Genomic DNA, 122425 nt, shown 5'->3' on the forward strand with positions numbered 1-122425 from the left:
TGTCATTGCACTCTGTGTCTCTCTATGCAAGCACATGATAATCAGCACTTTTAAGAAGGTTACTCTGACAGCATGGCCTGGCATGGAAAGAGATGGGGGAGCAATGACAACAGGCAAGTGCAACTGGATTCTAGAAATGTTTCTGCAGTTGAATTGACAGTTTATAAATGGTCCATAGGCTGGGGTGCAGGACAAGGAGGAATCTAGTGTGACTTCTAGGTTTTTGGCTCAGAACAATGAGGAGACAAGAGGTGCCATGAACTAAAATGACAAGTACAGCAGGGAAAGGAGAAGGAAGAGAAAGCAGAAGGGCAGGAACTGGGATGGGAGAATAATAAATTTAGTTCGAACACATCAGTCTTGAAATTTCTCTTGATAGTTGAAAACATCCTTAGCACAAAAGAGAAAAGATGTATTTTTAGACTTGGAATCATCAACATATATGCAAGCATTGAAATCATGGGAAATGAATGATCTTACTCAGGAAGAACAAGAATAAAAAGAAGTGAGGAGAGGACAGAGGGTGAGGATGAGTCAATAAAAGGTTGAGGAGGCCCTAGGGAACACTCAACTTCAAAGGACACGTCAGACAAGGATATATTGAAATGAAATGTTCAGGCTTTCCTACTGTGATATCTTCCTCTGGGCATCTAGCATAGAGCCTGACGTGGGTAGGTGCTCAACAAGCTGGAGCTGACCAAAGAAATGGAGAGAGAGAAAGGAAAAAAACATTTCCAAAAATGCAATGACCAATATATTTAATATTTACATTTAATATTTAATCAGAAATTAATATTTGAAAAATATTTAATATTTCTAAGAAGTCAAATAAGATTTTAGGCATGAGGAACACTTGGAGGTTACTATTTTCTTGGACACCTTTTTGTGACAAATCCTGAAAATACCAGCATCTATTTCTTGTATATGCAATACAAGCATCTAGAATCATACATTAAAAAGTGTTTTAGGAGAGCTACAATTTCTAATTCACTTTTAAACAAAAGGTTAAGTCTTTTCCAACTAAATGAAAAGTTCCAATTTACCAGGTAAGAACAAAATAAAATCCTCCTGTGCACCAAAAAAAAAAAATTCTCCAGAGGCACAAAAAAAATTATTTGATCCCTCATTTTTAAAGATGCATGCATGATGAAGCAATATAAAAGCACAAGATAGATAAATATAGGTTTTAAAATATCACTCTGAATTTACATTTTGCAGTAAAGTTTAGCATAGAACAACACCTGAGCAAAGGTGACCATTCAGGGACACATGTTGATAACTCCACATACAGTCCTATATTTCCTCCTCTCCTTTCTAATAAGCCTTCAGCCCCCAATTAAAATTTCTCACCAATTTCCTTTCTTTTCAAAACAGCTAATTGTTAACCAGGGACCTGAGACACTCTCGTATCTATCAACCAAATAGCTAGAAGTATCGACTTCTCAGTTCAGACAAATCTCAGCACTAAAAATATACCACTCCAGCCTCAGAGAGTAGTTTAGTAACAAACTGTTCATGTTTAAAGCATGAATTGGTCATAGAATAAACAATACCTGAATAGAGGAGCTAGATACAAATCCCTTGGGAAAAAAAAAAAAAAAAATGAAATCAACTACTCCCAAAGGAAGTGACCAATACCCACAAGCCAAAAAAAAATGAACCTCGATGCTACTCCCATTGGCCACTTAATAGGTGATGCTGGGTGCCTGGGTGGCTCAGTCAGTTAAGCATCTGCCTTTGGCTCAGGTCATGATCCCGGGGTCCTGGGATCCAGCCCCACATCAGCCTCCCTGCTCAGCGGGGAGCCTGCTTCTCCCTCTCCCTCTCCCCCTGCTTGTGCTCTATCTCTCAAATAAATAAAATCTTAAAAAAAAAAAATTGATGATGCTAACAGAATAAAATTTGAAAAAGGAAATAAAGAAAATGTTCTATTTCTCAAACCCAACTAGTTTCTAATTATTTTTTAGTAAGAGAATAATAAAGACTGTTGGCTAAACCTCAACCATACCAGAAGGTGAAAAGAGCAAAACAAAAGAGCAACCTAGAAAAGAGAAACAGAAAGCTCCAGACAGCCCTGAGCTGACTCTGCTCTTGGTCTCAGCAACCCTTGAATGCTCCCCACAGACTCACCTCAGCCTGGACCTAACCCTCTCTCCCAAAAGGAAGGATTCAGGGAGATCAAACAGGTACCCATTCCATGACCATGTCCATGAGAACAATGAGAAAAGCAAAGCTATTCTGAAAGCTCTAGCAATGACATAGAAAACAAACTGGGTCTCTAGGGGACATTCTTGAAAACCTGAGATCAACTCCCGGAAAAACACTCTTGACCACTTACCGCTACCGGAAGCTGCTAGATGGCAGATCAGAATCAGCATCTCATCAGAAAAAGAAGGCGGCTTTGTAGGAAAGCAACTACACTACCAGTGAGGAACTGGGGAAGAAAAACACTCCTTGGAAAAATACCAAAAGCCCAGAAGAGTCTCTCCTTCTAGAGTTGCCTGCTACAGCTGCCACGGCAGAACTGGTTAATCTTGAAGAAACAAAAGGAAGCTCCCTAGAGGCTGGCTTCAGCAGGATGGCTTCCTCTGTGGGAACCAAGAGTTCAGAAGGATGGAAGCAGACAACAGAAGGAGTCACAGTTACCACTTCTGCTTACCAAACTTTCATAAGGAAAGTAAGCAAACGTCTTTAGAGTTCCCACCTGTTTTTCCGAGAGATGATGGAATTTGCATTTTTAAAAAAATCATTGCAAGGGGAGTTTTACTATCTCATGGATGAAAGCTAAACACACTCAAGCAACATTTAAATAGGAAGGATGAAGACACTTTTTCCAAACATCCTTAATTTCAACTCAGAGTAAAGCAAACAATTAACCCTTGAGGATGCCAAAAAATAAATGCACATTAGGAAATGGATTTAAACTTTTTAGTTCAGAATCACTTTGGGGGGGAGGTTCTTATTTTTAAGATGAGATTAGATGAAAACAAAATATTTTGGTTTGTGTCTATTTTTAAAAGAAAAGATTATGTCTTAAGTATGTCTAAACCTATTTATGGGTTTTCCAGAAGTTGCATCAGATTTGCAGTTAAGTACTGAAACCAAATACATTTTTTTAATTTTTTTCACGTTTATTATTTTTTTTATGTTCAGTTAGCCAGCATATAGTACATTAGTTTTTGATGTAGTGTTCAACGATTTATTAGTTGCATATAACACCCAGTGCTCATCACAACACGTGCCCTCCTTAATACCCATCAGTGGGAGGGGGGTGGGGGATGGGGAAATCAAATACATTTTAATCATGTCTCTATAACCAGAGCAAGTTGCCTCTGCACATACCAACTTCACTCTCCTGGAAAATCCTGGTACTGAGCCCTCACGCCTCCAGAGAGAGCCAGATCAGAGAGAAAGGAAGGACTTTCCCTTCCAAGCCTCCCAGTCACAAGAAACTGCAGATTTCTTGAAACGAGAGTGATGGCTTTCTTCCTTGCATGATAAAAAGAACTAGTAACAGCCTATAAGAAGAAACAATCATTTCTTTAAGACATTTAAAATGAAAAACTCTTTAAAAATTTTTTTTAACTATAATTTCTGTATCACTTTTTAACCTACAATATTAGCAACTACTGTAAGTTTGGTAATTCCCTTTGTTGAAGAAGATATAAAGAAATCAGCACCTTCTCCTACACTATTAGTGTAGAAGTTGGTAAAATATTTTTTTAAATTTTTTAAAAGATTTTATTTACTTGACAGAGAGAAAGAGAGACAGAGAGAACAAGCAGGAGGAATGGCAGAGGGAAAGGGAGAAGCAGAGTCCCTGCTGAGCAGGGAGCCTGATGCGGGGTTCAATCCCAGGACCATGACCTGAGCCGAAGGCAGACACTCAAGCAACTGAGCCACGCAGGCGCCCTGAAGTTGGTAAAATATTTTTAAAGGTAAACTAAGTAGTGTCTATCAAATATAGAAATGTGTATGTTTCCATATCTTAGGAATTTACCTCACAGATAATCAAACATGTATGTAGAAATGTTCATTATAGCACTGTCTATGACAGGAAAAAACTAAAAATGGCTTGAAAATAGAGGACTGGCCAAATAAGTGAAGGTACATCCATGTAAAGGAGTACTATGCAGCCATCAAGAGGGAGCAGAACTGGAGTGAAGGATCAGGTGGTTTGGCTTCAGATCTGGCTTCAGCAGAGACTAGCCAGGGGACTCTGAGCAAGTTCCCAAACCTCTCTGGGCCTCAGTCCTTCCTCTGTAATAAGATGAAAATTACAGTACTTACCATAGAGAATTACTGTGACTAAGACAGTGCCTGAAGCACAGCAGATGCTCAATAACGATTAGTGAGTACCAATTAAAGAGATAGGCCTCTTTAGACAGACATGGAAAGATATCCAAGGTATACTGTCAAGTGAAAAGAGCAAGTTGCAAGAGTATGTATAGGATAATTCCATTTGGTAAAATATTTTAAATGTGCTTGCTGTCGACTGCCTGCTTCTTCCCAGTAAAATACAAGCTCCTTGAGAGCAGGGACTTCTGTTCACTGTTGTATCCCGTTTCCATAATAGGCATTCAATAAACATTTGTTGACTGAATGAATAAAATCAGGAAGGATAAGCAGAAAGAAATTTTTAACAGTAGTCACCTCCCAAAAATGGTATGAGGGTGGAAGGGCTGGTGGGCCCTGGGAGAAAAAAGTTCACTGTTTCTTAGAAAAGTACCGCTTTAACTTTTTTTACAGTGAGTTTGTATGCCAACCAATAAAAATGGAGCTCTTAGAAGATAATATTTTTGTTTACAGGGTGCATCTTAAGATCTATGGGTGTCCTCCCTAACAGTAGACCAGTGAGGGAGCAAGAGATGATCTCCCTATTACCTGATAAGTTAATGAGTCAGAAAGCAACTTATAAAAGAAGCATGGAGCTCTCCTTTTCTTCTTGGCCTTATATTGATCTTTCCAAAGTTAACCCTACAATCTCCAAGCCAGATCCTCTGTCCTAATCCATCAGGACCCCTCTCCTTTACCTAAACATCAACCGCACATCCCCATAGTGGCATCTCTGCCCAGATCATCCTCTCCCCCTGGGAGACCTTTTCCTTCATCTTCTCACTTCCAAACCTGTCCATAAAGGACCATTTTCTGAGTCCCAGCATCTCTGGCCCCTCCCTCTTGGACACTGCTAGAGACTAGGCTTGATACCACCCACTGGCACTTACTCTACAATATCTGCTATCTCCCCTCTGTTTGAGATGAGGTCTATATGGACTGAATCTTCAGTTCTACAACCCCTTCTTTCTTGCGCACACGTGCTCTCTCCCTCCCTCGCATGCAGGCAGTCCTTCAGTATAAAAAAAAAAATACTGCCACATTAAGGAGCTATGTGTTGTGATTTTGTTCCATTTGCCCAAAAGTTTCTGACACCAGAAAAAAAATTCACCAGCCCTGTCATTTTCCCTGAAATTTCAACACTAGGGATATCTTTCTTTGGCTTCTTCAGTATATTTTTGTTAAATGCTTCTAAAAGTTCTAAATTGATTTAAAATGCTCTAGTTCTTCATGTACTAACTAGTCAAAACTGATTTAATCATATTTTATTCCTAATCAACAACAGTGATGGGATGAGGAATCCTAATAGCAGAAGAACGTGAGACAGAAGGGCTTACCACACTCACAGTAAAACCACAGAATGACTACCTCACATTCACCTCACTCACAGAAGCTCTCATAATGCACACACATGCATGGGCGGGGAGGGGGACAAAGATTTCATATCATTTTGAAATATTCATTTTAAAATGCAATTATCTTGCCATTAAATGCTCCCTTGCAGATAGATCTTTGGGTGCTTAAAAAATGATTTTACAGTGTCATAGAATTATGTACTTAAAACCACAGAGCATCAGATTTATTTGCCCCATTACTTTAAGTCCCAAAGCTCTTTACCCATCTCTGAAATATAACATTACATTACAGTAGGTGCTGCTACTCCTTTGCCAGGCTGTCTTATCGCCCACATGTCACCTTGACTCACTCCCTCACTTCATTCAGATCTGTGCTCAATGTCACCAACTCTGAGAGGCCCACCTGGTCAGCCTACCTAAAGCAACACACACACCCCTGTGCCTCTCCATCCCTTATCTTGCTTCATTTTTCTCCATAGGAAAACACATAGCTATTATACTGTATATTTCCTTATTTATTGCCCAGTTCCCCCCACCAGAAAGTCAGCTTTAGGAGAGCAGGGAATTTATCTTTGGATATACACCCAGGGCCTAGAACAGTGTGTAGCAGGTGTTTGAGGGATGTTGAAGAAACCAGTGAATAGTAATAGCATTGTTGTGTAGTTTTTGTTGCTTACTAAATACGTATGGATATTCCTCCAGAATAGGAGCTGCTTGAAAACAGAGCTCTTGTCTCATTCCCTGTCATCACCAACAGCACCCAGCAGATAGTAATTTATCAAATGAACTGAAGCTGAAGTCTAAAGTATACTTCTCTGTATGACACTTTCCATTTCTACTAGATTTCCATTTATAATGTGCCCTCAAGTTAATTTTTCTTAGCTCATCTTAATCTGTCAGTCCCCAAAGTAGTGCCAGTTGATGGACCTAATTTGAATAGACCTTGTTACCGGCACAGAGAGGTTAGGGTCAGATTTCAGACTCCTTTGTAACTACATCTTGAAATATGAGATTTAGAGGAGGAAGAGAAGCCTATGGGAAAGGATGGAGGCCTATAGCACATTGAAGATGAAGAAAGCAACTGCTCACTCTTTACAGCATGAACAGAGGAGATACACTTGCTCTGGATAACCTAAAAAGTATAGGGGGAAAGGAGGGTTTAAAAGCTCTGCTTTATTAGCAGATGTCCATCAACAGATGAATGGATAAAGATGTGGTGTGTATACACACACACACACACACACACACACACACACACACACAATGGAATATTATGCAGCCATCAAAAATAATGAAATCTTGCCATTTGCAACGACACAGAAGGAACTAGAGGGTATTATGGTAAGCGAAATAAGTCAATCAGAGAAAGACAATTATCATATGATCTCACTGATATGAGGAATTTGAGAAACAAGGCAGAAGATCATAGGGGGAGGGAGGGAAAAATGAAACAAGATGAAACCAGAGAGGGAGACAAACCGTAAGAGACTCTTAATCTCAGGAAACAAACTGAGGGTTGCTGGAGTGGTGGGGGATAGGAGGGATGCGGTGGCTGGGTGATGGACACTGGGAAGGGTAAGTACTATGGTGAGTGCTATGAATTGTGTAAGACTGATGAATCACAGACCTGTACCTCTGAAACAAATAATACATTATATGTTAATAAAAAATTTTAAAAAAATAAAAATAAAATTATAAAGTCTAATATTTTTTTATTATAAAATATAACCATTTTATCTTTTGTACTGATTTGGCCTTAAATCTATTTCATCTAGTTACAATAAAGCTATACTAGCTTTCCTTTGGTTAAAAATAAATAAAATTAAAAAAATAAAAGCTCTATTTTTTCCACTTGTAGGTATATACTCAAAAGAACTGAAGCCAGGGACTCAAACAGATACTTGTACACCAATATTCATAGCAGTATTATCCACAATAGCCAAAAGGTGAAAACAACCCAAATGTCCATCAGTGGGTAAAGGGATACATAAAATATGATATACATATACAATTTAATATTACTCAGCCTTAAAAAGGAATGAAATTCGGGGCACCTGGGTGACTCAGTTGGCTAAACGTCTGCCTTCAGCTCAGGTCATGATCCTGGAGTTCCTGGATCGAGCCCCACATCAGGCTCCCTGCTCAGCAGGGAGTCTGCTTCTCCCTCTACCCCTCACCCCACCTCAGCACTCTCACACATGTGAACTCTCTCTCTCCCTCTCAAATAAAATCTTTAAAAAAAAAAAAAAAAAAAAAAGGAATGAAATTCTCATACATGATGCAACCTGGATAAACTCTGAACACATTATGCTGAGTGAAATAAGCCAGACACAAAAGGAAAGTATTTTAATAATTCCACTTTTATGAGGTACCTAGCACAGGCAAAAGTTGCCAGGGACTGGGAGGAGGGGAAATGGGAGGGTATTTACTGAGTACAGAGTTTCAGATTGGGATGAAAACATTCCAGAGATCAACAGTGGTCTGATAGTTACACAGCACTGTGAATGTGTTTAATGTCACTGAACTGTACACTTAAAAATAGCTAAAATGGTAAATGGTATATATTCCCACTAGACTATATTACCTGACCAGGGCTTAATTTTTAATCTTCATTAGGTAGCATTTACATTGTCAGAACACGAAAAGTTCTGTGTTTTTGAAAAACCTTCTTTTGCTTTAAAAATCCTACTTTTAAGAAATGTCCCTGTCTGTAATCTAGAGTTCCCAAAGATTTTTCTCAATGATCACCTCAGTTTGTCCTCACAACAATCCAGTGAATTATGTTAAAGGAATTTTTTTTTTAAGATTTTATTTTTATTTTTCGACAGAGAGAGAAAGAGACAGCTAGAGAGGGAATGCAAGCAGGGGGAGTGGGAGAAGCAGGCTTCCCGCCGAGCAGGGAGCCCGATGTGGGGCTCGATCCCAGGACCCTGGGATCATGACCTGAGCCAAAGGCAGATGCTTACCGACTGAGCCACCCAGGTGCCCTGTTAAAGGAATTTTGATTAAACATCTGAGCACTTGAGAGAAATGTTTTTCTAATTTATTCACCCTCTTACCTTATCCTCCAACTTTGCATATATTTCAACAAAATGAAGAGATGGAAATTTTTACACTTAAGAATATGAAGTCATACAGCTTTTCTCAAAAGAATAAATAGCATATGTTTCTCAAAACATGTAAATAAGTCTAGTGCTGCCAAGGCAGCTAAGAAAGCCAACAAATTACCATTTTAAGTAAACAGATAAACCACCTATAGCAACCAGGATGCCTGATCCAATATTTTTATTCAACAAGTGCACATACTTTGCTAGGCACTTTGTGGGACATAGATAGATGAACAAAATGTGATTCCTGCTCATGAGACACTTATCATGTGCTGGGAGAAGTCAGACATGCAGATGAGGGGATTCTACAATAAACGGTGGAAAACAGGCTCTACTATTGAGAACGGGACCACCAAACAGATTTAGTCCCTTTGTGTCAATTCAATCTAATCACAATGAAATGAACTAATTAAGATTTCATCAATTCCCTGAAATTTAGTCATTACAAGAGTTTCAGGGTTTTTTTGTTTGCTTGCTTGCTTGCTTGCTTGCTTTTAATGTCAAGAAAGGAAGGTTGAGCTGACTGAAATATCAAACCAAGTCTTAGTGTCAGCCTGAATGGCAGAGAAGTAACTCTGGCCTAAAATTATAATTTGGACATACATAATAAAAAAGAAAAGAAAACCAGAACAAAGTATTCCCTGATTCTGTAAACACTTTCTTGAGCAATCCACCTGCTGTGAGCCCACTAGAGGCCAATTTGAACCTACTGAAGAAGCATCTCTTTGAGAGGAGCCCTTGAGTGTATGTTATGCACTAAAGCATGAGAATTGCAGGTGTTATACATCTAAAACTAACATCATATAATAGGTCAACTATACTTCAGTAAAAAATAAAATAAACATTAGCTCCCTGGTTGTAAAATTGGGAAAATTAAAACCTGTTTCTCAAGCTATTTGTGAAGATTAAATGAGATATTCACTAAATGAATATTAATAAAATAAGTGTATGTATAAGTTACATATGCATTGATACAACAAGAATATATAACCCAAAGCCTGTAATACAATCATTGCCCAACAAAGGTCAATGTCCTCCCTGCTGTCTCCAGAATCTTCCCAAATGGCTACCACATTTCTTTTATCAGAAGAGAAGGAAGACCTCTGAATTCTGAGCTATTCCACCTCTCCAGTTCTTTCCATCTTGATACAACCATCTGCCTTCTCTTCTAAGACAGTGGTTCCCAGGAATATCCTTTCTATACACCATAAAACAGCACAAGAAATAGACAGTTTTAAAGGATGAAATCAATCAGGATAAATTGAAGTTTTAGTATTTCCTTCCTGCACCGAGGATTATTTAAGAACCACTGTTCCAGGACAAGGTTCAGCCAGTGAGAGAAGTACACTAAAAGTGTTCCTGCCCACCATACCCTCTTCTCTTCAGTGACTGAAACCTACTCACTTTCCATTCAGAAACAGTTTCACCAAACCTTGAAATCATACATACCTTCATGGTCCTCAATACCTAGAAACAAAGTAGAGTTTTTCAACCTCTTCTGATTTCATGTACTATCTGGCACTTTCCGTGGTGTGTTTGGCTGAAGTTCACCAAGAGAAGGTAACCCAACTCCTCCCCCAATCCCCAACATTACTTCCTCTTGGTTGGTTAAGCTTTTGTGTAAGAAGTAGGTTTCCTTACATTGGCCAACATAAACGATTAACTCATTGCCATTGGTACCATTTCCTATGTGGGACTTTCCATCCTTAATGAAAAGACTCACAGTTGAGTTAGTTATTACTCAACTAACTCACAAAAAGAACAAAAAGAAAATCAGAAAATGCAAGAAGAAAGACATTTCTTTAGAAATTAAGCCCCAGATAGGGATGTAGACCTAGGAATAGAGGAGTTTCCTGCTGTACTGTTAAAATTTCAGGAATTAAAAGTAAATTAAAAATAATATAAACCTACCACTACATTAAAACTAAGCAGGTATGATTTCAAAAATGAAAAAAGATAGCTAAATTCCTGGGTCCTAAAAGTCACCTCTGGGGACTTGCTCCCTCCAGCAATTTGGATTATCCCATAAAGGCTCTCCTGCATACCCCTTTCAGTCCCAACATTCAAACACAAAGCAGAACAGTGAGATCCAGAAAGTTTTTTGTATCCAAGCCACTGCACCCAAACCAGGTGATTTGCATTTAACTTGCCCTTTTAAATTCCTTCTGAACCATGTGTTCCAGAACTAGATGACCCAGCTCTAAACCAAACAGCCTAACTTCAAGCCAGACAATTGGTATCCCTAGTTATAAAAGTCATTCTAACAGTTCATTTCCAAATGACGAATGCTCCACAGCCAAAAATAGATCCTGGCACTGACTGTTGGCACCAGTGAGAGAAACACTCCCCTAAATGATCTCTTGCTATCAAGAAGGCACAGTGTATTCTTTGCATATAACAAGTGTCCAGGAAATATTTTGGGGCTCCACTTTTTCATAGATTGGCATCATAAGAAGTCCTTAGGACAATAGTAGGTGTCTACCAGAAAGAAGGAGTTGATCTGCATCAGTGTCAGGGTTCCAGTGGTTCTTGCTGTCTCAGAACCTTCAAGACACAGGAGGAGCCAAACACTCAGGATCTTGTAACACTCACTCCTGCCCCACTTTCTCCTTAACAGGCTGTCCTCTCAACAGAGGGAAGGACCAGGGCCACAAGGCTTTAAAGAAGTTCTTGCCTTTATCTCTTTACCCTTTAGACTTTCCTGTGCAACAATAGGTGTGAAAACTCCCTACCCCTTACGTGTCATTTGGAAAGGGCAGGGTCCAAGACCAAAGGAGCTCAGGCTCCTAATCAGGACTATCTCTAGGACATTTCATATATTCATCACCATGAATGTATGATACAGTATGGTAAGAACTCTAATAGAGGTATCCCTGCCCAAATATGCCTTGGAACTATAGGAGAAGGCATACCTATTTCTATGTGGTGTGGAGATATCATAGAAAAACATCAGGATTTGAAGCTGAATCCTAAAAGATGAATAGGAGATGAATAGGGACGACCTGGTTAGTTCCACAAGCTAACAGTCCATGAGAATAAATATCACTGATAGTTTTTATCTCCTCCCCTCAGCTACTACTCCATCCCACCTAAGAGAATAGCAGCCCTCCACTACCACTTGAGTTTCCATTCCAGATGGCAGGAGTGAGTCACAAACCCACATCCTACAGCATTCATGAATGTGGAGGGCAAAAGGGAGTTCATCATCACTTCAGTACATCAGTGAAGGTAATTACTAGGTCATAGCAGATCAAAGGCCAGGCAAGGGTTAGACAGGAATTGAGTTCTGAACGCGTCAAGCACTGCCTTGGGCACACCACCTCTGAGGAAAGCATGCATTCTTTCCTGCATAAGGTACTAAAGCTGTGTTGTACTGTAGGTTGTAAGAAAATCCACCCTACTATGAAGCTGGAAGACTGCACTGGGATGTGGTATAGGAGGCAAAAGCACAAGATGGCAGGAGGGAGGCAAAACTGTCTCAGGTGGCTCCAGAGTCATCCTGCCCTCTAGAGGTATCCCATATCTAATGGAGAGTAAGAGATCCCATTAAATGCTTTCTTTGAGTAAATATTAATTCCAGATGAACAATTACAAAGTGTGCATCACTCCAGTTCTGTACACATCCCCACTAACGCTGAGCCACCTTTAGGTAGAACATGCTCCAAACTCAAGGCTTGGGACCCACGGAGGCTGAGTGGATGATAAAGCTATGTCTGGTGCATTCACACATTCTTATGCATCCTTGGGTAAGGAAGGTGTTTTTCAGATTTTCCCTTATTGGTAAGCTAGTGTTTCATCTTGTATCCAGTCTATCAAAGGGAAGGGGCATAAATATCTTCCCAGGAAAGGAGGTGAGACATGGGGTTAAGTCATGCCAGAGACAGAGAGAAAAGGGGAACAATGGATACAGACACCAGAACCCTGGTTTTTCCTACCTTGGGACCTAAGCTCCAGAGGGTGCTGTCTATAGAAGCATCCAGAAAGATGTGGAGGCACCCAAGTTAGTGGCCTCTTTCCTCCAGCTCTAAAGGGCACCCTTGTCCACCATGGCATCAAATTCAGCAAGGCTAGAAGCAATAGGAGAGCAGTGGAGGAAGAGGGTGACTCCAGACACTTGAGGCTGTGTTCCTGCCTCCTTGTGATTGACAAAGAGCAAGGCCAGGTCAGATGAAGAGATCTCCTTGAGCAAAGAGAAACCAAAAGACCTGGCATGGACACAAGGCTCCTACATGTCACAGAGTTAAATGAGTCCTCTATTTACCCAGATGCCTCCCATCTTGGAGAGAAACAGGGGTAGGAGGACACCCAAAGGCTCTAAAAAGACTAAATAATCAAAAGGAGCTTATTTGAACTCGAAAAGACTATGATACCTAAGTTAGCTAGTTCAAGGTTTGTTTGGCGGGGGGCGGGGGGGGGGTTAGATTTTTTTTTATTATTTTTAGAGAGAGCGATGCACATGTGAGAGACAGAGAGAACAGGGGGAGGGGCAGAGGGAGAGGGAAAGAATCTCCAGCAGACTCCACACTGAATGTGGAGCCTGATGTGGGGCTCGATCTCACGAACCTGACATCATGACCTGAGCCAAAACCAAGAGCCGGATGCTTAACTGACTTAGCCACCCAGGTGCCCCTAGCTCAAGGTTTGTTAGAGATTATTTTTCCCATCAGGCTGTGTGGGTTAGTGAAAAAAAAAACAGATCCTTTATAAAAAATTAAGCAGCCATTTTTTTTAAGGCATATAAGCAATAGAGTGAGTAAACTGTGACCCGCTACACTCATTTCCATCACTGAAGGCATCTATGTATGCCTTGTCACCTAGAAGAGTCAAACTCACCAAGAATGCTATATTGGTTTGCTAAGACTGTGACAATAAATTACTACAAACTAGGTGGCTTAAAACAAGAGAATTGTTTTTTTCATCACAGTTCAGGATGGTAAAGTCTGAAATCAAGGTATTGGCAAGGTTGGGTCCTTCCGGAGTTACTCACGGAGAATCTGTTTTATACCTTTTTTCTAGTTTCTGAGAGTTGCTGACAATCCTTGATATTCCTTGGTTTATAGATGCATCCCTCCACACTCTCCATGTGAGATGGTGTTCTTTGTGTGTCTCCTCTGGATCTTTGTGCCTTCACATGGCTTTCTTATAAAGATACAAGGCCCTGAATTTAGTGTCCATTTTAATCCAATATCTCATTTTAACTTAATTACATCTGGAAATATTCTATTTATGTATAAGGCTATATTCTAAGATTCTGGGTAGACATGAATTTGGGGGGCACGCACATTATTGAACCCAGCACAAATATAATAGGGAGTTTTAATAAACAGCCAGTATTAAAATTACAGGGTAGAGTCTAGGAAAATTTTCATTTACTGCAAAGAGAGAGGTCTCCAGTCTTTGGCCAGACTGGACATTTTTTGCTTCTCTACATACATTACATGCATGTTGGGGCGTTTGTACACACTGTCCACATGCCCTCCCCACCTGCATTTACATAGCTAAATCTTCTACATCTGCTATGTATCCTTCTAAAATTCATATGCTGTAACCCTTACCTTCTCCCCACACCCACCACACACACACACACACACACACACACACCCTCCAGGCGATGGTATTAGGAGGTAGGGCCTTTGGAGGTAATTAGGATTAAATGAGATCATGAGGATAAGGCCCTTACTGACAGGATTAGTGCCCTTAGACTCACTAGAGAGCTTCCTTCCTCTCTGCTTTCTACCACATAAGGAATTAATGAGATGACAGCAGTCTGTAACCTGGAAGAGGGCCATCACCAGAACTCAACCATGCTGGCACCGCATCTCAGACTTCCAGCCTCCAGAACTGTTGAGAAATAAATTTCTGTTGTTTATAAGCCACTCAGTCTATGGTAATTTATAACAGCAGATCAAATAGACTAAGGCAACATCTTTAAGGTTTTACCTTATATCATTTCCCCTGGGAACCCCGTTGGAGACTCTAAGAAATCTAGATCTGGGGCGCCTGGGTGGCTCAGTTGGTTAAGCGACTGCCTTCGGCTCAGGTCATGATCCTGGAGTCCCGGGATCGAGTCCCACATCGGGCTCCCTGCTCGGCAGGGAGTCTGCTTCTCCCTCTGACCCTCCTCCCTCTCATGCTCTCTGTCTCTCATTCTCTCTCTCGCAAATAAATAAAATCTTAAAAAAAAAAAAAAAAAAAAAGAAATCTAGATCTCCTCTGAGCTCCTGTAAGATGCTGCACTTCTTCATCATGGCACATTACTTGCCTTACTGTAACTTCCACCTGTCTACTTCTCTGGGCTTCCAAAACCTGAGGGTGGCAACTCAATGTCCCACACCAGGACCTAGACAGAATATAAGAGCACACAACCCCTGTGATGAGATTACCCAGGCTCTGAGGAGCATCTGGATGCTCTTACAAGTCACTCAACGTCTTTGGGTCTCAGCTTCTTCATCTGGAAGAATCTCAGACTAATAATGTCCAACAGCCCATAAAAATAATGATGAGTAAGAACTCCTAATAGCTTAACAGTACTTACTTAGTTGGAGTGTAGAAGAAATAAAGCATGACAAATTATGCAGTGATAAGTGCCCCTATAAAGGTAAAAATAAAATTGTAATGGGAAAGGAAAAAGAGCAAGAAGAAAAAAGGCTCATGATCAGGGCAGACTTTAGGGACCAGAAAGCATTTGCACTGGGCCACGAAGAGCTTGTATGACTTATGTATACAACAACAAGGAGTGAAAGCCATTCAGGGAGCAAGAAAGCAGTAGCACGCAGTAGCACAGTCAGAGAAGTCAAAAAAACCACACACAAAAAAACCAGTATCTGCAAGAATCACCTAATGCTATGCATCAGTCTATCTTGCAAAAGGAGATAATGGAAAATAAGGAAGAAAAACATATGTTAGAGGTAAATTATAGCCTCTGCCAATTATCTTGGCAATTGATAACAATAACGTAAATTAAGTCAATATCACTGGGACTGGCGAACAAAGTACAGATTCAAGAAGTATTCCCAAGATAGAATCAATAACATTTGGCAATAGGAAGGGAAACGAGAGGGCAAAAATCAAAGATGATGCCAAGTTCTGAGCCCAGATGGCTGGGGGAATGTTGGAGACATTGAAAAAACTGGGAAAGAAAAGGTGAAACAAGTTCTGGGTCATCTATGTGAGCTCCTTGCACCAGTCTCAGCTAGCACATCACCAAGCAGGAGGAGAGAACATCTCAAGTCGAACAGTCTCTCTATGATTCACCAGATGTGAGGGTAAAGTTATTTTTACTCTCACAGCAGTAAAACAAAGCCTACACATCATTAACCAGATCCTTCAAGATGCCTGAATGTTCAGGTAGGAGGTCTACAATGACTAAGTCTTAACTCAGAACCTCAAAATCTAACCTTAGAGAAAGTTTTAAAGGTTTTATGTTCCCACTCTTCAGCCCTCAGCTGGTTGAAATCTGAAAGCTATATTTTCTCTTTTTGAGGTATAGTAGTGACATACTCATTTCCAAACTATCTTTGTTTCATCTGCATTCAATATTTAGTGTGACAAATTCTCAACTTGTAAGTCAATCAAGGAGGCACTCTAGAGTTCATCATTTGGATTTTACTTTCTATCAATATTCTGATGAGTCTTTCCCTATTGCTAGCAATCTTTAATCATTGCACCATCACTTGAAGGTGTCACACTTCAGAAAACCTTTAATTTTAACCCTGTTTCCATGAATCATTTTCACTGTGGTTTGTGGGAATCATTGGAACACCCAGAACATTTGACATGTCACATCTGTCCAACAACACTGCTTTGGGTACCCTTTGCAGTGCATACTTATCTAAGCTCCTAGACATTCTTTCAAATTTAAAACAAACTGGTCAGAACTTGTATAATTTTACAAAAGTGTGGGGAGCAAACCAACTGAATATCCAAGTGCAAGAATTCTGCATGGGACTTCAACTAGCAGCACAGTAAGTAGATACTTCTGCTAAGTAATGAATTGGGGTCTACATCCTAGACATATTCATCATAATTGAAACCTGACATACATAAAACTGTAACTAAATACTGATGCCACCGGAGCAGAGCACCACAAAGAGAAATGTCCTAGGCTCCTCTTGTATCCGACTGGGAAACTTTTGATCCAATTATGGGAACACAGATGTAACTTCAAAGGGCCTCCAAAAAAGTGCAAATTCTCACTGATAAATCCTTATCTCCTCACAAATAAACTGTCAAGTCCCCAGACATTTAATAATTCTCTCATGTACATTTCAACGAAAGGTGAAGCTGTTTTGTTTTTTTTTTAATCCAACCTTAAGTGTGGAGACTTTCTTCTTCTGAATTGACATAAGCATGGCATTTAAATGTGCACAACAAGTAGCAGCAAATCTGTTTGGATTCCTGATTGTGTCAATTACTGTGATGATAACCATGCCCCTACCATCCTGGAGTTTAAGTAAACAGGACCACCACTCTCTGCTCTTAGCTGAGGATTTATAGGGGCTGTGTGTCTGGCACTCGAGGAGATGTTGGCTTGCTCTCACCCGTGATTACATATACAACATTGTCATATAATTTTCAAAGACTTCAAAGCTCACAACCTTCTGTGAACTTGCTATCTGGGCATGTTTATCATGGCAAGGAATAAAGGGAGGAGTGCTATGCAGAAACTTCAAATTAAAAGCACTTCAAAAATGCATTCTGTATGTCTATAAAATCTCAAAATGTCCAGGAGAAAAATGAAAAAGGTCAATCAGTCTACCACCCATACAGGGCTAAAGCCAGGCTGGAGCAAATGTGGCTTAAATATTGGTTTGGAAGGGCTCTTTGATTTTTTCATGATTAAGATGTTTTATCCTAATTGTTTCCTTTGCTAAATGAGTAGTCCTTAATTGGTAAGTAGAAATGAGTTCACTTCCTCCCCTCTCTCTTTTTTGAAGGTGACCAGATGTCTCATTTGGGGGAATTATCCTTGTGACATGGTACTGAGAATATAGAACAGGCCTGTGTGTCTAAAGAGACCATGTCACGTGAGTGTGAGAGTAGGGCCTCTGGAGTTCAGCTTGCCTGTAGACAAAGCCTGGCTCCACCACCCTGTAGTTGAAAACCACTGGATAATTTCCCTATGTGTCTCAGTTGTCACATCTGTGAAATGGGGGTAATAATAACAGAATCTACCTCATCAAGCTATGAGGATGAAATAATATGTGCCTAGTACATGGAAAGTTATTCACTAAATATTATTTATTATAATTGAAACATTGGACAGGAGAAACAAAAGTACTTCTTTTTAGCTCAGGGATTAACCCCTGAAGAACCAATAAAAATTTTCTTGTTGGGTATCTGAATTCTGTATCCCCAAAGCTTTGGTTCATACTTTACTGGAGCACTTATAATACTGATGTTCTCCTCTGCATCAGGCATTGTGCAAGAGGCTTCTCATACTTATTACAGCCACAGAATCAAACAATGTGTTAGCACTGATAAAATGTCAATCTTCCCTGAATAATTTTCCATTCATTCTCTCATTACGTTTCATTCATCGAATGAAGGACCTATCACATGCCAGCCAATGGGCTACACAAATGCAATGCCCCAAATCCCTGGCTCTTACCAATCAATGAGTAAACTTTTCTAAAAAAAAAAAAAAAAAGGCAACATTTTGGGAGATGCCTAGATTCCCTATGTTAGCCAGAATTTTCTGGGAGGACTCATCCCAAGGGATCACAAGTTACGCGTCTATCTTTCTGTACAGTGCTGGCTGAGGAGAGCCATTGTGTCCTTTAAATGCTGGGCATCATAGTGCGTCATCATGACTCACGAGTAATCAATCACCGAGTGACATTTAAACATCTTGATTAACTACCAGCCACATTTTCCTGCAGTTACAGGAAGCTTCTCAAACTGAATGTACCCTTGGGATAAGATCTGAATCACTGTCTCTGAGGGCAACAATGCAGATTGCCAGGACATGCCTAACAACCGGGGCACAGGAAGAGTCTCATTTGTGTCATTCCTCACCATGAGGCATCTGCTGTCTCGCCCTCATGAACAATACTCACCACACTTCTTTTATGAAGTGACACACAGACTCTTTTAGCTATATACAGGGTTAGAGGTGGGAGGAACACCATCTGAGACACAAATGATAGTCAAAGAGGGGAGTGGACAGAATCCAACATTTATTAATTCCACAACCCAGGCTTCCTAATTGCCACTTTAATGATCTTTCTACTTTACCACACCTGGTAACAAGATTTCAAGATTCTCTGCTCAGCTTCTTTTTCACCAGAGTCCCACTGATAACTCAATTAACAATATTTGGTAAAAGCTGTGAGCACAGCCTGCCAGCCGTAATGATCATCTCAGTATCACTCTAGCAGCCGGCTGAGAGAATCTAGCACATTGTCATCCTTCCACAATCTGTAAGCCACACTGGGACAGTGTCTCTCATACATTGGTAGAGAGAGGGTAGACTGACAAAGCCTTTCTGGAGCTCAGTCTGGCAGTTTATCAAACACTTCATACATGTGCATACCTTGAGATTCAATCCTTCCATTGCTGGGAATGTACACTTAGAAATGATCAGAGATGCAGAGTTTTATATGTATAAATACATGTAAAACTGAATGAAATATACTCAGTCCTCAGTTAGCTATACCTGGACCTAAAAGGGTGTCAGATACTGAAATTGAAGGCACAATGCCAAGAATGAACTATCAAATAAAAGTGTATCTTGTAAAGTCGACCAAATTTCACTAACTGCAATATCCCTTCAAACCAGAAATTAGAAACGATTTTAATAAAAAACATCACTTTCTAGTCACTTTTTATTTATCCTTTTCTCCTTCTGCTGCTTTTACACCCACCCATACTGCCACCATCACCTTCAACTACCAAGAAGTCTGTCTGCATTGTAAATCCTTCCCCTTTTTTTTTTTTTAAAGGCAAAGTAACAGGGGCACTTGGGTGGCTCTATCAGTTAAACATCTGCCTTCAGCTCAGGTCATGATCCCGGAGTCCTGGGATTGAGCCCTGCATGGGTTCCCTGCTCAGCAGGGAGTCTGCTTCTCCCTCCCCCTCCCCACTCCCAATCCCGATCCCTCCCCCCTGTCTGCCCCTCCCCCCATTTGTGCTTGCACACTCATGCTTACTTGCCCTCGCTCTCTCCCAAATAAATAAAATCTTTAAAAAAAAAAAAAAGCCAAAGTACAGATGAACAGGACTCAATTGCTGGTATGGGGGAAACTGTGTGAATAAATAAGGTAATTAAATGTGTCCATTCTATAGATGACTTGGAGTGACTTTGATATATCAGACTGAACCTAACAGTTCCAGTACTAGGTAGTTCTCACTGTTAAACATCTTCTTACAAAATTTCAAATTTATACTTGAGGAAATCCACTGATTATCATAGACTACACATATTAGGGGAAGTGACTTCATTAATTGACTACGTTCTAAATAAAGCTTTTTTGTTAGAAATCACATTTTATCTTGAGTCTGGAAGTTTATCTGCACAGCAGGATGTTTTCTGTTTGATAGACAGAAATTAAACCTGGACAAGCACAGTAGGTAGCTTCATAAAGAGAAGATAATACAACAGTAGGAAGAGATTATCACACAGGGGTTCTGAGAGAGAGTACCTAGAGATATAAAACCAAGTTCCCACTGTCCAGGGCTGCTTTACCAGCCTCCTCCACCCATAGGCTCTTCAATGTGACCCCCACCTACAAGATCCAAGGACTAATCTAGTCCTTTTCTGATCCTGCACTCCTTCGTCTTACTGAAACTAAGCCTGAGGGCTCTTACATTTCTGCAGCATCCTGTACACTTGTAACTCTTTAATTACTTGAATTTTTTTGTTTAATGATATCTGTCTTCTCCTTAAAACTCTAAACTTCCTGAGAACAGAGACTGCATCTATCTCATTCAGGATTTTGTCCCCAGTGCCTAGCACAATGCCTAGCATATTGTTGGTGCTCAATAAATTTTGTACCCATGAGATTGTGATTTATATTAAAAAAATTATCTTCATCCTCATACCTAGCATAGAACTTCTAAAACCCTTGGAATTTCCAAAGTGGAGAGAGAAATGGAGGTGTCATTTTTTATGCTAACAAGGCAATTTTTGGAAAGCATTTAAGCATGGGACTGATTGCCAGTGGAGGGTTGGAACTTTCAGTCTCACTCCCTGACCTCTAGGTACCTGAGAAGTCAGGTAACTTTCTCTCCCATACTCAGCCTCTTGTGCAAGCCTCTGCCTGGAACATAGCCACTGAAGACCAGGAGCAGGGGCAAGGCTCCACCTTGTTCTTATCAGGGAATTCCCCCTCCTCCAGGTAATGAAGTGCAGTCCCTGAATGTCCTCAGGCTTCTGAATCATGCTGATTTCCTCCCTCCTAGTTCCACTCTCTCCACTCCCTGCCGCTGGATCTTCCTCCAGGTGAGGGTCCCATCCCTTCACAGGCTGTATCTATCTGCCGGGTCCTGTCTCCTCCTTTTCTGGCCCCTCCTGGTCTGGCCTCTTTTCATACCAACAGAGCTCCAGTTCTGAGTGTGGGGACCTAAAGAGAGCTAATAGGCCCTCAAAGTACCTCCAAATTCAAGACCTGAGACAGTGTGGAGAAAAATACTATGATGAGTTATCAATGTAAACAAAGTTACGTTGAGTCACCCACTATATACTGAACTGTCCTAAACTCCAATAAAAGGCAAAAAAGAGCATTTAAAACACAGCCTACTTGAGAACATGATTTATTCACAAATATGAACTGAAATATTTTTAAAATTCACAAAGCAAATTATATGCATGTTAAAACAATGCAAATGGAAAACATGAAAAAAATTACCAATTACTACTTTGTCCAGGGAGGGACTCAGGAGAGAGGAATGACTGCTAGTTGCTCTTAGTGTAGCGTTAATGGTATAATACTAGCAGTAGCTAGCCTTAATCTGTTTCCACTGTGGGCTAGTCATTGCACCAGTTACCTTACATAAGTTATCTCAGATCTTCACCATAAACTTGCAAAAGAGGGGATATCCTCCTTTTAAAGATGAGAAAATGGAGGTTAGTAGCTCTCCCCATGTAACATAGCTTGTCAAAAGTGGGAGAAATATCTAAACCAGTGTCCATCTGAGACTAAAAGCTATGCCTCATCTCAACTCCACATTGCTTTCAGGAGAGGAGTTTGCTGCTGGGTGACATCACTCAGCAAGTAAGAAGAAGGAACTTCTGCATAAGGTGGGTGTCATGGCAGAAAGTGTCAAATCTATTCATCTGGCAGGGGTGGGAAGGTTGCTTGAGAGGGTTGCAAGCCCTGAATTCGGTGAATAAAAGGACCACCATTTGAGGGTACTGACAATCAAAAAGTTACAATTTAGACCTAATAGCACAGGCTTTTTTAAAGAGTTTATGCAAACTTTTGAATTGGACAGTGACCAGGTGAAGAGAATTCTTCATTGGAAACTCTGTGTAGAGCGGGATTGAATAAGAATAGACGCAGGGGGGCGGAGCAAGATGGCGGAGGAGTAGGAGACCTGGATTTCGTCTCCTCTCAGGAATTCAGCTGGATAGGGATCAAACCAATCTGAACACCTATGAACTCAACAGGAGATCAAAGAAAAGAAGAGCAACAACTCTCTGAACAGAAAAGCAACCACTTTCTGGAAGGTAGGACGTGCGGAGAAGTGAATCCGAGGCGATATTCGGGAGGATAGATGGCGGGGGAGGGGCCTCCGTCGGCCGCTTCTGGCAAGTGATAGAACCACGGAGCATAAAATCGGAACTTTTAGAAGTCTGCTCCGCTGAGGGACGTCACTCCGGTGGCTAAGCGGGGGGTGGAACCCTCGTGGGACAATGTGGTCTCAGGACCCTCGGGGTCACAGAAAGACCGGGGGTGCCTGAGTGCGGCAGAGCTCCCAGGTATCGGAGCGGGGAAGCCGGCTGCAGAGACGGAGCCCAGGCACGGGCTCTCAGCTCGGGGTTGCCATAAACCATGATCCAAGGCACAGTCGGGCCACTGCTCCTCCAGCAGGGACCCAACAAGCGGCAGATCCGGGGAGACTCACCTTCTTCCCCCGGGAGGAGCGGCGCGGGAGCGCACCACAGGGATCTGCTGGGTTTGGAGACTCCACACGGGGTCGGGTGCCAGAGAGAGAAACGTGCGGTCACAGGCCGGGTGAGCGCGGAGTGTGGCCGGAGACCGGGGAGACGGGAGTGATTGGCAGCTTTTCTCTGGGGGCTCGCTGAGGAGCGGGGCCCGAGTTCTCGGCTCCTCCGAGGCAGAGATTGGGAGGCCGCCATTTTCACTCTCCTCCTCCAAAGCTGTACGGAAAGCTTGAAGGGAACAAAAGCTCCGGAGAGCAAACCCGAGCAGATTACTTAGTCGGGACCAGGCAAGGACAGGGCAATTCCGCCTCCGGCAAAGACATTTGGGAACCACAGCAACAGGCCCCTCCCCCAGAAGATCAGCGAGAACAGCCAGCCAAGACCAAGTTTACCGATCAATGAGAATGGCAGAACTCCAGCACTAGGGGAATAATGCACATAGAATTCATGGCTTTTTTACCATGATTCCTTAGTCTTTCAAAGTTAATTTTTTTTAACTGTCTTTTTTTTTTTTTGAACTTTCCTTTTCCCTTTTTCAACCAACATCTTATCAATCCCTTTTTAAAAAAAAAAACATTTTTATTTTTCATTTTTATTTTTCATTTTTAGTCATATTCTATCCCTTCATAGTAGTTACCCGTATTTTTGGCATATATAAGTTGTTCTCTCTTTAAAATTTTGAGATAGTTTCTTCTAACACATCAAAATATACCCTAAATCTCTATTGTATGGTTTTTTTCTACTCCCCTGCCTGATCACATTCTCTCCCTTTTTTTTTCTTTTCTTTTTTTTTTAAATCCTCTTCTTTCTTTTTTCAAACAACTTATCAATTCCTTTTATAAAATTTTTTATAATTTCCATCTTTACAGTCATATTCCATCCCTTCATCATATCAACCCTTATTTTTGTACATATATAAGTTTTTCTTTCTTTAAAATTTTGGGAGGCACTTTCTTCTAACAGACCAAATACACCCAAAATCTAGTGTGTGGCACTCATCTATATACCAGCCTGATCATATTTGATCACATTCTGTTTTTTTTGTTTTTTTCTGTTTTTGTTTGTTTTTATCTTTATCTCTTTCTTTTTTTTTTTTTCTTTTTCTTTTTTCTTTCTTTCCCTTTCTTTTCCCACTGCTTCAGGTCTTTTCTGATTTGTTTAGAGTATATTTTCTGGGGACATTGTTACCCTGTTAGCATTTTGTTCTCTCATTAATCTATTCTCCTCTGGACAAAATGACAAGACGGAAAAAATCACCTCAACAAAAAGAACAAGAGGTAGTACTGACTGCCAGGGACCTACTCAATACGGACATTAGTACGATGTCAGATCTAGAGTTCAGAATCACCACTTTAAAGATACCAGCTGGGCTTGAAAAAAGCATGGAAGTTATTAGAGAAACCCTTTCTGGAGAAGTAAAAGAACTAAAATCTAACCAAGTAGAAATCAAAAAGGCTATTAATGAGGTGCAATCAAATATGGGGGCGCTAACTGCTAGGATAAATGAGGCAGAAGAAAGAATCAGTGAGACAGAAGACCAAATGATGGAAAATAAAGAAGCTGAGAAAAAGAGAGATAAACAACTACTGGATCACGAGGGCAGAATTCGAGAGATAAGCGATACCATAAGATGAAACAACATTACAATAATTGGGATCCCAGAAGAAGAAGAAAGAGAGAGAGGGGCAGAGGGTATAATGGAGCAAATTATAGCAGAGAACTTCCCTAATTTGGGGAAGGAAACAGGCATCAAAATCCAGGAAGCACAGAGAACCCCTCTCAAAATCAATAAAAATAGGTCAACACCCCAACATCTAATAGTAAAACTTACGAGTCTCAGAGACAAAGAGAAAACCCTGAAAGCAGCTCGGGAGAAGATATCTGTAACCTACAATGGTAGAAACATTAGATTGGCAACAGACCTATCCACAGAGACCTGGCAGGCCAGAAAGGACTGGCAGGATATATTCAGAGCACTAAATGAGAAAAATATGCAGCCAAGAATACTCTATCCAGCAAGGCTGTCATTGAAAATAGAAGGAGAGATAAAAAGCTTCCAGGACAAACAAAAACTAAAGGAATTTGCAAACATAAAACCAGCCCTACAAGAAATCTTGAAAGGGGTCCTCTAAGCAAAGAGAGAGCCTGAAAGCAACATAGACCAGAAAGGAACAGAGACAATATACAGTAACAGTCACCTTACAGGCAATACAATGGCACTAAATTCCTATCTTTCAATAGTTACCCTGAATGTAAATGGGCTAAATGCCCCAATCAAAAGACACAGGCTATCAGATTGGATTAAAAAACAAGACCCATCGATATGCTGTCTGCAAGAGACTCATTTTAGACCCAAAGACACCCCCAGATTGAAAGTGAGGGGGTGGAAAACCATTTACCATGCTAATGGACACCAAAAGAAAGCTGGGGTGGCCATCCTTATATCAGACAAATTAGATTTTAAACCAAAGACTATAATAAGAGATGAGAAAGGACACTATACCATACTTAAAGGGTCTATCCAACAAGAAGATCTAACAATTGTAAATATCTATGCCGCTAACATGGAAGCAGCCAATTATATAAGCCAATTAATAACAAAAGCAAAGAAACACATCGACAACAATACAATAATAGTGGGGGACTTTAACACCTCCCTCACTGAAATGGACAGATCATCTAAGCAAAAGATCAACAAGGAAATAAAGACTTTTTTTTTTTTTTTAAAGATTTATTTATTTATTTGACAGAGAGAGAGAGATAGCGAGATCAGGAACACAACCAGGGGTAGTGGGAGAGGGAGAAGCAGGCTTCCTGCAGAGCAGGGAACCCAATGTGGGACTCGATCCCAGGACCCTGAGATCACGACCTGAACTGAAGGCAGACACTTAATGACTGAGCCACCCAGGCACCCCAGAAATAAAGACTTTAAATGACACACTGGACCAAATGGACCTCACAGATATATTCAGAACATTCCATCCCAAAGCAACAGAATACACATTCTTCTCTACTGCCCATGGAACATTCTCCAGTATAGGTCACATCCTAGGTCACAAATCAGGTCTCAACTGGTACCAAGAGATTGGGATCATTCCCTGCCTATTTTCAGACCACAATGCTTTGAAACTAGAACTGAATCACAAGAGGAAAGTCAGAAAGAACTCAAATACATGGAGGCTAAAGAGCATCCTACTAAAGAATGAATGGGTCAACCAGGAAATTAAAGAAGAATTAAAAAAAATTCATGAAAACAAATGAAAATGAAAACAAAACTGTTCAAAATCTTTGGGATGCAGCAAGGCAGTCCTAAGAGGAAAGTATATAGCAATACAAGCCTTTCTCAAGAAACAAGAAAGGTCTCAAGTACACAACCTAACCCTACACCTAAAGGAGCCGGAGAAAGAACAGCAAATAAAACCTAAACCCAGCAGGAGAAGGAAATAATAAAGATCAGAGCAGAAATCAATGAAATAGAAACCAAAAGAACAGATCAACGAAACTAGGAGCTGGTTCTTTGAAAGAATTAACAAGATTGATAAACCCCTGGCCAGACTTATCAAAAAGAAAAGAGAAAGGACCCAAATCAACAAAATCATGAATGAAAGAGGAGAGATCACAACCAACACCAAAGAAATACAAACAATTATAAGAACATATTATGAGCAACTCTATGCCAGCAAATTAGATAATCTGGAAGAAATGGATGCATTCCTAGAGATGTATAAACTACCAAAACTGAACCAGGAAGAAATAGAAAACCTGAACAGACCTATAACCACTAAGGAAATTGAAGCAGTCATCAAAAATCTCCCAACAAGCAAGAGCCCAGGGCCAGATGGCTTCCCAGGGGAATTCTACCAAACATTTAAAGAAGAATTAATACCTATTCTTCTGAAACTGTTCCAAAAAATAGAAATGGAAGGAAAACTTCCAAACTCATTTTATGAGGCCACCATTATCTTGATCCCAAAACCAGACAAAGACCCCATCAAAAAGGAGAACTACAGACCAATATCCCTGATGAACATGGATGCAAAAATTCTCACCAAAATACTAGACAATAGGATCCAACAGTACATTAAAAGGATTATTCACCACGACCAAGTGGGATTTATCCCTGGGCTGCAAGGTTGGTTCAACATCCACAAATCAATCAATGTGATACAATACATTAACAAAAGAAAGAACAGGAATCATATGATCCTCTCAATAGATGCAGAAAAAGCATTTGACAAAGTACAGCACCCTTTCTTGATCAAAACTCTTCAGAGTATAGGCATAGAGGGTACATACCTCAATATCATAAAAGCCATCTATGAAAAACCTACAGCAAATATCATTCTCAATGGGGAAAAACAGAGCTTTCCCCCTAAGGTCAGGAACGTGGCAGGGATGTCCACTATCACCACTGCTATTCAACATAGTATTAGAAGTCCTAGCCACAGCAATCAGACAACAAAAAGAAATCAAAGGCATCCAAATTGGCAAAGAAGAAGTCAAACTCTCACTCTTTGCAGATGATATGATACTTTATGTGGAAAACCCCAAAGACTCCACCCCAAATCTGCTAGAACTCATACAGGAATTCAGTAAAGTGGTAGGATATAAAATCAATGCACAGAAGTCAGTGGCATTCCTATACACCAACAACAAGACAGAAGAAAGAGAAATTAAGGAGTCGATCCCATTTACAATTGCACCCAAAACCATAAGATACCTAGGCATAAATCTAACCAAAGAGGCAAAGGATCTGTACTCAGAAAACTATAAAATACTCATGAAAGAAATTGAGGAAGACACAAAGAAATGGAAAAACGTTCCATGCTCATGGATTGGAAGAACAAATATTGTGAAGATTTCAATGCTACCTAGAGCAATCTACACATTCAATGCAATCCCCATCAAAATACCATCCACTTTTTTCAAAGAAATGGAACAAATAATCCTAAAATTTGTATGGAACCAGAAAAGACCCCGAATAGCCAGAGGAATGTTGAAAAAGAAAAGCAAAGCTGGCGGCATCACAATTCCGGACTTCCAGCTCTATTACAAAGCTGTCATCATCAAGACAGTATGGTACTGGCACAAAAACAGACACATAGATCAATGGAACAGAATAGAGAGCCCAGAAATGGACCCTCAACTCTATGGTCAACTAATCTTTGACAAAGCAGGAAAGAATGTCCAATGGAAAAAAGACAGTCTCTTCAACAAATGGTGTTAGGAAAAGTGGATAGCCACATGCAGAAGAATGAAACTGGACCATTTCCTTACACCACACACAAAAATAGACTGCAAATGGTTGAAAGACTTCAATGTGAGACAGGTGTCCATCAAAATCCTAAGGGAGAACACAGGCAGCAACCTCTTCGACCTCAGCCACAGCAACTTCTTCCTAGAAACATCGCCAAAGGCAAGGGAAGCAAGGGCAAAAATGAACTATTGGGACTTCATCAAGATAAAAAGCTTTTGCAAAGCAAAGGAAACCGTCAACAAAACCAAAAGACAACCGACAGAATGGGAGAAGATATTTGCAAATGACATATCAGATAAAGGGCTAGTATCCAAAATCTATAAAGAACTTATCAAACTCAACACCCAAAGAACAAAGAATCCAATCAAGAAATGGGCAGAAAACATGAACAGATATTTTTCCAAAGAAGACATCCAAATGGCCAACAGACACATGAAAAAGAGCTCAATATCGCTCAGCATCAGGGAAATCCAAATCAAAACCTCAATGAGATACCACCTCACACCAGTCAGAATGGCTAAAATTAACAAGTCAGGAAATGACAGATGTTGGCGGGGATGCGGAGAAAGGGGAACTCTCCTACACTGTTGGTGGGAATGCAAGCTGGTGCAGCCACTCTGGAAAACAGTATGGAGGTTCCTCAAAAAGTTGAAAATAGAGCTACCATATGATCCAGGAATTGCACTACTGGGTATTTACCCCAAAGATACAAAAGTAGGGATCCGAAAGGGTACGTGCACCCCGATGTTTATAGCAGCAATGTCCACAATAGCCAAACTGTGGAAAGAGCCAAGATGTCCATCGACAGATGAATGGATAAAGAAGAGGTGGTATATATATACAATGGAATATTATGCAGCCATCAAAAGGAATGAGATCTTGCCATTTGCAACGATGTGGATGGAACTGGAGGGTATTATGCTGAGCGAAATAAGTCAAACAGAGAAAGACATGTATCATATGACCTCACTGATACGAGGAATTCTTAATCTCAGGAAACAAACTGAGGGTTGCTGGAGTGGGGGGTGGGGTGGGAGGGATGGGGTGACTGGGTGATAGACACTGGGGAGGGTATGTGCTCTGGTAAGCGCTGTGAATTGTGCAAGACTGTTGAATCTCAGATCTGTACCTCTGAAACAAATAATGCAATATATGTTAAGGAAAAAAAAGAAGAAGAAGATAGCAGGAGGGGACGAATGAAGGGGGGGAAATCGGAGGGGTAGATGAACTATGAGAGATGATGGACTCTGAAAAACAAACTGAGGGTTCTAGAGGGGAGGGGGGTGGGAGGATGGGTTAGCCTGGTGATGGGTATTGAGGAGGGCACGTTCTGCATGGAGCACTGGGTGTTATGCACAAACAATGAATCATGGAACACTACATCTAAAACTAATGATGTAATGTATGGGGATTAACATAACAATAAAAAAGGGGGAAAGTAAAAAAAATAAAAAATAAAATAAAAAATAAGAAAAAAGAATAGACGCAGCTCCCCACCCCCCCCCCACACAAAGTCCTTGTGGGCAGGATGAATACAGAAACTGAGAGAATAGGAAGGAAAAGGAGGAGCTGAAGAAAGATGGGAGGTTTGGAGGGCAGGCAGAGTGCAGCTGTGGGGAGAGAAGAGCGTGAAGAAAGTAATATTCTGATTAACTGTGCAGGGGATTTGTGTGACCTAACAGAGTTATTTGGGTGAAGAGGAGAGGAAAGAAAGAGACTATAAAGACTAAGAGAAAGTTGAGGCTGCAGTCAGCTGTTACAGATCATTTGTTCCAAAAGCCTAGAAGGAAAATGAGATGAGCCGGTAGCTGGTTGGAAAAATTAGTTTTGGGTGTTTTGTTTTGTTTTTTTCCTGTGTAATTGAGAGCTTGAATACAACAGAAAGAGAACAAAGGGGTAAGAAAGATGAATACACTGAGTCTTAACTGATCTCCAGGAGATGACCCAGGATGACCATGACAACACCAGAGCAAGGTAAACACACAAGCTTCCAAGCAGCAAAGTCCAGTATGTGATGAGTCAGGCTGGGTCACTGCAGGTCCTGCCTCCTGACTCTTCTAACCATTGACCTTAGGACATTGGTTAAGTCACCTACAATTCATTTCCTAATGTGTAATGTGGGAGCAATAATAATTTCCCTATCTACCCAGCACTGTTCCCAGTCAACACTAGGAGCTCATTAAACATTCCTTGGTTGATTATCTTGTGGAGTAGTTATGAGGATATAGATAAGAAAGCATGTGGGAAGATTTAAAAGTGCTATAAATGTCATTATTCAGTAAATGTTATTTGCCACGGTAGATCAATATTCATCATGTGTTAAAGTCATAACATGATTTCATTTACTCTAATTACTAAACTTCAAATATAACACCCTGTTCTCTGGGGGGGAGTTATTTACACATAAGTTTTAACATGTTTAGAGCAGTGGTTTCTAAATATCCACCTGAATAAATTGCCAGAGAATCAAAAGGGGAATTTTTCAAAATATAGAGACATTTGCAGCCCCTTCCTGGAGATTCTGATTCTGTAGTTCTGGAGACAGACTGGGGGATCTGTACTAAAGTTCCTGAGGTGTTTCTAACATGCAGGCAGCTTTGGGAAGTACTAACTGAGAATGTTTTACAAAAGTACTGATCTCTCTCAAACAATTATTAGACTGTCCTCCAAAGAGCAAAAAGCCACCAGTACCTTCTAGAACCCTACCACAGAAGCACCTGTGGGTCAGATATCCCCACCCCACTGTGAGCCCTGAAATACTATTGCTCACACCTGCTCCCTGGGCCCACTTCATTCTGTTCCTCTTTTTTTTTTTTTCTTAAAGTTTCCTCCACCTACCCCAACACTTGTGGTTCTCCCCTCCTTCCCAAGACCTTTTCTTCTTCTTGCTTTGCTGTCCCTGTAGATAAGCACACCAGCCCTTTCCGTTTTAAGGGATGTTAACCAACGATTACTACAAAGGAGAAGGAAAACAAGAGGCAACAAACCTGGGGGGAAAGATAAAGGTCCCAGACTCTCCAAGATCTTACCGGCATGATGCTGGGCCACGGCCCTTGATTCCCATCAGAGAGTGAGGCAGGTGGCAACTTTGAGGGAAAAGATCTTAGAGGAAGGTTCCAAATCAAGATGGTGGTGTTGGAGGATCCTGGGTTCACCTTCCCCCCCAGTCACACTGGATATGCAGCTACATAGAGAACAACTTTCCCTGAAAAAAACCTACAAACTGAGCGACCCCTTCACGTCAGGCAGACAACAGAAAGCCCCACAGCAAAGCAGGTAGGAGAGGCTGAACACAATCTCACCAGGAAGTCCATCCCCCGCAGCGTTGAGGCACAATCAGGAGGGAACTCAAAACCCGGACCTTCTCCCTGAGGAGTGAAGGGTTTAGGAACCCTACATCAGACACCCCAGCTTTTAAGACCTGCACCTGAAAGGCAAGCCCCTAAAACATTGACTTTGAAAAGGCACAGGGCTTGACCCAGGAAACACACAAGGGTCTAACCACTTGAGAGACGCTCTTAAATAGCCACGCCCTCAGACTCACCTGCTCTGACTCAGCGCAGAGGCTGTGAATGAGGCTCACGTGCTTTCAGAAGCCTGAGAGGCAGGCATCTCATTTAGCAGCATCTAAGGGCCTGCTGGTTGGCCCATGCTCCACCTCTGCTTTGCTCTAGCCAGTGGGTGCCATCTTCTTTTTTTTTTAATGCCAGACATTTTTTGTCATTGTTCTTCCCACCCCCCCACCTCCTTTCCTGCAGGGGCCATCTAGATACTCTCCCTCGGCTACTCCAGAGTGCCAGTATTTCCTGGAGGGGAGCTTTTGCACACATCTTGTTGCCTTAAAAGCAGCAAGAAAAAACGACTTATTACATACAGGGGAACCCCCAAAGGACTATTAGAAGATTTTTCAGCAGAAACTTTACAGGCCAGGAAGGGAGGAGCACAATATATCCAAAGTGTTGAAAGAAAAAACTTCCTACGGTGAATACCTCTATCCAGCAAGTTATTCAGAATGGAAGGAGAGATGAAGATTTTTCCAGACAAACAGAAGCTAAAGGACTCATCACCACTAAACTGACCTTACAAGAAATGTGAAAGTGACTAAGCTGAAAAGAAAAGGTGCTAATTGGTAACAAGAAAACACATGAAAGTATAAATCTTACTGGTAAAGGTAAAAATATAGTAAAGGTAGTGGATGAATCACTTATACAGCTAGTAGGAAAGCCTATAATATGATGTTGCTGGTAGAAAGACAAAGGAGGGAAAGAAAAGTGAAAGATTCTCAAATAATTCTAGTGAACATGATAGATTTTTGCATTTAGAATTAAGTCATGGTTTCCTTCATTCCATCACAGAAGAATGGTATGATGGAAATGGCATGATTTGCAATTATCCATATTTTCTTACATATTTCCCCCTATCCACCCTGTCTACCTTTTCCCAGCTACCAACTCAGGTACACTTTTCCTTCATCAATTTCTCAAAGCTCCCCTACTCCTGGAAGCCCTGACTAGTCCCAGTGGATGCGATCAGTCCTCTCCTCTACACCTATGAAAACAGTTTGCTTCATGTCATATTAAACTAGTGAATGTTATGCTTAGCCTTTACGGTCACTTCTGGATATTGTATTATTACTTCTTCAAATTAGGATCTCTCATGTCCCAGTCCAGCCCAGTGTTATCATAAATCCATGTGTGTACCTCAGCAACCAGCGAAAAAGTGGGAGACAGCAAAAGAACAGGATGAAGAGCAGGGAATCCTGCAGCACCTGGCTTGCAGGTTCCAGCCTTCTTCCCATGCCCACAAATATGTGGCTTTTGGCAGGAAGACTGATTATAGACCTGCCTAGCTGCTGGGGTGAGCCTGCAAATGGAAGAGACTTAGTATCTCTGTCCTAACAAGACCATGAATGCCACGACTGGTATTAAATAGTACTTTTTGCAAGATCTGCTGAATTAATCAGGGGTATGGTGTTACCTCTATAATTTCTAAAAATAACTGCCAGTTCCTAATCTGAGAATAAATTTTGCTATTTAATTTACTTTTCAATTTTGTCTATTTTTTTACTTATTTTTAAAATCAGGATCAAACAAAATTGAACTAAGAATAAAGAAGTTAGGATACTTTTAATAAAGAACGCTTAACTAACTTTAGGTTTAAAAACACATTTTACTGAATCCTAGAATTATTTTTAATATTTGCTGTTCATAGCATCTTACCTGATTTGAGATCATATATAGATTGATTCAGGGTCAGAGTCCCATTACTGAGGGATAAACAGTGTTGAGAATTAGATTTTAAAAGTTAAATTGGTATTATCTGAAGAGTAAATCCATTTAAAAGATTCTGCCGGAGAAGAGAGATTGTACTTGGGCATGCTCCTTCCTAGTAGGTTTATCCTGTTCCCAGAACGCTTAGGGACCTTATTCCTGGGATGTTACTGCCATCTAGTGGAAACTTCACTAAACGTAAAATAAATGCTTTTCCAAGGCCAATTTTTCTCCCCATCTTCTCCCCCACTGCTCTCCTCACCCATTCTTTTCTGTTTCTCTTTCTTTCTATCATAGGTACCCTCAGGCACCTCATTGGTATCCCAGAATAGAAAATGGTCAGTCATTGAGAACTTCCTTGAAATTTGGGGCTTTCTGCCAACAGGACAATATTTCTATTCGGCCAAAACTGATCTGCCAGAACCATAATAAGAGAAAAGAGAATTTAAATTTTTTTGGATAAATGAAAAAAAGCAAGGTAAAAAATGAAAAGTATGCTTTTCAAAAAATGAAAAGGTATGCTACCTTCTGTAAGAAAGAAGGTGAAATAAGAAAATACGTTATATGTCAACTGAATCTCAATACAACTGGGGGAAAAAATACAGGCGTATTTATGCAAAATGAAATGCAGGAAGATAAACCAGAAACCTAAAGGGAAAACATGAGAATGAGTGGGAAAGATAGGGAAAACAATGGAATGACTCTGATCAAATTTTTATCATATTTTTTATAGAATTTTGACTTTTGAACCATGTAAATGTTTTTATTTTCAATATATAAAATTAAACCCCCAGGTTGGATTAACTCTAAACTGAACAGAAACAGAAACAAATCAGCATAAGTGTGATCACATCAATAGCATGACCACTTGAAAGAAGAAAAATACCAAGTAATTTTTTAATGCAAAATTCCAATTTTCCATCATCAGGGGGTGTTCTAAGGGTAATAAGAACTCCAAGAAACCCTTGAATGCAACTCTGTAAATTTGTTGTTGGCAGTGGTATCGATCTGGTAATTCTGAAACCAGTTTTGTGTGTATTTTAGAATTCCAAATAAATAGATATATTGATATTGGGAACCAGTTTTCCCCACTGTGAGAGATTTTTATTTAAGATATGGAATAAGGGAAGAAGCAGCAAACCCTATGGCATTGGATTAAGGCATTAGAAGTATCACTAAAATTCAAAGACTCTTCTGTAGCAAAGAGTACACCTTGTACCCTGATCTCAGTATCTAAATGCCAAAGTTCAACAGAAGGAAGCAGGGTCTCGTAGAAAAAACGGCTGATTCCAGGGCTAGGTCAGGGGAAATACAATGTGACTTGGAACATATTCTTTTCTCAGAACTAACAGCATGCTCAAAGGCTGATAGGGAAATGCAAAAGAACACAGGAGCCAGCAAAAATAAACAACCGAAAAGAACTATAATATGTTGAACTTTTTAAAAATCCATGAGTCAAAAAAAAGAAAAAAATCCATGAGTCTATACCCATCCTTAAAAAGAGAGGAAAAGAAAAAGAAAGGATGCCAATAAATGCATGTGGAAGGAGTGATCTGCAGCCAAGAAGACTCTATCCAGCAAGGCTATCATTCAGAATAGAAGGAGAGATGAACAGTTTCCCAAACAAAAACTAAAGGAGTTCATGACTACTAACCCAGCCCTTCAAGAAATGTTAAAGGAGACTCTTTGAGTGCAAAGGAGACACCAAAAGTGACAGACAAGAAAGATCGGAGAAAATCTCCAGAAACAATGACAAAAGTAATAAAATGGCACTAAATACATATGTATCAATAATTACTTTGAATGTAAATGGAATAAAATCTCCAATTAAAAGACATAAGGTGTCAGAATGGATTTAAAAAAAAAAAATCCATCTATATGCTGCCTACTAGAGACTCATTTTAGACCCAAAGACACTTACAGACTGAATAAGTAAAGGGGTAGAAAAATATTTATCACGCAAATGGCTGTCAAAAAAAGAGTAGCGATACTTATGTTGGACAAACTAGACTTTTTTGTTCTTGTATTGTTTTTATCCTGCTTGGGTATCAGATTAGTACTGGCCTCCTAGAATGATTTTGAATGTGTTCCCTCTATTCCATTATTTGTACGATTTTGACAAAGATTGTCATTAATTGTTCATTTAAATGTTCAGTAGAATTCACCAATAAACTCTGAGAAACAAACTGAGGGTTCTGGAGGGGAGGGGGTGGGGGGATGGGTTAGCCTGCTGATAGGTATTAAAGAGGGCACATACTGAATGGAGCACTGGGTGTTATGCACAAACAATGAATCATGGAACACTACATCAAAAACTAATGAGGTAATGTATGGTGATTAACATAACATAATAAAATAAAATTAAAAAAAAAAATTCACCAGTGAAACCCTGTGGCCCTGGGCTTTTCTGTGCTGGGAGATTTTTGATTCCTAATTCAACTTTCATGCTTGTTATTGATCTAAGAAGATTTGCTACTTCTTGGATTCAAGATGCATGATTCAATCATGGTAACTTGTATGTTTTTAGGAATTATCTGGTTTTTTTCCTAAGTTATCTGATTTGTTAGTATGTAATTGTTTATAGTAACCTGTTAGCACACTATGTATTTCTGTGGTTATCTGTTGTAATGTTTTCTCTTCCATTTCTCATTTTGGTTTTTTAGCTATCTCTCTCTTTTTTTTTCTTAGTTAATGTAGTTAAAGCATTGTCAATTTTTTTTTTTTTAACTGGACATTACTTTCAATGTTATGTTATTGTTTAATCTGGTCCCTATTTCATTTATTTCTGATTTTTCTTTGTTATTTTCTTTCTCTACTAAATTTCAGCTAAGTTTCTTCTTTTTCTAGTTCCTCATGGTGTAATGTTGTCTGTTTGAACTTTTTTCTTTTTTTTTTTTTTTTATTTTTTTTAAAGATTTTATTTATTTATTTGAGAGAGAGAGAAAGAGAGACAGAGAGCATGAGAGGGAGGAGGGTCAGAGGGAGAAGCAGACTCCCTGCTGAGCAGGGAGCCCGATGCGGGACTCGATCCCGGGACTCCAGGATCATGACCTGAGCCGAAGGCAGTCGCTTAACCAACTGAGCCACCCAGGCGCCCCAGAACTTTTTTCTTAATACAAGTATTTATGACATAAATTTCACTCCAACATCTGCTTTTGCTATATCCCATAAGTTTTGGAATATTGTGTTTTCTTTTCCTTTTGTTCTGAGACACATTTTGACTTGTTTGATTTCTTATTTGGCCCATTGCTTGTGCAGTAGTGTGTTGTTTAATTTTTATGTATTAATTACTTAATATTTATAGATTTTCCAGCTTTGTGTTATTAACCTTCAGTTTTGCGCCATTGTGGGTGGAAAAGATATTTGGAATGATGTCAGTCTTCATAAATTTGTAATATTTATTATATCTCTTTTTATGTAATTTAACCAGGGGATTCTTCTGTGTGTACTTGAAGAAAATGTGCATTTCATTTTTCTTGGGTGGAATATTTTTTTTAAGATTTTATTTATTTGACAGAGAGAGAGCAAGACAGCAGAAGCAGGGGCAGAGGGAGAGGAGAGGGAGAAGCAGGCTTCCCGCCGAGCAGGGAGCCCGATGCGGGGCTCGATCCCAGGACCCTGGGATCATGACCTGAGCTGAATGCAGACGCTTAACAACTGAGCCACCCAGGTGCCCCTGCAATGTTTTATATATATCTTTAGAACCATGTATTCTGAAGTATGTTTCCAGTAAAAATGTTCTTGTTGGGAAAAAAAATAATAACTTTAACTGAGGGTATGTGTTTAAAATATAGCATATCAGAGGGGAAGTGGGGAAGAATGGGTGAAATAGGTAAAGGGGATTAAGAGTACATTTAACATGATGAGCACTGAATAATGTATAGAATTATTGAATCACTATATTGTACACCTGAAAGTAATATAACACTGTATGTTAACTCTACTGGAATTAAAATAAAAAACTTAAAAAAAAAAAAGAAGAAGAAAGAAAATACTAGACACCAAAAAATAAATAAATAATTAATTAAAATCCATGAGTCTATACCCATCCTTAAAAAGAGAGGAAAAGAAAAAGAAAGGATTCCAACAAATGCTTGTGAAAGGAATGATAGAAATAGAAAATCATCATTTTAGAACCACCACAGGAATAATAGATTCAGGCAAGAATCATCAAAGTGTGCTAAAATCATTCAGTAAAAAATTGGGGCATAAAAGAATATTTATGCAGTCTGAAAGTATTGCTCCACAGAATATGTATGAATTACAAACAAAAATATAGCTTTACAATGAATCTGGCAGTTAGCACTTTGACTAAGTGATCAAACTTAATATAAGCAATAATGGGACAATCTGACAGCAGGTGCCTCTTGATATGACACACTGAGGATACAAATCACTTCTATGGTATTCCTGCCAAAACTGCATGACCTGAGTCTAATCTTGAGGAGACATCAAGTAAACCCAAAACAAAGAGGATTCCACAAAATACCTGGCCTTGGGGCGCCTGAGTGGCTCAGTCGTTACGCGTCTGCCTTCGGCTCAGGTCATGATCTCAGGGTCCTGGGATCAAGCCCCGCATTGGACTCTCTGCTCGGCGGAGAGCCTGCTTCTCCCTCTCCCACTCCCCCTGCTTGTGTTCCCTCTCTCACTGTGTCTCTCTCTGTCAAATAAATAAAATCTTTAAAAAAAAAAAATACCTGGCCTGGACTCCAAAAATGTCAATGTCATAAAAGACTAAAGAAGGCTGGAGAGCTGCTCTTGATTAAAGTTAACAAAAGAGAGAGATAATTAACTACAATGTGTGTAATCCTTAATTGTCTCTTGGATGATTAAAAAATTCCATAAAAGATATTACTGAGATAATTTGGGATATTTGAATAAAGTCTCATATTAGGTGATAATATTAAACATATTAGATAATAGAATTGTATCAATTTTAAATTTCCCAAGTGTTATAACTCTATTTTAGCTAGAGAATGCCCTTGTTTTTATAAGATACAGGCTGAAGTATTTGGGAATAAAATATCACAATGTCTACAACTATCTCTGAAATGGTTCAACATGATCTCTTCCATAAATATTTTAGTGTGTATCTCAAAAATATAAGAGCATCTTAAAAAATAACAATATGGCATGCAATTTTTAAAGCTTCCCTGGTAATTCTATTGTCCAACTACAGATCAATACTACAGAGATGATAAGCAAAACTAAATCTCAGAAGTCAAATCTGATAATTTGGTCGTGGTAGCTTAGAGCACTGTGTTAAAAAAAAAAAAAAAAGATTCTGATATATGCTTAGGCTCAACCAGAGAGAATGCTATGATTGATTGGCTAGGTCTGTCTTGGTATTCAGAAGGTCCCTATATATTATCCGGGTCACATTACAAGCATGAAACAGGGTTAACACAGAAGAGCAAGCTACAGGCTAGAAGATAAAAAGGAGATTCTAGCATCATCAGTGGAGTCTGACCTTATCTTAGATAACTGACCTCCTCAGTCTTGAAGAAATCAGGACAGGACTTATTTTCCTAGTTAATATGACTAACATTATAATGAAACAAAAGTCAGTTGTGGGGTGGGGAGGGGTACGTGTGTATGCATTAAGCTTTGAAGAACTCAGAGTCCACGCATGTGGGTAGGAAAGAACTATAGGGAGGAGCTCTTTAGAGTAACAGCCATTTTTTTTTAAATGTATGAGCAGATGGGGAATATCAGCGAAATGAAAACGATAAGGAAGAGTCAATGGAAGTGCTAGAAATAAAAAACACCATACCAGAAATGAAGAATTATTTAGATAGACTTATTACAGCTGAGGAAAAAAAACTCAGTAAAATTTGAAGATAGGTCAAGAAATTACCCAAACTGAAACACAAAGAGAAAAAAAGTGAATAAAAAACTGTGCATCCAAAAACTGTTAGACAATATCAAATGACCCAATATATGAATAATTGGAGTCATAGGAAAGAAGGAAGGCAGGAAGGCAGGAAGGAAGGAAGGAAGGGGAAATAGGGCAGAAGAAATATTTGAAGAGATAATGACCAAGAAATTTTCCAAAATTATGAAAGACATAAAGCCATAGACCCAGAATTTCATAGAATCCCAGACAGGATAAATTAAATACAGCCACACACACACACACACCTAGTCTAACTGCTGCAAACCATAAATAAAGAGAAAATCTTGAAGATATCCAGAAAAAAAAAGTAAAAAGCATACGAAGATACGAATTTACAGCAGTCAGAAACGATGCAAGCCAGAAAACAGGAAAGCGACATCTTGAAAGTACCAGAGAATAAAACTATCATACCAGCATTCTTTACCCAGGGAAAACACCATTCAAAAATGAAGGTTAAATAGGGGCACCTGAGTGGCTCAGTCGTTAAGCGTCTGCCTTCGGCTCAGGTCATGATCCCAGGATCCTGGGATCGAGCCCCGCATCGGGCTCCATCCCAGGATCCTGGGATCGAGCCCCGCATCGGGCTCCCTGCTCGGCGGGAAGCCTGCTTCTCTCTCTCCCACTCCCCCTGCTTGTGTTCCCTCTCTCACTGTGTCTCTCTGTGTCAAATAAATAAAATCTTTAAAAAAAAAAAAATGAAGGTTAAATAAAGACTTTTTCAGAAAAACTAAAGCTGAAATAATTCATTGCCAGTTTATCCACAATTCAAGAAATATTAGAGGAAGCTCTTCAGGCAGAAGGACTGTGACATCAGACAAAAACCTGAATCTACACGAATAATCTCGCCATGTAAGTAAACGCTAAATTATGAATTATATTTATTATTTATTAGTTAAAAGAAGTTAGTTTTCCACAAGTATTTTATGTAGGAGTCAGAAGAACTCAATGGAGATATTACAACCTGAAATAAACAGAAGAGAAAGATAAGACAAGCTAATTAATGTGTTTAACATGCTTGTAGTCCCTTTAGAGGAAAACTGCCAAGTCTCTACTAGTGAGTAAGACTTACGTACAGCGACCATGACTCCATCCCCCTCTCTGTTCCCACCTCCACGCATCCCCACAAATACACACAGCTAATTGGGCCAGGACTGTGCACCTTACTCGATTGCAGTAATCTATAGGCTGGAGAGCAGACCCTGGATATTTAAGAATTCTATATAGTCATGTTTATGGGCAATTTGTTTGGGCTACCAGATCTGCTCAAGAATATGAGCTAGAAAATTGGGAATATAATTGAGCAAGAAGGGAGCCAATGGTGAAAGATTTGCAAGGAGAAGGGAGTAATCACATGTCATTAGGCAACAGAGGACAAGATTTTAAACAGAATCCATGCGACAGGCAGGAGAAATGATTTACAGAACTGGGGAAAATTTGTGGCAGGAACTACAAAACAGGGATAGAGAAGAGTTGAATCACCATGATAGCAAATGATCCACGAGTTTTAGGTTCTGGAGTCAATAAAATGACCCTAGACTGCGTGGGAAACCAGACTCCCAGATCACAATTTTACTTTTCATGAGGCCTACTACATGAAGATTCTTTTTTTTTTTTTTAAGATTTTATTTATTTATTTGACAGAGAGAGAGATAGCGAGAGCAGGAACACAAGCAGGGGGAGTGGGAGAGGGAGAAGCAGGCTTCCCGCCGAGCAGGGAGCCCGATGTGGGGCTCGATCCCAGGACCCTGGGATCATGACCTGAGCCGAAGGCAGACGCTTAACGACTGAGCCACCCAGGCGCCCCTACATGAAGATTCTTATTGTTCCAGTAGACTCAGTAGGACTTACTTCAGATATTCATACTTTTTTCTCTTTTGTCAACTGCTGGACTATTTGACCCACTGTGCCACTCCGTCCTGAGGTAGGAATCCTAATTTATGTGAAACACAATGTGGCTTAGTATATTAGTTTCCTGGAGCTACATAACAAATTACCACAAACTCATTGGCTAAAACAGAAATTTATTCTCTCACAGTTCTGGAGGACAGAAGTTCAGAACCAAGGCATTGGTAGGACTGGTTCCTTCTGCAGGCTCTGGGAGAGAATCCATTCCAGCCCTCTCTGTCACCCAATGGCTGCCCACAATCTTTGGCATTCCTTGGGTTATACAGGCATCACTCCCATCTCTGCCTCCATTTTCACATCCCCCTCTCTTCCGTGTGTCTTCCCCCCTTCCTTTCTCTTCTAAAGACACTTGTCATTGGATTTAAGGCGCATGCTAGTGCAGGATAATCTCATCTCGAGATCCTTAAGTTAATTACATCTGAAAGATCCTTTTTCCCAATATGGTCACGTTCACAGATTCTGCAGCTCTACTGAGTAAATATTTTTTGGGGGGATGGAGGAGGAGGCATCATTCGCCATGACACCTAACCATGAATTGAAAAATGGGTTTTAGTCCTTGCTCCACAATTAACTTACTTGCTGTGCGTGACCTTCGACATATTGGTTAACTTCCCTGAATCTTAATTCACTCATCTGAAAATGAGAATAATATCTGCCCTGTGAAGTAGTGTGTATCTAGTACACTTTAAAAAACATTAAATGAATAAGTTAATAAATGAGTGATTGAATAAATGAATTCATCCGGAGGTGTTCAGTTTGCCATTATCAAACAAGATCTGGCACTCAGGGGAGAGGTTAGGGCTGCATACTCAGACTCGGGAGTCTTCAGCATCAGCAGGAAAAGGGAGACCACCTAGAGAGAAAGACAGAAGAAAGGTGAAGATACAACCCTAAGAATTTTAACATTTAAGAATCAGACAAGAAGATACACCCGAAACTAATATAATATGGTATATCAACTATACTTCAATTTAAAAAAAAAAAAAAAGAACTGGACAAGAAGATAATTCAAGAGAAGGTAAAATAAGAGCAAAGGAACCAAAAAGTAAAGAATTAGGATTTTTCCCTGTTAGAATTCCACCCCAAATCAAAGGCATTCTGGTCAGAACTAGTGAGAACAAACACCTTTTTTTCAAATTGTATTTTGTCTTGATTATGTAGTTAGCAAGCCCAACTGGGATGCCAAAAAAAAAAAAAAAGACAGAGGAGGAGCCCTTTGCTCCCTCACGTCTAATACCAACAACCCATTGTCCCCAGGCTCTCCTCTCCTTCGTTTCTCCAAAAGAAGGGCCAATCTCAGCATATGCCATCCCTGCTGACCTCTTACAATGTCCCTCTCTGAATACTAAACATTCTGTACACCCCTACCCAAATGCCACCATGCTGGCTATTCCACAGGATAGTAGGCACCCCTCATTTCAAGAAATGTGATTGATTCCTGGAAGACAACACAGTTGCAGCCTTTCTCATAAGCCATTGAATGAGTCAATCACAAGATTCCTATTTGTACTAAGTAATGTCACAAAATGGCAGGCTTCATAATGTATACATCTTTGCCAACTATTGCCCCTGTGCATGCACTACCTCAAGGCCTACAGAATTAATACAAGGTAACTGCATCAGCATTTCCTAGTAACCTTGAGGTGAGTTATGTCAGCCAATATGTGATGGACGAGGACTTGAACCCATGTTCTCTGACTTTAAGTCTCATGCTCTTTACCGTGACTTCATTCTGGAAAGCTGAATTCTATTTGGGAAAGGCAAAACTAACAGACACAAAATCAAAAGCCAAGCTGTGTGGTGGGTTTATAAGTTCAGGACAAGAGATAGATCCTCATGGGCTAGAGGATTTAAAAGAAGATGTTTTTGGAAAACTTTGCTCATGTGAGGTCTACGTGGAAGTCCAATCTGTAAAAGAGACATATATGGAGCTGCTCTGATGAGCTAGTGTAGGATTCCAGAACCCCTTTCCCAGGCTCAGCAAGGAATTCTCCTCAGTGGCTCTTCAGCAGTCCTGGGGCTCTGCTGAGCACGTGGGAAACAACTGAGCTAAATATGTGGTTTTCAAAGTGTAGTCCCTGGACCAGCAGCATCAGTATTTTCTGGGAACTTCTTCAAAACATTAATTCTTTGGCCCCACACAAGATTTATTGAATCAGAAAATTTAGCAAGCGGGAAAAAAAAAAAGAAAAATTTAGCAAGCTATATTTTAGCATGCTTTCTGGGTAATTTTGATGGCCATTTAGTTTGAGAACCAGTGGGCTACTTCATCTCCATAAAGTAGGAGGGGTGACCACCCACTTTGAAAGAACAGTTGTGGCTGGGTTTGGGGACTTTGAAGGGAGTTGGGAACTGTCACTGAGAGGCCTTCTCCAGGACACCAGCAGAGATGGATGAATGGGACTGAAGCAGCAGACAAGCCCTGACCAAGGCTAGAAGGTGCCAGTGTGCACTCACAGGAATCACGTCTATCCCCTGACTTCCTCCAGCAATGTCACAGAATAAGACAGAAGAGAGTGGACCTTTGAGGTGACCTAGCACTCTGGATAGAAAGTTTAAGGAAACGAGGAGTCTAGGAGGCTGCACTCAAGTGCTTGGCCATGAAAGGACTAGACTTGAAAATCTAGATCCCAGGGAAGGTAGCAGGCAGGCTCAGCGGGTGTAGGGGCATGGGAGAGGTGGGGAGTAGACAGCCTTACTAAGGACACTGGGGTGGAGAGGCTCTGGGTTTGAGGTCTGGTCTCAGTGCTGAAACAATCCTAAGTTATATCAAAGCCCAAGATTTGGTTCTACTTCATGCTTCACTGTTGAGTTTATATTTCCAAATGGATAAACTTGCATAGAAACTATTTGTATATGATATAATAAACCAAATAAAAGCATTTTTCTATATTCGAAAATATTTTAATTTCTATCTTTTTTATATGTTGGTGCGTTATTGTGATCCGTTCTTGAAAAGGACTGAATTCCTCTTTTTGTGTGTGTTTTTCCCTGTTTTGTTTATTTCTGTGGCAAAAGATACATAATGTAAAATTAGCCATTTCTGAGTGTCTGGTTCAGTTATACTTTCCTTTTTAGTGCTAAAGAAGTCATTCTTTTATGAAATAATAATAAAAACAGACTGTAGTTGGTGGGCAGGGAGCTGTTTTTACTTGAAAAATGTAAAAGTTGGTATTTTATTTGGGGTTCTTAACTTTGTTTTGAAATGCTACTGGACTGAGAAAGCCACACATCTATGAACCGCTACCTTAAAGGAGAGTTAGGATTTAGAGGGGAGAGTTCAGGGGTGTTTGAAAGAAGCCAGAACAAAGCCATAGAGAGAGGAATGTGCAGGGCCTTTTTTTTTTTTTTTTTTTTTTTTTTTTTTTGAGGTTATAGACCAGATTTACTAAAATAAGATGTTTTTGAAAAGGAATAGTTGGAATTAAGTTTTGGTCCATTTCAAAATATTTAATACCTGGTGATGTTCTGCTTATAGTGGAAACTCAATAAATAGTTATTGAGTACAATGAAAGTTCAAATCAGATTCAGAGAGTCAGAAAATAAAGTCTGAACTTCATTTATTAACCAGAGTTTCCCAGCAGATGTTCCTAGAATGGGTAACCAATGTGCTAAGTTACTGATCTCTTCTACCCCCAAGAGAACCAGGCAGGACCCAGAGCATATGGTCAGCTCCAGCCCAGGTATATTTAAGCATGCTGTTCATATATAACAATTCGAGAAGACAGGAAGCAAATGGGGAGCCACTGAAGATGACTAGGCAGTCATAAGATGATAGCAGTATTTCCAGGAAGACATTAGCCTGGTGGTAGAGTGCAAGTTGGAGCCCAGGCTTGAAGCTAGAATCATTGGGAAAAAGAGTTCCAAGATATGTAGGATTAACTCTACCCCAGCTCCACGGGTGAGCCTTGATTGGCTTAAAGCAATCAACATTTCTGTTCCCTAGGCCACAAAGACTGCTCTGGGGATGGGCCCATAACCCAATCAGAGATTTCTTTTTTTCTTTAAATAAGAACTAAGAAAAAGATTCTTATATTTCTGTCTGAAGTTGACGTGGGAAGCATATAACCCTAAAATGCTGGTTGGCAGTCATCTTTGGATGATGAGGGGGAGCCTACATGAGAACAGAGGAGATGGAGCAAAGAAATGGTGGAAGGGAAACGGGGTCCAGGTCCTAGCACTTAAGCCACCAATGAAGGCTCATCCGAAGCCTGTCCTACCCCTGGACTCTGCGGTAGCTGCTTAAACTCCTTTTTCTCCGTAAGCAAGTTTGGATCTTGTCTTCTTTCACTTGGAACTGAAAAACTGCTGAGGCACAAGGCTAAAGTGATCCTCAAAATAAGAGGGAAGAAAGGGAGCATTTGCAGTAGTCTAGCACTCTGGAAAGTAGCTATTCAAAGGCATGACAAGGGGGGGGGGGTCTAGGAGGCTACTGAAGTGACTAGCCATGAAGGGAGAGGGGTGGCATTGGGACGTCAAGGGAGGGCTGCTCTGAGCTTCAACATGAAAGAAAAGGTGCCTACAAGAATGGTTTCTGTCCTGATCCCTCCTTTGATTAACACTACAGTCGACTCCTCAGGGATAATCAAGGCCCCCAACCCATGCCAGAGAAATGATGTAAACCCATCACTCCAGGGTAGTGGGATCTGCCATGAAAGATTCAGGAAAAGGCAAAGGAAGGGTTGCTTGAGCAGGTCCCAGGAATAAAATGAGGGGGCTAAAAAAAAAAAAAAAAAATGGAGGGGGGAAGATTGTGAAAAAGAAAATTAAAGAAGATTGCTGAAAAGAACATGGATAGAAACCTAGAGAATAAGAGGGCAGCGAACGGTGGTTGCTAAGGAAGGGCCCCAGGGCCAAACAGATACCAGTTTCAAAACTCATGAGTCACATACTAGCTCTCTTAATTTACCTAAGTGTCCCTTTCCTGTCTGTAAATGAGCACGAAAGTGCCCCCTTTAGATGACTGTGAGGCTCCCAAAAAATATATTACAGGGAAGCCCCTAGCAGAGTGTACGGCAGGAGTAGGCATTCATTAAGTGTGGCTATCTCATAAGAATAAGATGATGAATGCAGGAAGACAGGAGGGGAAGAAAGAACACTGCTTTACTTAGATCCTGACCCTCTTCGGTAGCAAGCAGCAAGTATTCACTTTATTTATAGAAGCAGCACTAAGGGAAATTAAAAGAGAGGATCACACTAAAAAAAAAAAATTGGCTTTTGAGAAATGCGAATGTTTACTTAATGTACTCTGTGTTGTAATGTTCTCTGATAGAACCCCTTAGTAAATGTCTGTTGAATTAGGCTAACGCTAGTTGAAAATCTTCAACATACAAGAGAGAAAAATCACTTAGGACAAAATATTAAAAGTCAAACAAGCATACAAACAAATGAAAGTCTAAAATCGCCGGAGCTTGATTTCAGCAGGCAAGAGTGTGGCCCTACCTCACGCCCCATCTGGACTGGCTGGGCCGGCCGAGGCCTGACTCCGACCAGTGTCCTGTCCTTACCCACAGCCCAGGGACTGGGAGGAGACAGAGGTGACAACCGCTGGTGCTTCTGTTCAACCTTGAAATCCTCGCCACAGGAGACCGCCTGGCACTTGGGCGGGGCAGGGGGGCGGGGTGCCAATCTGAAAACCAGAGACGAGGTGGAAAGCCTCTGGGACCAGGAAGGGACAGGTGGGAATCCGATGTGGCAGTGGCACCTGGTACCCATTACTAATTAATAACCGGACTCTCACATTTATAAAGCGCTTTACTGATACTAACATTAAATCACTTCTGTAAGGCACTCCGCTGGTGGTAGCAATAAATAACAACCCTATGCCTACACTCTCTCTTCTAAACTTCTCCAGGTCCGCTAAGTGCGTCTTGTCATCAGCATTTTGACAGGGAAACTGTGGCTCGGAGGTATAAAGTACATCGGTCACAAGACAGATCCCTGCTTCGCGCCAAGCGGCGGTCGAAACCCGGGCGAGCCGCAGTGCAGCCTCGCCGGCCCAGGTAGCGGCACACCCACAAGGGGGCGGGCTCAGCCGTCCTCTCCCGCCCCGCACCCCCGCAGTCCACACACCGCTCCACCTACCCGAGAGCCAGCATTGGTGCCCGCAACCCAGGCGCCCCGCGGTCGCCCCAGCCTCGCCCCGCGCGCCCGCGCAGCCCGCCTGCCGTCCGTCCGGAGCCCTCCCGGCCGCCGCGCTGCACGCCTGGAGCGCACCCACTGTCCTCGCGGGGACAGGGGGCCCCGCCACCGTCATGCTGCCCGCCATCTACACGGCCCTGGCGGGGCTGCTGCTCCTGCCGCTGCTGGTGAACCTCTGCTGCCCCTACTTGTTCCAGGACATGCGTTACTTCCTGCGGCTGGCCCGCGTGGCCCGGCAGGTGCGCAGCTACCGGCAGAGGCGGCCGGTGCGCACCATCCTGCACCTCTTTCTGCAGAAAGCGCGCAAGACCCCGCACAAGCCCTTCCTGCTTTTCCGCGACGAGACGCTCACCTACTCGCAGGTGGACCGGCGCAGCAACCAAGTGGCGCGGGCGCTGCGGGCCCACCTCGGCCTGCGCCAGGGAGACTGCGTGGCGATCTTCATGGGCAACGAACCAGCCTACGTGTGGCTGTGGCTGGGGCTGGTCAAACTGGGCTGTGCCATGGCGTGCCTCAACTACAACATCCGCGCGAAGTCCCTGTTGCACTGCTTCCAGTGCTGCGGCGCGAAGGTGCTACTGGCCTCGCCAGGTGAGCCCCGCGGAGCGCCCGCCCTGGCCGCGGGCTCCTCGGCACCGTGACACGCTCGCCCCTGCATGCTGTAGAGGGTTGGAAAGGGAAGTCCAGATCCGAACTGGAAGGGTAGAGGAACGCTAATGATCGTTAGAACAACCTGTTGTGGAAGCCGAGCCAGGCACTGCGTTAAGCACTAAGTGTTGCCTTTAATCCTAACAACAGGTAGGGTTTACTACCCGGCTTTGTAGATGAGACCACTGAGACCAGAGAGGTGACTGACGCCTTATGCCCCAGGTCACAGAGCTGGGAGGAGAGGGGTTAACCAGAGCTATCTACCTCCAGAGTCCAAGCTCTGAACCTATATTGACAATATTTGCGTTAAGATGCAGAGAGCCTTTGAGTGTGAACTCTAGAGGATCCAGAATGTTCTTATCTCTGCTGTTTGATTGGCTATGTGAGCATGAGAAAGTCACTTTCCCTCCCTGTCCCTTGGTTTCCTCCTCTAATAGAGGGTCTTCGTGGTTGCTTCCAGCTCTCAAATGCTGTTAGCCTTTCTAGATTCTCACTGCAGAGAGAAGGTTACTCCACCTGCTCCCCAAGAAGAAGATTTTAGGGATCTGCTGCTGTTCCCTTGTCAGCCCCCATTACATCTGTAGCCCAAGTGACCTTTGGTTCTGGAGTTACCTCTTGCCACGCTTCAACAAACCTGAAATGGTAACTGCATGCTCCAGGGGTGACCGGGCCAGGAAGAAACCAAGAACCTGTTTCCCACAGGACTGTTGGTTTTCCTTTCTAGAGCGGGAATAAGGACTAGGAGTTGCTTCTCACTCTGTCAGTAAAGGGAGGCCCAACCAGATGTGAGCTGAAAGACGAAGAAATAGGGAGCCAGGAGGCCTCACCTTTCTGAATGCCTTTCTGTGCCACCCCCTATGCTGAGTGCTTTTATTACCCTGAGAGATAGCATGTCATTACCCCCTGTTAGACAGTTGAGAAAACTAAGCTTAAAATTCTAGCCCAGGTCCATCCAACTTCAAAGCCCATGAATTCCCCCATATCATGCTACCTTCTTCTACATGGATGTACTGCTAGAGCTCGAATGGATTAAGCATCCTCTGCTCTTCCCCTACATTTCACAACTAAGGAAACTGAGGCAAGCTAAGCATCTTGCCTAGTGTTGCAGAAAATGTCTGTTCGCTTGCGGGAAACCAAGAAAGTTACCCACCTGTTTCATGTGGCATAAAATAATACAAAAAATGAAGACTTTGTATAAATGTTTAAAAACAGGGGTTCAACTTAAAGACAGCCAAGTTATGTAAAGGGGATGGTCCCTTCAAGAAAATTCCCAACAATTTCTAGTTGCCTGAGAAAAGAGACAACTTAACCTCTTAGTAACTGGAAGACTCTTAAACCTATTAGTTTACCTTTTGGTTCCAAAGAAAGTTATTATCACAGTGATCTTTTTACCCCTCTAGGGGGGTACTTAAATACTGTTTACCTGCATAGTACCTCAGGCTCCCTGTGAGGGAGGTCAGGAACTGCAGAGATTGGTTCTGTAATCAAGTCAGAAACACAGCCAGATATCTCCTTCCCCACTCAGGCAACAGTCCCCTGCCATTAAGCATTACGTTTAGGTCAGTGTATGTGGAGAGTATGTGAAGTTTGGGCACTCACATCCAATTTGAACCAGACTGTCCAGTGCACCTAACAGCACTCTGGCAGTAAACTGACCTTTGAGAAAGGCCACACATTTGGAAAACATTCCATTTTTCCAAATCACTAAGAAACCATTGTATGCCATGCAGAATTACACTCTGACCTGCAAAGGAGATAACAGGGAGTCCAAAGCTGGTTGCTTAGTAGAGGTGCCGATTTGTAAATGTGTTGAATGGACTGCTTCTAAAAAGAATTATTTTCTTTAAGATTTATTTATTTATTTGAGAGAGGGAGAGGGAGGAAGTGGGAGGAGGGGCAGAGGGAGAGAATCTTCAAGCAGACTCCCCGCTGAACACAGAGCCCAACGTGGGGCTTGATCTCACGACCCTGAGATCAGGACCTGAGTCAAAACCAAGAATCAGACGCCCAACCAACTGAGCCACCCAGGCACCCCTAGAATTCTTTAAAGTTGGAAGGAATCTGAGAGAAATTCTAATCCTATAATCCTCCAACTTTAATGAGTGTGTTATCCTTCAAAAAAAAAAAAAGTTTAGAAAAGAAACTTTAATGTGCACAAGAATCACCTGGGAAGCTTATTTTAAAAAACAGATTCCTGACCCCATTCCCCAAAAGCACTGAATCAGTAGGACTGTGGCGGGACGCAGTAATGTGAATTTTTATAGCAAGTCCCATCCCACGCCCAGATGAATTTAAAGCAATTGGTCTGAGGACAAGGCTTTGAGAAACAGTCTAATTTCTGCTTGTTTTATATCGTTGAACAAACAAAGGCCCTGAAGGGTGATATCAATTGCCCAGAGTCACATAGCTGGTTAGCAATAGAGAGCTGGGGACAAAACCCACATGTTTTGTTTTGTTTCACTTCCAAGGCACTTATTCTACTACACCACCTGAACATAGTACATAAAAGTGTGACGTCTTAGGGGCGCCTGGGTGGCTCAGTGGTTAAGCGTTTGCCTTCAGCTCACGTCGTGATCCCAGGGTCCTGGGATCAAGCCCCGCATCGGGCTCCCTGCTCGGCGGGAAGCCTGCTTCTCCCTCTCCCACTCCCCCTGCTTGTGCGCGCTCTCTTGCTCTGTCTCTCTCTGTCAAATAAATAAATAAATAAATCTTAAAAAAAAAAAAAAGTGAGACGTCTTTAGAAATATTAGAGTGGCTACAATTCAACAGGGTTTGATTCTGTACTTTGAACTTCAGCCTTACGGCTTGTGGACTAGTAAGAGCTCTTGAATTCCAACTAGCTGTCAGATTCTGGAGTCTATGCAAAAGACCAGCACAGTGGCATTTATCATGAAGATTGATCCAGTTGCCATGAATTTTGGTGAATCTTCATAGGGCTTAACAGGGCTCCACCCTGTCAGGAATTTCAGTACCCAATTATTGCTTCAGAATTTACTCTACAGAAGCACCCATCACTCAGAGAACATGATGTTCTCTCTATGGTACATTTCAGGGTCCTTCTCCATAGAAGGGTATGATGTAAATAATTACATGAAAAAATTGCCTTCAACTATTTGATCCCGTATCAATTTTGTCATTGATAGAAACCAGCTCTTTGGGCTGGTAGTTTTTCAAGTAACTTCCCAAACATAGAATATGGGTAAGATAAGAAAACATGCAGGAGGACCCCCAAAATAGTAAATTTGCTTTATTGCCATTTATGCTCGCATTCAGATCATTGCTAAACTAGCTCTTCTACTGGAAGGCTATCCTAGGTCTCCTTCATCAGCTCACTGGCCAGGTCTACGCTGTATGGGTCAGCATAACCATGCAAGGCTCCCATAGGTACTACTCTTTCACAGGCTTTAATAACAGTTAAAGATACTCTCTATTGCAAGACTGAGATCCAGAGAAATTATAAAATATTCCAGATTATTTTTGACCTGGTTTTGCAAGGTTGCAAAAAATAAAATTGGACCTCCTTTGAACAATGGGATGAAGGAAAGTGCTTTCAATAACTTTCAAAAGTATTGCATCATTGCAATGATGGAGCATTTTATTATAAAACTAGTGTCAGGACCAAGGAGAACTCTTGTCATACAAACTTGAGGTCAGCTTGAGAAAAACAGATGGACCAACAACTTAATTTGACATCAAGAAACATTTAGAGAGTCCTCACAAGGTACAAGCTAGTTGCCATGATAGGACAGGGAGAAAAGAAGATGAATTAGTTCAAGGATCTAACAGCCCGGTAAAAGAACTAAGCCACGTACACAAATGACTGTGACATCCAGGAGGATATAAAAAGTATGATAAGTCTGCTGAGAGAGGTACAAAGTGCTGGGGAGGGGGGCGGTGAGCAGAGGGTGAATGCTTCTGGGGGCATTAACCACTGAGCTTGGCAAGTGCAGTTGGGGAGAGAGCATTCCAGGCAAGAGGAGCCCAGGGGCAGTTTTCATCAGGTTCATAACACAGATGCTTCATTAGAGTTTTACTATGTGAGGGCCACAGCAGGCTGGACTTAAATAACGGTAATTTTTAAAAGCTATTTACTGAAGGTACTCTACTATAGAGAAAATAAGGACTCAGAGAATTCAAAGAATGGCCAACAGCAGTGGCCTCACTTCCATGGAGGGAGATGAATTTCCAGTGCCAACTTTAGTCAAGGGTCAAGACATAGAGATACTTTTATCTTCACTCCTCTCCTCTCTCTGGGCTGTGCAAGGAATAACTTAGATGAGTTGTCTCAGTGCACTTTGTCTCAAAGGCTGGAATTCTCTCATATATCTTTGAAGAAGTGCTAGTAATACCTAGCACATAGTAGTCACTCAACAAATGTTTGTCAAATTAATGAGTTCCATTATTCTGGTTGGTTGTGACAGGTTTTCATCTCTGAGGCATGAGAACCATTGGGTCAGGCATGAGGGCATGAAAAATGATGTAAAAAAGTTAAATATATTTGACTATTTGAGAAAATCCATTTAGATCCAATCTCCCCCAAGCCCAGCCTCATCCTACCAGACTTGTTTACGTCCCAGTTTACCTCTGGCAGTAGGCTGTAGGAGAGAGGTGTTCTCCTGGGGTCTCATTGCCAGAGAGGAAGCTGGTCATGAGTATAGGATGGGCTGAGCCCGTCGTCATGAGGGTCTCTACATAGGCTGGTGGAGGACAAAAGCCTAGGCATCAAATGAGTAATGTACTTAGGGTCTGGGATCCCAAGAAGCCCAAGGTCTGAACAGAGAGCTAGCTTAAAGAGGCTCTCTAAAATTTTTCTTCTTAGCCTGCTCATAACTAAAGGTTGCAAGGGGGGTTGTACATCTCCATTCAAAATAAACTAGCACTTTGCTAGTGTATTTGGGAACACTTACAGTTCTTTTTCTTTAGAAACAAGGAGGGAGGGAAGAGGTGAAAACAAACACTGCTTTAAATCAGGTGTTAATGTTATTGAAACTGAAGAAGGATAGAGTTCAGATTATTCTGCACGTTGAGTGTAAGTGGCCAGTATTTGAAAAGGACCTTCCCACAGCCTCTGACCGAAAATAGGGAAGTAGGTAGCTGGTAGGTAGGTAACAGGTTGCTTATGGATATCAAATGATAACAATTATGTAAGTCCTGATATGACCTGGTAGCCTCATGACAAAGAATTAACCTTGATTCCAGGGCTATTTAGAAAGCAAGGGTTCCCATAAGTAAGAACTTTAAGAGAAATGAAAAATAGTATTAAGAAGCTATATAAGTGCATAAAGGTAAGATGAGTATGTATTTCCCTGTTAAAGATTTACTTATTCCAGGTGGGACTTAACCTTGATTAAACATCTTTCTGACCTCAGGGTGATTTGTTCTGTGTGGGAAGGGGGAGGCGTGAATGCATGCCTCTGTCTGCAGGGTGTCCTAACACATATCATGTTGATGTACAGACCAGACAGTAGGTTATTAAATGCTATAATTCCAAACTGCCAATGTTAAAAATGCAAAATCACAGTTACAAATGGCATTTGAAAAACTGCTTTCAGACTGTCTCCAAAGACTGTTAAGAACCAGTTTGTGTTTGAGTTGCCTTTTTGAGTGAAGAAAAGATAAGCCTTCAATCCTGACTTGTCCACCTACCAAGCATTTCACAATCATCCTGAAATTTTGATCAAAACACATTTCCTTTCACTGCCTCCTTTTCAGATCCAGCTTTATTGATAAATATTTCTGGGGTGTTTTATTTAACTCAGTCAGATACCCATTCAATGAGACAATCCAGTAGCAGAACAAGCTGCTAGACTGAATGCCTTTCCTATCAGAAAGCTGCAGCGTTAGCCGGAAGCATCTTGCCACCTTGGTGATGGAGATTGGTTCAGCTCACCGCCTGCCGTCTCCCTGCTTTCTAGGAATGGACCCATGTGTTCATAAATTTCTCTTCTTCTCTTATTCAAGAAAGGAAAGGAAGGGAAAGGAAAGGAAAGGAAGGGGAGGGGAGGGGAGGGGAGGGAAGGGAAGGGAAGGAAGAAAGAAAAAGAGAGAGAAACTTCATATGCTACCTTGATTTCTTTTTTCTTTTTTTTTTTTTTTTTACAAGACAGATTTTAAGGGAGGGAAAATGTAATCACTCAATATTCCCTCACTCAAGTATGAACTGGTTTCTCTGAGGTTCTATTTCAATCCTCAACTTAAACGTAAACTAATGAGGAACCAACAGATCTACTCTACACCATTCAGACCACTTTCTGTGAATACTGCTTTTCATACCCAAGCTTAAATAAAACTCAAGGTTATGCTTTTCAAAGAAGATGAACAAGAGATCGTCAATATTACCCTTCAAAGGTACATCCACATGCTTCATTTAACAAGAACTGAGCAGGTCAAGGAGACAGCATCTTCTAAAAAGTAAGGCACTCTTTCAATAATTGAACCTGAATGGCTAGTATAAGGATGCAGCAGGAATCCCATAAACCCAATATATTTCTGTTTATTTTGTACGTATCCTTCCAAACATAGGCTCACTGAGCCTCTGTCTTCATTTGTAGAAACAGGATGACTGTATCTGTATCACAGGGTTCTCGTGAAAATTATGTGATGTGATATATGTAAAGCTACTATACAAATTGTTCTATACAAATGGAAACATTAAGGCTTTATTATCAGTAAGGATGCAAGGTGTAGTGGATGCTGTGATGGACTACCCACATGCCCCCTTCAGGACTGAGATGCTCATTCCTCAGCTGCTGGGAGCATTGGCAGTTGAAACTCTTAGCCAAGACCCTCTCCAGGACTCACCCTTGCTTACAGAGAGCCACTGTGCCCAAGGTCAAGCGCTACCACCCCCAGCCTGCATCCAATGACTGGTTCATGGGCAGGGGTGAAGGTTCAGCCCACTTCCCTTAGTTTGGGACAATCCTGAAGGGCCATCCCAGGCCCAGAGTCCCCATAGGATCAGAGAATCAGTTGAGTGATGTCACTGTGTGGCTACATCACTGTTCAACCTTGCCCTCTATCTAGTCTGCTTCTCTTGCAACCTGACAGATGTCATTACCAAGTGCACTCCTGCATGTAAATCTCAGAACACAGAGCTCCCAGGAGCTCAACCTCTGCCAAATAGAGCTTACGTGTCCTGGTTGATTGCCACTTTTAAGTAAGCAGACTTTACAGTAAGAATTAACACACACACACTAGACAAAATTTGTGAAGGAGAAAACATGTAGGTCCAGTTGTATTTATAAAGGGCTTAAGGAAAGACACTAAATATCAAATAGATGGTTAATAGAAATCCAGAATTTCCTTTCAAATTTCAGTTTTTATATCAGCATCTCTAGTTTAAAGGAAGAAAGCCTGCTACCATCAGACATATGAGGTGTGTCCTAATATGGTTGGTGAGTCCCTGGAACCTCAAGTCAATGCCCAAATGGAAATTCTACACCAGCAGCCCAGAGGACATGTAAGGAAATTGTGTTGGGCAGGGTCAATGGCCTTCCCTTCAGATGAGATGACTTCTATAAAGGTATCACAAACAAAATGCCTACGGAGAGCTAGGTAGGAAAATGAATGCAGTAGAAGACACATGATGCCAAATTGCTTGAACTACGATCCAGCATGACACCTGCTTAATTACATTTTCTTTTACCTTTTTTAAAAAAAAATGGAATGTAAATTTCATGCTGAAAAATGTATCATGGCCTTGCCTGCAATCCATTTGCCCTGACTTACACCAGGGACTTGGTCCCTACCTATATTCTAGCTTCTTCTCCCAACCTTCTTTCCCCCAGTCAACTTTAGCCTCTTTTAGTTACTTTGACACCATGCTGTTTGCCTCTGGGCCTTTGCATAACCTGTTCCCTCTGCTAGAAACAGGTTCAGTCAATCTCAGTTGGTCTTCAACTTGCCAACTCCTGTTCATCTTTCAGGTCTCCACTCAGATGATACTGCCTCTAGGTTGTATTTGTGCCCCTCCCAAAATACCATATCCCCTGTTGTGACACCTAGGACACCTTACTTTAATGGATGATATCTTCATTTCCTCCCCCATTAGGCTCTATAGAAACAGGGACAGTATCTCTTTTGGTCACCGTTATATCCACTGCTTAGAACCATGCCTGGCCCATAGGGAGCACTGTTTAAATAGATGTTGGATAAGTGTTGGGAAAGAGGGAGGCAGAGAGGAAAGACTAATCAAGGTAACTTACAACACAGTATTTAAGTGTGTAGCTTCAGGGGAGGGAGAGAGGGAGGTGATTTCTTAATTCTTGAGCCTTCATCTCAACGTTTTCACTAATAAAGGAGAAAAAGAACAAGCAAGTTGCACTGTGTACTAATACTCTGACAGAAGTATATGCAGGCCCCTGTGGGAGCACCCCACTTTGCAGGGGGAAGGAAGGAAACAGAGAGAAATGTCGCCAAGGCTGAGTCTTGAAAGATAAGCTGGAGTTTTCCAGGTGACCAGGGTGGAGGACGGCACTCAAAGCAGATGAAACCATCTGGACAAAGGTCATGAGATGTGAGAGTATGGGTACATTCAGTTCACATAGATCAGTGTGGTTAGAGGAAAGGGGATAAGAGATGGTACTAGGAGATGACATCAGAAAAGTCCCCAGGGGTTAAAGTGTGAATGAGCTCAGGACCTCACATGCTGCATAAGGAGAGTAGACTCTACCACAAGGGATTAGCAGCCATTGAAAGATTTTAAGCAGGGCAGTAACAAGAAACCATAATGTAGCTGCTAAGTTGGAAGCAGGGAGAGGTTAGAGGCAAGGAGATTGGTCTGGAGGCTACTGGGAAGATCAAGGTAGGAAATAATGAGGACCTGAACCAAGGCAGTGGCAAGGGATGGGGTGTTACCATTCCAGTTTTTATAAGAGGAGTATTTTTTGGTGAATATTTTGAAGTGCTCACGGACTAGAGAGCAATCTGATCTGGTGAAGGTGGAAAACAACTGAAGCAAATAGAATCTTAAAGGTTGATAGCCAAAAGAAACTCAAGGAGAAAACTCTTCACGAGTCAAGGCGCCTGGGTGGCTCAGATGGTTAAGCGTCTGCCTTCGGCTCAGGTCATGATCCCAGGGTCCTGGGATTGAGCCCCTCATCGGGCTCCCTGCTCGGCGGGGAGCCTGCTTCTCCCTCCTCCTACTACTCCCCCTGCGTGTGCTCTCTCGCTCTCTCTGTCAAATAAATAAATAAAATCTTTAAAAAAAAAGAAAGGAAAAGAAAACTCTTCACGAATGGAAATATGATTATAGTGTGTTACTCTGCTCTGCAGTGAATAATATTTACATAGTCTTAATCTTGTTGATCCTGATTATTGGTGCTCACTTCTAGAGCCAACCCGTAAACAAAGCTGGGAGGATGGAATTATAGTCTCAGAAAAGATGTAAATAGTATGAACCTAGACAACATAAAGTGGGGATAGTGACTTTTGGGAGTAGATAGGGGAAGAACAAGGGTGGGGATCAAAATTGATAGGTCAGGAGGTAGCAGGAAAAGCACATTATTTGGTGATAGAGAGGCGACTGTTAGAAGAAACAGATTTCAAAAACTTGAAAGTGATCGCCTCCAGGCGGCAGGTTTAGTTGTGAAGAGGGAAGGGGAACAGAACTGTTGATTTTCATTATAAACTCTTTTGTATTATTTGATTTCTTTTTCTCAGGTGCATGAGTCCTCTGGTTAAAATGTTTTAAAATTTTTTTAAATGCATCTGTCCAGATGATATTTCTTGTTTTGGTGGAGACATCATACACAAAATCTGAAAAACAAAGCCTATAAGATGAATTAGGGATAGCGTCCCCAAGGTAATTCCCTGGGGTATTGGGTCACCTTCCTATTAAGAATAAGTATATTCAGTTCAGTTATCACAAGTTCAAGACAAGTAAGCTTAAAGGCCATCTCATCTGTGATTGAAGGGCACAGAAATCAAGCAGCAAACAGGAAATGTGGTTTGCATATTAAATCAGTGCCTTTTAAATTTTTTGACATTGGAGATACCTGGGTGGCTCAGTCGGTTAAGCTCCTGCCTTCGGCTCAGGTCATGATCCCGGGGTCCTGGGATCGAGTCCTGCATCAGGTTCCATGCTCAGCAGGGAGCCTGCTTCTGCAGCTCCCCCTGCTTATGCTCTCTTTCTCTCTCTCTCTCTCTCTCTGGCAAATAAATAAATAAAATATTTTAAAAAAATAAATTTTTTGATGTTGGTCTACAGTACAAAAATATATTCGTGACTCAGTACCCACACACCCACATAACTGACACAAAACTTTAAAAAAAATAATACTTACCTCTTACTATGTGTGATATACTCTGAAAACTTATATTTCATTCTACTTTAATTTTTTAAAATGTTGGTCACTTCAAATGATTTTAACAACCCACTACTGTATTGTGACCTACAGTTGGAAAAACATGCTAATCAGTCCTGTTTTTTCTCAGAGCAGAAAATGTGCTTACGAAATTTGGAGCTTCCTTCTCAGATGAGCTGAACTGTCCTAGGGGAACTATTTGTTCCTGTTGTGTTAAAATATATATACATACGTGTATATATAAAGTTGCCTTCTATCATCATTGTTAGTTAGCATGGCTACCTTGCTTTTGTTTCTTGGCTCCTACCTTAAAATTTTCTTTTTTTATTTTTCATCACTGGGACACATATATTGGGAATAACCAAATTCATTTCTGGAGTATTTTGAGATGTATACCAGACCTGCATATAAGTAATGCACTTACATATCTTGGTTTTTATCCACGTGTCCATTTGTTTGTACAGATTTCAACCAACCTTCTGTTGCTAGGAAACCATTAACACCCAGCCTTCCCTCAAATCTTGGAATCTTGTGATATTTTCAAATCTAGAAAATTCCATGTTTAAAATTGTGTAACTGTAAGCATGTCTACGCATTTCAGCAAAATTTATACTGAAAACAAAATTAATATAAAGTCTACTGTACTAATAGAACTTTACTGGACTAATTTAATTCATTTGGATTTTCTTTCCTTATTAAGAACTACAAGATGCTATTGAAGAGGTGCTGCCAAGCCTGAAAAAAGATAATGTGTCCATCTATTATGTGAGCAGAACTTCTAACACGGATGGGGTCGACTCTTTACTAGACAAAGTAGATGAAGTGTCAACGGAAGCTATTCCAGAGTCATGGAGGTCTGAAGTCACTTTTTCCACTCCTGCCTTATACATTTATACTTCTGGAACCACAGGTAAAAATAAAGAAAGGATTCTCAAAGAAATGGACTTATCCTGAAGTCGTTAAATGTTGGGTTAGGTTTTCAAATGTTCTTTTCCTTTGGCAAAACTTATCAGATAACTAATACTTTAGAGGATTTAGCTCTTTGCCTGTGGGAACTGGTCTTATTTCATAGCACATGATCCCATTTGGGTTTCTCCAAGCTACGCATATTTCCGCCTAGTTGGTATGTAGAACAGAGAAAGAGGTTAACCAAGAAATACAAAAATAGTTACGATAATGGATGAAATTTGGCACTGAATAGGTTTTTGGAATTTTTTAAATGATTGTTGGATTTTGATTATCTTATCTCCCAAGTCCATACATAATGTATAACCAATTAAAAGTGAGACACCAAAGAAGATGATAGGACAATAATGGAGTTACATTTACATTAATGTTTTGACTGCTATCTTCCCAAGCAACGCTGACTTGGAGCTGTTTGGTGCTGTGGGTGTAGGATGGCTCTAGCCCAGGGCCTGAAATACTGTATTTCACCAAATCTAGGATACCTTCAACTGTAAGCTGCAGCATAATTTTATGAGCCCCTAAGAAAAAACACTGCCAATTAATAGTGTTATTGGAACAGCTATATGGGACAGGCAATATTAAAGATAAAATTACTAGGCACGCTCCTATAAGCTTTATGGTCTTGTGTTCATACAGTTCTCCCACCATCCATAAGATGGGTACCATTCTTATTCCCATTTTACAGATCTAGAAACTGATGCTTAGAGAGGTTAAGAACTTCTCAAGGTAACTTGTCAGGATTCACCTTGGTAGGCTGACTCCACAGCTCATACATCTGACCTCTCTGCCACAATATTGCCCAGTTCTTCCACTTAACAGATATGTGGTGTCTGCCTACTCTAGGCCAGGGAAAACATTATCAAAATGTAATAATATGAGGCCTTAGGGATATATTTAAAAGGAGGGCAGGAAGCCAGCACCAGCATGCTGATCATTATTATTAGTATTGGAAAATTGAACATGTGAATCTTTTCTCTTTTGATTAAAATTTTAATTTAATTTAAGCAGGTAATGCATGCATGCATTCCCTTGTAAAACAATCAAACATTATAGATAAGGCTAAAGGTTCCTTTGAGCCTTTTATCTCAACACCAGCCTATAGACACTCCTTCCTTTACCTCGACAGATCCTCAGCACCCATCTGCTCTCCCAGTTCCTGGACCTGAGTTTAACCTCAATGTTGACTTCCTTTCATACAATTACTTTCATTGAGTATTTTCTTTAAGTAAATGAGGATGGGAGACTGGGAATGACATGTTAAAACCAGTGCCCAAAGCATAATGTCTATCCTCTTTCTATCTGTCAGAAGTTACATATTGCCATGCCAACAAAATGGTGGAATGACATAGTTAACCAAATGCTTCCCCTACATATAGACACTACCTTAATATATGGGACCTTTATCCTCATTTCATAATAGAATGGTAAAATTAAGTTGTAAACTTTGGGAAATAATTGAGAAAAAATCAGCCCTTGGTTAGTTACAGGGAGTCCTAGTTTAATGCTACATAAGTATAGAACTTCACCATGAAGGGGCACCTGGATGGCTCAGATGGTTAAGCATCTGCCTTCAGCTCAGGTCAGGTCCAGAGATCGAGCCCCATGTCTCGCTCCCAGCTCAGTGGGGAGTCTACTTTCTCCTTCTCCCTCTGCCTCTCCCCCTGCTTGAGTTCTCTGTCTCTCTCTCTCTCTCTCGAATAAATAAAATCTTAAAAAAAAAAAAAAAAAGAACTTCACAATGTAGGTTTTGACAGTCAAATATAAAACCCACTTTAGGGGAAAAGAGACTGAACACTCCTTAATTTAATCCCACAGTTCAGAATTTATATTTAATTGGAAGATAATTGGGTTGATGTTTATTTTGCTTTTCTCCTTATCTCTGAATAAAATATTTGCTAAGTTACTCTTGTAAAAGTTAATTAAAAGAACTTGGGGTGCCTGGGTAGCTCAGTCAGTTAAGCGTCTGACTCTTGGTTTCAGCTCAGGTCAATCTCAGGATCCTGACTGAGATCGAGCCCCACCCTCGACTCCACACTCAGCGAAGAGCCTGCTTGAGATTCTCCCTCTCCCTCTGTCCAACAGTTGAGAGCATACCTAGGCAAGGCTATGAGGAACAGGTTCACTCAGATATTGCTGGTGGGAGAGTGGAATGGGACAGCCCTTATAACTGGCAATGTGGCGGTACCTATCAAAATTACAAAGACATGTATCTTTTGACCCTACAATCTCACTTCAGCAAATTTATCCTACAAATACAGCATCATCTATAGTGTAAAATACCATGTGGACCAGGTTGAAATAGTAAAATAGTTAAAGAAATTATAACACACAAATACAGAGGACTTGATGCAACTGAGAGAGAGAGAGCAAGAGAGAGAATAAATGAATGAATAAATAAGGGAAATTTCTTTGTTAAATATGGACAGTTCTCCACTATACACTGTTAAGCAGAGAGGGAAAAGTGTAGAAAGGTCCCCTTTTTTTTTTTTTAATGGAGGAAAGGGCAAGAACAAATAAGCAACTCTATATTTGTTTGTATTTATATGAAGAAACTCTAGGAGTTAAGAAATTCATAAAAGTGGTTATGAAAGAAAGTGATAGGAATGGAAAAATCTATTTAATCTCTCTGAATCTCAGCCTTCTCATCTGTGGATTAAAAAATATAATTCTACTGATCCTGTTTATTATGAGAATTAAATGAAATTTTGAAAATACCTTGCAAGGTGGTAGGCACAGAGCAAAAATTCAATAGACATTCATGCCTTTCTCTTCAAATTACTACTGTAGTAACCATCTAATTCAGGGGTCAGCAAGCTAGGTCCATGGGCCAAATATAGCCCCCCCGACCTGTTTTGGTAAATAAAGCTTTATCAGAACATAGCCACATTCATTCCTTTATATGGCTGGCTGCTATCAGCTACAATAGCAGAGTTGAGTATTTGTAACAGAAATTGTATGACCCTGCAAAGCCTAAAACATTGACTCTCGGGTCTTTTACAGAAAAAATTTGCTGACTCTTGGTGTAACTGAATATGGCCCTCCCCTATGCAATTCTCGAAACACTGGGTGATGGATCTTCCTAAGCCAGATCTCTCTCCCAGACCATGTGTCTGCAAATGGCCAATCTTGGCTCACTCATGCTTTCTCTTGTATCTTTGCAAAGGTCTCCCGAAAGCCGCGACGATCAATCACCAACGCCTGTGGTATGCAACTGGCTTTATCAATGCAGTCGGGGTTAAGGAAGACGATGTCATCTATACTACCCTACCCTTGTACCACAGTGCTGCCCTGATGATTGGCGTCCACGGATGTATCCTGACTGGTAAGCTTTTTCCTCTCAACAAGGCACTGGAGTCCAGTACACAGTCACATGTGCTCCATGGGGAAAGTAATACAAAAGTTGGCTACTTTCCTATCGGCCAGGAACAGCATTTAATTCTATGTTAGTAACAAGGCTTTTTGGCTCACACATCACCAGCAAGTATCTAGAATAATTTATATTTTCTCATGCCTGCTTATCTGATAATATAATGCTACAGTTGTTCAGGATGTCAAGGAGGAAACGGCTTTAAAATATTTTGGATGTTCATCCAGGTTAAGACACTTGATTCTAATTAGATCCCATAATTAATTCCCCTCTGTCATTTTCATCCTCAGAAATCCGCATGTGGATCTCCATCAGCATCTGATTTAAACTTCCCCCTTAGTTGTCCCCATCCTACTTTGTTCTTCCCTGCTCCCACAGCTCCCCAGCTCTGGTCAGAGTACCTGGCTTTCCATCCCTTCTCTTTCCTTCCAAAATTTTACCATTCAAATTAGAGTTGCCATCTTTTCTCCTTTCAGTAGGCTTTATGCCCCTTGTATACATCAAGGCTCGGTCTAATATTCTTCTCTCCCAGAAAGCCATCTCTAACTCTCTAAGCTAAAAAAAACAAAAAACAAAAAACAAACAAAAACCTTAATTTTTTCTTCCATGTGACATTTCATTTTAATATACAATATATATCAAATATAATAATATATTAATATATTAACATATATACACATATGTATATACACATATATAATAACATGTTTTATATATATATGATAACATATATACACATACATATATATATATATGCATCTGTGATGGCCCAAGCCTCTGTGTCTTTCCCTCATCAACTTATTGATCAGCTATAAAATACTTACCCCAGCATCAGTACCCACCTCCACATTGGCCGGGAATGACTGACAGGGCCTGATCATATAGCGGGGCTCTTCAAGGCCAGAGGGACTCTGAGGCTCCCAAAGGGAAAACTTCATTGCTCACACATTTGCTTAAGCACCACAGATACATTCTAAAGAAGGAAAAAAATAGTGTTTAGAAAAATGTTTCTTCTTCTAAAACATCGGACTTTTGTATAATTAGGAGTAAAGCTAAACTAATAGCATGAAAAAATACTTGTGAGTTTTTTTATTTCACTTTACTGCATTTCATGCCTAGAATTAGGTTGGATCTGATATATATTATTTTTACCCATTATATTCATTTCCTATCACTATTGTAACAGATTTTTATTCTGTTTTGAAGGTCAGAAATCTTAAAATCGAGGTGTCAGCAGGGCTGCATCCCTTCTGGAAGCTCTAGGAAAGAGTCCATTTCCTTGCTTTTTCCAGCCTCTAGAGGCTGCCTGCCTTGTGGCTTGTGGCCACTTTTTCCATCTTCAAAACACATCATTCCAACCTTTTGTTTCCATCATCCCATGTCCTTCTGCCCTTGATCTGCTTGCCTTCCTGTTATAAGGACATTTATGATTTCATTGGGCCCACCCAGGTAATCCAGGATGATCTTCCCATCTCAAAATCCTGAACTTAATTACATCTACACAGGTCTTTTTGCCATGGTAAGGGACCATATTCACAGGTCCTATGGATTAGAACAGGGACATCTTTGGGAACCATTATGTCTACCTCACTCATCAATGAACAGTTTTCCCGCTTGCTCAAGACCCTGGTTCTCCATTGCCTGCAGAGTTAAGTCTCACTCTTCCACCTGGCACTTCCAAGTTCTCCATGATGGCACCCTTAGCTGCTTCTCCAGGTTCCTCTCCCATGACTCACCCACTCTTCACCACTCCAGTCACAGGCCAACTGAGTCTTGGCTATCTTCCCACACCTTCTGAACTGCCCTGTCTTTATGTTTCACATGGTTTCCTCTGCCTGGAATTCTCTCATCTTTCTTCATAATCATTGCTCAAGACATAATTCACATCCTACCTCTTCCAAAATATGCCTTTCTCAGCCCTTACCCCAAGTAGAATTAATACACACACATACACACATCTTCATTCACATTCCCTTAGGGATTCATTTGAACTTCCTATTTATTGCACACTGAATTTTATTAGAAAGATATCAGCATGTGTCTCTCCCCCACTAGATTGAAAGCCTCTGTAGGATAAAACCATGTCTTATTGATTTTTGTTTTGAAGATAAGCAATATTCAGACTTGTTTGTGAATATAATTCATATTTAAATTTCTACCTTTCAAAAATGACAAATATAACCAAGGAGTTTTTTAATAGCCTTTCTTTCTTAACACTTTATATACACTTCTCTGTAGGTGCTACTCTTGTTTTGCGGAACAAATTTTCAGCCAGCCAGTTTTGGGATGACTGCAGAAAATATAATGTCACTGTCATTCAGTATATTGGTGAACTTCTTCGGTATTTATGCAACTCATCCCAGGTAACACTCCCTGTGTTTCATTCTTTTTGAGATGGGTAAGATTGGAATTCACGTTACTTTGGGTGATGCTAGGCTTCAGCTGGTACTTACATGTCTATCAGTTTTCAGGTCAGACTACAATTGTGTGTCATGATAAAGTGCTTGGTACCACACCTATCATACAGAGGGGATCTACTAGGTGTCAGTTGCTATTAATATTATTATTCCCAATCTTTTTACCTGTTTTCACATCTCACCCTCTACCTAGCAGATCTTCTCCTTCCCTGTCTGTCTAAAGCCTACTCACTGTCAAAGCCCAGTTCAAATGATACTTCATACGTTAAACCTGTTTGGGTCACGCCAACATTATCTGATTTCTTTCCCTTACATCATCTGATTTCTACCCACTGTGGCCTTGTCACATTGCAGGTATTTGTCTTCATACCTTCCATCCTCCTAGGCTATAAAGTCTTTGACGGCAGGGACCACATCTTGTATCCTTACTTTCTCTTATACCACAGGCATACAGGAAACATTTACTTAATGTTGCTTGAATAAATACCTGGGTGGCTTTGAAACCATCTGACTAAGTCTGTCAACAAGCTTGGAGCAGATGCCCCAAGGTTACTCCAGAGGCCTTGGATCTACCCTGTTTGCAGATATCCAGATGTCTTGATGAGGTTCTTTGAAAGAACTTCTCCTGCCCTCAAGTCTTATCAGAGGCCTGGCATCCTGCCTGGGGACCAAATCAGTTTCTCAACAGCGGCACTGCTGACATTTTGGGCACATTCATTCTTTGCTGTATGGAGTTATTCCATGCAGTGTAGGATATTTAGTATCATCTTTGGCCTTTATGCAGGACATACCAGTAGTACCCTCTCCCTCCCCCCTCCCCAGGTTATGATAATCAAAATGTCTTCAGACATTGCCAGATGTCCCCTGGCAGGCAAAATCACCCCAGTTGAGAACCACTAGACTAGATAATGCAGTAAACTCACCAGATTCTGCTTCCTTTAGTCCTTTCAATCATCGTAAAACAAAATCAGAGGATCACTAAGTTGATAAATTGCTATTTATAAGCACCTGCTATCCTCAACTTACATAACATCTGCTGTGACATAGGAAGAAGTATAGGATGCTCTTGCCCCAGCTCTTCCCCTCCTCACTTCATTCAGTCTCTGCCCACATGTCAGCTCATCAGAGAGGCCCCTCCTACTAATCAACAAATGTATCACGTCGCCCCCTTACCATCCATCTCGTGGGTGACTGCTTTTCACAGTACTGTCCCTCCTGACATAGGACAGGTTTACACAACTATTGTCTATCTCCTCCAATTACATGAAAGTTCCACACACCAGGGGCTTCGTTCACTGCCAGATCTCTAGCCCTGAGATCTGTGTGTGGCTCATTCGAGGCGTCAACAAACTTCGTTGAATGAACCTCTAAATTCTGGCCCCTGAAAGAAGTATGATTAACTTCAGAGAGGTAATATGTTTCCCTGGAATGTTTAGGCTTAGCACATAATATTCTGATCTGGGCAGCAGATTCACCAGCTTCCTGAGAATCATAATTAGCTGTGAGCTGGATTAGGACCTTTCCCACAGCAATTTCTGTTGAAGTCATTATTGAATTTTTTTCACATTAGTATCCCATCTGGCCCTCAAGATTGCATGGCTCTCTATTAAAACCCAGAAATCCATATGGGTCCCTTCTGTTTGGCTTTTCTTCTCTGCCTTAAAAGTCCCCTTTGTCAGTTAGAAGTCTCCTGGGAGAGGGTGTGTTGACTTGAGGAAAATAAACATGTTTGTGTAGCTCTTTCAGGCTTATACACTCTCACACATATAAACACTTCCACCTTTCTCCTTCCTCATAATGTTGTCTCAGATGCTGAAAACCAAAATTTGATTGGGGTTTTAGATCTTCAAAATATATTATGATTTGTTGTATAATTCATGGATGATCTCAAATCTAGAAGATAGGGAGTTTCTGTTAGGTCTTGCTTCCCCCACACCCCTGAGTTCTGGTTTGTCTTAAAAATTCTTATGAGAGTTGTAAGGAATGATCAAATTTACCTAAAAAAACCTTCAGTTAAAGACTTTTTAAAAATGATATGAGCTTAAAAAAATGACATAAGCTTATATATAGAAAATCCTTAAGGCAAAAAAAAACTGTTAGTACTAATAAATGAATTCAGCAAAGTAGCGGGATACAGAGTCAACACACAATAATCGGTTGTATTTCTATACACTAACAATGAACAACCTGAAAAGATAATTACAAAAACAATAACATCAAAAAGAATAGAATACTTAGGAATTAACTTAACCAAGGAGGTGAAAGACACGTATAATGAAAACTAGAAAACGTGGATGAAAGAAATTAAAGAAGACATAAATAAATGAAGTCATACCCCATGTTCATGGATTGGAAGATTTAATGTTTTTAAAATATTGCTACTACCCAAAGAGACTTATAGATTTAATGCAATCCCTATCAAAATCCCAGTGACACTTTTTTGTGAAAACAGAAAAAAACCTATCCTAAAATTTATATGGAGTCTCAAGGGACCCAAATAGCCAAAGCAATCTTGAAAAAGAAGAACAAAACTGGGGATTTATACTTCCTAATTTTAAAACTTACTACAAAGCTATAGTAATCAAAATAATATGGTACTAACATAAAGACAGACATATAGACCGGTGGAATAGAATAGAGAGCCCAGAAATAAGCCCTCGTATATATTGTCAAATGATTTTTGACAAGGGCACCAAGACCATTCAGTGGGGAAAGGACAGTCTTTTCAACAAATGGTCCTGGGGAAACTGAATATCCACATGCAAAAGAATGAAGTTGGACCCTTATCTAACATGCTTATACAAAAATTATCTCAAAATGGAAAAAAGACCTAGGGGTGCCTGGGTGGCTCAGTCGGTTAAGCGTCCGACTCTTGATTTCAGCTCAGGTCATGATCTCAGGTCATGATTCTCTCTCTCCCTCTGCCCCTGCCCTTACCTCCCACTCCTGAACTATCTCTTTCTCTCTCAAAAACAAAACAAAACAAAAAACTAAATTTAAGACCTAAAACAATAAAACTCTTGGAAGAAAACATAAAACAAAACCTCTGACACTGGATTTGGCATTGGTTTCTTGAATGTGACACTGAAGGCACAGGCGTCAGAAGAAATAATAGACAAAGTGGGCTTCGTAAGACTTTCAAAATTCTGTGCCTCAAAAGACACTATCAAGGGAGTAAAAAAGGCAGCATACAGAATGGGAGAAAATATTTGCAAATCATATATCTTAGAAGAGGTTCATATTAAGAATGTATAGAGAATTCCTAAACTCACTAACAAAAAAACAACCTGATTCAAATATAAAGTACTTGAATAGACATTTCTCCAAAGAAGATATACAAATGGCCAATAAGCACATGAAAAAAAAAAATGCTCAGCATCACTAATCATTAGGGAAATGCAAATCAAAACTATAGTAAAATGCCACTTCTTACTCATTAGGATGGCTACTATTAAAAAAAAAAAAAAAACAGCAAACAACAAGCATTGGTGAGGATGTGAAGAAATTAGCACCCGCATGCACTGTGGGTGGGATGTAACTTGTTCAGCCACTGTGGACACAGTATGGCAGTTCCTCAAAACATGAAAAATAAAATTACTATGTGATCCATCAATTCCATTTCTGGGTACCATGCCCAAAAGAATTGAAAACAGGTCATCAAAGAGATATTTGTATATTCATGTTCATAACAGCATTATTCATAATAGCTAAAATGTGGAAGCAACCCAAGTGTCCAAGAATGGATGAATGGATAAGCAAAATGTGGTATGTACACATTCAGCCTTAAAAACGAAGGGAATTCTGCACTATGCTATAACATGAATGAACCTTGAGGACATGACGTTAAGTGAAATAGCCAATCACAAAAAAGCAAATACTGTATGATTCCATGTATATAAGGTACGTAGAGTAGTCAAAATCATAAGGACAAAAAGTAGAACGCTGGGTTGCCAGGAGCTGGGAGCAGGGGAGCATAGGGAGTTATTGTTTAATGAGTAGAGGGTTTCAATTTTACAAGATGAAAGAGTTATGGAAATGGATGGTAGTGGTGGTTGCACAACATTATAAATGTATTTAATACCACTGAATTGTACATTTTAAAACAGGCAAGATAGGAAATTTTGTTATGTGTATTTAACCATAATTTTTTAAAAATAGGTCACGAAAGAAAGCCCAGATTCTGTGGCTTTAAAGGAGCTTAAAGAAAGATTGCATCAAAAAGTCTTCTCAAACAAAAGTGGATAAGAAACTAGAATTAGTGGTGGAAGGCTCTGGATCAATGTAATCAGGAAGTTTCTCACTCTTAGAGCTGTCTAGAATAGGCTGTCACTGGAGGGGCTAACACCCCCACCCCCAAGCAGTGGCTATTAGGGAGGAAACTCCTGCCTCAGCTGAGCAGATAAACCAAATGACCCCCCTCCACAGACATGGCACTAGCTTCTCAGGAGAATCTGGAACAATGTCAGGGAAGGTGGAGGCTCCTATGCTTGTCCCTTGTCTTAATCCTATTCGGTAGCTCCTTTGATAGAGCAGAAGACCAGGGAGGAATGCCACCAGCCACCCTTAGCACAGGAATTCAGATCTGGCTCAAGGGAAGAATGTAGTGCTTAAGAGCCAAGACTCAGGAGTCAGCAGGCCTGAAACTGATGACCGTGTGAACAGGATAGTTAAACTCTCTCTCACTTGCCCATCCTCCAGCAGGGTAAATAATAGTTCTCACTTCCTAGGGGGCTGTGAACACAAAAATGAGATGATGTAAGAAAGCATCTAGCAAAGTACCTGACACTTAGTAAATAATCAACAAATAGTAGCCACTATCATCATTATCTTCAGTGCCTAAGAATATGCAGCTCATAGTAGATGCTCCATACATATCATCAAATGAATCAGAGAAAATTCTGCTCCACAGGCAGGAAGGAAGAAATGAGAGAAGACATTCAAATTAGTCAATCACTTCCATCTAAGGTTGAGTGGGGGTTGGATAACAAAGCTGCTGACTAGTGGTTTTACAGCATTACTGTAGAAAGTTCTTGATCCATTTTACCTGTCTTCCATTGTTATATTTGGGCCTTAGCATCCAGGGTACCTGTTTACCATGGAAGTCCAGTCTGGTTCATGTCCCACAGTGTGCAGTTGTCACCTGCCATTTTGTGTAGTTGCCCAAACAGCAATGCCATTTGGGGAAAAAAAAATATTTATTGGAACAAGATACTGCTAAAGTTCAGTGTTTCTCTACTCCAGTTAGGGACTAAGCCATAGAGTGGCTCTAAATGAGGCTTTGGACTGCTTGCTAGGTGTGTGACCAGGGTGGAAGGAGGAAAAGGAAAAGGAAACCAGAAAAGAGTTCCAGGGGCCACACATAGAAGTCATGATATTTGGAAGGGGAAATAAGGATGACCAGAATCCTGAGACTGCTGAATAGGCTCAACTTATTTCCCTACTGTTACCTCCTCAAGTCATCTGCCTTCCCTCCAAAATTAGACAAGCTCTGTGGTCCTCTCCCAACCTAATATGTCTGTCTCTGCATCCCCTCCATTCTGACAGAAAATAGAGTGGTGGAGGGGTATTGAGCAGCACAGAGTGGAGAGTGACCAGTTTGACCTCCCAGGGCCAGGCCAGGGGCAGGGGAAAAAAAAGGGAAGGAAAGCAGAAAAACAAAAGAGGGAAAGAGAGCAGAATCAGGAAGGTTTACCAGAGAAGGTGAGTTTCCAAGGGTGCGGAGAAGCTTACCAGCCGTGCGGTGAAGGAAGGGCTTGTGGTTCCCCAGAACAGCGCGCGCAGAGTGGAGTAAAGGAGGTGGCACGTCAGAAGCTACAAGCAGTGTGGCCAGAGGCAAGACTGGTTGGCGGGGCCAGGTGACATGGGCTTTGCTGTGCTGAGACTTAAATGTGAACGTGACAAAGCACCACTAAAGGGCCTTCCCTGGAAGAGTGACAGGGAGACGGTGTTTTTAGACAGTCCCTTTGGCTTCAGTGGGAAGATGCACTGGAGGGTGAAAGACCTCTTTGTAGAGCAGAGAAATGGAGACTCTTCCTTTCATTCCTGTCACTGGGGGCTTTCTTTTGTCTTAAGGGAGCCAGGCAGAAGTGTAGCATATTAGTTGTTAAGATCAGGGAAGCTGGTGGGGCGCCTGAGTGGCTAAGTCAATTAAGCATCTGCCTTTAGCTCAGGTCATGATCTCAGGATCCTGGGATCGAGCCCCGTCTCTGGCTCCCTGCTCAGCAGTGAGTCTGCTTCTCCTCTACCCCTCCCTCTGTGTAAAAAATAGCTAGACATCTCCTCCCTCTCCCACCCTTGTAGAAGACCAGAGGTTTATTCTCTGGAGAAGACCTAGAAGAGCTTTGAACTAAAGGACCCCACAAGTGGAGGAGGGCAGGGGTGAAACACTGAAAATAGAGATTGAGTAAATATCTACTTATTAACCAGAGAGACCACCAGTGCCTTTCCCTTGCACAGCTTCTAGAACTCCAGAGCCAGTTTATGCTTGTAGGCAAGAGAATCTAGAAGTCTAATTCTCAGGTAGAACTACCCTGTCACGGGACAGTGCAGAGCCCACTTGGCAAGAGCACTTCCCCTGCTTACAAAGCTACTCAAACATCTTTTAGTTGCCTTATTTCTGAATATGAACAGACATCAGGGATCAGCAGACACCTGAGGAAAGCCTCCAATAGGAAATATCATCAAAAGAATAGAAGAGACAGCATCAGTTCAAAAAGCAGGAGAAAACTTCCAAAAACTTATAATTAATTTCCTTAGAGCTGTTAGAGAAGATATTCTCTCCATAAAACAAGAATAGTATGCTATAAAAAAAACTAACAAAATCTCCCAAAAATAAAAATATGATTTAAAGTGTTTAATTCATAGAAAGTTTGGAAGATAAACCTGAGAAATCTTAGAGAAAGTTGGAGAAAAGATAAAGTGATGGATGTGAAGGGAAACAAGATAAAATTAAAAGATCAATCCAAGAGGTCCAACATCTAATTAATAGAAAATTGGGAAAATAGAACAGAAAATGGAGAGGAGGATATTATCAAAGAAGTATTACAAGGAAACTTCATAAATGGATGAAGAAGATGTGGTATATATACACAATGGAATATTACTCAGCCGTAACGAAGAATGAGATATTGCCATTTGCAATGACATGGATGGAGCTAGAGGGTATGATGCTGAGTGAAGTAAGTCGTCAGGGAAAGACAAATAGCATATGATCTCACTCATATGTGGAATCTAAAAAGCAAAATGAACAAACAAGCAAAAAAACAGAATCATAAATACAGAGACTGAACTGGTGGTTGCCAGAAGGGAGGGGGATGAGGGGATGAGTGAAATGGGTGAAGGGGATTAAGAAATTCAAACTTCCAGTTATAAAAAGTCATGGGGTAAAAAGTTCCACATAAGGAATATAGTCAATAATATAGAAATAACATTGTATGCTGGCATTAATCACGGTAAGCACTAAGTAATGTATAGATTGTTAAATCACTCTGTTGTACACCTGTAACTAACAACATTATATGTCAACTACACTTTAATTAAAAAAATAAACAAAACTTTAAAAATAATATTTTTAGGGGCACCTGGGTGCCTCAGTCAGTTAAGCCTCCAACTCTTGATCCTTCAGCTCAGGTCTTGATCTCAGGGTCATGAGTTCAAACCCCATATTTAGGGCTCCATGCTGGGTGTGGAACCTACTTTAAAAAAATAAAATAATAATAATAATAACAACAAAAACAATAATTTTTTTAAAGATTTTTTATTTATTTATTTAACAGACAGAGACAGCGAGAGAGGGAACACAAGCAGGGGGAGTGAGAGAGGGAGAAACAGGCCTCCCGCCGAGCAGGGAGCCCGATGCGGGGCTCGATCCCAGGACCCTGGGACCGTGACCTGAACCGAAGGCAGACGCTCAAAGACTGAGCCACCCAGGCGCCCCAACAATAATATTTTTTAAAAGTGAAATGAAAACAATAATGGTCAGCCTGTATGAAAAAAAAACAATGCTGAAGAGAAATAGCTTTTTAAAATTAAAAAAAAATTAAAAAGGAAAGAAAACTTCCCCAGAGCTGAAGGACAAATTGAAAGAGCCAAGTGAGTACCCAATAAAATGGGTGGAATTTAAATTTTTAAATACACCAGGATGAAACATAAGACTACCAAACAGAGAGAGAGAGAGAGGAAAGAGTCTGTAAGAATAATATTTGACTTGGCAACAGCAACACTGCAAGCTGGAGGACAAAAGATCAGTGCCTTCAAAATTCTTAGTAAAAAGTATTGCCTCTCTAGAATTCTATATACGATCAAATTATCACTCAAGTGTACAGTAAGAATATTTTCAGACATTCAAAGTCTCAAAATAACTTACCTCCTATACACCCTCCTTTGAAGTTACTAGAGAAAGTGTTCCATGCAAACAGGAGAGTGAGCGGAGAGAGCTGAAGACCCAGGATCCAGGAGAGACAGGTAAAGGGAATCCCCAGGCCTGGAGAGCAACCAGCACAGACCGGAGCAGGGGGCTAAAAGGAAGCACAAAGGGACAAAGGGAATTAGAGCATCTGGTGGGTTTCACCGTGAAGAACATTGTATTTCGAGGCTGTTGGACGGTGAAGAAACACCTGTGAGTAGAAACTAAGAAAACAAAGCAAATGGGCAGGTGGCAGTGAATTCCAGGGGGAAAAAAACTGCCTCAAGAATTGGATCAGAGTATATTCCTTGGCTCCTCAGTACTGTATGACGAGCAAAATAATGTGAGCACCGAATATTGACTTAACCAAAAATTGGGATATTGGAAAAACTGAAGAGAATGATAGAGAGCTTCAACTTCCTCCAGCACAATAGAAAATCAACAAATAACGTCTACAATTGATGAATCAAAAGAGAGCAGTCTAAGCATGTAATTTAGAAACCGGAGAGAAGAGGAAGGAGCTACACGAGTGGACAGTGTCTGCCTCCAGGTGGTAGAGCGGAGGCAGAGGATGGAGCAGGCAAGTGGGGTGACGGCGTCGGCCATTTAAAAGCCTTTCAGTGCTTTGACTGTTAGAACGTTAGACTGCACGTGTGCCACTCTTTTTTTTTTTTTTTTTTTAACTAAGGGAAAGAATTCTCTTTGCATTCACATAGATTTGGATTTGAATCTTGGAGAACTATGTTGCTACCTGTGTGATCTCCGGCAAATTATTTTAATCTTTTTGAGACTCTGATTCCTCAATTGTAATTGAGGCCAATATATATATTTTTTAAGTAGGCTTCACAGCCAGCATGGAGCCTAATGCGGGGCTTGAACTCATGACCCTGAGATCAAGACCTGAGCTGAGATCAAGAGTCCCACCACGCTTAACCGACTAAGCCATCCAGGCACCCCTGAGGCAAATATTTTCATTACCTATCACATTTTGGTAGGATTCTATAGAAACTTGAGTAAGATAATAAAGGTCAAATGCCTGGCACGTAGTAGGAAAGCCCTCGATAAAAGTTTTCTGTTTACTTATTTACCTGGTGCTTTCCGTTCCTCTCTGGACACCCTGACCTCTCACCTTTCAGTCATCAAATCCTAGTGCGGATTTAAGTCCCCCGGGTGTGTTTGCATGTGACCTCACCTCTCTCACATGGAATCAAAGGTTTGATCTTTGTTAAAGAAAAACAAGCGGGTGATTCTTGACCTAAAATACAGCTCCCTTGAGGAGTGAATTTGGTGATGAGGAAACACGCTTTCTCCTACGGGCAAGGAAAACTCAAGTCACACCAGGTGCTGTCAGCCAGTGGTGAGCAAAACTTGGGTGAGAACCAGACATCGCAGAAGGTTCCAGGATCTCCCAGTCTGTGTGCAGGAACACTTCCAGCTTACAGCCTTAATCCCTTCTGCTGGTGTAATAAGATCCCTCAGTTCATGATGAAAACCGAGCTCATGGTATTGTGACTCTCAGCCCAGCTAACTGCCACCCCCAGGTGAGACCTGCACCTGGGAGGCTGGCCTGTGGCCCAGGCACCCGAGGCACCTGCCGCCTCCTGTGCCCTAGGCCCTGCCCTTGGGCTGATGTCCCGGCCATTAACTGTCGAACAGGGAACTTGAGGGCTCCCTGGTGGAGGTTACTCCTTCTTTTATTGCAGCTATTGCTCTGTATGCAAAGCCAGGTGCAGGCACTGCAGATGATAGAGAGATCTATTTGGCCTCAAAGGAGTTTACAATCTCATGGGGGAGATAGATGTTCGCCACCCATTAGAAAAGGAAATGATCTAAGAGCGTGATTACGGCCTGCATACGGATTTAGTAAAGTCTTGGGTTTACACATTGGAATGCTACTTTGGAGCTTCTCACACAGGCCTGGGAGCAGGTAAGCCCCAGGTCAGGAGGTTATTTTTAAGCAAAAGTCCGTATTCTTCAAATATTTATGTCGTTTTATTCCTGGAGGGGCAGTGAGGGACAGCAGTGTGGGAGGCGAGGATGGTCTCTGAAAAGCTGACAATCCTTAACTGAGAATAGTGCCTTATGGAAGGGTGACCCTACAATTCACTGTCTAAACGGGGACACTTGAGAGTGAAAGGAGTGTAATTAATAAGCACATCAGGACCACGGGCATAAACCAGGACTGGCCCTGACCAACCAGACACATGGCCTCCCTACTTCTAGGTACTTTGTAATTCTAAGAAGGAATACAGATAGTCCCCAACTAATGATGGTTCCACCTATGATTTTTTGACTTTACCATGGTGTGAAAGTGATACGCACTCAGTAGAAGCCATACACTGAGTTTTGAATTTTGATCTTTACCCATCTAGCAATAGATACTCTGATCCTCTCTCATGATGCTGGGCAGGCTCAGTGACCCACGGCTCCCAGTCAGCTGCACGATCATGAGGGTGAACAGCCGAGACCCAGACAACCATTCTATTTCTCACTTTCAGTACAGTATTCCATCAATTACATGACATATTCAATACTGTATTATAAAATAGGCTTTGTGCTGGATGATTTTGCCCAGCTGTAGGCTTATGTACGTGTTCTCAACACACTTAAGGTATGCTAGGTTAAGCTCTAATGTTTGGTAGATTAGGTGAATTAAAAGCATTTTTGACTTATGACATTTTTAATTTATGGTGGGTGTATTGGGATGTAATGCCATCAGAAATCGAGGAAGATCTATAGATTCAGTGACCTGTGGACCTAGGTTGCTGATTAAGAGAATAGGTTCCCACTGAGAATGTCGAGGTTCATGCAGATTTAAAAGGCTGCTCAGGTAACCCTGCTGAACACCCTGGTTAAGAACTACTGGCAGGAGACCCCTGGGCCCTACACATTTCCTCCTCAGAAAGGCCACACCAGGGACCCAGTTTTTACGAGTGACCAATATCTGTCCTCCTCATTGGTTAGGACTCCTGAAGAAGCTTCACCCCCTGAGTTTTGACCAAGGAGCTACTCAAAAATGAAATGCATCTGCACTACTCCCCTGACCCGCTGCCTCCTCTCGCACAGAACTCAATTCAAGCTTTGTTTTGGCTTGGTTTTCACCTGTCCTATCAAAGGCCCTCCCCTTACCAGAGAACCACCAGTCTCTCTATGCCAACAGCTCTTTTCCAAGAGGAACTCTAGCTCCAAAATAACGTCACAATGACTTCACAGAAGAGGAAATAATGGAGCAAATGCTCTGAAGAACATTTGTAAGCCAAATGTTGTCCGATCCAAGAAATTAACACTTGATGTGAGAGTCCTATTTGAAAAAGAGTAAGTGTGAGAAAGAGCATGAGCAGGGGGAGGGGGAGAAGCAGACTCCCCCTGCTGAGTGGGGAGCCCAATGCAGGGCTCGATCCTCATGACCTGAGCTGAAAGCAGTCGCTTAACCAACTGAGCCACCCAGGTGCCCTGAATTGAGAATCCTAGTTACCAAGCACTTTCACCCATTCCATTCCATTTCCTGTTAAAGGTCATAGAATTACAGAATCTGCAGGTTAAAATTATACTTGTTTACCTTTCTCTCCCACCAAACTGTGATCTCCTGGAGGACATAAATTGCCTTATTAATATAAAATATCATCGAAATTACTATAGATTTGGACATATTTGTAGGGGCCTCACAACTGATTGTGGTTGAATGGAAAGCAACCTGGTCCTAACTCCACCTCTCCTGCTGACACAAGGTCTCCTTTCAGTTCTTACACTCAAGACAATTTTTCCTTTGTGATTTTTATTTATAGCAAAGTATATTCCTCCCAGGCCACCTGAGGCAACTGGGAGCCAGCTTCCTCTCTCTCTTCCTCTTCCCAATCCCATTGGGACAGTTTCATTGTCATGGTTCAGCTTTACTGGTTTTGTGACCTCTGGGTCTGTGAAATGAGGACATGATCATGAGTCTTCTCTCCAGGGACACCTGGCTGGCTCAGTCGGTTAAGCATCTGCCTTCGGCTTGGGTCATGATCCCAGAGTCCCGGGACCGAGCCCCGCATCAAGCCCCTCATCCAGCTCCCTGCTCAGTGGGGAGTCTGCTTCTCCCTCTCCCTCTGCCCTTCCCCCTACTCATGCTCTCTGTCTCTCAAACGAAGAAAATCTTTTTTTAAAAAAAGTCTTCTCTCCAGTCCCCTGAGACCCTAACATTAATGACTCTGTAGAAAATCATTCTCTCTCTCCTTACACTATGTTCCCAGTTTTCTTCTTCCTTGTCAAGTGAAGACTATTGCTTCAGATTGTCAGTCTTTGATAGATCTTTCCCATGTGACCCCTCCTTTCTGGCAGTTGAGATTCACCAGCCCCATCAAGAAAACAATCAATACATTATTCTAGCTTCCAGATTGGATATGGATTAAATGTTGGCCTCACTTAGTTCTATCAAATCATCTCACCTTGCCTTTTAAAAATCAAAATGGGAAGAGCCAAGTCTTTTGGTTATTAAATCAGAGTTCTAGCTGTCGGCCCAAACCGCATGGGTTGGCGGGGAGGAGGCGTGATGTGTGTGAGTGACAGAAAAGGTGTGCACTGCGAGGTGAATCCACAACCAACGTAAATATGTAGAAACACAAAGGCAATTACAAGTATATAAGTACAGTCTCCGGAGAGGTTTTAATTTGGTCTCTCCTCCTCCTACCACAGAAACCAAATGATCGCGTCCATAAAGTGAGACTAGCAATAGGAAATGGCTTGCGAGGAGATGTGTGGAGGGAATTCACCAGGAGATTTGGGGACATTTGCATTTATGAGTTCTACGCTGCCACTGAAGGCAATATTGCCTTTGTGAATTATACGAGAAAAATCGGTGCTATTGGGAGAGTAAACTACCTACAGAAAGTAAGTACATTGAAAGATGAAAGCGTACGTAGCTGACTTTCAGAATACAGAGACTTCTTAAAAGCTGTGTCATGATGACATTCTTAGAATTTCATACCTCATCAGAGCCATGGCCAATCCGTGTTCACCAAGACAGAGGATCTGCTCATTCTCTGTGATGGTGAGCGCAAAGTGACAGGGCCCTTTAATTTTAAAATCTCAATTTCTCTTCATAACAACCTATTACGCCTCTGCTACCTGCAACTTACGCGCAGTCTTCCTGATGCCATTTATACGTGTAGATGTCAAAACACCAGAAGCCTGCTGGTTCGGTAAGTTTACCGCACGCCGTGAAATGTGGTGTTTCTCGCTCATGGTCCTGGGCGTCACAGTGACCAGGGGCCCTCTGTATGTCCACAGGTGCAGGGTGCCACCCCCTGAGCTCCGGGTCCCGTGGTTCTGAGACAGGGCACCCGCATCGGTGTTTTTCGAAAGCTGTGCCGCCAGGGTTAGGAACCACCGTTTCCGTTTAGACCTTCAAGAGAACTGGACTGCGCGGCAGCTCTGGGATCTCACAGACATTTGAATTTGCCTGATTACTCCACCAGAAAGATGGTTCTTATTTTTCAGCCAGCTCACATAGCAGTCCCTGTTCCCTCACAGGCATTTAATGGCCCGGGCTCTCCAGACAGTCTCTTCGCCTTTTTTATGTTTGAGCAGTCAGTCTTCTAGGTGACCCCCTGTTTTTCAACAATCCCAGGAATATTTAGCGAAGCCTGAGCCCCCACTGGCTTGAGGAGTCCCTGCAGGCACTATGCATCTGGCAGCCCCTCCTGCCTGGCCCTGAACAGTCACACCAGAGCTCCCCCGCAGCATGTGTCCCTGGGGACTGACGGGCAGAGTACAAAGGACAGCAGTTTGTGTGCATAAGAGATCTGCCCTGAGAAATCAACTTTCAGCACCTTGCCTACCAACTGGGTGACCTCGAGCAAGTCACTTATGTTCCTTAGGCCACCATTTCATTGTTTGTAAAACGGAGATAAAAAGAGAAAATGTAGAGCCTGGTGTGCCTGGCCCAAACTCTGTATTTATAATAAGGGGGAAGGGTTATTGAAAGAATTAAATAACTTGGGAAAAAAATCCTTAGAGGATATAACCCAATGCCTGGCATATAATAGCCGTGAGTAATTATTAGCTGTAGTGCTTATTATCATCCCATTCCTCACACTGTAGCCTTATCTCAAGGCCTTCTCAAGCCCCGGGAACCTCTGGGACACTGACAGCCACACCTGTGTGACGCAGGTCCCGCCACCATCCTCCGCACCTGTGCCATCCAGCGCGGCGGCCACTAGCTACATGTGACCATTTCAACTTAAATGATGTGAATGACATTTTTAATTCAGTTCTTCATTCACGCTAGCCATATTTCACGTGCTCGGTAGCCACGTGTGTTTCACGACTGCCGTGTTGGGCAGTAGAGAGGTGGAACATTTCCATCATCGCAGGAAATTCTACCGGGCAGCACTGCTTACAGGGCTGAGAATCCATTTCTGACTCCCCACTGCAATGGCACCCGATAAGGTCAGTCTTCTCTAGCTGGCGTCAGTTCAACCTGCAGCAGCCCGAACCTCAGGGACCCAGGTCGAATGCAGCTCAGAACAAGAAAGGATAGGAAGCTGAGTTGATTGAGACATGGTACAAGATGTCTATGTCATTGCTATTGACCCTGAAAAAGACGAGAGGCAAGGAAACATTTGTTTTCAACCAGACCTGAGGACCTTAAAAGTGGGTGCCATATACTACTAGTTCTTGGCTTCTCAGTGGTTGATCACCATGTTTTATTGTCCGTTTTTCGGCTTTAAACAAGAAGATATTTTTTTAACTGAAAAAAAGGAAGAAGATGCCCCTGCAACTGATGTGGAAAGAAGCATTAGCACCCCCAAATTTTTTACACCTTTGCAAATAAACAAGATCCAACATTGGCTGACTATGAATGCTACTTGATTGTAATGGTCATCTGCTACGATTAAAGCATCTGATTGGTTAACTTATCATAGAGACTTAAATATAAACTTGAAATGGACACAGTCTTCCTGGCTAATAATTTACTTCTAAATACCGTCTTATTTAGTAGAGAAAATAAGAGTATATTAGTAGAGAAAATAATATACTTATTACTCTTACTGAACTACATAAATTGAAATTCTTATGCCTTTGAAATGTGTATGTGAAATATGGTGGAGTTTTAATCATTTTATAGCCACAGGCATGAAATAATTATACCACTGAGCCTTAAATATATTGGAAAACGTGTGGAAACATGAAACTTCTAACACTGGCATACGGGTTTTTAAAACCCACTTGTGACATGTCTACCAAAACACATGTATGAGAGTGTTCATAACAGCATCATTTGTAAAAGTCTAAAACTAAAAACAGTCCAAATGCCAGTTAACGGGAGGATAGATCAATTGTGGTATATTCATACAAGGAAAATTCCATGGCAATAAAAAATGAACTATTGGGAAAAAAGCCATTAGCATGGCTAGACAAGTAACAGACATTATACAGCGGGAAAACAGCAACACAAAGACACATACTTCATCCCCTTATCTCATTTATTTGAAGTGTAAGACTAATTGATGGTGATAAGTTAGAATAGCGGTGGATTTGACAGAAAGGGGCAAGAGGAGACTTTTGACAGTATTTGGAAATGTTTTATTTCTTGGTCTGGGTGGTAGTGACATGGATGTGTCTATATGTAATTTTATCAAGCTGGGCATTTAAGATATATGCACTTTTTGTACTTAATGTATGCTATACCACAATAAAAAGGAAAAGATGTGAAGAAATTTGTATTTAAAATGATATATTTTGGGGTGTCTGGGTGGCTCAGTCAGCTAAGTGTCTGCCTTCGGCTCAGGTCCTGATCCCGGAGTCCTGGGATGAGCCCTGTGTCCAGCTTCCCGCTCAGCAGGGAACCTGCTTCTCCCTCTGCCTCTGCCCCTCCCCATGCTTGTGCTCGTGTGCATGCGCTCTCTCCTTCTAACCTCCCTCAAATAAATAAAATCTTTAAAAATAAATAAAATAAAATGATATATTTTCATTTTGCTAGAAAGTCATAGCTTACGATCTGATTAAATATGATGTGGAGAAAGATGAGCCTGTGCGAGATGGAAATGGATATTGCATCAGAGTTCCCAAAGGTACGGGAGAGTTTTGTTCAGTTAACCTGGGTTTTTTCTTACCTTTATCAAGTGACTATTAAGAACTAACATATCATTGTTAAAATGAATACGTGGTAAAATTTTTTAGAGTGGGGGAATAAAAGAGATTTATTTAAGTACCCTCAGAAATAGTTACAGAAATTCCAAAAGGTACTAATTTACCACTACATGTAACATAATTATACTTTGAAACCTAGCTTAACAACTTCCTGACTATGGGGTATTTTGTGGAAAGGAATATGTAATTACGGTTGCAAAATACAGTTTGCTTTAGGTCTTTACCTTCAAGCTTAACATACTGTGCATTTGTCTAATGCTGTGTGTAAATCATTATTCAGTAAAATACTAGCATTTTTAGAATTACAAATGCGTGGCCACATAGAATTCTGTATTTCATGTGTACAGTGTCTATACGTGTGTATCTGATGTGTATGGATACACATGTACATGGGCATGGAAAGTGACACTTCTTACAGCCAGCATGTTGCTAATGGATTGTATGGCAACAGTTGTTTGGTTTGGTTGGTGGTTTTTTTGGGTTTCTTTGTTTTTTGTTCTTTAGCATTCACCACTTCTTAGCATTGTGTTATTTTGCTCCAAAGCTAGGCATTTTTTCATGTTTCTATCAAGGAATGAAAAAAGCAAAGTTGCTAAGGGAAAATTCTCATGACCTGTCACTCTCACTCTAGGCATACCCTACATGTTCCAAAACCCCCTGTTAAAGCCAGGCTTCACACACTTAAATATATATGGCAGGGAAGGATAGGTTTTTAAAAGAATTTTCTTAGTTTGGTGTTATTTAGATTTTATTTTTTTTAAGCCATGGGTTAGCCACTTTAATATAAAATGTGATCAAAACCCAGTTATAAGAGTTCAGAAAGGCATAGGAAAACCAATGAGTTTCAACTTTATTACAAATTTGAAAATCTGGGAGTAGTCTGAAAAAAAAAAACACATATGCTAATTTCAGCCCAGGGTTAATTTAATAACTGGGGCAATGTCCATTGGCAGGACTTAGGGTTATGCATATGAGGGATATGCATATCTTCTGTAAAATGAGATAAAAATTATTTTGAACATAGTCGCTTTTCAGAGAATTTTAAGATCCACTTGCAGAACAAATATATGCGGCGCTTCAAGATCTAGAATTTGGAAAATCTGTGCATTTAGTCAATCAAAACAGATTGAAAGAGAATTTTATAAGTTTATGTCTTGGAAATGCTGTAAAATTAAGATGGAATGATGGGGATATTTCACTTGTGAGTTGTATTAGGTTGTGGAAAATTAAAGGTTGAGGTAAAGGAGAAAATATCTTCCATTTGTAAGTTCAAAAACTGATTCCTAATAATATATGCAAATTATTGAAATGATAAGCATCTGAATGTTGCCACTGTACATAGAAAATGAGATCAGCTTTGTAAATGATTTCTAATAAAGGTAACTGAAAATGCAACTTGAACAACATTGCACTACATTTTTCTGAGGGTATTTTAATTATAAAAAAAGTCCGTCTTTAATTTTTTCATTGTTGAAGATAGGCTTAGTACCAGCCCCTGTAAGGTTAAAAATGGTATTTGAAAAAAAATAAAATAAAACAAATTAAAATAAATTAAAAATGGTATTTGTAGCAGGTTTAAGGGCCATGTGTGAAGATGTCCATTTTTGAGTGTATGGCAACAGTTTTAAGAGAATGTTAATCGTAAAATTTGCCTACTGCTTGCACATAAAATAACAATTTACTTTCTTCTGTCTTAGGTGAGGTTGGACTCCTTGTTTGCAGAATCACACAACTTACGCCCTTTAGTGGTTATGCTGGAGGAAATACTCAGACAGAGAAGAAAAAACTGAGAGACGTCTTTAAGAAAGGAGACCTCTATTTCAACAGTGGCGATCTCTTAATGATTGACCATGAAAATTTCATCTACTTCCATGACCGAGTTGGAGATACTTTCCGGTTGGTTTCTTTGAATTACTGAGCCAAAAAACAAACACATGCACAATTTGGCTGACTCCTAAATTGGAATTGCATTCTACTTTGGCTACGATGCTCTATTTCCCTCTATCTCTTGGCGTGTCAGGTCGACCTTCTGTATTCCCAGAAAATAAGGAACAAAACACAGGAAGTGTCACTCTGCAATGCACAGACAGATAACTTGCTTGAGCAACACCAGATGAGAAAAAGGCAGAAAACCTGTGCCTGATTTTTGGAGCCTAATAGTCCATCCAATTTCTCTCATTTATCCTCAGTTATTACCAGACACTCGTAGGACAGCCAGGAATTTTCACACTGTTTCCAATCATGGGGCCTTTCTTCAAATAAAATCAAATGTAAGCTAATGTGGAGCTGATCTAGCTGAAGAGGAGGTGAAGGGTTCTGAGCCCCGCCTGTTTCCTTCCCTCCCACGCTCCAGCCCTAACCAGGTGGTTTCCCACAGAAACCCGAGTCAGCACCATGAAGTTTGAAAGTCATTACAATAAGACCATGAAACTAATTCCTAACTGCAGCATGGTCCTCCAGCCTCATGACATTTTGGTTTAATCAGCTTCCTTCCTATGTAAGCTCCCTGAGGCCAGGCCCTATGTCTGCTGGTTCACTCCCAGCACCGAGCACAGTGCTTAACACACATGATTACTTTTTGCATGAATGAATGAGGAAGGGATGGAAGGTGTCTGGCTGCAGTAGGAAGAGCAAGAATGTGAATGAGGAGAACCAAGCTCCTAAGCTCACCTCTACTCCCGACCAGCTGTGCTATCAAGGCAGGTAGCCTTTCTCAACCCATTCCTTCCCCCACGAAATGAGGGTCCCAGTGATCCTTCCATCTCTAGTATTCCAGGACTCAGGATCCATACCATGATTTTATGCCAACTTCATGTTGATCTAAAGAATTTTTAAATGTAAGACAAAATTTAACTCTTTATTAAGTGGACAAGTAGCACCTGATTGGGCACTAACATTATAACCTCCCTGCAAATAAAGTGTATCTTCTATTCAAAGCTTTCCCTTTGCCATGAGACCCTAAAATACAAGGACGAAATTCTATTAAATTGAATTAAATAGCAACCGAAGTTAGTAAGGAAAGTGAGAGAACTAAACACAACAAAAAGTCATTGAGACTTATTTTTTATTTCCTGGGTCTTTCTTAGGCCAAACCTGTATTTCGACATTAGAACAACATCATTCTTTGTATCATGTTTCATGTGGTGAGATTGGAATTTCACATTTTATTATTTAGTCCTATGCCTTTGTCTTTTGTTTCCCAAGCAGGATGCCTTCCCATGACTGAGTTGTGGGGATTTGGGGAAAGAGATGGGAAAACGGGTGCAGACACCCTCCAGAGGTCTGGGGATACCACCTGCCCTGTCATGGCAGCCTGGCCAGGGCCCACCGGTAACCTCTGCTAACCTTGCCTTTTCTTCCAGCTGGAAAGGGGAAAATGTGGCCACCACTGAAGTCGCTGATACAGTAGGACTAGTCGACTTTGTCCAAGAAGTAAATGTTTACGGAGTGTCTGTGCCAGGTACGCACAGAATATTCTAAGTCTAAACCTTATGCCTAAACCCATACAGTAACTGAACAGAATTTTAACCCCAGAGCAAAGTTTGTCAGCCCTTTTGCCTGCCAGCTGGAGAGTCAAACAACTCTTTCAGCCACCTGGGAGTAAGGGGCTAATGTCTGCTTTATATTCCATTGTAAATCAGCCAGGTCAGTACATCTGAACCTGGCCTCCTTCTGTGGTTCAGCTCCCCAGCTGTTCTTAGGCTCTCGGGCAAGCCAGTCTCTCCAAGATACATGGTCCCACACTGCATTTGGCACACCTCGGGAAAAGATGTTTCAGGCTTGATAGCTGGGAAATGGTCCCTTGGCCTCTGAACTGGGAATCACAAATAAAAACAAGTAGAGTTGCTAGGAGAAAAAACTGCAAAGGAGCTGACTTTGTCCAGACTTCTTTTAAAACAGGTCCTGGACCTCAGCCTACCCCATGAGTTTCAGAATCATCACACAGAGTGGGGTCACCACGCCTTCATCTGCAGATCTGCTTCTGCGAGCAGAGTGGGGAGTGCTGAGGTCTGACTTCGGGTCCTGGGCTCCAGTACCTGCTGGCTATTGGACTTCGGGCAAATCACTAAAATTAGGGGTAATACCAGCCGTGCTGTTGAGATTGTCAAGAGAACTCATTCATTTCAACTACATAAATACTAAACACCTATTTACCAGATGTACACATGAGTATTGTCATGAGAAGAAATCATTTTAATTATAGATGACAGAGAGGATTAAAACCTCCAAATCACTGTCCAAATATAAGGTGCTAGGGAGATGATTAGTATTCCCTCAGAACTCAGTAGTTGAGATTCTCACCTATTTTCAAAATGGAAATCCAAAAGTCTCTCTTTCCTGAGCTGTGATGGTTTCCATGACCTTGTACTGTCTTTTATTGTTTAAAGAATATTTGAGACTTTCTCCTCCTTGTTCCTCTCCAACCCTATGACAATGCCACGATGGGAAGTGCAGCTGCATCTCAGGTCACAGAGCGTGAAGGGTATAGCACGCTTCTCGTGTTGGAACGTGGGCTGAATTCACATAAGGGCGCATGTCCTGGTTGTCCGCCATCATGGCATGCTGGGCTCTCACAGACCCCACCTGAAATGTTGCATGCACTTCCGAATGTGGATTTAGGTAACAACACAAAAGAACGTGTATGAGAAGGTGAGAGAATCTGGGGAATGGAATGGAAGGATCGAATCCACTGCTCTTCAGAATGGGGTCCCTGGACCAGCAGCAGCATCACGCGGGAACTTGTTCACAATGCGAATTCTCAGGCCGACCACGGACCTACTTACTGAATCCGAATCTCTGGGGTGGGGTCTGGGCAGCTGTCTTAACAAACCCGCCAGTGATTCTTAAAAACAATGAAGTCTGGTTTCGGGGTGATGAAAATGTTCTAGAACTAGATGGATGATAGTTGCAGAATGTTGTGAATGTGCAAAATACCAATGAATTGTGCACTTTAAAATGGCTAAGACGATGAATTTTATGTTACATGTATGTGACCACAATTTTTTAAAAAATACTAAATTCTGAGAAGCACTGAAGCCTCGTCTGGCCAGTCATCAGAATCATCTGAAGAACTTTTAAGTTTTTATTTAAATTCCAGTTACTTAAGTTACGGTGTAGTATTAGTCTCAGGTGTACAGTATAGTGATTCCATCTGGAAAACTTTTTTAAAGCCCAGATCTAATGGATCAGAACCTCTAGGGTTTGGGACTCAGACTCTTCATGTCTTCTTTTAATCCCCAAGTGACTCTAACAACCAGTAAGGTTTGGGAGTCCCCAATCAAGAACAAAAAGAAGAGGAGGCTAATGGTTTTCAAATGATTGTAAGGCAGTTAGGTAGAACAGGCGTGCAACACCAGGGAGCAAACTTTAGCCTGAGACGCCTCCTAGAACCAGAGACGGACAACAGAAAAGCCTATCTCCTGAGGTGGGGAATGCCCCACCGACTGGGGCATGTAAAGGAGCTGGATGTCCTATGAGAATTCTTGCAGCATTGAAAGATTTGAGATGAACTGAGAAGTAGTGTCTCAGCTTTCCGAGTCTGATTCTCAATGCCATGCCTGTGGCTGGCTGGACTGCCAGGCACACAGCCAGCCCCATTCCAGCCTAGAAATGTGGCAGGGCTATCTAGAATAAGCCAGTCCACCAGAGTGATTCTCAGCAGCAGAGAGCTCGGCAAGACCTTCCCACATCTCAGCTTTGGACCAGGAAGGTACTGCAAAGTTTGGGTCCAGTTGACATTTTTTTAGGTGTCACACCAGGACTTCCCAGCTACTCTCTAGAACTTTTTGTTCTCAATAGAACTTTCTGCAATGATGAAAATGTTCTATGTCTGCACTGTCTAGTATGGTAGCCAATAACTACCACATGGCTGCTAAGCACTCCAAATGTGGCTAGTACAACTGAGGAATTCAATTTTTTATTGGATTTTATTATAATTAATTTTAATAGCCAAATGTAACCAGTGGCTACCACATTGGACAGTGCAGCTCTAGAGAGACTCTGGCCAGAACAGCTGTAAACTGGAGCTGAACTGGCCCTAAACCAACCCCTGGGAGCCGGGGCAGAGCCCTGAGACCCAATAGGACTATTCGTGTCTCAGTTGGGCATTGCCTCTGTCAGAGCGAGAGGCAAGGAGGCAGTCAGTGCTCAAGATTTCTGTTGCATCAGCCTCTGCCTTGATTCTAAAAGAAGCTTATCTGAGACATTTGAGATTCCGGAGATGGGTGCTCTCGAGACAGAGCTACCGGGGACCCCTAGAGAAAGAGGGTCCGGTGCCCTTCCTCCCTCCTTCAGCTAAGAGGCAAATTGTATAGGGGTGCATTTCCTTTCTTTTAATGTTTCCTCTTGTTTCCTACCTTCTTTAGAGCCACAGGTAAACACACGATCACCATGGGAGAGGTTTCGAAAGCTGGGGCCCAGGTGTCGAAGGATGGCTCCTTCCCCTCTCTGATTACAGCTAAGTAGTTCAGGGAAGTGGACCTAGACTCCCGCTGGGTCTGCTGGATCAGGTAGAAGATGTATTAAGACCTAATTACCACTGTCCTCACAAGAAAACAGTATAGTAATTGTTCTAAACTCCTCTCCACTTACGTTGCTGCCTGACAGGGAGGAAAGAGCTGCTGGCTCTGCTGTCTCTGTGGAGACACGGCCTCTTTGGGAATAAAGCTTATCAACGGGAGGGCCCACAGCAGCTCACCCTTGCGCCTCCCGTCACCCTTCTGACCCACAGCTTCTCTGGAATGCAGAGAGGCAGAGCTATTAAGTATCTTGATTAAATAAATAAGTCTCAAAGGTGGTGTTTGTGCCCAAGCACAACGGACCTGACACTGCACCCCGAGCCCAGTGGTTCATGACAGCAGAGCAAGGACTTTTCACGGGAGTCCAAAAAACAAAATTCCCTGAGCCACAAGTGGGACCCGTCTCCCATTCAGGTGTTTTCATGTAGGCCACTAGAAGGATGACCACTACAAGCACTGTCTGACTCTGCCTATTATTTGCTGTGTGAACTTGAACAAATCCCTTAATGTCTTTAAGCCCCAGGTTTTTTCATCTGTAAAGTGGAGATAACATTTCTACTTCTTCGTAAGGCTGTGGTGAGGGTTAAATGGGGTAGTCCATAAAACACACTTAGTATAGGGTCTGGCATATGATAAAGATTTAATGGGGGCCCCTGGGCAGCGCAGTCCATTGAGTGTCTGACTCTTGGTTTCAGCTGAGGTTACGATCTCACAGTCTTGAGATCGAGCCCTGCGTCAGGCTCCGAGCTCAATGAGGAGTCTGCTAAAGTTTCTCTCTCCCTCTCCTTCTGCCCCTCCCCACTCTCTCTCTCTCTCTAAAGTGAATAAATAAATCTTTAGAAAGAAGATTTAATCAGTGTATAGCTCTTGTTGTTGTATTCACCTTAGAATAACTTCAACATATATCTGAAATAGAAATTCCAACTATCCAAAAGAAACCCATGTTGTAATGTTCTCAGTCCCCTTTTCTTTGAACTAGGAAAGCATCATAAATAGGACAACACATCTAATATTTTCTCACTTTATTTCTAGGTCATGAGGGTCGAATTGGCATGGCCGCAATCAAAATGAAGGAAAACTATGAATTTGATGGAAAGAAACTCTTTAACCATGTTGCCGATTACCTGCCCACTTATGCAAGGCCCCGGTTTCTTAGAATACAGGTGAGAACTCTTGCTCTTGAGTTCAATTATCCTCTCTCTTGGAGACCACTGTCTCTTAGGGAACAACTGCCTTCTACCATGGCGACCCTATTAGCCATATTTTCACTAACCTTGACCTGGAAGCTCAACAAGGAAGCAGAAATATCAGAAAATAGAACTAGCAGAAGCCAAATCCTGATCCCTTTTCCCCTAAAATGACAGACCAGTTCACTCAGTGGCAGTATTAGCAGATAACTCACAAAGTCTGTGTTTGACGAGGCATGACAGACACTTAAAATAGAAATGCTCCGACCCTCCTGTTTGTTGTTTCCAGTTTTAAAGAATGGAAAAATCCACTGAAGTTCTACACCTTTCTAGGGTGTGAAATTTCATTGGGCATCATTAGCCGTTTTGGAACTATCAAAAGCTTAACTATCACCATCAGAAGGATTTTTTTTTTCTTTCACAAGCATTAACCCATGGGTTAGCTTAACACTTCACTTTTGGACTATGAGCTCTATGATTCTATAGCTGAAGACTTGAGAAAAGAAATATTAGATTACCTGCTACTGCGGAAGTTACAGGGTTATTTCTGTTGATGTTCATAAAGCACTGACATTTACTTTACGACGAGAATGGTTGAGAGACATGAACACTGAAATACCCTCAGATCAGCCATCACCTATCAATTGAAGAAAAAAAATCATCTGTGTGTAGATGATCCCTAGCCCCACCCCACCATAAATCAGGATATTCTAGTAATGCCTGGAGCTCAATAAGCAGCTCTGCTCTGCCTTTCACCCTCCACAGCCCCTCATGCCCCACAGGTGATTTTAAAGCCCCAGAGGAATGAAAACAAGCCGCCCCCCTCCCCCGCCCCGTGGAGCTTCTGTAAACAGGAGGTATTGATACGCGGAACTGCCTCTCACAGCTTCCACCTGAGCCCGAGATGCCTGTGGGTTGCCAGCCCTCCAGCCCCACCTCTGCCCCTTGCCCTGAATCCTCATCTATTTACACAACACTCCAACAATGTGGACTGTTTGCTGTTTTTCAGGACACCATTGAGATCACTGGAACTTTTAAGCACCGCAAAGTGACCCTCGTGGAGGAGGGCTTTAACCCTGCAGTCATCAAAGATGCCTTATATTTCTTGGATGACAAAGCAGAAATGTATGTGCCGATGACTGAGGACATTTACAATGCCATAAATAATAAAGTTCTGAAACTCTGAATATTTCTAAGAGGCTAACTCACATTTCCAGAAAGAAACTGAATGAACCTAGTACAGCCACTTGATGTAATCCAACCTTAATTTGATTGAAGATTGCGAGATGTAATTTTTTTATGCATTCCAATAAGGGGAGGCTTTTTAAAATTACACCTGAACCTTTACATGTGAAAATATTCAGAGATAAGTATTTTTCAATTTGCACCTTCCGTTCATATTTGCAGATCAAGCTTGTTAGAGGGTGCGTTATTTTTTTAAATATATAATAAATTAGATGAATGCCAACAGATGCGATGGCATTGTCTCTTTCCTGACTACTCTAAATGCAAACCCTGAGCCTAACAGCCTCATTGGTAACTTTTCACACCTGTCCTAACTCATAATGATAATGGCATTCTAGGTAAAAAAAAAAAAAAAAAATGGCAAGAAGTTGAAAGGTGAGGGGGCTGGGTCACTAATGAACAGTCCAATGGAAATCCAGCTCCAGTGTGAGGCCAACTCTCCCCTCCTAAGAGCATCCGGGCCCCTGTCTACAAACTGCATTCGCCAGCAGGTGAGAACGCCACCTAGAGTCTTTGAAGGAGCCTAAGCCAACGGCATCAGAATTATTAGTTAGTAGATATTTTTTAACTTCATCAAGGATTGTACACTCAAGTGTCTTCAGGATTCACATTAGTAATGGGGACGAGAGAAACAGGTCACGAACGTGGCAAACATGAGGGTAGCCACTACTTAGCTTCAGTTGGCTGATTACTGTCATGTGGGAATACAGCTTAGGTACTTCTAAGATCTGATTATTCAGAAAACAGAAACCCAGCTATTCATGGGAACCCCCTAATTTTTTAAATGTGAAGGCTCAGATTTTATAAGACTTCCACGTGCCTGAACAAAATGTATCTGTGGACCAGATAAGTCCCAGATCTCCAGTTAGTACCTCCCAGTCCCACGTGCTCCTCAAACCTGAGCTGGTTTCACTCCACAGCCAGTCTCCTGCCAAGCAGCCTGTTTAAGCACCTAAGCCCCTTGGGCATGATGCAGGAGGGTTTGGAAACTTTGAGGAGCTCTTGCAGACAGGCTCTTTCTCCTTATACTCAGCCGGCTCCCTTCCTGAGGAGAACTCCTTACCCTCTGCCTGTGTCAGTTGTACACAGAGTCTTAGGAGCAGGTCCCTGGTAGTGCCAATCAAGACAACATGGTCTTTCCTAGAGCTTATCCTAGGAAACAGGAACATCGTGGTAACTAAGTCCATGTCCAAAAAGTGTAATCCAAGTTCACTCCAGCCTCCCTAAAAGAAATGGAGTTTCCTTCCCTAGAGGACATCTTCAGATGACCAGGAGCTGGCAAGGACCCCCAATTCTCCCCCAGTTTAACCCTCATAAGGCCCCAGGAAAACATATTCGGGGATCCTCAATGATAGATGACAAGACAGGTCACCACCCCCACCCCCAACACAGTTCTAGAAATACTGATTAAACTCTCTCCATGTTTTTAAGTGACTAAGAAGACTCGTGACCAGAATCCCTGCACCCACTCATTATGCCCAATGATGAGTAATGCCTGAGCATTTAATATGCCTAAGAGACTTGAGGATGGCCTCGGAAAAACTCCAGATACTTCTGCATCTTTGTGAATTTTGCCAACAGTAACGTTGTTGCTTGTATGTCAGCACTTAGGAATTTTTGCAAAATTCTAAATATCTCTGCCTTTGCTGTACTGACCTCCCAGGGACAATTTGAACCCAAATGATGGGAGAGAACATGACTTTTGTTTTTGAAAATATCACATTGTGCAATTATGTGACTTCTGATCTTGTTAAAGTAGATCTGGTTGCAAGCAGAGGTTATGTCAAAGGGTGTGTTCTCAGATAAGGGTCAGCATTTACACTGTTAGCCAGAACATTAGTTTGCCTGTAACCAGAGGCTACTGGGGCCTGACCACCTCTGAGCCATGTTTTAGACTTTCCAGTTAGATACTCAGAAACTCTCCCTCCCAGCCTGATGGCTCTCTCAGCCTCTCGCTTCCCCAAAGCTCTGTGGTTCTGGCCAGGTACCACAGGTCCACTGTGATGGATACAGACACCAGCAGAGTAGCCGCAACACCTGGGTTCGCGTGTATGTACATCAAAGTAAGCCATTACCTGTGACAGATAATCAATTTTAAAGACCAATATTTCTCTTTTAGAAGGGTCACAAATTGTGCCTGTAAAAATATCTGCACAAATCATCATTTTAAAGTACAAATGGATATTTTTTAAAACATAAGCTGATATCCATGTATATCAATCAACAGGTCTCCAATTTCAAACATATTGTTTGGAAACCTGTAGTCAGTGCATAGATAGGATGTTCCAGCCCCCAAAATAATTTGGGGATAAAACTAGGAAATGTCAGCATGAAAAATGGAAGCAAATGAGAATCACTATAAAAATGGTAAGATTAGCCAAGTGAAGTGACAAACTCAAGAGATGATTTGTTCACATATTGCTCATTTGCACATCCACTCAAGCATTTTGTGGCTGGAGTGAACTTGGATTACACTTTTTGGACATGGACTTAGTTACCACGATGTTCCTGTTTCCTAGGATAAGCTCTAGGAAAGACCATGTTGTCTTGATTGGCTCATCCTCCCTGTAAAGTGCCCGCTCACCTCCAAGTCAAAGTTGAGTCTACTTTATCCTGGACCCTTTTCCCTACTGCAACAATATATTACTGAGTAAAATCTGTCCTTACCACTTTAACTAGCATCCAGCTTTGTTAACCTTTGACAATGTTACTATAACCCATTTCAGAGCCATCTCAAATAGGAAGAAAACAGGTTTTGACCTATGAATTAACTGGGCAAGCTGCCTGGGAGCACAGCTTTTATTTGACGACAGGGTCCAGAAAGAGAGAAAATGTACAAATGCCTGCTCTGGACCAAGAGATGAGCTGAGCACTAGTGTGATAGTTCTCCAAGCCTCTAGGAGGAAGGAAGTCAGGTCAGACCTKCAAGGAATGCTGACCGGAAAGACCCTTAGAAGGAAGTGTCAACATGAAACTTTATGCTCTTGATAAAAACTCTCTCCTTGACCAAACTCTAGCCAGGCTCCTCCAAGCCATCTTGTTGACCACTCCTCAACCTTGGCCTATAAAGACTTGAACAAACACTAACATAGGCTCTAACAGCTCAAGGCCACAACCCTAGGATGACCCTGGCTCCCCTTAAAGTAACTGCCTGTGAAAAATCAAGGCTGATAAAAGGTATTTACTGTTGGTTCCACCCAACACTTGAAGATGGGCCTGTTTCCCAGCCCCTGTGGGGGGGGATAGGAGTCTAACTTCAATAAGCACCAGTTAGCAAACCCAGATGGATTTCACATGGACCTGTGCTCTCTTCCTGCTTTTTGTCATTTTGCACTTCCCTGACTCTACCAAGACCCTGCTTGCCTCCTTCCTTACCCCCTCATCCTCCCTGTAAAGTGCCCGCTCACCTCCAAGTCAAAGTTGAGTCTACTTTATCCTGGACCCTTTTCCCTACTGCAACAATATATTACTGAGTAAAATCTGTCCTTACCACTTTAACTAGCATCCAGCTTTGTTAACCTTTGACAATGTTACTATAACCCATTTCAGAGCCATCTCAAATAGGAAGAAAACAGGTTTTGACCTATGAATTAACTGGGCAAGCTGCCTGGGAGCACAGCTTTTATTTGACGACAGGGTCCAGAAAGAGAGAAAATGTACAAGTTCTAAATCTAGAGAGGGAACCTTGAAATGTACTGAAGGACTGCGGCGGGGGGTGGGGGTGGCCGTACTGTGAGCTTCTGATCAAGTATGGCACGGTGGAAATAGCATGAGCTTTATCGAAGACAAGGAGACCTGGCTTTGCCCACTTACAAGCTTTTGTGACCTGGGGCCTTGGTCTCCTCATTTATAAACTGTGAGTCACAGTGCCTCCTCAAACTGCCTGCCTTCTTCATACCAAGGGCTCCTCCAAAGTCATTCTTTCAAAGCTAAATCCACACCTTCAACATCCCGAAAAGTAGAATCCATAAGTACATACATTTAGGCTCCAGGATATGCTCTGATGAATTAGTCAATGTCTCAGTGGTCAATTAAGTCACACAAGATATTTTTTTCAGGGACAAGTACAATTTATTTCTATAATATATTTCATATCACAAGCTGAACCATAGAAGCTGCCTGTCAGTACACTTCCTGGGGTCCTTTCTCTCTGACCAGACGGCTGGGACCTTCTGTACCACGCTGCCTTAAGCTCCTCATTTGTATCTTGTCATGGGTCATGAACCTCTGCGAGAATCTGATAAAGTGATGGGCTCTCTCTTAAGAAAAATGCACATACACATAAGCACACAAATTCAGCATACAATTCTGAGGGGCTCAGCAGCTCCCTGAAACACATTCTTGGACTCTGGCTGAAACCCCTGGTCTAAACCATCGCCTGCAGAGGGCAACAGGGCAACTGGAGCCCACACTGAGAGCTACATTCTGGAAAGCTTGGGACGCTGTAAAACTTGATGAGTTTTTTGAAGGCACTTTTCTTTAACATCATCATCTCTTCTGGGAACCTAGAGAAGATTCTGGCCCTGGAGGAGCCACCATTCTTCACGGAGCCATCCGCAGGCAGCGGCTTCTGCGCACTCACAGGCATGCTGTTGCAACTGAAGGAACGCACGGCCTTCTTCTTATTTTGCACAGACAAATAATTGAACAGGAAGGAGGATAGCTTGTGCTTGGTGACGTCTGGGGCCTCTTCTGAAAAGCAGTCATCATCAAGTGGGTCCAAGAGGGTTTCAAGATGGCAGCTGTCTTCCCTTTTCATAGGACTGGCTCCCACACACTGAGGCTGCTTGATGATCTTCCTGGCCTGGGCTTGGTCATAGCCTGCCCCATTGGCAGACTGAAGGGACATCCCATTGGCCAAGGCTCTGGGGCCCGTGGTTAGGGGGATGAGATTCCCAACCTGAGAGCTAGGTTGGGAAGTACAGTGCTGACTCAGGATGAGAGTAGCAGCATCTCGAATGAGATTCCAGTCTCTCAGGATGTCCCCTCTGGTGGTGAACTGGGATGTCACAGTGAAACGGATGATCAATTTGTCCTGGATAGTGGCCGGGATGAGGAAGAGACGGCCAGCTTTAGCTAATTCCTTTAATACACTTTCTGTGAGACAATTAGGACCCTGTTTGAAGAATAAAGAGAAATGATGTCTATGTCACATCCCCCCCTAAGCATCCCCAGAAGCCCAGTATTTATAGATCCAAGAGGCTGAACAACCACCAAATAACATAATTATAAGCCATGGAAGATGGCATTACCTTTAGGCGAAAAACCACCAGGCCAAGGTGCCTCTTGGCAGGGATTTCAAAGAAAGGGTCATTTCTGACCAGAGACTCAAAATATTTTGCCATTTCAGTGCCCTAAAATTGTAAATATAGAGAGAACTGAGATTAATAATCGGCAAGGGACAATTCTGCATAAAGTTTCACACTGCTAAATGGGTTTAAACGTGACACATTTGAACCACAGAGTTCTGAATGGCTTCTGCCTGATTTTCTTCTCCATTTGATGTAGCTCATATTCCAAGCTGGAAAACCTCCCGTGAGCAATGTCCTATTGCTTGTCATATCAGATCCACCTCAGGAACTCATTTCTGAGGGCTCTCTTTCAACTCAGCCCCAGAGCCAGAATGCATGTGCTTTGCAATCAATGCAATCTGGCCTCAAATCCTGGCTTCACAGCTTTCTTACTGGTCCAGGTGGCAAGCGAGGGCCAAAACCCAGCCCAATCTCTGCGTTCCCAGCCAGATAATTTGTACAGGCTGGATCTGCCCAGAGGAAGAGATTCTTGTTTTCACAGTATGTAGAGGCACCATGTGGGCTGTCAACAGCCCTGTCCATATCCTAAGCCTACATCTTTCCCTTGCCTCTCAAACCTTTTCATACCTTATACCTCACATGTTGTTTCATTACCTCCTCTTTTTTTTCATTCCACAGAGAATACATTTTTATACATCCTCCCCACGTACATCATAGAAAACTCTCAGGGTGCCTGGGTGGCTCAGTTGAGCACCTGCCTTCAGCTCAGGTCATGATTTCAGGGTCCTGGGATGGAGCCCTACGTCAGGCTCCCTGCTCAGTCTCCCTCTGTGTTCTCTCTCTCTCTCTCAAATAAATAAATAAAATCTTAAGGAAGGAAGGAAGGAGGGAAGTTAGGAAAAAGAAAGAAAGAAAAGAAAGAGAAAGAAAGAAAAAGAAAGAAAGGAAGGAAGAAGGAAAGAAAGAAAGAAAACTGCACAAGTTTAACAAGTACAACATTTCTGTTTGGGATGATGGAAAAAGTTCTGGAAATAGTAATGATGGTTGCACATATTGGGAGTGTACACAATGTCACTGAATTTTACACTTAAAAATGGTTAAAGTGGTCAAGTTTACATTATGGATATTTTCCCACAATAAAAAAATTTAAAGCTTTGTACCATATTAATCTTTCACTGAAGTTTATGTCATTTTTTAAAATTCCCTTTTTTTTTAAAACCTAAGATTATTAACTAAACAAGGACAGGACTTACCTTTTCTTTCATTTCTAAAAAATTTCTTTAAGCATCCAGAAGGATCTCAATAAAATATTTGCTAAGTAATTATTCTCACGTGGTTCTCATTGAATCACCTGGTTCTCAGACTTGCTACTCAATTTCAAGAGAACTCAAAGGATTTTAGCTAATCATACCACTTTTGCCCCAGTTTCTCAATTTGGGCCATTACACAGTCAGTTATACAAGGGAGACACGTGGCCTACAGACAGTCCATCATTGACTACACTAGGTCAAGTTTGGTTTTAATGGAAAAGTTGATGAAGTTGGTATCAAGCAGGATGTGGTCAGGTGGGCCCAGCTGTTATACCAGAAGAATAAGCAGGAAGGATGTTGGGGGACCTCTCTTTCCTTGAGTACACTGGGATCTTTCTTTTCTTTCTTTTTAGGTTTTGATCTATCCTTCTCTTTAAGCCTCTGATCTCAGACTTAGCATTCCCTTCATGGTTGCATACTTTTGCTTTCTTTTCCTTCCCCATGTTCACGCCACACTCCCGTTTCTTCTGTCTTAACCTCCTAATTTTCTCAGCGGGGCTCAAGGAAAGTGACTTCCCTGAGGTACAAGTGGCACAATGCAGGTCTCCTGGTCACCAAGTACATGCTCCTCCCACCATGCTCTGCTGCTTCCTACAATGTAAGCTGATTGTGACAAGGTAGAAGCAGGGGCCAGGGGAGAGAGGAAATGGCTCAGCATCCCTGCCACCTTCGTGAGTAAGGAAAGCATTGCTGCTACCCATGCCCTGAACCAATCTAGGTCGAGCGTGGGCAGACTACAGCCCCAAGGCCAAACACAGCGCCTTCCTGGAACATAGCCATGCCCATTTGTTTATGTATTGTCTACAGTGGCTTTTGTGCTACAATGTCGGAATTGAATAGTTGCAACAGAAACAGTATGGCTCACAAAGCCAGAAACAGTTACTGTCTGTCTTTTACAGAAAAAGTTTACCAATCCCAATTGTAGGTGATAGAAAATGATGAATGATGATGATGATGTTGATGAGGGGAGTCATCTGTTATCATTAGAAGAAGAGAAAAAAAAATGGAGGATGGGGAAGGGGAGGAAGAGGAAGAAGCAGAAGAAGGAGAAGGAGGAGGAAAGGAAAGAAAAAATATTCATTGAATACTTAGGTGAGTATTAGGTCCTGTACTAAGTAAGGGCTTTATATGTATTATCTCATTTAATCATCACCATTAACCTTTGAGACGTATTATCATTTTCCCATCTTATAAATCAGGAAGCCAAACACAAAAGTTTAAGTAATTTGTCCAAGGTCACCAAACAGTAAAGGGTAGAACAGAAAAACCAAACCCAGATTCCATGCTCTAAAGCATTACTGTATTACAGAGAGATACACATCTTGGTTTTACATAACCTTCAAGAGCTCACATAGTAGAAGACAGCCCAAAATTGTGAAGAGAGAAGGCTTTCCACTCTTCAGCAGCGCAATTACCATCTTTGAGCCTCGCTTCTGATACGGGGCTGGTCAGGGTGACCATCCCAAGCATTGTTGTAAGAATCTAATGAAACACTATAAGGTATTTTTAAAACTTAAGACCCTATGCAAGTAGTAATTATGATCTCAGTCAAGTTGAAGAAATAAAATTAACTCACAACAACTCTGTTTTGGTTCCACCCCTTACTGTTGTGGGACATTGGTCCCCTGTGAGCTCAGTTTTATAAGTGTGCTTGAGTAGGTGATCTTAGGAATGCCAAGGAAGCAGTGACCGTGACTAGGGCAGATGGAATAGTCAGGGAAGCTCCTGGGAGAAATGAAACGTAATCCTTTAACAACATTTGGAGAAGAGAAAGAAATCCAGAAGGACAAAGCACAGGTGAAGGTGCAGAGGCAGACTGAGGATACACCTGTAATGGGTCAGTGGGAAGCCTGAGCTAAAATAAAGGCTGATACCCGGGTCCTTGAAAGCCAGGCCCAGAAGTGTGGGCCTAGTGTAGGGAGTGGGGGAACTGATGGGAATTCGGAGCTTTGACTTGCAAGAGGAGCATTAGGGAGTCGGCCAGCACCTGCACGCTGCCTATCCAGTCCTAAGTTGCACACAAAAGAGCTTTCTTGGTGACTTGTAACCTCCACTGTCTCATTTCCCGGCCCACTACCTCCAATCTTGAGTCTGAGGATCTTGAGAGAGCACAAAGTGCCTGATGTCCCTACTACATGCCTACTACAGCCACTCACTGATAAACATTCGGTCGCCAAATACCTTGATGTTTATTACAAATGTAAAATTCCCAACAGTAAACCGGTCATAGTTACTGCTTCAACCATTTCATTTGGTTTTGTGTTTATTTCATATAGAAGAAATTCCCTAAAGGGAAGGTAGAAGGGGAAAGACACACAGAATAATAACGGACAATGTCTTCGGACTTATCCACGGCTTTTATCAATGGTTTTGCCTTATTCAAAGGTGCTCGGAGAAATGGACGAAAAATGCTGCTAGCCAAAATTCTGTCAAGTCCTGCCCGTTTCATGAAGAATATGACAGAGGAGCACTGCCTGTCTCACTTACTTCTGGGTCTTATTTCTAGCACAATGATGTTGTTGTTGTTGCTGTTGAGTTCAGTTAGAATAAATTGTACCAAATATTTACCTTCGGTAAATAGGTATTGATACAAAGCAGAGAGGCTTGTTCCAGACTTGGTAGGTCTACATGTCCAAGCCAGAAGAGCCGTGTCTCAGGCATAACCATGAGTGACTCAAATTTTCAGGCAGCTGTGATAATCAGAGTAATTCTTAGAAAGATATGTTCCTACCCCAGACACACACACTGCCCTTTGGTCTATTTTCTTTCTCTCTCTGCAAAACAGGCTCTCAGGCCATCACTCCCCGGTGCTTGACAACTAACAGAAGGCATAATGAGACCCTCCTGCAGGGGAACAGACAGCAGATAGCCCCCGGTGTCATGTTCTGCTCAGGGTCCCTCGAGCTAACAAAGAAATGGCTACCCTGAATAATCAAGTCCCAGGAGCCCAAGAACAGGTCCAGACACCTGAGCCATACACCGCAGGTCCCCTGGGCAGAAACCAGTCTTCCTCCCCCACAAGGACACACAGCAAGACTACATACATGTCTGACGTGCGCTTGAAGATTCTTCACGCCAAAGGACCGAATCACGAACCAGAGTTTGATAGAGCGAAACCGCCGGCTCAGGGGGATCTGCCAGTGCTAGAACAAAGGCACACAGGGCTGATGGTTAGAGGCAAGGGCGCTGCTCCCTCACACACTCCTTGGCGTTGTCATGCCCTGCCTGCCCTGCCCTCCAGGGATAGACGGTGTCACCACGACTCCGGAAGCTGTTGCTAAGGAGAAAAAGCCAAGGCAAGTTACCAAAGGCTGCCCTGTCACGTGGGAAGGTGGCCAAGAGTTACCCTTGTCCAAGAGCATGACAAGTAGAAACCAAGCCCATGACCCTGAACCAAGGAGAACCCATTTTGCTTCAAATGCTGCTTTAAACATTTCAAACTGATATTCAAGATGGTGCAATACACTTTTTTTTTCTTGAAAAGAATCTAAGTTCCTCAAATTGCAGAGAATAGTATTTCTATTCCCCCCAAAATGTAAAGAAGAGTGGTCAAGAGCTGGGACGCTACCAGCCCCGCAGACGTGGGTTTCCCCTCCGGCTCTGCCACTTCCTGGGTGATGCCACCCACTGGCTCCTCGTGAGACCGAGAACGAGCAGCACCTCCGAGGGAAGTGGCGCGAAGAGAACCAATGCAAAGAGCTTCACAGGAAGTCGTCAGCAAGCGGTAGCCATTTAGGTGATAAAAATGTGAGCCACAAACCACAGCAGTCTTTCTGCCTAGAGCCAAGATGATCGTTATTTAATGTCACGGTCTGGTCCTGACTTCTTCCTGTGACATTCTTGTGACATTCCCGTGCCCTCAGGAGCCATGACTCCAGCTTTCAGGTTTCAAATGAGCATCCACATCTGGGCCTCTATGAAACTAAAATTGACCCTCTGTTCCTGGTAACCAAATCAACAGAGCTTAAAGTTCAAGGCCGTGGGCACCCTAGATCGAAACATTTTCAAACCAATTTCAAACCAGTTTCACACATCTGAAAACAGACCAAAGGCTTTGGAAAACAGTGACAGTTACCCTGATGTGGTAATGTAGTTTCTAATGACCTCTTCTTCAAATGTCAGAAAGCTTCACCACAATTTCTGTTGACCAAAAATAAATATTTGTTCCACTGATATTCATGTACTTGTCCACAGGATTACCAAATCCTCAAAAATGTGCTCACCTTCACCCTTCACACTCACTTCCTGACCTGGCATGGGCACTCTCCCTTTGGGGACACTGTCCCGTTGTGGATGGACAATGTTTCTCCTATGTCAAGTACTAAGCCTTTGTTCTCCAGCTTGGGGACTTTCGTTTACCAGCAGAGGGCATCAAAACCTGGACACAGGACAAAATCCCTGTGACAGGGAAAGCAGTCAGCTTCATCCCTTAGGAGATGGACACTTTGGGAAAATAATGAATGGATAATAAGAGCCTTCTCTAGAAACATGGCTTCCCAAATGGTTATGGCTAATTGGCTACTTTATCTCACCAGCAAATTAAAATGAGAGGCAGAGATGATTTTATTTTTTATTTCTTCACACTATGTTCATATGCCCAGTTGTTCCTCTTGTCACTATTCCAAAACCAATCCATGCTGACCCAGCTAGCTGATATTCTCGGTTAGAGCAGGAAATTTGGACTTAGAAAGGGTGACGTGGCTCTTCTTTAAATCCAGACATTCCCCAAGCCTCCTCTGTGTCCTTCCAAGGTTTTGCAGGTCTCCCCTGCCAAAGGCAAGACAATGCCCCATCTGCTAGTGGGAGCTTGAGGTCAGAAAATCTAGCCCTGATTTTAGGTGGTGCCAGAGCCCAGGAATGAAGTCCGTAAGTCTTCTCTCCCAGGATGCTGCTTATTCCTGGCTCCTCTCAAACATGGCTGGGCTTCTATTTATAGCTACAGCCACCTGGGGGAGAAAGAGCTTGGGTCAGAGCAGCGGTGAAGACTCCCAGGATCACAACAGATAGAAGCTCCCATTTTCTAGAAGTTTCTTTTAGACTTGAAAATGGAATCCATAGAATTAGAGGTGGGGGAAGGAAACGCATAAAGCGCACCTTCTGGATGTGGAAATATAAATAATAAGGGTTCCCTGGACAAGTGCTACGAAAAGTATAATTCAATCTTTTTTATAAAAAGTTATCTAGAAGAGAGAGAGTACCATAAAATGTCCAAACTGATGGGAACAAACCACAGAAAGATCTCATGACACTGGTGGGAACACACAAGCAAACAAAAAGGTAACACGAGATCCAAAATGGGCAAAGGTAAGATAATGCTCTTAAGTTATGATGATCCAAATACACTTATGGAAGAATGGGTACCATTTCCCATTTCACACTCAAGAAAGAAACTTAGAATTATCCCTGAAGAGCTCTGCCCCTTGGGATGCTGTGGAAATGTTTTTTTAATTAAAAAGTTGCTGAAAACCTACCAGACAGGGCAGTGAAGATGCAAGAACCATTATTCGTCTATTTTTAGCAACCTCTCGAGGGTCTGTAAGCTGAGTACCTACAATTCCAATCAAAAAGCCTCAAAAATCTAAAGGAAGTGTGAGCTGGTCTGAGGGAGAATAAGCAATACAATCAAGAGATGACAGAGCTATTATTTTAGGACTAAAAGGCCAAGACATTTCAGTTGCCCAAGGAGATAAGACAGAACCATCTCTTTACAAACTGAATCACAGACACCAGGCATTGCTCTCTCTGCCTCACGGCATTAACTCATTTAATCTCACGACAAGCCTAAGAAGCCAATATTATTATCATCATCCTCATTTTACAGATGAGGAAACCAAGACACAGAGGTTAAGTCATTTGACCAAGGCCATTTATTAAAAGGTTAATAAATGGAGGAACAAGGATTCAAACACAGGCCATCCGGCTTTAGCACCTCAACGCTTAACCACTTTCCTATAGCGAATCTCTGCAGCTTAAAAGAAGAATTTTTAGCAATATTAGCCCTACCGTTAATTGAGCATTTGCCACATTCCCAGGACTGCATTAAGTGATCTATATGTATGTTCCCATTTCAGCCTCTGTGAATCAGGGTCTGTGAAATCAGGATCACTGTGCCCATTTTACAGATGAGGAAGCCACAGCTCAGAGAGAGCCACTAAGTTTCCCAAAGGCCCACTGCTGGGGTAGCATTTCAAACCAAGCTCGCCTACTCTGCTCTGATGCCTCCCATTGGCCACGGGTATAACTGGTTTACATCTCTGTCTCCCCTACAATTAAAGAAAAGGCTCCTCTTCAAACTGAGGAGTAAATCTGAAGAATTCATTTCCCCAGGAGATAGTACAGGCTGAAAACGTGGGCACGTTCAAGAGATGGAGGTGCAACCAGCTGAGAAGGCCAGGACTAGTTGGCAGCATCCAGAAACTCAGGAAGGGTACCTGTGCCCCCACCCCCTCCCGTGGAGCCTCCCACCGTGCCTCCACCGCCCTGGGGACAAAAGATGAAAGCAATTCAAGCAAGGAGCGTCTTTCCCTACCCACGGAGATTCTCCACCCTTCCCTGCTGCTGGGCACTAAGCAGAAAAGATTATCCAAGACGGAGACAGAAGGGAATCCATTCACTCATGGTAGAAAAGGCATCTCTGGAAATTAAGGAATGCCACACATATTCAGGAAATGGGCATATTGCCTCAGAGGTTGGTCTCATTTTCTAGGCTTTTTAACAGTTTTCTGGGTTTCATTCGATATGCTTAGAAACCGAAGGCATACAGCAACATATTATGGGATGGGTTCACAATATGCCAGTTTCGGACGGAAGCCAACATCAAGGAGAGCTTCTGGGGTCAGGTGCAGTGAGCTTCCATCCCAGAGGCCGTTTCTGGCCACTCACCATGAAGTCAGTGGCCGTGCCGGAGTCGGCATGCCTGAGGTAGACGGGGTTCACGCTGAAGGTCTGCTGCAGCTTGTACTTGTCCTTGACCCTGTGGGTTTCCAAACAGGCATTAGTGGCTGAGGCCTCTCCAGAGGAAGCCAGGCTTGCCCGCGGGCCGGAAGCTGGGCTGCCTCACTCACCAGAAGCCAGTACAGTCGAAGTGCACCATCATCCACTTGGAGGGATTGAAGGTGAAGGAATCGGCGTACTCGACGCCCTTCAGAAACCCCCGGAACTCGGGGCACAGGAAGGCCGTGCCTGCGTACGCAGCGTCGATGTGGAGCCACAACCCCTCAGTGGCACCTGGGGAGAAAAACGTTGCCTGGCTGGGAGGCAGGACCGGGGGAAGGGCCATGGGGCGGGGGCAGGGGCGGCACAGGACGGGAAGGGTGGGGCCTCCGAAGGGAAAATCCACGGAGCTACGGCCGGGCTTTTGCTCTCACCGGCCAGAGGGTCGACAGGCTAGAAGTTCCTGGCACAGAAAGCAACTCCCCGCTGGTCCGGAGAGCAGGGTTAACGCATCTAACAAATGTTCCAGAAGGGATGTCTCTCTTTCCTGGTGGGTTTCTTGCTTGGGGATTTTAAGCAACCCCATTTGGGTTTCTTCCCTGCCTATATCTTCCCCCATGGTTTCCCCTACCCTACCATCTTCCTTTCCTTGGGCTAGAATAGAAAGTATTTCACGGTGCCTCCTTTACCCTGTGTTTCGCATATGGCCTGTTTTAAGTAGATTTTGACATACAAATGAGAGGGCACGAAAACCCGAGACTCTCCCACTGTTGCTTCCTAAAGAGGATGCAAGGCAAGGGCTGGGGGGGAGCTCTAAGCCCCGGTCCACTGCTGGGAAAAGCAGTGCCCTGGCTGCCCTGTGACCTTTGGTGGCTCTTCTTAAGCTCTCTGCACTGACCCACGAGGGGGAAGATAATGCCACGGAGCTAGTTTCAGGTTCTTGCTCTAGGGAACAGTCTAAAGTTCATGACTTCCTAGCCAGACAAGGCAGACACTTACAGATAGGACCCAGCTCTGACAGGCAGTCAAATGCACAGACCCCAGTGGTCCCCAGTGTAGCACACACCTGAAGGGAAATAAAGGAAGTTAATGTGGGAAGGGGGGTTCATGTGACACAGTTGGCCTGAAGAAAAAGATTTAACCACAGCTATTATCTATCCTACCCATCCCACTGGAAAAGCGTGTATTTCACATTACATTTTACCATGACCCGCAGTAAGAAATACATTTTATATAGCAATCTAGTACATGTGTGCATTTGAAAGAAAAGTTTCACCAAACCATACAATTCTGGCTATAGGAATGCGCTCTGATGGTTTGTATTCTTATTTGTTTCTTATACGGATTATGACCCACAAAATTTATTTCCTAACACACCAACAAATAGCAACTCATAAACATCGTATTTGACAATTGTTCTGCTTTTTTTTTTTTTTCAGCATGTTACTTGCCTAAATTCTGCCCAAATTCCTTCCTCGCCTCCAGGTCCTATCATTCTAAGCCGAGAACCCGTTCTGACTTACAAAAACAGGCACCAAGCCCCGTTCCTTGTCCTCCTTGATGGCTTTCTGAAGAGCCTCCCCTCGGAGTGAGAAGTTGTCGTCCACAGGCAGAAACTTCATCTTCACCAGGGTAATCAAACCAGCTTTTTCCACTGAGGAGTGAGCCTAGAAGGACCATGGAAACTTGTCAGCAGAGTCCACCCGGGATGAGCACCCCCCAGAAACTGCTGAAGCCAGACTAGGGGAATCAAAAATAACATTTGCTGTGTGTCTCCCCGCCATGGTCCCTGGAGAGAGCTTCTGAGGCCTGTGCCGCCCTGAGCTCCAGCATACTCATGTCTAGAAAAAAATTACTCAAGAACGAAGATTCCAGAAGCCAAGCCCTGACCCCAGGGTTTGGTCTGTACTGGGCAACTCACCTGGTCAGAGGCATAGGCAATGAGCCGGGCGTTCAGGGAGGACTCATCTGCCCCGGGTTCAGATGCTTTCATTTCCAGGATTTTGTGCTTCCTTGCTGCCAGCAAGGCGATCAAGGTGGACTCGCTGACTGTGCTCTGTAGTGGAAGAAGGATTACTGGTGGCAGCCTCTTCCTCTGGTCCCTTGGCATATTCCCCTGGCCCCTGCCTAAAGGGTTGTCCTTTCTCCTGACTCACAGGTCTATCCCACATTCTCCGTTCACAACACCCTATGCATTCCTGGGACACCAGCCTCTCTTCCAATTGCCCCGGGGAAGTCATGAAAGCAAATTTGCACCCAATACCAACATCTTTGAGAGGCCACAGACCAAAAAGAGACTGCTCAGCCTCTGCTAGATACAAATTTGCCTATAGATACGTTTGTTCCCCATATAAAGCTTGCTAAAAATAAAGAACTTTTCATTTATTCAGTTTAGACATGGAAATGGAGTGTGTTTCTAAAGGGACATTCCCGAGAGAGTGGGTTCTGGCTTAATGTGAGAGGCTGGTCACTTTGGCCTTGGTTCTGTTACCTGTGGCTCCCGTGACCTTTGGCTACCGTTGCCCCTCCGGGGACTCTTTTCTGTTTATAAAATGAAAAGCACCCCTTCGGCTGCCTCCCAGAGTGGGTGTACTAATTAATTATCCAAATGAAGGCTGGATAGGACTTTGTTTTGGCCATGACTGTGGGAATCCGGTGGGCCCCTCAGCAACCTCACGGAATTCTTAAAGGTTTCTCATCATTCATTCACTCGGTCTTTGGTGTCTTTGCTTCTTGAACTCTTCCTACGGATATAGCTCCCTGCTCTCCCTGCTAAAAAGCCTGGCAGATAGCGGTATAGATCAGATCCCACTAGATATTCAGCGTCTGGATATCACTCTGCAACAAGGAAGCCAGCAGAATAGTAATAATAATAATTCGTAGTTTACAAAACGTTCTGTCATCCCACTGGCTCCTCATAAAACCTCTCTGAGGTACTTGTGATTCCCGTCTACAGATGAGGAGAGCAATGCTCAGAGATGTTACAGGACTGAACATGGCTGATGAATACAGGAGGAAGCGCCATTTGGATGTAGATGAGCGTGTGTTTAAATCCTTTCTTCCACTTACCAGCAGGGCAACCGGGGCAAGTTTTTAACCTCTCTGAGCTCCAGTGCTCTAATCTCAAAAATTGGTGATGATACTATTTACCTACAGAGTCCGTGAGATAATTAAATGAAAAGCAAGATCCCGTACGGCAGACATTTAGCATGTCTCCCAGATATACTATCTGAAGTTGTAACTATCTGCAAACGACCCAGAAGGTCCCCAGCATGCAGTAATTTGCCTTCCTTGGGAGGATTTTAATCTCACTGCAAGACTAGAGAGAGAGGGGGAGTCACTCAGCTAGCAAATGAGCCTAGCAAAATTTCCAGGTCTCATCTCAGGGCAGCATGGCTATTTTTATTTTAAAGAAGGGCTCATTCAGGGGCACCTGGGTGGCTCAGTTGGTTAAGCTTCTGCCTTTGGCTCAGGTCATGATCCCAGGGTGCTGGGATTGAATCCTACATTGGGCTCTCTGCTCAGGGGGCAGCCTGCTTCTCCCTCTCCCACTTCCTCTGCTTGTGTTCCCTCCCTGTCAAATAAATAAATAAAATCTTAAAAAAAGAAGAAGAAGGGCTCATTGAATGTTCATATCCACTCTCTGAGGAAAACACTGTTGCTCTATTATTAGTTATTATTATCTCTATCTTAGAGGTTGTAAAACCAGGAAAATTATGTATTAGAGTAGAATTCAAGAATCTGGGGGTCCTCAAAGGTCTCAGACCCAAGCCCTCATAAATGCCAAGGTTTATAGATGCAAAAGTACACATCAGTATGCACAGTCAGCGCGAGGCGCCCAGCAAGCTCCACTATGCTGATGGCTCTTAACAACACAAGAAATCTTTGAGAAACTATCATTTGACAGATATCCAAATGATAGTGTTGTAGGATAAAATAAATCAATTGATGGTGTCATTTTTCTCACTGCCCAGGGTCTCCTGGACCCAGGAGGGAGGGCAAGAAGTCTCTCCTTGTCTTCTCTTTTCCTTTTACCGTAAGGTGTTAAATGATCCAAGGAAGGGGAGGGGTCGGGTAAGAAACAAAGAAACTGAATCGAGCAGTACTGGAAATGTGACCATGGGGACTTCTTAATCTTTTTCAAAGAAAAAGGAGAAATAGAAGAGTGGCGGTGGCAGCCACAGTGGGAGTGGTGGTAGCGGCTGAGGCAGTAGCTCTGAGGGCCACATCAGCCATCATGGTGACCATCAGGATAATGACGATGGCTAATGGCAAGAGGATGATGGCAGTGATAGTGGCGGAGGGGGTGACGCAGTGGCGGAGGGGGGAACCTCCCTGGACAACAGGAGAATGGCCTGCACCAGGGTTCAGCTTATCTTTCACTACTCAGCCCCCAAGCTGGGAGGAGCTTTGCCAAGGTAGGCACCTGCAGGACGCCTCCTCCCTGGCTGCCGGGGTGGTGGTGCAGGAAGTGCTCTGGGAGTCCCAGCATTTTCGCCAGCCAGTCCATGACATTCATCTCCAGCTCCGTGCATGCAGGGCTGGAGGCCTGGAAGAGGGAAAGCAACTTCATCCAGACAGCTCCCAGGACACCAAGATATCCCCCCACCAGCCCCAGAAACACATCTGTCTCTGCCCTGGCCCTCCCTGCATCCCCACGCTATCAATGGGAACCTGGCCTATCTCCCCCCTCCCAGAGAAGGGGTCCGTGTCAGGCCCTGTGCCCCATTCCCACCCCATCCTCTGCCACAACAGAGAGGGAAAAGGATGTAGGGCTTTGGATTGATGCCCCGCCCTCAATGAGGTGGAGTCTTTCCTAACTCCCAAAGTTTCATGGAGAAACAGCCCTAGAAATGATTGCTTCCATTTGGCTTCCCTAGTCCCTAAAATACCCAGGTGAGCAGCATCCTGAAGGCCAAGGGCAAGTTTTAGGACTAAGAAAGAAAGCACTCCTTCCTAGAAAAGATAGCAACTCTCCCCCCTCTCCCCTCGAAGCCCTCCCCCCTCCCTGACACACCCTGTGACAGTTCAGGCTTAAAATATAAAGCTGTTCTCGGAGGCTTCTGGCACAATTTAAAGCAGCTCGGTCCTTAGGGGGTTGTTAAGGGGAGTCTGAGGATATATCCCTAACCCCTCACAGACAAGAGCCCAGGGAAGTTATACCCATAGGCACCAAAGTGCTTAGTTAGGATCACAAACTGTAGCAATAACCAGATCTCAGTCCAAATGTCATCTCGGTCTCTACGAGCTGTGTGATCCTGGAGAGGTAAGTTACCAAGCCTCCATTTCTTTATCTGAAATGGGCCAATACTCATGATTCCATAGGGTTAAAGGATAAGATGAGATAATTTCTATAAAGTTCAAGCTCAAAGAATGTAGCCATTGTTAATATTTAACTTAGAACCCCCATTCAGAGAGCAGGACAGAATATGCCTGCCCCAGGATGACACTTTCTGCTATGTCTCCAGCTGCCACCAGTTACAGCTACGGCCATGGTTACTCACCCAGGTGAATCCCAAGCAGTTGATGGCATCGGCCAGCATGTCTCCTAGCAGCGACGGCCAAGAGGTGAGGGCTGGGTAGTAGGCGTGCATGTGGGGGCTTTGCCAGTGTACCACCTAGAGGAAGAGCGTGTACATATGTGGCACCAGGAAGCATGTCTGGGAGGCTTTCCTCTACCAGAGACCCTCCCTGGCCACTCTAGCGATGGGCTGACCCTTGTAAGACAGTCAAGTAAATGACACAACTCCATAAAAATATAAAACATATTCATGGTGTTCTTGCCACCCACATTTCTCATCTTCTAGGCTACCTCATCAGTGGGGCACTTGTATGTATGCAAAGACCAGAAGGGAATATGCAAAATGAAAACTGGTATAGTAATTAGGGTTGTGGTTTCTGGATAGTGTTCACCTCAGTCTCCCATGCTTATCCCCCATGCCACCCCTGCCCAGTAATAAAAGGAAGAGGAGACTATGAGCTCCAGAAGAAGAGGTTGCTTGTCCCATCCAGTTTCTTGCAAAAAGCATCCTTTGTTTTATGGGTTGCCGAGCTCTCTGGGCGCACAGCTCCCACAGAGGGTCAGTGTGAATGGATTCAAAGCCATCCTTCGTTTCCCAGTGAGGATGGAGAAAGGAGAGAAAAGGGCGGGCGAAGTGCCAGCCCACGGGCCTGGGACCCCTACCTCCAAGTTAAGCCCTGAGCCCACAGTCAGACTGAAGAACCGGATGTAAGCAGGAGCCAGGTGGATAGACAGGGCCCCACCATAACAGGCTCACTGGCCTCATTAATTATCTAATCTGGCTTCATCTTCTTGTTGATGAAGATGCCCCGTACATTTCTGCATTTGTGCTTTTGAGCAATGCTGTGTCTCCTGACAAGCAGGCACGTCCCACACTAACAGAACCTTCCAAAACCTGCCAATTCCTAGAAAGCTACAAAATACTCACTTCCTCCACGAACCCTTTCCCAGTTCCCCAGCCCCCTCTGATCCTTTCCCTGAACCCATGGAACCCTCTCATTCTAGATGTCCCACCCTACTGAGAACTCATTAGTCAACATCTTAGTGTACCGATATTTAGTGTACAGAAATTCTTGTAATCCCTCACTAGCAAGGACAGTGTCCTAGACAATGTGTGTGGTAGAAGGAGTATACGATTCAAGTCCAAGGACACGGGTTCCAGTCCTACCTTTGTCCCTAACCAGCAGTGTGACTTTGTAGGTTTATTGTGAAGCTAATGAACTTAAGCTCCAAGGTCCCGTGTTTGCATGGGTCTTTTTTGAGAAAGACACTTAATTTTATTTTCTTACAAGGGATCTCAAAATTTATATATGATGCAGACCCCATAAAAACAGGATACTCCTCTGCACCTTAATTTCCCAGCATAAAATAAATCCTGTTTCCTGGGGTTGTCATGTGGATTGCTCTGGGAGGAAATTGGCAAAATGTAAAGCACTAAGGTTAATGATGAGTTAATCACACGGTGATAGACACATCATATAATCTGACTTGACTCTTAGATAATCAGACCTCTTCCTCTGGTTTTTGCCAGGCGAAATGTGTGGAAGGCAACAACGATATCTTCCATTTCCCCACGCTTCATCTCATTTAATTCTCAGAGTACCCCTATGAGATAGGTTCTCCCGTTAACCCGTTTTACAGATAAGAATCGGGGCCGGCTAGTGCGAAGCAGCATCGCTGTGATCACACACACCTCACAGGGACAGATGACAGTGCCAAGACAGAAACCCAAGGCTCTCTGACCCCAGGGCCCAAGCTCCTGAACAAGGTGGCACCCTGCCTTCTCTCCCTCAGTGGCTCTCTCTCTCTACCCCCATGAAGCGCAGAGGAGGTCTTTCTAACCAGAGTTGGAATTAAAGCAGAAGAGCAGTTAATCTCTTTGTGTCTAGGAGATGGCAGGGAGGGAAAAATGAATCCAGTCTTCACTGCGGTGTTGGTCAACGTGAGAAAGCAAAGGGCCAATCGCTTTCAGGCCATCTCTCAGAGGCATTGGAAGACTGGGCCCTCATTATCAGTGTCCTTAGTGGCAGTATTTTGGAAACCCCAAAGAAGGGCTTCCATCCCCTAACCCTATCAAGAGGCAATTATCTGTTCTTGCAAGATAAATATGATAAGATAAGCCAGAGGAACCCTTATCAAGAACAGACAGACCTCTGTTCCAGAAATGAGCCTCTCTGACCACACCCTCAGCAACTGCTGGAATTACAATCAACAAATCAGCTCATTTCCACCCCCTCTGACAGTTGTTCTCAGTCTCACTACCAAATTACAGTTGGTCCCTCAGCAGATTACATTTTACAGAATGAAATCCATGAGATAATCTTATCAGGGTGCTAGCTTTACGATAAAGCGTAACGATACAGAAAATTTTCCCCAAAAGATGCTTGTGAAATAGGCTGAGTGGTCAGAGAGAGATGAGTAATTGGTTTTGTACAAACCTGCCGACCACTACGTTTGTACAGACTTACTCTGAGTTCGGATAATTTGTCATCCCTGCCTCCGGGCATATTTCTGTCCCATCTAAAGCTTTTAGGGGATGATGGAAGCAAATCCCAAGTCAGCCTCGGGAGGTCTCTGGACACATGCCGTTCAGGACACCAGTGCCCCAAGCAGACAGAGTGAAGAGAACAGCCAGCGTGTTGGGGTCCCGCTGAAGGGCGGCGCCTGGGTGCGCAGGCTCAGGCTGGAGCACTCAGTCACACACGAGAGGACGTATCAGTGTAGGAGAAAGAGCCTGTGGAATCAGACTGGCCCAGGGCTAAAATCTTGGATCTGCCAGCCTACAGACTCTGTAACTTTGAGAAAACAATTAACATCCCTGAGCCTCAGTTTCCTCATTTGTAAAACAGGGATTGTAGGGTCACTGTAGGATAGAAGCAGCTAGCCTGTAACAGGGCTCATCCAGGGCCTGGCATGTGACGTGGAGCTCAGTAAAAAGCAGCCCTTCTGTGGGAGGAAGACCGGTGCTCTCACTTTTAGCATGAGCACCTTGGCACAGCTCCTCGCCCATGGTGGCCAGGGACAGCATCACAGCCCACAGAGGCGGGCCCCAGCCCAAGCACCAGCCAGCCTCTGTCTGCTCCCTGGCCCTGCCAGTGCCGTCACCAGGCTGTGCTCTTTGTCGCTGGGAATATATGATCCAGGGAAAGTTCCTCTCTACTCCTGAAAAGCAGCTCAATCGTGAGACCTCCCCTTGGTAGTGAAGGACACCACTCCCACCTCCAGGAGGAGAAACGAGGGGGCTGCCAGGGTCTCATTCAGCTCCCAGGGCCTCTCTATGTGACAATCGGGGTGCCCTAAGGGAGGGTATCTTCTCGGCCTCCTTCCTTCCCGTCAGCCAGTCTCCGCATTCTGTGGGAAAGTCCCTGGCTCTGCCATCTGGGACTTCGGGGACTGTCTCCAGCCTCCTCTCTCTGTCGTGCTCTCCACATTGGCCTTTCCCCTCAAACCCGATGTTCATCCTTACCTCATCCCATTCAACTGCTGTGCATCCATCAGACTAGGCCCTGGGGTGAGGTGCTAACGCCCCCCGGCCTCCCACCCAGCACCACAGGGCAGCCCTGGCTTCAGAATCCTAATTTCAAAGTCCTGGCCCTCTACATGCCCACACGACAGGCTGGCATTTTGGTGCCCAAGTGGCAGGCTTACCCAAGGCAGGCCTCTCTTCAGGCCTACTGCCTGCCCTCCAATGCCCCGAAACCCAGAGTCACCCTTGTGGGGACTGTAGCTCACCCCAGGCATGATGATTCGCTCGATGTCCCCAAAGATGCTGTCCCAGCTGTCAGGTTCCTCGGGAGCACTCTCCGGCAGCTGGGCTCGCAGGTACCCAGGCCGGACGTCCGGAGTCACACGCCGCTCCCGCACGGTGCTCAGGTACTGGCAGATGTACTCCACCATCTCTTTCCCTACAAGGGAGGAGGAGATACCAGCCTCATGTCCCCCGACTGGGCCTGGCCAATCCATGCCTGACCCCCTTAGCTCAGGGCCAAGAGACTTGGTGAAGAAGGAGATGGATTCGTGGGCTGATGGGGAGAAGGTCTGATGCCTAGATGGATTCGTGGGCTGATGGGGAGAAGGTCTGATGCCTAGATGGATTCGTGGGCTGATGGGGAGAAGGTCTGCTGCCTAGCATCAGCTGTGTCTTCAGAATTTAAAAGTAAGTGAGGGTGGGGGCGCCTGGCTGGCTCAGTCAGTAGACCATGCAACTTTTAATCTCAAGGTCATGGGTTTGAGTCCTGAGTTGGGGGAAGAGATTACTTAAAATAAAAAGGGGGGGGGGCGTCAGTTAGGCGACCAGCTCTTGGTTTCAGCTTGGGTGATGATCTCAGGGTCATGTGATCAAGCCTTGCGTCAGGTTCCAAGCATGGCACAGTCTGCTTGGGACTCTCTCTCCCTCTCCCCATCCCCCTCCACCCCATCTCACCCCACCCCTGGTTCCCTCTCTCTCTCTTAAATAATTAAATAAATATTTTTTTTTAAATGAATGGAAAAATAAGTGAGGGAATGAATGACCAGCGGAGGGAGTGTGTGAGTGAACAAACGAACAAGACAGAAAATCATGAAATATAAAACTCAAGCACTGAAGTAAAATATTTATTTTTCCTCCCCTTTCCCTTATCCGTATCAACCTTGATTGTCTCTCCTACCTTTCCTTTCTTCTCAAAAACAGAACATCTAATTAATTCACTACCTTACAGGTTTATCAGAAACTCTGTGGCTCTTTCTATACACACACACACACACACACACACACACACCCTATACTCTTTGTTAGCATAGATGGCAAACTCCCCTGCCAGGTCCTGATACAAGTTGAAAAATCTACTTGCTCACTATTCCCATTGGACCAGTAATTCTCACTTTTGGACCCCATGGACTTCTTTGAGAATCTGATGAAAACTATGGGCTTGCACACACAAAAAAGTGCTGTATAATTTCTGAGGCTCATGGCATCCCCAAAGCACAGCCATAGACCCAGACCAAGAATCCTGCACTAGCCTTAAGTCTTGGGAAAATGCAAAACCGTGTCTTTCTGTTTGTTTGTTTGTGTCAGGTTTTTATTTAAATTCTTGTTAGTTAACATATAGTGTAATATTGGTTTCAGGAGTATGCAAAACCAGGTCTTAATCACTCAGTTTCTTTCCCTCTGCTTGCGCCAACACCTCAATGCTTAGGACATTTCTTAGATGCTCAAAGAAAAAAAAAAATCAAATGAATGAATGAATAAATAAGGAAGAAAAATAGCCAATTCAAATACTCTGAAGTGAGTATAAATTATTTTTTTCTCCCCTTTCATTTCTCCAGGACAGGGCTTCAGTCTTCAGTGCCTTTGTCTCTCACTGCCTCTGAGTCTCTCTCTCTGCTTCTCTCCCTTTCTGTGTCTGTGTGCTCATCTCCCTCTCTCTGTCTCTCTCAATATCTATAATTCCTCCTTAGTACTCCTTAGGCTTTTCTTCCCCTGCAATACTACTACTACTACTAATAATAATAATAATAATAATAAGATAAGATAAAACAGAGAGAAGGAGAAGGAACCTGATTTCTTGCCTCTGCACCAGCTCATGGAAGATTCTCATGAGCAGGACCAATCCCAGAAAAAAACTATGAAAGAGAAAGAGAGGGATTTCGACACCCTTCGCTCTCCTCCAACCCTCCCACAGTTGATGCTTCTCGTTCCTGCAGTGGCATCCCAGCAGGGCTCTGAGAGCACTGGATCTGGCCCCGCACTTGCCCAGAGGCAACAAGGAATGTATTCGTGTTCTACACACAGGATGGATGTCCACGGGAACCTGCTTGAGGCTCTTGGGAAGCCCGGAAATAAGCAAGTGCAGACTTGAGTTGTAAAGCCGCTAGCTACTTAGTGAGTTAGGTCTGGGTGGAGGGGAGAGGAAAAGTTGGATTTAACGCGGGACGATACCTTACGGCAAAGAAATCTTAGGCAGCATAACTTACCGGTGGGGAGGAAGATATAAAAAGTCACAAAGAGAAAAATTAGAAGCAACTATCTCCCGTCCCTCTGAAGGAGCCATGCGGGACAACAGGCTAACCGTTTGGTTTCTCTCATTCCACAAGGCTTGGAGATAGAGTAGCTGCTCACTAAATACGTAGCAAATGAAGGACTAAGTGAAAGAACAGCACTGACAGATTCACACATACAGAAATGAATACATAGAAAGGATTTTGCAGTGACTACAGAATACTCGAGGAAACTTTTTTTCTGCTTCAGAATATGAATAATCCCCTTTTCCCGTTGAGTGGCTGGGGAATCCAAATCCTCTCTTCGGGAGAAAGGGGACAGGAAAAGGGAGACACAGGGGAGTGGGAGAGGGAGGATGAAAGAGAGGTTGAGAAAGTTTTAAATTCCGGGGTCCCACATTCCTTCCTCAGGAAAAAGTTTGTGGAAACCAACTCTCGGAGGGCAATTCTACTCCTCCTGTCAAATGACAACCCCCCCACCCCGAATCTAAGGGCGGAGCCCCGGCATCTGCTCCTGCAGAGAGGGGTGCCCAGCGCTCACCTCTCTCTCTGTACTCCTCGGGCTCCATCCTCTGCCCGGGGCTGCGGCGGCTCACAGGCACGGAGGGCACTGAGGGCGGACTCCTTGGGCGGCCAGTGTGGGGCTTTATTTAAAGGGTTCTCCCTTCTTGCACCTTAGCTCCACCCTTCGAAGGCCCTTCCTCTAGGCTTCATGAACTCCACCCCTTTTCCCCCCGATTCTGGTCAAGAGATCCAGGATAAAAGGCCCTTCTAAATTAAACAGTGCACTCAGCAACGCAAACCTGCAGGCAGCCTTTCCGCCCCTGGCCTCGGGCCATAGAGCCCCCGCCTCGCACAGAGCGCCGGCTCCGCAGCCCGGAACAAAGCCAAGGGTGTGCGGGGGCAGTGGCCCGCACGAGTGCTGTTATTCCTGCTATTGCTTCTCTCTCAGCAGCACGGAGGGAGGGACAGGCACTTAGAGAGACGCTGCCCGGCTGGCCACTTGGCGCTCAGGGACGCGCAGATACTATCATCTAACACAGCGGATTTTCTAAATGACCACTTAACACTTACTGCTGTAGAGAGATGAGAAAACCCAGATAAGCAAAAAGAATAAAAATGGAAACATCACCCAGGCTTCATCGCTTTTAGCGCTTGAAAGGGTGCGTGTGTGCATGCGTGTGTGCGTGCGTGTGTGTGTGTGTGTGTGTGTGAGAGAGAGAGAAAGGGCAGGCAGACACTATCGTGAGGAGGGCAACACGACTCTTGGAGCCTCCTCCTGAGGAAAAAGGAATCAAATGCATGCTCTGGTTTCTCTTCAAACGGCATAAATCGCTCACCTTTTACTAAAGATTTCTGTGGAGAGGGAAGAATTGAAAAGTGATCAAATGCAGGGCGCCCGGGGGGGGTGCAGTCAGGGAAGCGTGGGACTCTTGGTTTGGGCTCAGGTCGTGATCTCAGGGTCGTGAGATGGAGCCGCACCCTCTGGGTTTAGTGGGGAGTCTGCTTGAGATACTATCTCTCCCTCTGCCTCTGCCCCCCCAACCCATGCTCTCTCTCTCAAATTAATAAATAAACCTTTTTTTTTTTTTTAAGTGATCAAATGCTTTCAAATTGCCAAATAGAACAGAACTTTTTTGTTTCTGGTCTTCATCTTTCTTGTCCTCTTGGTGGTATTGGACAGCTACTACTTCCTGGTCCTTGAGGCAGACAGCCTCTCTGGGCTCCCAGGAAATGGCCTGTCACACTCTCCCTTCTACCTCTCTGCTGTCTGCAGCCTCCGATCGGGCTGTCGATGTTGGCATGCTTCAGGGCATTACCCTGCTCTCGTCTTTCTCCCGAGGTGGCCTTGTCCATTGTTGTGGCTTAAATGTTACCTATGTGACATCCACATAGATATAGAGCCGTGTCAAATTTATACCATGAGGCCCTCCCAGTTTCTGAGCTCCAAAATCTCTTATCCAACTGCCTACCTGACAAATCCCTTGCATGGTGTCAACAGATTCCGTGTCTGAGGAGAAGCCTCTCCCCGGCGGCCGTCTTGCCGTATCCTCGCATGATGAGGAAAGCGAGCTCTAGTCTCCTCCTCTTCCTATGAGACCCTAATCCCTTTATGAAGGCTCCACCCTCCAGAATTTACCTAAACCTAGTTCTCTCCTAATACTATCACTTTGGGCGTTGGGCTTCAACATATGAATTTGAACATGCAGTCCATAACAGAGTACATCTTAAAACTGGTGAAATCTGAATTAGGCCTAATTAACAGTATCGTACTGATGTCAATTTCCTAGTTTTGACATTTTACTAAAGTTATGTAAGATATCACCATTGGGAGAAGCTGGTAACAGAATGATTTGTGGACTCCGCACTATTTGTGCAACTTCTTCTGGATTTATAATTATTTTAAAATAAAAGATTTTTTTAAATTGCTACTGAAAATTTTACAGTGAGATACCACTTCACACCCACTAGGATGGCTATAATCAGACAGATGGCACCTGGCTGGCTCAGTCAGTAGAGCATGTGACTCTTGATCTCGGGGTGGTGAGTTCAAGCACCACGTTGGGTGTAGAAGTTACATTAAAAAGAAAAAGAAAAGACAGATAATAACAGATGTTGGTGAGGGTGTGGAGAAATTAGAACCCTCATATGTTGCTGGTGGGAACATAAAAATGATGTAGCCATTTTGGAAAAAGGTCCTTCAAAAAGCTAAACATAAAGTTCCTTTATGAATCAACAATTCCACTACTAGGTATACACTTAAGAAAATTTATGTCCACACAAAAATTTATACATGTTGTTCATAGCAGCATTATTCATAATAGCCAAAAAGGGAAACAACCCAAATGTCCATCCGCGGATGAATGGATAAATAAAATGTGGTATATCCATACAACAGAATATTACTCCATAAGAAAAAGGAATGAAGCATGATCCATGATACAACATGGATGAACCTTGAAAACATGCTAAGTGGAAGAAGCCAGTCACAAAAGACCACATATTGTATGATTCTATTTATATGAAATGTCCAGAATAGTCAGATCTGTAGACACAGAAAGAAGGTGACTGGTTACCAGGAGCTGGGTCAGAGGGGAAGGAGTCAGAGCTTGACAGCTAAGGGGAACAGGGTTCTTTGGGGGAAAAGGGTGATGAAAATGCTTTAAAATTGATTCTTGTGATGGTTGCACAACTCCGTGAATATACGAAAAGCAGTGAATTATTCATTAAGTGGGCGATTTTATAACATGGGAATTATATCTCAAAAAACAGGGATGCCTGGGTGGCTCAGTCGGTTAAGCATCTGCCTTCGGCTCAGGTCATGGTCCCAGGGTCCTGGGATCGAGCCCCGCATCGGGCTCCCTGCTCAGCGGGGAGCCTGCTTCTCCCTCTGCCTGCCGCTCCCCCTGTTTGTGCTCTCTCTCCCATACTCTCTCTCTGACAAATAAATAAATAAAATCTTAGAAAAAAAAAAAAAAAGAACCAGATTAAAAAGAACAAGTATGCCTGAGGAACATAAGGTCTTTGCGGGAAAAAAATGGCCTAGTGGATTTGGACTCCAGCAATATTGCCAATAGTATAAATCTTTCATGAGACCAGGGGTGGAGAAGTAATATTGATGGTGATAATAGCTGACATTTATCTAGCACATAAAAAGTAGCAAGGCCCACGTTAGGCATTTTAAATAGAAAAGTTTGTTATCTTCTCTTCAAGTGTTGCATCTGTGCATTATCTTTCTTCTATCCTTCTGCAACTCCAGTTATGCTATGTTAGACTTTGTTACCTTATCTCATATATATAATATATATAGTATTTATGTGTGTATTATATATATTATATAAGTTATAAAAATTACATAGATGTATGTTATATATGTATAATATTCTTTTCTTTATTTTCCATCTTATCTCTCTGAATTTCAGATGGAAATTTTTTCTGCCCTATCTTTGAGTTCTCTCTTCAATGTATCTAATAGGATAATAAACCTGGTTATTGATTTCTTAATATGTTACATTTTTTCAGTTGTAAAGTTTTCATTTAGTTCTTTTTTTTACAGTTTTTAATTTCTTACCAAATCTTTTCATCTTGACTATTATTTCCTTGAACATAATGAACTTTTTTTTAATTGCCACTGAACAATATAAAAGACCCATATAAATGGAAAGACATACCACATCCCCAGAAAGAAGACTCACCATCACAAAGATACCATTTTTCCTAAGTTAATTTATACATTTAACACAATCCCAGTGAAAACCCCAGCAAGAATTTTGGGTATTCTGTTGTTTTTTTTTTAAAGGTTTTTTTATTTATTCATTCAAGACACCGAGATACAGAGAGAGAGAGATAGAGAATATGAGCAGGGGGAGAAGCAGAGGGAGGGGGAGAGGCAGGCCCTCCGCCAAGCAGGAAGCCCGACGCGGGGCTCGATCCCAGGACCCCGGGATCATGACATTAGCCGAAGGCAGACGCTTAACCAACTGAGCCACCCAGGCGCCCCTGGGTATTCTGTTTTGGATTTCATTAGCTACTTTTATAGTTCACAAGGAAAAACAGCAAGGAAAACTCTGTAAAAGAAAAGTAACTAGCAGGTTCTGTTCTCACCAAGAAGGTATTAAAATATGTTATGAATCATCAATAATTAAAAGAATGAGAAACTGATGTATGAACAGACAAAAGGAAAAATAAATTCAAATACATACAGGAATTTAGCATATAATAAAAATGGCATCTCAGACCAGAGGAGAAAAAATGAACTACTTAATAAATAGGAACAAGGAGAGCCGTCTGGAAAAAAGTTGGATTCCTCACACCAAGAACTTAGATAAATTTTTTTTAATCAAAGATTTAAATTTAAAAAAATCACAGCATACAATTATATGAAACCATCACCATAATCAAGATAATGGTTTCACAGATGTACACATATGTCCAAACTCATCAAATTATATGCATTAAATATGTGCAATTTTTTTTGTACGTCAGTTATTGGAGGCCACTTTTGGCAAACAGGCTTGAGCGATGGAATGTGGAAAGGGCCCTCAGCGACCCCCTGGCTGAACACAGCCGGGCCCATCAGCTGACCCACCTCAAAATCTCCATAGGCTAACTGACCAATGGGCTGCTTACTTAGGCACAGTGGCCAAAAAAGGGGAAATTCTGTACATTGCCATACCTCCTCACCCTCCCTGTTTATAAACAGCCCCCCGCCCACTGCCTCGGTTGTCTCTCTTCTGCTGTTCTGTCCCAGCTCCTTGCAGTGTATTCAGTAAACTTCTGTCTCCTTTGTTCTGCCTCTGGTGAGCTCTTTCACTGCCCACTCCCACCCCCACCCTGGGCTTCCCTCGGATCATCACCCCACATTTGAGGGCCCTCATCTGATCAGGAGATACCCCATTTAGACGCTACAAATCATACTTAAATAAAGCTATGAAAAAAAATTAAGATGAAAATTCCATGAAGAAAATTCAGGAGCTCTGCTCCTCAACCTCAAAGTGACGAATCTATTTTAACTATGGCTCAAAATCCAAAAATCATAAATTCAACCACTTTAAAACACACACACACACACACACACACTCAAGTAAAGCCAAAAGATAATGACAAACTGAGAAAAAAAAATACTTGTAACTCACAGTACGAGGGCAAGAAGAAAAAGACCAGTACCCTAATAAAAAATTAGACAAAGAATAGTAAGAGCAATGCTTGCGCCTCTCCCTCTCCCTTTCTCACTCTCTCTCTACCCCACATGTCCAATAAGTAAATAAAATTTAAAAAAAAAGAGAGAGAGAAATGGGCAGAAAGGGAAATATAGAACCCATAATTGAGCAAATCAACTTAAATCTACAATGAACTACCATTTTTTCCCTTAACAGACTGGCAGAAGAACACTCTGTATGCGAGGCCACAGGGAAACAAGCGTTCTCATACCAAGGTGCTGGCAGGGCATTCTGGAAGTACCTACCAAAACTGCAAATGTACCTGCCTTTTGATCCAGCTATTCTGCTTCAGGATATATTTGGACCTGTGTGACAGGACAAGTGTTTTTCTTTGCCGCAGCACGGTTTGTAATAACTGAAGATTGGAAACCACCCAAACGTCCACAGCTAGGAGACTAAATAAACCAAGGGCACATGCATACAACACAATCACACAAAAGAATGAGCACATTCTGTTAAAAAAGAGACAACAGGCCCAAAATAGTCACTTATGCTAAGCTCCACATCATCTGACTAAGACTTACTACCAAACTTAATTACAGTTTCAGCCTCTGAGAAACTGGGATCTTAAACCAGTCAACCTGGAATTCCTTGGTCAGCACTTGGTAGGTAATCCACAGGGCAGACCCCTGCCATCCCCCAAAGGAAGATGACCTTGCCACAACCAATCCACAACATCCTTGTCCCACTCCCTCCTGTCTATAAAAGTCTTTCATTGTGGGGAGCTCCTCAGAGCTCCTATCTGTCTGCAAGGAGGAATGCTGCCTAATTCATGAATTGTTGAACAAAGCCAGCAAATCTTTAAAATTTCCTCACTTGAATTTTACTTCTTAACAGCTCCAAGGAACATTAAGGAAAATGCCAAGATGCCGAACAGTGTCTACCTTTTGTGTAAAGAAACAGGGAGAGGGGCACATGGGTGGCTCAGTCGGTTAGGCGTCCCACTCTTGATTTCGGCTCAGGCCATGATCTCAGGGTCATGGGATTGAGCCCTGCATAGGACTCTGCACTGGGCAGGGAGTCTTCCTGTCCCTCTCTCTCTGCCCCTCCTCCTCCTCTCTCTCTCTCTCTCTCAAATAAGTAAATAAAATCTTGAAAAGAAAGAAGAAAGAAAGAAAGAAAGAAAGAAAGAAAGAAAGAAAGAAAGAAAG

The 122425-nt window shown here is 42.5% G+C and overlaps 3 protein-coding genes across 3 annotated transcripts in view; 1 reads left to right on the forward strand and 2 right to left on the reverse strand.

Annotated features, from left to right (window-relative positions):
• Window positions 1–2596, reverse strand: part of ATP8B4 (ATPase phospholipid transporting 8B4 (putative)) — a 254787-nt gene extending 252191 nt beyond the window's left edge. The window contains exon 1 of the mRNA XM_032417296.1: window positions 2339–2596. The gene's annotated coding sequence lies outside the window, so the exon portion shown is untranslated. The remainder of the gene's footprint in view (window positions 1–2338) is intronic.
• Window positions 2597–47378: 44782 nt separating this feature from the next.
• On the forward strand, window positions 47379–90823 carry SLC27A2 (solute carrier family 27 member 2). The gene is made up of 10 exons (XM_032417454.1): window positions 47379–47964; window positions 59026–59235; window positions 62455–62613; window positions 64897–65021; window positions 78154–78348; window positions 81443–81533; window positions 83310–83508; window positions 84975–85072; window positions 89163–89293; window positions 90327–90823. Exons 1-10 carry the CDS (start codon window positions 47487–47489, stop codon window positions 90501–90503), a joined length of 1863 nt encoding a protein of 620 aa, XP_032273345.1. The 5' UTR covers window positions 47379–47486; the 3' UTR covers window positions 90504–90823.
• Window positions 90824–94928: 4105 nt separating this feature from the next.
• On the reverse strand, window positions 94929–116123 carry HDC (histidine decarboxylase). Its single transcript, XM_032418017.1, has 12 exons — window positions 116096–116123; window positions 113311–113483; window positions 109562–109675; window positions 108484–108606; window positions 105979–106113; window positions 105581–105724; window positions 105057–105123; window positions 104189–104351; window positions 104007–104097; window positions 100169–100267; window positions 95815–95916; window positions 94929–95678 (listed from the first exon to the last, which is right to left on the reverse strand). The coding sequence occupies exons 1-12, from the start codon at window positions 116121–116123 to the stop codon at window positions 94929–94931; spliced, it is 1989 nt and encodes a 662-aa protein (XP_032273908.1).
• Window positions 116124–122425: the final 6302 nt, after the last annotated feature.

This window comes from Phoca vitulina, unplaced genomic scaffold (assembly GCF_004348235.1).
Source record: "Phoca vitulina isolate PV1807 unplaced genomic scaffold, GSC_HSeal_1.0 scaffold20, whole genome shotgun sequence".
Classification (NCBI taxonomy): Eukaryota; Metazoa; Chordata; class Mammalia; order Carnivora; family Phocidae; genus Phoca; species Phoca vitulina.

Coding starts and splice junctions, on each gene's coding strand:
- SLC27A2 (XM_032417454.1), top strand. CDS start 47,487: ATGCTGCCCGCCATCTACACGGCCCTGGCGGGGCTGCTGCTCCTGCCG. Junction 81,534..83,309: donor TTGCATCAGAGTTCCCAAAG/GTACGGGAGAGT, acceptor CTTCTGTCTTAG/GTGAGGTTGGACTCCTTGTT. Junction 89,294..90,326: donor CCCGGTTTCTTAGAATACAG/GTGAGAACTCTT, acceptor GCTGTTTTTCAG/GACACCATTGAGATCACTGG.
- HDC (XM_032418017.1), bottom strand. CDS start 116,123: ATGGAGCCCGAGGAGTACAGAGAGAGAG. Junction 106,114..108,483: donor AGGGAGGAGGCGTCCTGCAG/GTGCCTACCTTG, acceptor CTTCCACTACAG/AGCACAGTCAGCGAGTCCAC. Junction 95,679..95,814: donor TGGTGGTTTTTCGCCTAAAG/GTAATGCCATCT, acceptor TTCTTCAAACAG/GGTCCTAATTGTCTCACAGA.